Source organism: Oncorhynchus nerka, linkage group LG6 (assembly GCF_034236695.1).
Source record: "Oncorhynchus nerka isolate Pitt River linkage group LG6, Oner_Uvic_2.0, whole genome shotgun sequence".
Classification (NCBI taxonomy): Eukaryota; Metazoa; Chordata; class Actinopteri; order Salmoniformes; family Salmonidae; genus Oncorhynchus; species Oncorhynchus nerka.
Window position 1 is genome coordinate 52,472,968 of NC_088401.1, and position 129,507 is coordinate 52,602,474.

Sequence of the window (129,507 nt, forward strand, 5' to 3'; positions counted from 1 at the left end):
TGGATATTTCACCGGATACGAAGCACCCGCTTAGTGTTTCCACTAACTATATGGTAGTGAGAAGAAGCCCATTGGCCGGCAGTGCGAAAAGATGTAAAGAGATGGATTTTAGCCAACATTCTGCAAATGTTCTCATCAATTTAACATTTTATCTTAATGCAGTTCTGTTCGCAAAATTAACATCGGTTATGAAAAGAGTGGACTAAGTTTGGTGTACTTTACCATTTACAAAAGTAAAACAATTAATATAAAAAATAAATTTCGTTGTTTAGAAGGACTGCAAAGGCGAATTGAGTTATTGCACACGCGCACTTCACATAGGAGGCGTTCCCTAACGGAAAATGTGCAGATGTCTGCTAGAACGCGCCAATAGGATCTCGCGCTTGGCTTTGCCCACCTCCTAGCTTGTTCTGCCCACTATGACTCATTTGTTCACATTGGAAACGAGAGGCATTGGTCTATCTTGGTTTAGTTATAAAGGTCTTTGTTAAAGCCCCCCCCGCCCGCCGCCAACAACAACCTGACGCAATTTAAACTTTTCACAAGGTGACACGCCATTTTAACTCCTCCACATTTATTGGATTGGTTTAACAGTACAGAATATAACCTGCCTCAAAAGTTTTTTTTACTTCTCGTCAAGACCAGTGTGTAGTAGTGGGTCGTTCGCGAACGATCGGCTCTTTTTGGTGAACCGAATTGCATCGGTGGATGAGCCGTTTATTTGGCTCCCGGATTTGTATACCTCTATTACTGCAAGAACGTTTGTCTGCAGATAAGTTACACAATAAATTATCTAAAAAGGGCGAATCCTCACTGCAGAAACAATAAATGGTGGGGAGACCACGTCAAACCTGACCCCCAAAAAACATCTGGGTCAGATGGTTTAGACCCTTTCTTCTTAAGGTTGCTGCCCATATCATCGCCAAGCCTGTCTACCCTCTGAGGAGGTTCCCATTGCTTGGAAAGCTGCCATGGTTAGTCCTTTATTGAAAGGGGGAGATCAAGCTGATCCTAACTGTTATAGGCCTATTTCTATTTTGCCCTGTTTATCAAGTGTTGGAAAAACTTGTCAATAATCAACTAACTGGCTTTCTTGATGTCTATAGTATACTCTCTAGAGGTTGTTGGCAGAGAGATTTGGAACTCTTATTGGTCTATTAACTTATACCGCTTGGGGATGTCACCAGGCAAGCCAAAACTTCACCCATGCAAAACCTCCTGATTAAAAGGTCCTGTGTAAATTATATTTTCAATCATCAACGATCAGGAAATAACACAAAAAACAGAATTTTGACAGCACTGGGCCATTAAATGTGTTGTACCAAATGATACTTTACTTAATGAAATGTAAAATACCTTGTGATTTCAGTACCGTAAAAATGTGCTACCAGTTTTTGCCTTGTATTATCAGCCCCAGACATGACACCCAACTACAATAACTCAGGTAGATATTACATAAGAGGTCCCATTTTAATTTTAAATGGACACAGTTGTTACACGGTATCGTTTCATATATCTTTTTATTTAGTTATTTCAACATTAACAGTAAACAATCTTATCACCTAAAAGCGTCTGTAAAACAATACATTTAGTGCAATTTAGTTAAAAACTATACAGTTAAAAATAAAAACAGCTTTTGTCTGCAAAAATATTTATTCATTTTAACATTTAACTTCCATTAAGACTTGGTAAAAAACAAAATACCTTCTATTAGGAAAACAAAATAAAAATACAGAATTGACAACATAGATCACATTAACTCAAAATGGTCTAGAAATGCAGAGATTAAGATCACTGCACCAGCAAGAGTGGACCACATATCACGTTAAACATTTTGACACACAGGTAATACCACCAAGGTTCTAGAAGCACTTCAATGAGGCACAACGTGGAGTTTAGGCCTAATGACACCACAGAACGACACTTTGGCCTGAAGGTTCATCGCACAGGCACAATTTACGCAGAAGCTGTAAACTTACTACGAGACGCACATAAGCGACATTCAACACAAAAAAAATAGTATCTTGGGCATTGACATCAACGCTGTTACGCAGTTTTCAGCGCAGCAACATTGAGGAGAAATGGAAAAAATAAAAACTATAATGACACTTTTGTAGGTAAACACATTGAAAACCCTGATCAAACTGTGTTCCGATGCATTTACCAGCAATCAGTCATCACTTCTCCCATGTCTTTTCATTTCATCCCTTGGTGTGGACATTCTTCAGTCTTATGAAACAGGTTAAAGGGGCAAACATATTGGACTATCGCCATCATTGGTGTGGATTGCTTTTGGGGATGGAGTTATGTTGTGACTTCAGCCTCACAGCAATTACTCTAAAATACTGTATTTTCCAATGGGCACTGCAGAACAGAGCTGACCATTGACACCAAAGACAGATACCAAAGATACATATTGATCTGAAACACAATACTTACCTCTACATACTGTACATGCATAAACACTTCCTGCCTCTAAATGGAATAAACATGGACGATATAAAAACTCAATGTTTACCCATGTGACTTCTATACACATGGTGTTGACAGTACATGCATTTGACAGTACATGTGTCCCCTCAGTCTTATGACAAGTTAATGAACCCATATAAGTCTCTTGACTTGAATGGTGAAAGTATGGTACTGTATATAGTGAATACCTATCCAATCCTTTCATTTACTAGTGGTCAGGAAGGAGAGGAGACAAGGAAAGGAAGCCATTGAGAGAATTGGAACACGGCCGATGAGGAACCACAGTGAGTGTGTCTAAATGGCCATGATGACCCAACAGTCTAGGACCCTATTCATTCAAGCCTAGCTGTCAATGCACATTTGATTTCCTGTAGTCAAAATCAAGGACATCAACTGCATGTCAATTCAAAAGCTTTCACACTGCATAAAAGGACTGCAGACTCAGACTCAATCCTGACACCTGCTTATCAGCTTTGATTGAAAAGGGCCCGGAAGCTGCTAGTGGGGTGAAAGATTCAAACGTTTTGCTACACACTAGCACCAAGCCACAAAAGTGAGTCAACTTACATACAACTTCAAATTTAAAAAATAACACAATCGATCAAATACTGTTCCAGCTACATCACATGTGCTGGGATGTTAAACTTTTTTTTTTTTAAAGAGATCTTCTTTCATATTATGGAGTCTTTTCATGATTGCATTTTCTTGTAAATTCTACATCATCAGGAATGTGGACGAAGTGCTGACAAGAGAACAGGTACTCAGGCGTACTTTCTACTATGGATGAAACATGATCTCTAGGCCAACTAAATGACTGGAGAAATCCAATACAAGCCTCTAGTTTATAATGCATGTTTAAGATTGGCTAGTGGTCTCCTCCCTGCATTCATTCCATCAACTATAAAAAATCAGCAGCAACAGAGACAACGTATGGAGTGCAACGTTTAAGTCATGATTCCATTCAAATGTCCTACCTACAGCTTCCTCGACAGCTTTCCCGTCTCCCAATGATACTTATGTTTGGAATACATTTGTGAGGCATTAAGTGTTGGTAAACACATTCTGCAGTGAGGTCGACTGCTACAAAGAAAGGCTGAGGTAATGAAATATGAGGTACTTAGCTATAGACTGAATATTAAGATGTGAGTGTATTTGTGTGTGCGGCTGTGCATATTTCCGAGACTGTCGTAAGCCTCCACTTGAAATAATGTCTCACATTAACTTGATAAAATTGTTATTAAATGGCCACTGTGTGGTTTTAGACGTATAGTCAGTTTTCTTTTCCTCTAATCTAATTTCATAAGAATTTTGCGCTAAGTTCTTTTTTTACATTAGTACTTTGTGAAACCAAGCACAAGTGTCTGGAATATTTGACATTTTAATCCAGTATTTGACTCACAGGACTCTCTGAAGCAGCTCGATGTCTGAACTTCGAAAAAGCAACATTTACACTTTATTTTACAGTCTGGTATTTACATGGTAGCAGTGTAATTACATCTTATAAATACACTATATGACCAAGAGTATGTGGACACCTGCTCGTCAAACATCTCATTCCAAAAGTTGGTCCCCGCTTTGCTGCTATAAACAGTCTCCACTCTTCTGTTATGCTTTCCATTAGATGTTGGAACATTGCTGCGGGGACATGCTTCAATTCAGCAACAAGAGCATTAGTGAGGTCAGGCAATGATGTTGGGCAATTAGGCCTGGCTCGCTGTCAGCATTCCAATTCATCCCAAAGGTCAGGGCTCTGCGCAGGCCAGTCAAGTTCTTCCACGCGTCTCGACAAACCATTTCTGTATGGACCTCGCTTTGTGCATGGGGGGGCTAGCCTGAACCATGAAAAACAGCCCCAGACCATTATTAGGGCAGGTAACGTTCTCCTGGCATCCGCCATAACCAGATTAGTCCATCGGACAGTGAAGTGTGATTCATCACTCCAGAGAACATGTTTCAAGTGCTCCAGAGTCCAATGGGTTTCCACTCCAGCCGACGCTTGGCGTTGCGCATGGTAATCTTAGGCTGGTGTGAGGCTGCTCAGCGATGGAAACCCATTTCATGATGCTCCAAACGAACAGTTCTTGTACTGACGTTGCTTCCAGAGGCAGTTCGGAAACTCGGTAGGGAGTGTTTCTACAGAGGACAGACAATTTTTACGAGCTACACACCTCAGCACCCGGCGGTCCCGTTCTGTGGCCTACCAGTTCACGGCTGAGCCGTTGCTCCTAGATGTTTCCACTTCACTATAACAGCACTTACAGTTGACCGGGGAAGCTCTAGCAGGGCAGAAATTTGACAAACTGACTTGATGGAAAGGTGGCATCCTATGAGGGCATCCTATGCCACGTTGAAAGTCACTGAGCTCTTCAGGAAGGCCCTTCTACTGCCAATGTTTGTCTATAGAGATTGCATGGTTGTGTGCTCGATTTTATACACCCGTCAGAAACGGGTGTGGCTGAAATAGTCAAATCCACTCATTTGAAGGGGTGTCCGTATATATATATATATAGTACATCTTGGTATCTTATTGATTCATTGTAACTACTTGGTACCAAATTCTACTTAGTACTATTTGTTTCAAAATGTATTATTGAATCATTTTTAATAAGTACCAGATAGTACCACTATAAAATTGTTACCATGTATGTCGCTCATAAAATACCAGGCCATAACAACTCTGATGGACTGAAAAACAAAAAATAAAGCAACAAATTAGACAAGAAGCTAATCTGAAGGATCCTAACAGGGGCAAACCGAACCCAACAACTGTGAAATTGATAAACATTAAGATGATAATGGGAGTGACTGCTAAATGTTTTGTCAATGTACCACTCCAGGAGCTATAAGTGCTAACTACACAAACCATCTGAGAACCTATTGGGCACACAGGTCACAGCTGTTTAGAGTAGCCAACAGACCAAGGAGCAGATGTTGGGGGGGGGCTCATTGTCCCCCATCGCTGGACGAAGGGCATTCAGATAGCCCCTCTTTTAGGCTGGCAGACTGCTTCTTCTACTTGTGTTTGTACTTCCTCAACATCCGCACCTGAACAAGAACATGATTACTTAATAGCTGTTGACTTTATAGAAAGGTATGGGAGGTTTGCAACCATAGTGAAGGATACAACAGTGAAATTGTAACTATTTGTCCCATTATAGTAACAAAAAAACTGTTACCTTTGGGCCTGCTGCAGATATGAAGATATGTCCGGGGGCCTGGATCCAGGGCTCTCCATCCACCTGCACAGGGATGGGCTTGGTCGCTGTGATACGCACGTAGTTGCCCTGGGCGAGACGGATCCCAGAGCGCATGCCGCTCTGCACCTGGCCCTGGACAACACAACACACATTCCGTTGGCTTGCACGATTCTTTCCATTCTCCTTTGACCTCATTTCGCACACAGGACTGCAGCTGACTGGATGTTTTTTGTTTGTCGCACCCTTCTCTGTAAACACGAGACAATGTGTGTGAAAAGGCCAGGAGGGCGGACGTTTCTGAGATACTGGATCCGGCGTGCCTGGCACCTCATTTAGCCCTTTCTAATGTTCAAATCAAACTGAATGCCTCGATGCCTGTCTGCCTGCTTTATATAACAAGCCACGGCCACGTGACTCACTGTCTGTAGGAGCGATCCATTTTTGTGAACGGGCTGTACCTAATAAACATACAGTGCATTCGGAAACTATTCAGACCCCTTGACTTTTTCCATATTTTGTTACGTTACGTCCTTATTCTAAAATGGATTAAATAATTTGTTCCCCCCCATCTTTCTACACACAATACTCAGTAATGACACAAGTTTTTTTAAAGGTTTGCAACTTTATAAAAAATTCCACACTTAAATATCACATTGGCATAACTATTCAGACCCATTACTCAGTACTATGTTGAAGCACCTTTGGCAGCGATTACAGACAAGAAGAGTCTTCTTGGGTATGACACTACAAGCTTGGCACACCTGTATTTGGGGAGTTGCTCCCATTAGTCTCTGCAGATCCTTTCAAGCTCTGTCAGGTTGGATGGGGAGTGTCGCTGCAAAGCTATTTTCAGGTCTTTCGAGAGATGTTAGATTGGGTTCAAGTCAGGACTCTAGCTGGGCCACTCAAGGACATTCAGAGATTTGTCCCAAAGCCACTCCTGTGTAGTCTTGGCTGTGTGCTTGGGGTTGTTGTCCTGTTGGAAGGTGAACCTTCGCCCCAGTCAGAGGTCCTGAGCAGGTTTTCATCAAGGATCTCTCTGTACTTTGCTCCAGTCATCTTTCCCCTTGATCCTGACTAGTCTTCCAGTCCCTGCCGCAGAAAAACAGCCCCACAGCATTTTGCTGCCACCACCATGCTTCACTGTAGGGATGGTGGCAGATTTCCTCCAGACGTGATGCTTGGCATTCAGGCCAAAGAGTTCAATCTTAGTTTCATTAGACAAGAGAATCTTGTTTCTCATGGTCCGAGAGTCCTTTAGGTGCCTTTTGGCAAACTCCAAGCGGGCTGTCATGTGCTGTTACTGAGGAGTCGCTTCTGTCTGGCCAGTCTACCATAAAGGTCTGATTGGGAGTGCTGCAGAGATGGTTGTCCTTCTGAAAGGTTCTCCCATCTCTGGAGCTCTGTCAGTGACTATCGGGTTCTTGGTCACCTCCCTGAATAAGGCCCTTCTCCCACGATTGCTCAGTTTGGCTGGGCGGCCAGGTCTAGGAAGAGTCTTGGTGGTTCCAAACTTCTCCATTTAAGAATGATGGAGGCCACAGTGTTCTTGGGGACCTTCAATGCTGCAGAAATGTGTTGGTACCCTTCCCCAGATCTTTGCCACGACACAATCCTGTCTCGGAGTCGCTAAGGACAATTCCTTCAACCTCACGGCTTGGTTTTTGTTCTGACATGCACTGTCAACTGTGGGACCTTATATAGAGAGGTGTGTGCCTTTCCAAATCATGTCCAACCAATTGAATTTACCACAGGTGGACTCCAATCAATTTGTAGAAACCGGATTGGATGATCAACAGAAACAGGATACACCTGAGCTCAATTTCGAGTCAATTAGCAAAGGGTCTGAATACTTAATACATTTGCAACAAAAATGTTTTAACCTGTTTTCGCTTTGTCATTATGGGGTATTTGGTGTAGATTGATGAGAAAAAAAACAATATTTAATTCATTTTAGAATAAGGCTGGCTGTAAAGTAACAAAAAGTGAAAAAAGTCAAGAGGTCTGAATACTTTCCAAATGCACTGTATCAATGAGAGTTATTTACATTTTGATCTGGATAAAACATTTGATCACTGGGATCATTTTTTAGCTCTGATCTCTTCTTTGTGGCAACAGGACATACTCAACAGAGTAAGGAAAGACTTGTAGTGAGTGATTAACTCACCATGTGTACCACCCCAGTCACCCCCACCACCTCCAGCATGCCATCGTCAATGCGAGGTTTCCCGTAGCGCGAGTCACCCTCTGATCCCCACAGGTCTGCCCCGGAGCCCCAGCTACACACACACACATAGTTGTAAGTGCTGTGTTTCAGATCAATATGTACTGAAGGTGTGAGTGTGTCAGGGGCCAGTGTGTATAAGCCAGTGTGCGAGGCCATTCTTGTTCAGGAGCATGCATCTTAAAGTGAATGTCATACGTCATGAGTGTCTGATTGTTAGCCGTGTGTAGAGTTTAGCCGTTTGTGTGTATTTCCTACCTGGGGATGTTTAGGAAGATGAGGCCTTCTATGCTGGGCAGTTCTATATCTTGCTTGTCCACCTGTAGTTTGAGGTCCTTGTGAAGGTTCCGTGTGTGACTCAGCTTCTGCAGACCCACCTTCAGGTACACACCTTTGTTGTGAAACCTACACAGACACCAAAGAAAAGTCATTTTGGAGAAATTCCTTTTTGGGGATATTTTAAAGCAACTTCTCACCGGAGGTGGTCTCTTACCTGCTGTTGAACTTCCCTGGTTCCTCTTGACGGGCATGGTGGAAGTCCAGACTGACTTCAGCATCGATGCCCAGCCCAAAATAGTTGTTCATCTGCACTATCTGTAACAAGGGAGACCACCAGTTGAATGGCCACGCCAAAAAGTACACCCATGCATCGATTAAAATGGCAATGTAGTTTTAACAATGGCAATAGTTATAACATAAATCATATATTTCTATACCTATTCATGTTTGTCAAGTTATTGTTTTGTGTGCATTGTTATATTGTGAAAGTAAACAAAAACTACAATTGCAAAAACAATCATATCTGCATTATTCTGATTGGACCTTTGGTGGTTCCAGGAAGCCGTTCTCCTTGCCGTCATCTGTGATCTCCTGTGCATCCAGCAGAATAGTCCAACGGTCTATCTGCACCTCCTCCGCCTCGTCCACAGATACCAGGATGTGGTGGGGGTCCTCTCCGCTGTAGCCCGCCCCCCAGCGCAGGATCCGCGCCAGGTCGTTACCTGATGGGAGGCATTAGGGGGTGTGAATATTGTGAAAAAACTACTGATGGAAGCTGATTGAAGCTAACCTATGCACACTACAGCAATTAGAAGAGAAGGGTATGTCATCAGGGGCCCCACTCACCTGTGCCGAGTGGGACGATGCCGACGGGGGGCTCGGGACAGACCAGCTTGTGTCTGATGGCCTCCAAGACTCCCAGGACCCAGCCCACTGTCCCATCTCCCCCACACACCAGCACCCGGAAGCGGGGCACCGCCCTAAATGTGTGGAGTCTGTGGAGGATATAAGAAAACAAAAACTTAAAGAGAATAGGTGGGGAGGGCCAACTGAATATTAGGATGATGTTCCTAATGTTTGGCACACACACACACACAGTTGAAGTCGGAAGTCTACATACACTTAGGTTGGAGTCATTAAAACTCGTTTTTCAACCGCTCCACAAATTTGTTGTTAACAAACTATGGTTTTGGCAAGTCGGTTAGGGCATCTACTTATTGCATGACAAGTAATTTTTCCAACAATTGTTTACAGACAGATTATTTCACTGTATCACAATTCCAGCGGGTCAGAAGTTTACATACACTAAGTTGACTGTGCCTTTAAACAGCTTGGAAAATTCCATAAAATTATGTACTGGCTTTAGAAGCTTCTGATAGGCTAATGACATCATTAGAGTCAATTGGAGGTGTACCTGTGGATGTATTTCAAGGCATACCTTCAAACTCATTGCCTCTGCTTGACATCATGGGAAAATCAAAATAAATCAGCCAAGACCTCAGAAAAATTATTATAAACCTCCACAAATCTGGTTCATCCTTGGGAGCAGCTTCCAAATGCCTGAAGGTCCCACATTCATCTGTACAAACAATAGTAAGCAAGTATAAACACCATCGGACCACGCAGCCGTCATACCGCTCTGGAAGGAGAGGCGTTCTGTCTCCAAGAGACGAACGTACTTTGGTGCGAAAAGTGTAAATCAATCCCAGAACAACAAAAGACCTTGTGAAGATGCTGGAGGAAACAAGTACAAAAGTATTTATATCCACAGTAAAAAAAAAAAGTATTATATCGACATAACCTGAAAGGCCACTCAGCAAGGAAGAAGCCACTGCTCCAAAACCGCCATAAAAAAAAGCCAGGCTACGGTTTGCAACTGCACATGGAGACAAATATCGTACTTTTTGGAGAAATGTCCTCTGGTTTGATGAAACAAAAATATAACTGTTTGGTCATAATGACCATCGTTATGTTTGGAGGAAAAGGGGGGAGGCTTGCAAGCCGAAGAACACCATCCCAACCGTGAAGCACGGGGGTGGCAGCATCATGTTGTGGGGGTGCTTTGCTGCAGGAGGGACTGGTGCACTTCACAAAATAGATCGCTTCATGAGGATGGAAAATTATGTGGATATATTGAAGCAACATCTCAAGACATCAGTCAGGAAGTTAAAGCTTGGTCGCAAATGGGTCTTTCAAATGGACAATGACCCCAAGCATACTTCCAAAGTTGTGGAAAAATGGCTTAAGGACAACAAAGTCAAGGTATTGGAGTGGCCATCACAAAGCCCTGACCTCAATCTTAGACAATTTGTGGGCAGAACTGAAAAGGCATGTGTGAGCAAGGAGGCCTAGAAACCTGACTCAGTAACACCAGCTCTGTCAGGAGGAATGGGCCAAAATTCACCCAACTCATTGTGGGAAGCTTGTGGAAGGATACCTGAAACGTTTGACCCAAGTTAAACAATTTAAAGACAATGCTACCAAATACTAATTGAGAGCATGTAAACTTCTGACCCACTGGGAATGTGATGAAAGAAATAAAAGCTGAAATCACGCTACTATTATTCTGACATTTCACATTCTTAAAATAAAGTGGTGATCCTAACTGACCTAAGACATGGAATTTTTACTAGGATTAAAATGTCAGGAATTGTGAAAAACTGAGTTTAAATGTATTTGGCTAAGGTGTATGTAAACTTCTGACTTCAGCTGTATATATATTAGAGTCAATCATATATTCACTGGTTGACATTACTCATTGTGCCATGGCTCACAAACATACATGATAGACAAAACTATTTCAAAGATCTTGTGCAATGTTTATTTTCCGCAACACAGACCCCCCTTCTACAAACACAATAGCTGTGACATCACACTGTCTCACCCAGACAATGGTCCCCCATTGTTCATGTCAAACACTTGGTGGGGGTTCAGAAGCTTCCGGAAACCATAGAGGAGCTCTCTGCCCTTCAGCTCACCGCTCTTAGGGTTGACAAACACCAGTAGGGGCGAGTCACCTTTGGGTAACTTGTTGTGCTGCAAAAAAGTTACAACAACAGCAATGTCAATGGAGTAAAGCAAGCCGGCTTCTTTAAAAAGGTTCAGTTCACGTAAATTACACATTCAACTGGGATCTGGGTTTGTTTACGTCACATTGACGTAGCATTACCATGATCTCTGGTAGGACAAGAGAGGTGAGCTGCTGGTTGCTGACAGATGTGTCTTTGGCTAACATGTAGATCCTCTCAGCCTCAGAGAAACACGATATCTGCAACACCACTGCACCTTCAACGCAGACAGATAGACAGGCAAACCTCAGAATCGATGAACTCCCACATTCAATGTTATGATGACATTTACGACTTTGTATGTAATGCACTAAAACTGCTCCGCATAGAAATCGCTTATTATAATAAAGACGTCACAAGATAAATGGCTGTGGGCCATACAGCAGGCTTGATATAAATGGACCATTTAGCTCTTGGGCAGTGGCAGCAGCAGTGGGGCAAAAGAGCAGCGACTTGAGCAGTGTCAAGCAGAGACACAGCCCAGAACAGGCCGTTTGGGGATGGATGTGGAATGAGGGCATAGGGAGGGGGACAGGGAGGGGATTGTGGGGAGAAGAGTGTGATACTTAGGAAGGGGACAGCAGGATTAGAGAGGGGGACGAGATGGAGGGGGGGTGTAGAAGAGGGTGGTGCTCCACTGGCTGTTTCCATGGTGACGTACACACCTTGGTTCCCGTAAACATGTGTGATGGTGACCAAGTGACCTATGGAGGAGAGCAGATTCGCATCTAGTCAGTTAACGATTTTAAATAACATTTAAAATCAACTATAGTCCATTTCAAGGAAAATGTTCAGGAGGATCTCTGTGGTAAAGTGAAACGAAAGGGGGACAGCACTGAACCCTATGGGATTCTGTCCATTTTATTTCTTGCAAAGAGCGGAATCATGATCCGATGTGTGTAGACTCACTCTTGATAGCTAAATGCTCCTGTAGCAGGTCTGCATATTGCTCCTTGCTCAGCTGTACAGGCAGTCCCTCTAGAAGCAGGTTGACCTGCACAATCCTGTTCCTGCTCTCCACGATGTAGAAACGGGTCTGGTTCATCTGCCTCAGGGAGATCTGTCAGAAACGAAGACACAGCTATAAACACACAAACACCACCCGAATTACCCATAAACTTGAATGTCAGCTTGAAGTTCCTCATACTGTACCTTCCTTATCTCCTGCAGTTTGTCCAGCAGCAGCTCATGGCCTGTCAGCACTCGTCTCTGAACTGGGATGTGGAGAAAGAAAAAACACACACCGTCAATGAACTTTGATAAGATACAATAAATTAAGGCATATAAACAAAGAGACTTCTTATTTTATGGAAAAGGACAGCGTTGATGTATAGGTCAGACATATTCCTGTTTCTTACCTTGCTTACTGCCCATGTAAACCTCCACAAGATTGAAGCTTGATGGGTCTTCATTCTGGAGAAAAGAGCATCGCCAAACAAGAGTATTGAACTAGTATTGTCATTGACAGATACATATTATAGTCAAGAGCAATAGTTCAACCATTAATTGAAACTTCCGGGTACAATACATTTACATATTAGGCATATAGCAGACGCTTTAATCCAGAGCATTTTACAGGAGCAATTAGGGTTAAGTGACTTGCTCAAGGGCATATCAAGAGATTTTTCACCTAGTCGGCTCAGGGATTCGAACCAGCGAGTTACTGGCCCAACGCTCTTAAACCGCTAGGCTACCTGCCGCCCATACAATACTTATGCCAAGTTGTATTTAAGATAGAGTGGCTGTGTTATGTTGGTGACCTGCTGGTAACCTGTACCTGTTTTCCCAGTTGAGTGAGGACCTCCTTAATGACAGAATCCACAGTGCTGTTCTTGGAGATGGATATGTACGCCACAATAACCCTGTAAACAGACCCAGGCAGTAGCAATGGAAGATATCAAAAGGTATAGTAGGAGGGCAACTGTCACCTAGTCGGCTCGGGGATTCGAACCAGCGACCTTTGCATTACTGGCCCAATGCTCTTTTGACCAAAGCATTTTCTGATGCCTAATGAGTCCTTTGAGATGAACTCATTAGCGCATTTGAGATTTGTGCTAGTGATGTGGTTATATCAGCTGGGCGAACAGGTTTAGGTTAATTAAATATTGTGTGGATGAAGGGCGGGTGTTTGGCAGGCGGGTTGAATAAAGAGAAAACAATACATACATACATTAGGCTATCTATAGGCTATATTGAGGTTTTTCTTTAATTATTTTAGGCTATCTGGTATAAGTGCTTAAGCCTAAGCTTTAAGATCTAAATGCACATGCACCAAATAGCCTACACACCAATCACCGAATGCTTTTGGGAATGGGCAGAAAAAGTTAATCCACGGAAGCAAAAAGGACAATGTCACAGTTTAATACAAGAGAAAAGCTGCAACATGGAGTTGAAACTAAAAAGGGAGGGCCAGAAAAGTAATGTTTGGGAAAGATTTTGTGAAGTGGTAAAATAGAATTATAGCAGTACGGGCCGGCTATGTTATGTGATGATTGTGAGGCGCTACACAAATTCAACAGCCACAAGACGGGGGACTTCAAATAGGCCTATGGCAGGTCAAGGGAACTGGAGCCTACTGTTCAGATGGGTTACATTGAAACTGTAGGTCTATAACCTCTCACATAGCCTTAATATGAACTCCCGCAGAATTAAGCATTTCTTGCAGTAAAATGATACACTAAATGTAGGCAAAATTTTGACTCGGGAACAGGAGTGGAGAAATATGATTTATTTCAGCATCTTGAGAGAATGCGCAGTTAGATATAATCTGTAGAGGTGCTATCTTTACCAGAATCATAAAAGCGGACAGTATTTCAACCACGTAAAGTATGCATCCAAGCCGAACTGAAATCTTAGAAACATGTTGGGTCGTTTTCACAGCTTTCCATTTCCTTACAACCGGTCAAACTGATGTTAATTGGAAATTTTTCAGTTTTGTTTTTGTTATTGCATTTCCTCTCCGGTCCCTAAATGTCTTTGCTCCCCGTGAAAGAAGATGAAAAAAATTATTTGTTTGCATCCCTGTTAGTGAGCATTTCTTCTTTTTCCTTTTTCTTTGTTGAATTTTACCCCCTTTGGATACCAATTTTGTGGTATCCAATTGTTAGTAGTTATACTATCTTGTCTCATCGCTACAACTCCCGTACGGGCTCGGGAGAGACGAAGGTTGAAAGCCATGCGTGCTCCGAAACAAAACCCAACCAAGCTGCACTGCTTCTTTAACACAGCGCGCATCCAACCCGGAAGCCAGCCGCACCAATGTGTCGGAGGAAACACAGTGCACCTGGTGACCTGGTTAGCGTGCACTGTGCCCTGGCCCGCCACAGGAGTTGCTGGTGCGATGAGACAAGGATATCCCTACCAGCCAAACCCTCCCTAACCCGGACGATGCTAGGCCAATTTTGCATCGCCCCACATACCTCCCGGTCGTGGCCGGCTGCGACAGAGCCTGGGCGCGAACCCAGAGTCTGGGTGCCCTAGACCACTGCTCCACCCGGGAGGCCCCGAGCATTTCTCCTTTGCCAAGATAATACATCCACCTGACAGATATGACATATCAAGGAGCTGATTAAACAACATGATCATTACACAGGTGCACCTTGTGCTGGGGACAATAAAAGGCCACTCTAAATGTGCAATTTTGTTACACAACACAATGCGTGCAATTGGCATGCTGACTGCAGGAATGTTCACCAGAACGGTTGCCAAATAATTTAATGTTATTTTCTCTACCATAAGCCGCCTCCCATGTTTTTTTAGATAATTTGGCAGTACATCCAATCGGCCTCAACTGCAGACCATGTGTATGGCGTCGTGCGGGTGAGCGGTTTGCTGATGTCAACGTTTTGAATAGAGTGCCCCATGGTGGAGGTGGGGTTATGGTATGGGCAGGCATAAGCTACGGACAACGAACACAATTTAATTTTATCAACAGCAATTTGAATGCACAAAAATACCGTGACGAGATCCTGAGGCCCATTTTTTTAAGGTATCTGTGACCAACAGATGCATATCTGTATTCCCAGTCATGTGAAATCCATAGATTAGGGCCTAATTTATTTATTTCAATTGACTAATTTCCTCATATGACCTGTAACTCAGTAAAATCTGTGAAATTCTTGCATATTGCGTTTATATTTTTGTTCAGTAAAGATTGAAGCATTCATTCTATTGATTTATGACATTCTGGTGAGCAAAGGTTTATTTAGTCTTCTAGGGCAACATATAATGACAGAAGAAAAGCTGATGTATATAATTATAGACAAGTTGACTAACAAATAGCTTACCAAAACTTTGGAAATTATAAGCAGAAACATATCTAAATCAGGCAAATCGTTCCGCCGTCGTTGACTGTAACCTACAGCGTATTTTCTATATTAGCGGGTTAGGGTCAAGTGCAGGCCTTAGACTTTCCATTTATCACATTTGGTTGGGCGGTTGCGGATGGGTTAATAGCAACTACAGGCGGGTGAACAAACAGCTGACCCATGCATCACTAGTTTGCGCCATAACTGAGCAGTTTCCCTATACATTACTCACTTGAGCCAGCCGGCATAGATCCTGAGGACCTCTGTTTCCTGAGGTTTGGCCCTTAGGAGCCACGCCTCGGGCACATTCTCCTTAAAGATTGCCTTATCGGGGGTGCCGTTATGGTTGAGGACGTCGTCATCGACTAGAGCCTGCTGGCCGTTGTCTTGGAGCTCATATTCCAGGGGGTCATCTGGGATGTAAAAGGCCCTCAATGCTGACTCCTGCAGACATGGATTAGATCAGGGACTGGTGACCCTCCTCCTGGAGAGACCCTTTGGATGTGCAGGTTTTTACTCTATCCCTGCTCTAAGAAACACACCTGGCCTGATTCTACTGAGCTGCATGTCAGACCCTTGATTAGAAGAATCAGGTGTGTTAGAGCAGGGCTGGAGCCAAAGCCTGCTCTCCAGGAGGGTTGGCCTTGGATTAGGTTGTTCAAAACTATTGTTATTATCATCATTATTGATGTTACTAGTGATAGTAGTATTGGTGATGATAGTATAAATATTATTAGTACCTGTTGTTGCTGTAGTAGTTCAACAATATTAGATTAGTATTACAGTAGTAGTAGGAGTTGTGGTAACACAAATGAATGCACTCTTAAAACAACGAAGCACTTAGTGTAAATCTGTTTTTAGTGAATGGGGAGAATCTCACCACTACTTCCACATTCTTGGTTATCCGAGGAATGGAGACCAAACGGAAGTGGCTACGCTTGACTGCATCATCTCCATCGAACACCTTGAGAACCTGCTTCCCTGCAGTTTTGCACACAAAAAAATATTTAGACCAATGAGGTCAATTCTATGGACCTGTATGATTAGGATTAGGGTAGACTTGGATTTGATAACTAAGCATTAGCAAATGCTGCAGAACATCAGGAGCGGTAGGACTACTGTTAGCTTAGTGTCATGCTCTAAATAGCAGAGCTAAAGCATTTTAAAATAACTTTGAACCAGAAACGTTAGAGAATCTTTTTTCTAGCTGAAACATGGGAAAATCATATGTTTACATGTGGCTTCAATGGTGACATGCTTGGCTAAATACAGTGTGACAACTCATCCTGTACCTACCGGAATCTGGTGTGGTTGCCAGCTGGCTCTCCTTTGTAGGTCTGTCAGCATCTTCCAAGTTATCTGATGAAGCAAAGTTCAACGTACAGGTACGTGAAGGCAAACAACGATGAAATAGAATGAACGTTACATTTGCTACAGGTTTTTCCCACATACTTTACATTGTTTCACTTCTGTGTGCAAACAGTCTACTGAAGAATGGACGCCTCTCTCATTTCAGGTTAAAGCACAATTTCACCATTGCTCATCTTGTTTGACAAATGGCTTGTGACTCATCTGGTCTGACGTAGAACAAGTGACCAACAACATGTTGACACTTGCTCCAAGCACCTCTCATTCTTGACAGCCTGTGCCCAAGTACGAATGCTTACAAAGGGAGTGCAAATTTGACTGTGTGGAGTTAGCAGTGAATGAATTAGGCCTATGTCTTACATTACCATAATGGAAACTCATTATCTTGATTTACACTGAACTAAATTATAAATGCAGAATTCAACAATTTCAAAGATATTACTGAGTTATAGTTCATAAAAGGAAATCAGTCAATTTAAATAAGTTCATTATGCCCTAATCTATGGATTTCACATGACTGGGAATACAGACAATGATTTAATTCAGCTTTTATTTCTTTCATCACATTCCCAGTGGGTCAGAAATGTACATACACTCAATTAGTATTTGGTAGCATTGCCTTAAAATGGTTTAACTTGGGTCAAACGTTTAAGGTAGCCTTCCGCAAGCTTCCGACAATAAGTTGGGTGAATTTTGGCCCATTCCTCCGGACAGAGCTGGTGTAACCGAGTCAGGTTTGTACAGTAGGCCTCCTTGCTCGCACACACTGCCCACAAATTTTCTATAGGATTGAAGTCAGGGCTTTGTGATTGCCACTCCAATACCTTGACTTTGTTGTCCTTAAGCCATTTTGCCACAACTTTGCTTTGGGTCATTGTCCATTTAGAAGACCCATTTGCGACCAAGCTTTAACTTCCTGACTGATGTCTTGAGATGTTGGGATGGTGTTCTTTAGCTTGCAAGCCTCCCCCTTTTTCCTCCAAACATAACAATGGTCATTATGACCAAACAGTTCTATATTTGTTTCATCAGACCAAAGGACATTTCTCCAAAAAGTACAATCTTTGTCCCCATGTGCAGTTGCAAATCGCAGTCTGGCTTTTTTTTATGGCGGTTTTGGAGCAGTGGCTTCTTCCTTGCAGAGTGGCCTTTCAGGTTATGTCGATATAGGACTTGTTTTACTGTGGATATATATGGATACTTTTCTACCGGTTTCCTCCAGCTTCTTCACAAGGTCCTTTACTGTTGTTCTGGGATTGATTTACACTTTTCGCACCTAAGTATGTTCATCTCTAGGAGACAGAATGCGTCTCCTTCCTGAGCGGTATGACGGCTGCATGGTCCCATGGTGTTTATACTTGCGTACTATTGTTTGTACAGATGAACGTGGTACCTTCAGGCGTTTGAAAATTACTCACAAGGATGAACCAGAGTTGTGGAGGTCTGTAATAATTTTTCTGAGGTCTTGGCTGATTTCTTTTGATTTTCCCATGATGTCAAGCAAACAGGCACCGAGTTTGAAGGCAGGCCTTGATATACATCCACAGGTACACACCTTCAATTGACTCAAATGATGTCAATTAGCCTACCAGAAGCTTCTAAAGCCATGACATAATTTTCTGGAATTTTCCAAGCTGTTTAAAGGCACAGTCAACTTAGTGTATGTAAACTTCTGACCCGCTGGAATTGTGATACACTGAATTATAAGTGAAATAATCTGTCTGTAAACAACTGTTGGAAATATGACTTAGGACATCTACTTTGTGCATGACACAACTGACTTGCCAAAACTATAGTTTGTCAACAAGAAACTTGGAGTGGTCGAAGAATGAGTTTTAATGACTCCATCCTAAGTGTATGTAAACTTCTGACTTCAACTGTACCTTAAAAAGAAAAGTGTTGGTGAGTGGATCAGAAAACAAGTCAGTATCTGGTGTGAACATCATTTGCCTCATGCAGCATGACATCTCCTTCGTGGATCAGAAAACAAGTCAGTATCTGGTGTGAACATAATTTGCCTCATGCAGCGTGACACATCTCCTTTGTATAGAGTTGATCAGGCTGTTGATTGTGGCCTTTGGAATGTTGTCCCACTCCTCTTCGGTGGCTGTGCGAAGTTGCTGGATATTGGCGGGAACTGGAAAATGCTGTCGTACAAGTCGATCCAGAGCATCCCAAACATGCTCAATGGGTGACATGTCTGGTGAGCATGCAGGCCATGGAAGAACTGAGAAATTTTCAGCTTCCAGGAATTGTGTACAGATTCTTGCGACATGGGGCCGTGCATTATCATGCTGAAACATGAGGTTATTGCGGCGGATGAATGGCACGACAATGGGCCTCAGGATCTCGTCACGGTGTCTCTGTGCATTCAAATTGTCATCGATAAAACGGCATTGTGTTCGTTATCCATAGCTTATGCCTGCCCAAACCACAACTGCATGGGACATTCTGTTCACAACGTTGACATCAGAAAACGACTTGCCCACACAACGCCATACCGGGGATTCATCCATGAAGAGCACACTTCTCCAGCGTTTCTGGCAAGAGCTCTGGTGGACATTCCTGCAGTCAGCATGCCAGTTGCACTCTTTCAAAACATTTGTGACATTGTGTTGTGAGACAAAACTACACATTTTTGACTGGCCTTTTATTGTCCCCAGCATTTTTTGTCCAATTTAATATTCCTTTGCATGTACATTTCTGTGAGTGAAACAGTTGCTGAGAGGATGTGACTTTGGGTAGGGGAAAGGGAGGGGTAATGGATTTATTTCACCTTTATTTAACTAGGCAAGTCAGTTAAGAACAAATTCTTATTTTCAATTTCAGGGGCAGAACGACAGATTTGTACCTTGTCAGCTCGGGGATTTGAACTTGCAACCTTCCGGTTGCTAGTCCAACACTCTAACCACTAGGCTACCCTGCCGCCCCATGGATGTTGGGGACCACAAGCTTACCCAGCTCATTCTGGTAGCTCTCAGAGATGCGGTAGCAGTGCATCTTGCTAAAGTTCCTCGAGCAGATTCTCACACAAGCAGGGTGAAGACGCATGTTGCGTAGCCGTCCCAGACCGCACTCTGGCGGCACAATGAGATAACAGGCAGCGTGTGTCTGCAAAGTATGACACAAACACTGTTAAAACAAGCACATGAAACATGCTGTCTGGCATTATTAGCTACAGTAGTTTTTTGTGGCGGTACTTTTATTTTCGTTTTGAGTCTTACCGTAATACCACACCACTGACACCGCATCCCCGCCAGGACGTCTGAGGAGCTACAGGTGCGCCGGCAGACCTCACAGCGTGCACCTGAAGGAATGTTCCCCTCCCGCCAGTGGTGGGGGAACGTATCCTTGGCCAAGAGGATTAAAAAATATAAATATATATATTTTTTTAAAGACAACCGACAGATATGTTACAAATCAAAATCAAATCAAATGTGTTACAATAAGCAAAAAGTAGACCAGTCAAAACATAGGAAGAAACTCATTATCCTGTTGGATGTGCTTTTATGTCAACCTAAAAGGACCAAAAATATTTGGCATTGCTCAGCACAGCTGTAATTTCTCTCAGGTCGTTCCAGTGTGATTTCTCAGAATCAGGCCCTCGAAGCCTCTCTATGGAACTCTCCTATAGAGGATTCCTCCCTTGACAGTGGCAGGTGATAAATGTGATTTTCCTGTGTTTTATATATATTTTTCACACTACGGAGGTTGGAATGATACTGTGAAATACTGCCTGAAATTTCAGCCTGTTTAGGGGGGATGGAATTTTGGCCTACCTGGTGACATCAATAGGCAGTAAATTAGTTATTAGACCAATAAGAGAGAGAGTTCCAAACCTCTCTGTCAGCTAGTTTTCAGCTTTCCCCTCCCCACTCAGCCCACTCCTAGACAGTCCTAGCAAAAATATTGCTGCAGAAATGTCTCTTTGCTTCTTTTCGACCATTGTAATTGAAAACAATCACAGTAGGGTATTTAATTGTTACCCAGAAATGATTTGATATTGAGATAAGAATGGCTGCATTGGACTTTCATTTTAACTCAAAAATGCACCTGTCTTTTGTTTTGCTTCTTTGCCTAATGAGTTTATAGTATCTTGACATGCCACTGGGAGAATTAAATGAACATTGTGAACAGAATACACCTTTTAGACAGAAGGCTTGTGATACTTACAAAGTCCTGACTCCCATCCTGGTGACAGAGACGGCAGTCGCCACAACTGAACGTAGCACAGTCATAGTGGGCATGCAGCTCACAAACTGAAAGCAGAACCAATGGTTACGTTACTTCTGTAAAAGTCACTACTACCACTGATGGACTGGCTCCCAATCAGACTTCCCCCAAGGAAGTTGAAATACAATTTGAATGTACATAGAATGTACTTTATGTGTGTAAACTTGTGCACCCCTTCCGGGTTGGAGCGAGCGGTCGCATCTGCACTCGGTCCGCAGGTAGTATTACATTTCATTACATTTCATTATAGTACAACGGTTTGATTTGTCTAATCTTAGCAATTTTTCTTCTTAGCTAGCTACATAGCCGTCTTTGTATCATAGATAATTGCGTAATTATCGTATTTCGTCGTCCTAACGCAGTCTACACCGCCCTGCAGCTAGCTAGCTAGCTAGCTAACGTCTACCGTTAGCTAGTCCACCGTCTACCGATTAGCAGCACAACTTACACTCAACTGAACGACTTGATTAGTGTAGTGTTAGCTAGCTACATAGTTGTCTTTGCTGTCTTCGTATCCAAGATAATTGTGTAGTTTAGAGTGTGTAGTTTTAGAGTGATTATCTTAATTTACCAAGGTTAGCTAGCCAGCTATTCGTCGTCCTTAACGTAACAGAACTTCCGCACTCAACAATCCGTCGCATTTCGCCGCTCCACAGGTAGTATCACATTTTTCATTTCATTACAGTACAACAGCTTGATTTGTTTGATCGTAGCTAGCTACATAGCTAGCTACATAGCCGTCTTTGTATCAAAGATAATTGTGTAGTCTTGAGCGATTTCCTAGGTTAGCTAGCCAGCTATTGTCGTTCTTTTAACGCAACGTAACGTAAATCAACACTGCTAGCTAGCCAGCTAGCCCCGAATAGCAGCACAGTAGCACAGTAGAAACCATTACACTCAACGGAACGACTTGATTAGTGTAGTGTCAACAACGCAGACACTGCCAGCTAGCCTACATAGTCAACAACGCAGCCTCTGCCAGCTAGCCTACTTCAGCAGTACTGTATCATTTTAATCATTTTAGTCAATAAGATTCTTGCTACGTAAGCTTAACTTTCTGAACACTCGAGACGTGTAGTCCACTTGTCATTCCAATCTCCTTTGCATTAGCGTAGCCTCTTGTGTAGCCTGTCAACTATGTGTCTGTCTATCCCTGTTCTCTCCTCTCTGCACAGACCATACAAACGCTCCACACCGCGTGGCCGCGGCCACCCTAATCTGGTGGTCCCAGCGCGCACGACCCACGTGGAGTTCCAGGTCTCCGGTAGCCTCTGGAACTGCCGAACTGCGGCCAACAAGGCAGAGTTCATCTCAGCCTATGCCTCCCTCCAGTCCCTCGACTTCTTGGCACTGACGGAAACATGGATCACCACAGACAACACTGCTACTCCTACTGCTCTCTCTTCGTCTGCCCACGTGTTCTCGCACACCCCGAGAGCTTCTGGTCAGCGGGGTGGTGGCACCGGGATCCTCATCTCTCCCAAGTGGTCATTCTCTCTTTCTCCCCTTACCCATCTGTCTATCGCCTCCTTTGAATTCCATGCTGTCACAGTTACCAGCCCTTTCAAGCTTAACATCCTTATCATTTATCGCCCTCCAGGTTCCCTCGGAGAGTTCATCAATGAGCTTGATGCCTTGATAAGCTCCTTTCCTGAGGACGGCTCACCTCTCACAGTTCTGGGCGACTTTAACCTCCCCACGTCTACCTTTGACTCATTCCTCTCTGCCTCCTTCTTTCCACTCCTCTCCTCTTTTGACCTCACCCTCTCACCTTCCCCCTACTCACAAGGCAGGCAATACGCTCGACCTCATCTTTACTAGATGCTGTTCTTCCACTAACCTCATTGCAACTCCCCTCCAAGTCTCCGACCACTACCTTGTATCCTTCTCCCTCTCATCCAACACTTCCCACACTGCCCCTACTCGGATGGTATCGCGCCGTCCCAACCTTCGCTCTCTCTCCCCCGCTACTCTCTCCTCTTCCATCCTATCATCTCTTCCCTCTGCTCAAACCTTCTCCAACCCATCTCCTGATTCTGCCTCCTCAACCCTCCTCTCCTCCCTTTCTGCATCCTTTGACTCTCTATGTCCCCTATCCTCCAGGCCGGCTCGGTCCTCCCCTCCCGCTCCGTGGCTCAACGACTCATTGCGAGCTCACAGAACAGGGCTCCGGGCAGCCGAGCGGAAATGGAGGAAAACTCGCCTCCCTGCGGACCTGACATCCTTTCACTCCCTCCTCTCTACATTTTCCTCTTCTCTCTCTGCTGCTAAAGCCACTTTCTACCACTCTAAATTCCAAGCATCTGCCTCTAACCCTAGGAAGCTCTTTGCAACCTTCTCCTCCCTCCTGAATCCTCCTCCCCCTCCCCCCACTCCTCCCTCTCTGCAGATGACTTCGTCAACCATTTTGAAAAGAAGGTCGACGACATCCGATCCTCGTTTGCTAAGTCAAACGACACCGCTGGTTCTGCTCATACTGCCCTACCCTGTGCTCTGACCTCTTTCTCCCCCTCTCTCCAGATGAAATCTCGCGTCTTGTGACGGCCGGCCGCCCAACAACCTGCCCGCTTGACCCTATCCCCTCCTCTCTTCTCCAGACCATTTCCGGAGACCTTCTCCCTTACCTCACCTCGCTCATCAACTCATCCCTGACCGCTGGCTACGTCCCTTCCGTCTTCAAGAGAGCGAGAGTTGCACCCCTTCTGAAAAAACCTACACTCGATCCCTCCGATGTCAACAACTACAGACCAGTATCCCTTCTTTCTTTTCTCTCCAAAACTCTTGAACGTGCCGTCCTTGGCCAGCTCTCCGCTATCTCTCTCAGAATGACCTTCTTGATCCAAATCAGTCAGGTTTCAAGACTAGTCATTCAACTGAGACTGCTCTTCTCTGTATCACGGAGGCGCTCCGCACTGCTAAAGCTAACTCTCTCTCCTCTGCTCTCATCCTTCTAGACCTATCGGCTGCCTTCGATACTGTGAACCATCAGATCCTCCTCTCCACCCTCTCCGAGTTGGGCATCTCCGGCGCGGCCCACGCTTGGATTGCGTCCTACCTGACAGGTCGCTCCTACCAGGTGGCGTGGCGAGAATCCATCTCCACACCACGTGCTCTCACCACTGGTGTCCCCAGGGCTCTGTTCTAGGCCCTCTCCTATTCTCGCTATACACCAAGTCACTTGGCTCTGTCATAACCTCACATGGTCTCTCCTATCATTGCTATGCAGACGACACACAATTAATCTTCTCCTTTCCCCCTTCTGATGATCAGGTGGCGAATCGCATCTCTGCATGTCTGGCAGACATATCAGTGTGGACGACGGATCACCACCTCAAGCTGAACCTCGGCAAGACGGAGCTGCTCTTCCTCCCGGGAAGGACTGCCCGTTCCATGATCTCGCCATCACGGTTGACAACTCCATTGTGTCCTCCTCCCAGAGCGCTAAGAACCTTGGCGTGATCCTGGACAACACCCTGTCGTTCTCAACTAACATCAAGGCGGTGGCCCGTTCCTGTAGGTTCATGCTCTACAACATCCGCAGAGTACGACCCTGCCTCACACAGGAAGCGGCGCAGGTCCTAATCCAGGCACTCGTCATCTCCCGTCTGGATTACTGCAACTCGCTGTTGGCTGGGCTCCCTGCCTGTGCCATTAAACCCCTACAACTCATCCAGAACGCCGCAGCCCGTCTGGTGTTCTACCTTCCCAAGTTCTCTCACGTCACCCCGCTCCTCCGCTCTCTCCACTGGCTTCCAGTTGAAGCTCGCATCCGCTACAAGACCATGGTGCTTGCCTACGGAGCTGTGAGGGGAACGGCACCTCAGTACCTCCAGGCTCTGATCAGGCCCTACACCCAAACAAGGGCACTGCGTTCATCCACCTCTGGCCTGCTCGCCTCCCTACCACTGAGGAAGTACAGTTCCCGCGCAGCCCAGTCAAAACTGTTCGCTGCTCTGGCCCCCCAATGGTGGAACAAACTCCCTCACGACGCCAGGACAGCGGAGTCAATCACCACCTTCCGGAGACACCTGAAACCCCACCTCTTTAAGGAATACCTAGGATATGATAAAGTAATCCCTCTCACCCCCCCCCCCCCCCTAAAAAGATTTAGATGCACTACTGTTCCACTGGATGTCATAAGGTGAATGCACCAATTTGTAAGTCGCTCTGGATAAGAGCGTCTGCTAAAAGACTTAAATGTTAATGTTAAATGTCATGTAGCCTATCTACACATATGCTGAGGTTTAGCTTGCTACATTTCACTCATTTGTTACATCATGATCTGTACACTTCTACAAAAGTGAACCTGCAAAACCTTGGCCATAAGTTGTACATTGTATGTTGTGAAAGCTCTTAAAAACCAACCTTCACAACGAACGGCAGTGTTTCCCTCCAGATGCTTTCGACACACACAGCAGAATCTCTTTTTCTGCCCTGCTGGACCAAAGCAATGGGCGACAGGGACCTGGAGTTCACAAATGGACAGAAAAAGGAATATGACCAAAAAGACCATGACAGAGGATTGCCGTGCCAGCATGCACTCAACAGGAGCATGCACTCAACAGGAGCATGCACTCAACAGGAGCATGCACTCAACAGGAGCATGCACTCAACAGGAGCATGCACTCAACAGGAGCATGCACTCAACAGGAGCATGCACTCAACAGGAGCATGCACTCAACAGGAGCATGCACTCAACAGGAGCATGCACTCAACAGGAGCATGCACTCAACAGGAGCATGCACTCAACAGGAGCATGCACTCAACAGGAGCATGCACTCAACAGGAGCATGCACTCATCCATCAGATCACAGGCAGTAACAGAGCAGTGTAACCTTATGGTGTAAGTGTCACTCACCCGCACCTGTGTTGGGGCCATGCATGAACACACAGTCCTCACCATCTTCAGGCACTTTTCATGGCACATAAAGTTACACACTAGCGGTGGGAGGAGACACCAAATAACAGTCAGTCAGTCGAGGCGCATCAGGAGCATCAGTGACTAGGCTATCCCATTCATATTCTTTAGAATTAGATTTTGTTGTAACATCATCTATGAACCACCTTTCAGTGTTCCCCTATATTATTTTAGCAGCCGTGCACCGCTAGCTAAGATACAGTAACTTTATGCTAGCTAAAAAAATGTTTTGTTAATATATGATTGGCTGGTGATGTCATTGAGATCAAGATATCAAATTAAATTGAGGACAATTTTCAGATAAGTTTCAAAGGAAGAGAACATATATTTTGGAATAGAATGTCCTTTTACCACCCCTGCTGAAATAAATCCTAAAGGGAAACATTGCCTTTCTATAGGCTAATGCATTATAAATGCATTAGTAATGCCTTCACCCAATAATGCATTATGGTATTTGCTAAGCATTCACAGAAGCCTAATAAATCCAAGTATCTTCAAACTCAGTCATAGTGCATTACATAGAGCAGAGGTTTGTCACAAAGGAACAGTCGACCTCAAGCTGGCTAGGGAGGCTTTAGTCCTTGTGCATCCATTGCCCTCTAATAAGGCAACCTGTCTAACAACAAGAGTTCATGAGAAGCATCCAATTTCATAGAGGCGACATGCAGTATACGCTTCAGGTACTAGTCCAGCATAGTTTTGCTAGAATTTGACACATTAACAAATAGACCGTTACTGCATTTAAGTAGGCACATTAATCTAAAATACAGCACCATTGTAGCATTATACATTTTTTATGCTGTGTCTAGGATGGTATGCTTTTACAGATGCTCTGCCTCTACTCTCCAGCATCCAGGTCCCTGTTGCCATGCCGACCAGTTAAAGTATATCTGTGCAACAGAGGCTTTGCATCTCCCCTCTCCACTCTGCATGGTTAACACTGTGTGTTATCCATCATCTTCTGTTGTGTTGTGCAGTGCTGCTCCTATATGCTTTAGTGCTAGGCGAGGGGTAGCTTTGCATACTACATGTTCTATTCACGTTTTCAATCTTTTTCAAGGGAGCAATATTTTCTTATGTCAACCATGATGGATAAATCATGTAGGAAAAGAGGGAATTTACTCAATGCACATTAATTGATAGAATCACAATGTCAGTCTGTGCATGATATTGGCATAGCCCTAAAAGCCAGTGATTTTCCACATACAAACAAACTCATTGGACACAGAACCAAGGCACCTTTTCTCCCACACACACAAGCATGCCATCACCCTGAGTACTGCTCCATGAACATACTGTACACGATGACAATATCTAGAAGAGTTGAGAACATATAAGCTTTTATTTAAGCTCATGATTAAGTTTGTGCATCCATTCAACAATTCAAAGTGAATTCCCCAATGTCAAATACATTTGACATTTCAGTTGAGCGGTTTCAACTCAGTCTGGCCAAGTTAAGATACAAAAACAACCGTTTACGTTCTCATGTAAACCAACCTACCTTCACAAACGAATCCGTTAAGACCCCATATGAAATCACTGCAGTTGTGACAGAACGTTGGCTTGGTGAGAGTCACTTTCCTAAAACTGTGTCCGGGTGCGCTGACCTGGTACCTTGAGCGAGAGCCAGGGGACTCTGGAGGCTTTTCCCTCCCGGACAAGGGGCTAACGGGTGGACTTTCCATTATGGAATTATCATTCTTAGCTCCAGCGCTGTCTGCCATCGTATCTGTGCATCACAAGGGTCGCGTACAATGAAAACTTAGTTCAAATATGTTTCCGCTGGTAAACTAGCGAGCTCCAAGCAACGCGTTATCCCCCGTGGCTGTGTCATTCATTACACCTTGGAACCAGATGCGCCAGCTGCTGAAGCCATAGCGGGCATGGCGTTAGCGAGCTAGCTAACAACAATAACGTTAGACATGGCAGTTAGCTGCATTGCAAAACATTTGATAAAAATAAGTCTTGAATGATCCAGAACGACGGTTAATTCACAACAATACACTTCACCTGAGTCGTGTCGCTCGTCACCTGGAAACATTAAAAATAAGCTTACTGACTAACGTTAGCTAGCAGGCTACATTTGCTCGCAAGGAAGAAAGCAAGTTCAACGAAAATCCATCAAAACGTACGTGTCAAGCTGACTAATTAGCCAATTTTTACGCCCGCATAACTAATTAGCTCATTTTTACGCCCGCAGTTTTCATAGCTCTGTGTAGTCGTTTGCATCCGCCCTCCGCGTCCAGGCAAAAAAAGTGAGTGACTATCGTCAGATAATATTAACAAAGACAGCACAGTATGAAGATAAGCAGAAACTGCTTCTCTAATAGAAATCCCCGATAACGTTTGTAGGCGATGTCATGGCGACGTTGGCTAGCTAAACTCAGACGCAGAAAAACGTCATCAGGTTAACTGTCGTCTCCAAGTACCCCTGACTGCAATGAATTTAACTGGGTGATAATACCGCCATATTTTTGAAAGACAGGAATGAGGTTTCTATAGCAGTTTCCTGTATTGAAGACTTTTCCTTCGTTTCAAGTTTGAAAATGTATATCAATAAGTCAGTCTCATTTCCACTCAAGGATTGTGTTTTACAGGAAGTATATGGTATCCAAATGAAATATTAAGTGTACTTCTCTTGGAATTGTTATATGCAAGGATGAAAAACAAAGGAGTGAATTCAACTTTGACCCCATTATTGAGAAAACAAAGAAGAAATTTAACCTCTGGTTGCTGAGAGATATTTCGTTACACGGTCTGGTTTTAATGTCCAAAGCTGAAGGGTTATCCAGATCGGTTTATGTCTCGTTATCACTTGAATTATCCCCTAAAATTGTAAAGGACTTAGATAAGATTCTTTATAATTTGATTTGGAGGAACAAGCCTCACTATCTACGGAAATATATTCTCACTAATACCCAAGAACATGGAGGTCTTGAGGTTTTAAATTTCAATACTCTAAATAATACTTTTAAAATAAATTGGATATTAAGAACCAGAACAGTATTTGGAATGTCTTCCCTAAGTATTTATTTGACTCTGTTGGTGGTTTAGAATTTTTTGCTTCGATGTAATTTTCATGTTGATAAAATCCCAGTAAAATTGGCTAAATTCCACAAGCAGGCAATTTTAGCTTGGATGTTAGCGTATAAACACAATTTCCCCTCGCAGATTCTTTATTTGGAACAACAAAGATATACAATTTAAAAATAAGTTTTTTTTTTTTCATAACTGGTTTGAGAATAAAATTATTTTGGTTGGTCAGTTACTGAATGAGGATGGATATCTACTCTCATATGGGGAATTTCTTGATGATTTTAAAATTCCAATCACCCCGAAAGAATATGTAATTGTTTTTGATGCGATTCCAACATCAAAGATAAATGTAGTAATAAACAAATTAGGAATATTGTTTGTGATACTACAATTCCCTCAGCAAGATTATTTTGGTCAAATATCTATGGTGATATACAATGGGGGAAGCATGGAAAATTGCTAACAAATATTGTATCAATAACAAGGTAAAGGAAGTTTCATTTAAAATGTTACATAGAATTTATACTGTGAAACATGTTTTGGAAAGATTCAAGCTGAATATTGACGATACATGTGATTCTGTGGAATGGAGGAGACCACAATGCATTTGTTTTTTGCCTGTATTTATAGTAGAATTTTTTGGATTGACATACAGATTTTTTTTTTTACAAAAAAATAGGACTGGTTGTACTATTTAATGGTTTTGATCTAATTATTTGTCAGAAATTCTGACATAAATAAAGATATAGTATATTTAATTACTAGGTAAATATTATATTTACTAGGTAAATGTCATATTCACAAATACAAATGGTCGAATTCAAAACCTAACTTTTTTCACTTTATAAATTAATTTAAACAATATGGTACTACTTTAACTAAAATGAAAAACAAAAAGGCAATTAAAACTTGTTGTATTAATGAATATGATTTGTTTGTTTAGGATTCCTGGCAATGTAAATAGTTTGTATGTATGCTTGTTTGCATGTGACTATTCCTCTTGTTTGTTGATATATATATATATTTTAATAATAATATATATTTTTTGTAAAAATTTAAATAAATAAAAAAATTTAAAAAATATATATATGCAAAAAAATGATTAAAATACAAAAAATATATTTAAAAAGTACCCCTGGCTGCAGTGTGCAATTCGGGGCCGGGCTCAATTTGACCCCACCCACCTTTTTTTTGTCCATCTGAGGTGACAGTCACACACTGATTACAAACACACGTTTGCACAAGGCACACGTTAAATACAAACATATTTCATTTTTGAAGATCGTAAGAAATATTATATAAAGTACCAGCAGATGTGTTGTAACACTTTTTGCTTCATGCTATATTTGAGACAAGCTACTGATATTGTTGCAGTGAACAGACTTGTTATGTATGTCGTGTACTGTTAAAATTGTGCTGATAAATGTTACGTTGTAATTATATTGTTTCATTGAGCGCATATATATACAGTCGTGGCCAAAAGTTGAGAATGACACAAATATTAATTTTCACAAAGTCTGCTGCCTCAGTTTGAATGATGGCAATTTGCATATACTCCAGAATGTTATGAAGAGTGATCAGATGAATTGCAAAGTCCCTCTTTGCCATTCAAATGAACTGAATCCCCAAAAACAATTTCCACTGCATTTCAGCCCTGCCATAAAAGGACCAGCTGACATTATATCAGTGTTTCTCTCGTTAACACAGGTGTGAGTGTTGATGAGGACAAGGCTGGAGATCACTCTGTTATGCTGATTGAGTTCAAATAACAGACTGGAAGCTTTAAAAGGAGGGTGGTGCTTGGAATCATTGTTCTTCCTCTGTCAACCATGGTTACCTGGAAGGAAACACGTGCCGTTATCATTGCTTTGCACAAAAAGGGCTTCACAGGCAAGGATATTTTTGCCAGTAAGATTGCACCTAAATCAGCCATTTATCGGATCATCAAGAACTTCAAGGAGAGCGGTTCAATTGTTGTGAAGGCTTCAGGGCGCCCAAGAGAGTCCAGCAAGTGCCAGGACCGTCTCCTAAAGTTGATTCAGCTGCGGAATCGGGGCACCACCAGTACAGAGCTTGCTCAGGAATGGCAGCAGGCAGGTGTGAGTGCATCTGCATGCACAGTGAGGCGAAGACTTTTGGAGGATGGCCTGGTGTTAAGAAGGGCAGCAAAGAGGCCACTTCTCTCCAGGAAAAAACATCATCCTGAAATATATTGGAGGGGGGGTTAAGTCTTTAAACATTGGTTTAAGACTATACCACTCATCTTATGACACCTACCTGTAGTGTGTTTTGTTTTCGCCGCCTTTTACGATCTTTCGACCTCTCTTATTCAGACCTTAGTGAATGAATGACATACATTCAATATGATATATTCAGGTCATTCTGGCTACAGTTAAACAAGTGATTTTAAGGATGCAAAGGAAATGTCTTTATAATGTTTAAGACTTACAGCACGAGAAAGTTCTGCAGGAGAACTAGGCACCACCATCGCCTAATTTGCTGCATGTTTTCCTTTGAAAAAGAAAATCACACAATTGGATGGGGATCCCAAAAAACATTTTATCCACTAGTGATGAGAATTTATACATACCTCAGTGAAATCACTGCTTCCATTGCAATGTACAGAACGTACTGTAAGTTAAGAGTAGGTTGTTAAGTTTGATAGTTATGACAACAACAATAATGATGATAATAGTAAATAACCCCCCCCCCTCCGAATATATTTCAGGATATAGAAGACGCGCGCCCCCCCCCAAGAAGTCACAGCATGTCACATCAGCATCCAGCTCTGCAGGAGTTTGATGTATGCATTGTGTATGTAGTGTAAAAACTGTAGGAAATAGGTACCAAAAAGTGTCAAGAATAATAAACAAGAAAAAGTATGAGCGATAACAACAGTGTGCAATGCATGCTGCAAGCATAGAAATAATAACTTTTCAATGTTATAACAGAAAATAGGACTAATATAATATACTGAATAGCATCTTTGGTAGATCCTGTGGTGTGAACACGGTACACTTTTCAATAAAGGAATGACAATCAAATGGTACAGTGCAGTGGAATCATTTAAAGGAATATCTAACCTGAACATCAAAAGGCCTCCAAGGTCCAGGGGACAAGATCCGAGCACTGTGAACACAGTGTATGTCAAAGTAAAGAAAAAGTGCAATTCAACAGCTTTTTATACTCCAGCATGCATAACAGTTTTGAACACAGTTGGAACTGAATTAGCCCAAGTATTTTTCACAACATGTATGGGTTTTGCTGGACCAGAAAATGTATTTTCGACTGCAAACACACCATTTCCTCACATCAATGCACTCACATGACAAAAATATTTCCTTGGACAGTTTCAAAGCAATGTGTATGCTTTCTTCGTAAATGTGTTTTGAAGTTTTTCTTATTTATCTTCAGTTTGCAGTGTGGACAAGTTACAATTGCTTTTCTTGACTTGCCATGTATGTTGTGACCAGGTGATTTCATAATTGTATATACTATGTGTAGGCTGTGTAGACTCGCTATGTGTAACTAGAAAAAGAAAAAAAAAAAGAAAAAGGAAAAGAAAAAGGACAACAAAGTGAAACCTCTAAAGAAACAAGAGACCATAATACAAGAAAGAGCACTATAGAGAGATAGAACAACAACAACGCAGCCACTGCCAGCTAGCCTACTTCAGCAGTACTGTATCATTTGAATTATTTTAGTCAATAAGATTCCTGCTACGTAAGCTTAACTTTCTGAACATTCGAGACGTGTAGTCCATTTGTCATTCCAATCTCCTTTGCATTAGCGTAGCCTCTTCTGTAGCCTGTCAACTATGTGTCTGTCTATCCCTGTTCTCTCCTCTCTGCACAGACCATACAAACGCTCCACACCGCGTGGCCGCGGCCACTCTAATCTGGTGGTCCCAGCGCGCACGACCCACGTGGAGTTCCAGGTCTCCGGTAGCCTCTGGAACTGCCGATCTGCGGCCAACAAGGCAGAGTTCATCTCAGCCTATGCCTCCCTCCAGTCCCTCGACTTCTTGGCACTGACGGAAACATGGATCACCACAGATAACACTGCTACTCCTACTGCTCTCTCTTCGTCCGCCCACGTGTTCTCGCACACCCCGAGAGCTTCTGGTCAGCGGGGTGGTGGCACCGGGATCCTCATCTCTCCCAAGTGGTCATTCTCTCTTTCTCCCCTTACCCATCTGTCTATTGCCTCCTTTGAATTCCATGCTGTCACAGTTACCAGCCCTTTCAAGCTTAACATCCTTATCATTTATCGCCCTCCAGGTTCCCTCGGAGAGTTCATCAATGAGCTTGATGCCTTGATAAGTTCCTTTCCTGAGGATGGCTCACCTCTCACAGTTCTGGGCGACTTTAACCTCCCCACGTCTACCTTTGACTCATTCCTCTCTGCCTCCTTCTTTCCACTCCTCTCCTCTTTTGACCTCACCCTCTCACCTTCCCCCTCTACTCACAAGGCAGGCAATACGCTCGACCTCATCTTTACTAGATGCTGTTCTTCCACTAACCTCACTGCAACACTCCTCCAAGTCTCCGACCACTACCTTGTATCCTTTTCCCTCTTGCTCTCATCCAACACTTCCCACACTGCCCCTACTCGGATGGTATCGCGCCGTCCCAATCTTCGCTCTCTCTCCCCCGCTACTCTCTCCTCTTCCATCCTATCATCTCTTCCCTCTGCTCAAACCTTCTCCAACCTATCTCCTGATTCTGCCTCCTCAACCCTCCTCTCCTCCCTTTCTGCATCCCTTGATTCTCTATGTCCCCTATCCTCCAGGCCGGCTCGGTCCTCCCCACCTGCTCCGTGGCTCACGACTCATTGCGAGCTCACAGAACAGGGCTCCGGGCAGCCGAGCGGAAATGGAGGAAAACTCGCCTCCCTGCGGACCTGGCATCCTTTCACTCCCTCCTCTCTACATTTTCCTCTTCTGTCTCTGCTGCTAAAGCCACTTTCTACCACTCTAAAGTCCAAGCATCTGCCTCTAACCCTAGGAAGCTCTTTGCCACCTTCTCCTCCCTCCTGAATCCTCCTCCCCCTCCCCCCTTCCTCCCTCTCTGCAGATGACTTCGTCAACCATTTTGAAAAGAAGGTCGACGACATCCGATCCTCGTTTGCTAAGTCAAACGACACCGCTGGTTCTGCTCACACTGCCCTACCCTGTGCTCTGACCTCTTTCTCCCCTCTCTCTCCAGATGAAATCTCGCGTCTTGTGACGGCCGGCCGCCCAACAACCTGCCCGCTTGACCCTATCCCCTCCTCTCTTCTCCAGACCATTTCCGGAGACCTTCTCCCTTACCTCACCTCGCTCATCAACTCATCCCTGACCGCTGGCTCGTCCCTTCTGTCTTCAAGAGAGCGAGAGTTGCACCCCTTCTGAAAAAACCTACACTCGATCCCTCCGATGTCAACAACTACAGACCAGTATCCCTTCTTTCTTTTCTCTCCAAAACTCTTGAACGTGCCGTCCTTGGCCAGCTCTCCCACTATCTCTCTCAGAATGACCTTCTTGATCCAAATCAGTCAGGTTTCAAGACTAGTCATTCAACTGAGACTGCTCTTCTCTGTATCACGGAGGCCCTCCGCACTGCTAAAGCTAACTCTCTCTCCTCTGCTCTCATCCTTCTAGACCTATCGGCTGCCTTCGATACTGTGAACCATCAGATCCTCCTCTCCACCCTCTCCGAGTTGGGCATCTCCGGCGCGGCCCACGCTTGGATTGCGTCCTACCTGACAGGTCGCTCCTACCAGGTGGCGTGGCGAGAATCTGTCTCCTCACCACGCTCTCACCACTGGCGTCCCCAGGGCTCTGTTCTAGGCCCTCTCCTATTCTCGCTATACACCAAGTCACTTGGCTCTGTCATAACCTCACATGGTCTCTCCTATCATTGCTATGCAGACGACACACAATTAATCTTCTCCTTTCCCCCTTCTGATGACCAGGTGGCGAATCGCATCTCTGCATGTCTGGCAGACATATCAGTGTGGATGACGGATCACCACCTCAAGCTGAACCTCGGCAAGACGGAGCTGCTCTTCCTCCCGGGGAAGGACTGCCCGTTCCATGATCTCGCCATCACGGTTGACAACTCCATTGTGTCCTCCTCCCAGAGCGCTAAGAACCTTGGCGTGATCCTGGACAACACCCTGTCGTTCTCAACTAACATCAAGGCGGTGGCCCGTTCTTGTAGGTTCATGCTCTACAACATCCGCAGAGTACGACCCTGCCTCACACAGGAAGCAGCGCAGGTCTAATCCAGGCAGTTGTCATCTCCGTCTGGATTACTGCAACTCGCTGTTGGCTGGGCTCCCTGCCTGTGCCATTAAACCCTACAACTCATCCAGAACGCCGCAGCCCGTCTGGTGTTCAACCTTCCCAAGTTCTCTCACGTCACCCCGCTCCTCCGCTCTCTCCACTGGCTTCCAGTTGAAGCTTGCATCCGCTACAAGACCATGGTGCTTGCCTACGGAGCTGTGAGGGGAACGGCACCTCAGTACCTCCAGGCTCTGATCAGGCCCTACACCCAAACAAGGGCACTGCGTTCATCCACCTCTGGCCTGCTCGCCTCCCTACCACTGAGGAAGTACAGTTCCCGCGCAGCCCAGTCAAAACTGTTCGCTGCTCTGGCCCCCCAATGGTGGAACAAACTCCCTCACGACGCCAGGACAGCGGAGTCAATCACCACCTTCCGGAGACACCTGAAACCCCACCTCTTTCAGGAATACCTAGGATAGGATAAAGTAATCCTTCTCACCCCCTCCCTTAAAAGATTTAGATGCACTATTGTAAAGTGGCTGTTCCACTGGATGTCTTAAGGTGAACGCACCAATTTGTAAGTCGCTCTGGATAAGAGCGTCTGCTAAATGACTTAAATGTAAATGTAAATGTAACTAAGGGAATGGCATCAATGATACACATTTAGAGCCAGCCAAACACAACAAGGCATACATTGAAAAAAAAAACAGAAAATCAACGATCTAATCGATTACATAACTGTACATGTAAACCTAGGTTTACTGCTCAAGTAGGCAAATTTGTCCAAATAAGATTCCCTCAATGTAAGCAATTAGCTAGCTCACATGCAAATGGATGATAATTAACGATATGCTAACATTGGTGCGGTAGTTGGTCATATAAAAATATACCACTGCACTGGTATAACATGAATATTACAAAGTAGATTATGCATAATGACATTCTCACTTACTTCCATGGTTTATATTTTTGTCCATGTAGGTTAGGTTCGATTAAGATTCGCTTTCGTTGATGTTGATACCTTCGACGCCCACATTGAGCCCGGTCCCGACGTTTGACTCCGCCCACATTGAGCCGCCCCGAACTGCACACTGCAGTCAGGGGCTTCTCATCGTCTCGCGCAGAACTGTGCATGTGTAGGCGGTCAAAGGCACTACATCGATATAAAAAGTTGTTCAAATTGTTCAATAACCTGGGTTAAGAAAATCTGTGATATTAACCCATTTAATCCCATCAGTCACAATACTGAAGAAAAAACACGTTTGTACTTTACAGGCTCTATAGAAGCTAAAGTTGTATTTATCAACAAATGTGTTATATATTATGCCTTATTACGGTGTCAAGTATGATTCAGAGAAGTTTCATATGATTTCTCAAAATGGTCACAAGACCACAAGCATAAATCTCCAAGGTGTACTTTCACAGATGAATTTCGGACCAGAAGTCTATATTCAACAGCTTAAAAAGAAAGTACATTGTTGAAATTTAAAAATATTTGATTTGTTAATACACTGAACAAAAATATAAAGCAACGTGTAAAGTTCTGGTCCCATGTTTCATGAGCTGAACAAAAAAAATCCCAGAAATGTTCCATATGCACAAAAAGCTTTTTTTGTCCACAAATGTGTTTATATCCCTGTTAGTGAGCAATTCTCCTTTGCCAAGATAATCCATCCACCTGACAGGCTTGGCATATCAAGAAGATAATTAAACAGCATAATCATTACAGGTACACCTTGTGCTGGGGACAATGAAAGGCCACTGTAAAATGTGCAGTTTTGTCACACAACACAATGCCACAGATGTCTCAAGTTTTGAGGGAGTGTGCAATTGGCATGCTGACTGCAGGAATGTCCACCAGAGCTATTGCCAGATAATTTAATGTTAATTTCTCTAGCATAAACTGCCTCCATTGTAGTTTTAGAGAATTTGGCAGTATGTCCAACCTGCCTCACAACACACAGACCACGTGTAAGCACTCCAGCCCAGGACCTCCACATCTGGATTCTTCACCTATGGGATTGTCTGAGGGGGGTTGGAGGGGGGTGCTGAGGAGTATTTCTGTCTGTAATAAAGCCCATTTGTGGGGGAAAACTATTTCCGATTGGCTGGGCCTGGCTGCCAAGTGGGTGGGCCTATGCCTTCCCAGGCCCACCCATGGCTGCACCCCTGCCTAGTCATGTGAAATCCATAGATTTTTTATTTATTTATTTTATTTCACCTTTATTTAACCAGGTAAGCAAGTTGAGAACAAGTTCTCATTTACAATTGCGACCTGGCCAAGATAAAGCAAAGCAGTTCGACACATACAACGACACAGAGTTACACATGGAGTAAAACAAACATACAGTCAATAATACAGTAAAAAAAAACAAGTCTATATACAATGTGAGCGAATTAGGTGAGAAGGGAGGTAAAGGCAAAAAAGGCCATGGTGGCAAAGTAAATACAATATAGCAAGTAAAACACTGGAATGGTAGTATTGCAATGGAAGAATGTGCAAAGTAGAAATAAAAATAATGGGGTGCAAAGGAGCAAAATAAATAAATAAATTAAATACAGTTAGGAAAGAGGTAGTTGTTTGGGCTAAATTATAGGTGGGCTATGTACAGGTGCAGTAATCTGTAAGATGCTCTGACAGTTGGTGTTTAAAGCTAGTGAGGGAGATAAGTGTTTCCAATTTAAGAGATTTTTGTAGTTCGTTCCAGTCATTGGCAGCAGAGAACTGGAAGGAGAGGCGGCCAAAGAAAGAATTGGTTTTGGGGGTGACTAGAGAGATATACCTGCTGGAGCGTGTGCTACAGGTGGGAGATGCTATGGTGACCAGCGAGCTGAGATAAGGGGGGACTTTACCTAGCAGGGTCTTGTAGATGACATGGAGCCAGTGGGTTTGGCGACGAGTATGAAGCGAGGGCCAGCCAACGAGAGCGTACAGGTCGCAATGGTGGGTAGTATATGGGGCTTTGGTGACAAAACGGATAGCACTGTGATAGACTGCATCCAATTTGTTGAGTAGGGTATTGGAGGCTATTTTGTAAATGACATCGCCAAAGTCGAGGATTGGTAGGATGGTCAATTTTACAAGGGTATGTTTGGCAGCATGAGTGAAGGATGCTTTGTTGCGAAATAGGAAGCCAATTCTAGATTTAACTTTGGATTGGAGATGTTTGATATGGGTCTGGAAGGAGAGTTTACAGTCTAACCAGACACCTAAGTATTTGTAGTTGTCCACGTATTCTAAGTCAGAGCCGTCCAGAGTAGTGATGTTGGACAGGCGGGTAGGTGCAGGTAGCGATCGGTTGAAGAGCATGCATTTAGTTTTACTTGTATTTAAGAGCAATTGGAGGCCACGGAAGGAGAGTTGTATGGCATTGAAGCTTGCCTGGAGGGTTGTTAACACAGTGTCCAAAGAAGGGCCGGAAGTATACAGAATGGTGTCGTCTGCGTAGAGGTGGATCAGAGACTCACCAGCAGCAAGAGCAACATCATTGATGTATACAGAGAAGAGAGTCGGTCCAAGAATTGAACCCTGTGGCACCCCCATAGAGACTGCCAGAGGTCCGGACAGCAGACCCTCCGATTTGACACACTGAACTCTATCAGAGAAGTAGTTGGTGAACCAGGCGAGGCAATCATTTGAGAAACCAAGGCTGTCGAGATTAGGGCCCAATTAATTTATTTAACTTATTTCCTTAATTCAGTCAAATCTTTGAAATTGTTGCATGTTGTGTTTATAATTTTGTTCAGTGTATACTGTTTATTAAAGGGTATAGTTTACGTATGTGCCCTCATTTTCAATACATTGAATCCATGGATTCTTGTGGTACAGTATATTCAAATATCTTAGTGTTACATTTGCTATTATATACAGTATATTTAATCATAGCATATTTTTTTTTTTTTCAGTAGATTGAAGTTGAGTTGGGTTATGGATAAACTTATATATATACTTATTTTACAGATGATTTTACTATAATCCATTAGCCTTTACATATGTTTAAATCAGTGATTTTGACTGAAAAACATAAAATGTTGTTATTTCAAGGGGAATTGGTCATAATGGACCCATAAACTGAATTAGAGTAATAACTTATTTAATGTCAAAAGGTTTGTTTAGTGTCTCTTGCACAATGGTAGACCTGGTTTATGTGAGTTTTGCTGAATAGTCACAAGGGTAGACCTGAGCTGTGTTCGAAAACCCATACTAATATACTGCATACTATATACTATTAGTTTATTTTAGTATACTGTAAACTAATGGTATCGTTTCAGTTGAACGCACTAGAGCTTCACCTGTCTTACCGGAAGTTGATGCTGTTACTATGCAACCTCTTGCTAGGGTTAGCATAGTAGCTAGCTAAACTTTTTACGATTTCAGGTGTGTTCGTAAATTCAATCTGGAGTGCCAGAGTGCACTCTGGGCATTCCTATATCCAGAGCGTTGTCAGATTGTCCATGAGTAAATTCAGAGAATTTTGCTTTCACAGCGTTCAGAACGCACACTGGAATAGTAGTGTATTAGTAGCCGACTAACCTTAGGTAACTAGCTAACATACCAGTACATACTTCTGTAATGCTATGCGGTTCATAAGGATAGCGTAGCTAACAAATTGTCATCCAAAATAACATGTAACGCAACTTATTTGAAAAGGCATTAATTTATTATATTTTTCAACATTTTCTTAACAATTGTCATAATTAGTTAAAACAATTCATTTATATCCGCTCTCGTCGGGCTTCGGCTGCATATTTTCTGCCATTTTCTTAAAATCTGAAAAGTTATGAAGCCACGCCCATTTTCTGAAGAATTGCATTATTTGTATTTATTTATTTAATTTAACCTTTATTTTACTAGGCAAGTCAGTTAAGAACAAATTCTAATTTACAATGACGACCTACCAAAAGGTAAAGGGCCTCCTGCGGGGATGGGGGCTGGGATTAGAAATGTAAAAAATACAAATATAGGACAAAACACACATCACGACAAGAGAGACAACACAACACTACATAAAGAGAGACATAAGACAACAACATAGCAAGGCAGCAACACATGACAACACAGCATGGTAGCAACACAACATGACAACAACATGGTAGCAACACAACATATGGTACAAACATTATTGGGCACAGACAACAAACGGCACAAAGGCTAAGGAGGTAGAGACAACAATACATCACACAAAGCAGCCACAATTGTCATTAAGAGTGTCCATGATTGAGTCTTTGAATGAAGAGATTGAGATAAAACTGTCCAGTTTGAGTGTTTGCGAACTGAAAAGATGAGCAACCCAGGGATGTGTGTGCTTTGGGGACCTTCAACAGAATGTGACTGGCAGAAACGGGTGTTGTATGTGGGGGATGAGGGCTGGAGTAGATATCTCAACCAGTGGGTCTTGCGACGGGTATACAGAGATGACCAGTTTACAGAGGAGTATAGAGTGCAGTGATGTGTCATATAAGGAGAGCTGGTAGCAATTCTGATGTCCGAATGGTAAAGAACATCTAGCCGCTCGAGAGCACCCTTACCAGCGGATCTATAAAGTATGTCTCCGTAATCTAGCATGGGTAGGATGGTCATCTGAATTAGGGTTAGTTTGGCAGCTGGGGTGAAAGAGGAGTTATTACGATAGAGGAAACCAAGTCTAGATTTAACCTTAGCCTGCAGCTTTGATATGTATAGACCCACAGAGAGAGAACTGCTCCTTAAAGTAACTAACTTTGTCCTTCCGGATAGCCTGAGTGCACTTATTTCGCATTTGCCTGAACGAGAGCCAGTCAGCCCAAGTACGCGTGTGCCAAGCCTTTCGCCAAATGCAATTCTTGAGGTGGAGTAACTCTGCAAGATCACGGTCGAACCAGAGGCTGAACCTGTTTTTAATTCTCTTTTTTTTATGGGGGCGTGTTTGTTAACAATACCACTGAAAATATTTAAATAATAAGGTCCAAGCATCTTCGACAGAGGGGATCAAGCTCACTCTATTTTACAGAGGCCAGTTCATGAAGGAAGGCTTGCTCATTAAAGTTTTTTAGCAAGCGTCTATGACAAATCAGGACAGGTCGTTTCACTGAGGCTGTAAAACAGCGACCACTAAGGTTATTATAGGCCCTAAAAAATGTGCTTATCTTAGTCCTGTGACTTCTGTCCTGTATATGCTAATCATTTTCATGATAAACTCATAGTACAGTGGTATAGCACATGTGGCCCAGGGTGTGCCGCCAATAGCTGCATATACAGTGAGCTCCAAAAGTATTGGGGCAGTGACACATTTTTTGTTGTTTCACTTATATATGTATTAAAGTAGTAAAAAGTGAAGTCTTTGGTACCATATTCATAGCACACAATGACTACATCATGGTTGTGACTCTATACATTTGTTGGATGTGTTTGCTGTTTGTTTTGGTTGTGTCTCAGTCCTTTCCAAATGTATCTGGAATTTAGCCATTAAAGGATTTGAGAAATGTGATTGGTTGATGATAGGCCTATGACATTGGCTAAGTCTTGTCTTGCGCTGTGCAGAATATCATATCCAATTAATGATTGGAGAAGTGTTTAGAATCACCAGTACCACATCCTTATGATATATATATATCTTTACATGAGCACAACTTGACTGCAAGAGAAAGTTCGGTATGTCTGACTGAAATACGGGCAAAATCAACCTTTTCCTCTAAATTACTGGTGTTGATAAAATGCGGGACATGCTGTAATTGTTTGGTTGCAGGATGTCAATAGGACAAAGTGCCAAAATGTGGTACTGTCCCGCACAATCTGGGCCACTTGGTCACCCTAGTTACAAATGCTATAGAAATTCTTCCCACTGGGCACACACTGGTTGAATCAACGTTGTTTCCAGTCATTTCAATGAAATTATGTTGAACCAACGAGAAATAGACGTTGAATTGACATCTGTGCCCACTCAATGGGTTTGTGTTGTTCTGTACCCTACTTTTTTTGCCCATAATCTTTCGGCATGTGGCATTTCACCTACTTAAAAGTAAAGTGCATAGGCAGGGCCGGCACAAGAAAGAATCAGTTGGATGGGTGTTTGATATGCGCATTTTCGTGGAACAGTTTAATTTAAATGATAACAGTTTCTTTTCTCAAAATTATTTTAATGTGGTTAATTATAAAAATCTGAATTAAAATGATGCCTTATGGACACATACAGTACCAGTCAAAAGTTTGAACACACCTACTCATTCAAGGGGTTTTCTTTATTTTACTATTTTCTAAATTGTAGAATAATAGTGAAGACATCAAATGATGAAAAAAACAATCATGTAGTGACAAAAACAGTTTATATTTTAGATTCTTCAAAGTAGTCACTCTTTGCCTTGATGACAGCTTTGCACACTCTTGGCATTCTCTCAATCAGCGTCACCTGGAATGATTTTCCAACCGTCTTGAAGGAGTTCCCACATATGCTGAGCACTTGTTGGCTGCTTTCCCTTCACTCTGCGGTCCAACTCATCCCAGACCATCTCAATTGGGTTGAGGTCGGGTGATTGTGGAGGCCAGGTCATCTAATGCAGCACCTCATTATTCTCAAATAGCCCTTACACAGCCTGGAGGTGTGTTGGGTCATTGTTCTGTTGAAAAACAAATGATAGTCCCACTAAGAGCAAACCAGATGGGATGGGGTATCGCTGCAGAATGCTGTGGTAGCCATGCTGGTTAAGTGTGCTGTGGTGGTTAATTTCTTTACTATCAAATTAGGAGAGACAAACTTATCACACAAGTCAAACTTAAACAATCTTAATTCACTTATTCATAAGGGAGTAGGTCAATACAACACACACATATAAAGTGAATCGATTGAGTGCTCTACGCTAATGAAGGCTGGTCGACGAATCACCCTCAGATGATTTGTTGAGAGCCCCGAGACAAAAGTACAAAGGTATTTTATAGCCAAGATACACCCCTTCAAGCTACATGACAAACAACAGATGTATGGAATGGGTCACAAGGTTAAGATTAGTATGAAAGATACTTAGAATTCACAGCAGACATTATCTAATTGTGTAGAGACCAGGGTCTGGCCCTGGAGTCATCTTTTCCTGGTACCTTATAGAACAGAAACATTAACTCATGCTATGGAATGCGGTCTCTTTAGGTTTTATCACCCAAAAGACATCGTAAACCTTCTGTCAGTGTTAAATCTCACAGAGGCCCCTCAGTAGAACACACACACAGATGAGTGTTCTAACAACCCCTTATTCTGTTGCATAAAACAACCATTTGATGCAATAACAGCATTATAACATTATCTTGTAATTTCTGTTCTGACAGTGCCTTGAATTCTAAATAAATCACAGACAATGTCACCAGTAAAATAGTAAAAATAAAGAAAAACCCTTGAATGAGTAGGTGTGTCCAAATGGTGTATAAAGATAAAGAAAGTACTCATGTCATGGAACTCAGAGATAGCCTCTATAGGCCAATGCAGCAATAGGCCTATAACTTCCATTGCCAACTAAGTAAATGATAAAGGCCTAAAGCCAACAAATACAAACAGTACAAAATATCCTGATGAAATTTCCTTTTTTTTCCAATCGCATTAAGCTCTCTACTCCGCCTGTCTCCCTCCCTTTCTCTGTCTTAATTTGAGCTATCACCACTGAAGTGCAACATTGTATCAACTCAGCAGGTTGGGTACTCAGGCGCTCCAGCTCCCTCAATGGAGTAACCACACACATGCACATTGCTCACATGGAGAATTTTTTTGTGGACAAAATTCCTAAATGAGGCTTATGAAATAAACCAAAACTTGTTTCTCACTAGTGTAGCAGGTTGTGAACCCTACGTGAACTCTGCAAACAACGTTTCCACTTCCAGAATGATAATGGTAAATGACTCTAATTCATGCATTAACATAAATAAATGTAACTAAATTGTGTGGATTAAGAGTACATTTACTAGGCCTACTAGTGACATATGTAATGGTGAATTGATCAAAATAAACAATCAAAGGGCAAACCACACACACAATGAATGTCCAATAATTGTCGGGAGACAGCAGAGCACATTATGGAGAGCTGAGTGCAGGCATTCTGGAGAGAGATGCCCATATCTTCACCCATACACCCTTCCCCTTCTACTTTTCTCAACATTTTAAATTATACTCAAAACACATTATCTTCCCACATTTAGGTGATTTTCACTGACTGACACAACTCAATAAACAGCTAGGCCTATTGCCACGCACACTGCCCAAATTGCTGGCTTCCCAAATAGGCATAAGCCTATGCACTTGTGATTTGAAACAATCCACAACTATTTTTTTTAAAGAAGCTAATGGTCATATGTGGCTAAATCAAGCTCTCTGGTAAAGTATTTAGATTTTTTTATTTACTGTAGGGGAAGCCAGCGTCCAAACAGTGCACTGTGCACCCACCAACTTTCCTTTCTAATTCACAAATGGCTGAAACCAGAAATCTCTATATAATGATGAGATGCTCATTTCCCGCCCTAACAATACAAGTCATTGTGCCAACGCCGGGATTGTCATAGATTGTAAAGGGCGAAAATGCAGGCGAGAAGATAGGTCTACATATTATGCCCATAGAAACGCATTGGGATTATTCACCACAGATTTTTTATTTGTGAGAGAGTGAGCCCTTTCGCTTATTCTCCTCTGCTGAAACAAGCGAGCGAAACAGCGCCCGTTTTACGATATGTAGCCAATGTACAATACCATCTGAAGCTGTCAATACAGAAAAAGTATGACATGCAATACTCCTTTTGTCCAGACAGCTTCAGATACATAGTCTACACTTACGGAGACAGAGGGGCGCTGTTTCGCTCGCTCCGATGCTTTAGATGAGACTGATGGGTCTTTCTGTCGGCGCGCGTCTCTGTCAATATTTGATCAATATTTTTGTATTTTATTTGTAAAGACAAGGAGATACGGTAGGGTGGGGCCAAGCCCTATTGCGCCCACCCATAACGTCGGCTTGCGCATAGGTGTGCTTCATCATAAACCCTGGCCTCTGCCATTCATCTCGTCCCTGGCATTCTGGGCAAAGAACAATTAGTGCCACCTAGTGGTATTTGGGTGAAAAGACAACCGACTACCCTCACATGACATGAACAGTTCATTTGTACTTTTTTAAACTAGGGAAGTCAAATTCTTATTTACAATGACCGCTTACCCCGGCCAAACCCGGACGACTGTAGTGACACCTCTTGCACTGAGATGCAGTTCCTTAGACCGCTGCGCCACTCGGGAGCCCAAAAGTTAAAGAGAACACAGTTTCTCCAAAACATTAAATCCAGATCAAAATTGTGTAGCGTTATATTAAATGTTGCTCATTCTTCAGATTTGGATGTAGTTAAGAGAGAACTGAACCAAATCTCTAGCATACATCATATGCTACAAAGATCATTTTATATGATCCAATGACATTTGGGCAAAATATAATCTAAAGTGAAGGGGGAACTCAATTTAATGAGAATTCAGGGTTGAATGTTCTGAAAAACTGGGCCCGATGACCCCTTTTCAGGAAAGGAATTTCACATTTTGTATTATATTGTAGTCCTACCTACATAATGTTTAGCAATAGAGAATAGGAGATTGCATGGGCCTTGACCTCACTAGAATTAAAATAATTTTGCATCATTGTTTTAGGTTTCATGCTCAAACTCGATATTAGTCATTTAGCAGATGCTCTTAGTATGGGATTTTCCTAACCAGATTTGAATCGGCTACATATTTGCCTTTTAGGAACCAAAATCCTTGAGATCCAATATTTAACTTTTAAAAAATGTATTGCAAATAACAATATTCTCCAAAACAAACATGAATACCGTTCAAAGGCTTGTGTACAACTACAATTAACAAAAATATAAATGCAACATATTAAGTGTTTGTTTCATGAACTGAAATAAAACATTCCGGATATTTTACATAAACACAAAAAGCTTATTTCTCTCAAATTTTGTGCACATATGTTTAAATCCCTGCAATTGAGTATTTATTCTTTGCCAAGATAATCCATCCACCTGACAGGTGTGGCATATCAAGAATCTGATTAAACAGCATGATCATTACATAGGTGCACCTTGTGCTGGAAAAAGGGGCCACAAAAAATGTGCCATTTTGTCACAGATCAAGTTGAAAGGGGGATACCTAATCAATTGTTCAACTGAATGCATCTTCCGCATTTTACCCAACCCCTCTGAATCAGAAGTGCAGGGGGCTGCCATAATCATAGTCTTCAGCGCCCAGGGAACAGTGGGTTATCTGCCTTGCTCAGAGACAGATTTTTACCTTGTCAGCTCAGGGATTCAATCCAGCAACCTTTCAGTTACTGGCCCAACACTAACTACTTGGCTACCTGCTTCCCCAGGGAGCATACATTTGGCATGCTGACTGCAGCAATGTCCAGATCTGTTGCCTTCAATGTATCTTTAGAGCATTTGGCAGTACGTCCAACCAGCCTCAACTGCAGACGTGTATGGCGCTGTGTGGAAGTGCAGTGGTGAACCGAGTGCCCAATGATATGGGTAGGCATAAGCTACGGACAACACAATTGCATTTTAGCGATGGCAATTTGAATGCAGATACTGAGGCCTATTGTTGCCATATAGCAGCCACCGTATGTTTCAGCACAATAACACACAGCTCCATGTCAAAGATCTGTTCACTATTCCTTGGATGCTACAAATGTCCATTTTTCCATGGCCTGCATACTTAGACATGTCACCCATTAAGCACGTTCAGGACAGACATGTACAACCACGTTCCAGTTCCCATCAATATCCTTAAACTTCGCAAAGCCATTGAAGTTGAGTGGGACGACATTCCACAAGGAACAGCCTGATCAACTCTGAATTATGTGTCGCATGCAGCAAATGGTGGTCACACCAGACACTGGCCAACACCCCCTTTTTGGGTATCTGGACAGATGCATATCCGCATTTCCAGCCATGTGAAATCCATAGATTATGGCCTAATTAATTTATTTCAAGTGACTTCCTTATATGAACTGTAACTCAAAATAGTTGCATGTATATTTGTTCAGTATAGCTGAACTGCATAGGAAACAAATTTCACCATTACCTCCCTCACAAATTACTGTAACATTATAGTATACATTTATAAATTACTATTAGCTTCACTTACTGTACATTACCCATGATTGTATTAAATGACAAACAAGTGTTTAACCATGTTTCTTTTATTTGAAGTAAACAAAAATTAAAAAAATCAACAAAAAAAAAAAAGAGTACAGCTGAAGGTTGTCAGATAAGGAAACACGAAGTGGAAAAACAAACACCAGTCAGATGTTTCACAAGGAAAGAAAACGGACAATTTAAGCCAACTCCTCTTCACCCTCCTCTTCAAACTCGCCCTCCTCCTCTGCAGTGGCGTCTTGGTACTGCTGATACTCAGAAACCAGGTCGTTCATGTTGCTCTCTGCCTCAGTGAACTCCATCTCATCCATGCCTTCTCCTGTGTACCAATGGAGGAAAGCCTTGCGGCGGAACATAGCTGTGAACTGCTCAGAGATGCGCTTGAACAGCTCCTGGATGGCAGTACTGTTTCCAATGAAGGTGGCAGCCATCTTGAGGCCACGGGGAGGAATGTCACAGACTGCAGTCTTGACGTTGTTGGGGATCCATTCAACGAAGTAGCTGCTGTTCTTGTTCTGTACGTTCAGCATTTGCTCGTCCACCTCTTTCATGGACATGCGCCCGCGGAAGACTGCGGCCACGGTGAGGTAACGGCCGTGACGAGGGTCGCAGGCGGCCATCATGTTCTTCGAGTCAAACATCTGCTGAGTGAGCTCTGGAACCGTCAGGGCTCTGTACTGCTGGCTTCCCCTGCTGGTGAGGGGGGCAAAGCCAGGCATGAAGAAGTGGAGACGGGGGAAGGGCACCATGTTGACTGCCAGTTTGCGCAGGTCAGCGTTGAGCTGGCCGGGGAAGCGGAGACAGGTGGTGACCCCACTCATGGTCGCAGACACCAGGTGGTTGAGGTCTCCGTAGGTGGGTGTGGTGAGTTTGAGGGTACGGAAGCAGATGTCGTACAGCGCCTCGTTGTCGATACAGTAGGTCTCGTCTGTGTTCTCTACCAGCTGGTGGACTGAGAGGGTGGCATTGTAGGGCTCGACCACAGTGTCTGACACTTTAGGGGAGGGCACCACGCTGAAAGTGTTCATGATGCGGTCGGGGTACTCTTCACGGATCTTGCTGATGAGCAGGGTGCCCATGCCAGAGCCGGTTCCACCTCCCAGGGAGTGGGTGAGCTGGAAGCCCTGCAGGCAGTCACAGCTCTCAGCCTCTTTCCTCACCACATCCAAGACAGAGTCAACCAGCTCTGCACCCTCGGTGTAGTGGCCCTTGGCCCAGTTGTTACCTGCGCCACTCTGACCTGTAATGGACAGAAGTATAATGCCAAAGTAAAGATAACTTTAGATGAAACTGGGCCCTAGTGATGGATTACACAAACACTAAAGCAGGAGATGACAAAGCTAATTACGTGACATGGCAAACATTTCTTTTGAGTAACTAATGCCGTTTGCCTGTGGTGCCTGTAGTCAAGTAATGAAGGTTTATTGTAGTAACATGCAACTAATCCAGGTCCATAGACCACTCCCAAGTTTCTTACCGAAGACAAAGTTGTCAGGCCTGAAGATTTGACCGAATGGTCCGGACCTCACAGAGTCCATGGTCCCAGGCTCCAAGTCCACAAGTACTGCGCGTGGCACATACTTTCCACCTGAAAAGTCAAAAATGGCACTTAAAGAAATTCAAAACAATCGTACCTGGCTAACAATGGTAACTAGGAGTTCCATTTTTGATTTTGTTGCATTTAATCCGAATTGGACAATTGCCCGATTTACCAGACCATTGTGGGTCAAGACATCACACCACTTAACTCACCTGAAGCTTCATTGTAGTACACATTAATTCTTTCCAGCTGAAGATCACTGTCCCCATTGTAACTTCCAGTGGGGTCAATGCCATGCTCATCACTTATCACCTCCCAGAACTAGCATAGGGAGAAGTCAATTAATGCCAATCCAGAGTCAATTCACTGTTAACATTTTGCAGTTGAATTATATACAAAATGGATGCAAACAAGCCATTTTGTAAGTCGCTCTGGATAAGAGCGTCTGCTAAATGACTTAAATGTAAATTTTGAACAAGGCCCCCCCCAAAAAAAAACGGTGAAAAAAAAAAGAAAAAAAAAAAAAGAGTTCTGCTTTCTGGCTTCCATGCGTCAAGTGTCAAAAACAAAATGGAGTTTCAAAAGTTGGCACCCATTTTATACATTTTTTTTTCTACGTTGTCCTTCGATAAAAGTACAAATAAAACATGAAAATTATGATCAATGTATTAGTACATCGATAAGTAAATATAAACCAAACTAAAAACAGCAAGGCTATAATGTAATCGCAAAGAGCGCGCGCTGACCGGTTTGGCGCACTCCATGACCTGAACCAGACATAACTGCGAGCTCGTCCAACGCGGGGCAGTCAACACCCTTGAATTATATTACCTCGATCATTTGAATGGTTCCCCAAATAAAACAAGTACATACAATTTAAAATCATTGAAAACATTGAACTTGTTGGAACAGGAAGGCAAACAACTTATATTCGAGATGATACTTTCCGCCAAACAATTATTGATTATCTGAGAACAAAGGGGTTACGTGTTTTCGCGCACACTTTGAAAGATCAATATCGAGGCCTCTTAGCCGTAGATTTGTTTTTTTACCAATAATAATTCTACACATAATTTAAAAATAAATAAAAATATATATATGGCTTTAAAAGCCTAAACGTGTACAAACCTTTGCGCCAATTTGATTACCGCACTGCCCTGCTTGTAAATGAACAATCTCTCTCATTTTGTTAGTGGAGTAAAATTAATCTAACTTCCTTCTTCGAATGGCTACAATCTTCAAACTTTTGCGCTCATATGTGTATTTTTATATACCTCGGTGGTGCGTACAGGGTATTTTTGTTAGGTCATTCTCTAAAACCGTTTCAATTTACAGCAATTATATTGGTCCGTTTGGTCGCAGTGCCCGCGTTGTAAGCGACGTGATTGGTGGATGTCTGATTGGAAGTGCGACATCACGTGTTGTAATAGGCCGAATATTATAGGACCATATGAAATGAAGCCAGAATAAAATTCTGGCTTCATTAGCCTAGCCCTACATTCAGATTGTGCATCATACTCTCGTTATCAGTTTCTCAAAAGTCTAGCATGTATGCCGTGACAGAATGAATTTGTTCAATTTTGCAGCATTCAATGTCTTCAATCATAATGTTTGCATCATGAAACAGCGCTCCATCACTTACACTAATTAGGGAGAAATGATGAATAATCATATTTATATTATTTTTACCTTTGACTTGGTCTATTTTCTTGGAGGCAACAAACCAGCGACAGACTAGATAGATATTTGAAATGTTGAGGCTCTTGCTGAAGTGATTAAATGCCATCTTCAAGACAGTAATCCACTATCTGAATTATATGAGTTACAGACAAAATATATAGTTTACCTTTAAATTTCCACATATTTAAAAAAAATCTGCAACATTCAACTAACCATTGTCAGGATGAAATCTCAGATTACAGATAGGCCTACTCGAATAACATTTTTTGTATCACCCAATCTTCCCTTCGCTCTCCTGACTATGAGATTCACATACACATACACATTGGTGGTAAAAATATTTTTTTAAATCTAGTTACTTAGAGATATTATTTTTGAAGAAATATATTGTTTTGACAATATTGCAAGATTATTTTTGTGCTTGTTGGCTATACCTGCACCAAAACAGTATTTTTCCTTCATAGCTAGTTCCCTATCTTCTTTAATAGGAGCCAATTTGTTTTCAGCACTTTTATTTCATGACTGATCAAAACTTGTTTTCTCATAGCTCTCTTGTCTCTGTAGCAGACATATGGTGAGCAATAAGTTTGGAACATCAAATTGCAATCATATCACAGTATTGAATCGCAACACATATCTTATCGGCACCCAAGTATTGTGATAATATATTGAGGTCACTGGTAATTTCCACCCCGTGTACACGATACTGCCAGTGCCCATAGTGGGGCAGATAACTATAGGTGATGTACCGGGTCAGTGGCCGCCTACTTCTCAAACAAGTGTAGGAAAGAGGGAGAACAGCTGAAGGGGGGGGGGGGGGGGGGGGCTCGGCCCTATGATCCTGCGGTGCAGAGGGGGGTGATATACCCGCTGTGCCACAAGAGCCCGGGCCTCAGGCAGAGACAGAAGAACACTCATATGCCACGCCTACACAAGCATAACACCCAATTCACAATGGTGTGCTATTCTTGTTTCGTCTAACTATTAAACATTTGTTTAATGTTATGAGTTTCTATAGCTAATCACAGGGATGACCAGCCTGTCTTATCTACTGCCAACAATAGGAATCACTTTGAATGACCTCCCTCAAAAGCTATATGCTCTAGTTTACGGTTTTATAGTTGGGTTTTTGACTTGATAATTGCAAACGCTTATACACAAATGTATTTACTCTGAAGTAGAGTTCAAAAGTATGACATACACTGATTTTATGACCCAATGGTGCTTTGCACTCCTTGATTCCAGCCAGGGTAAATCAAAGATAAATACTGGAATTGTGATGCTATTCAAGACAATCTCTTGCATTTATAAATGACTGATTTTATTGACGTTAAAAATGTATACTGCAGAAACACGTACTCACAAATCATAATGAACCTAAGACCTGAGGAGTATTCTCTGAAAGCAGAGCAAGAAAGATTGTTTTTACCACCACCTCTGCCATTATAAAAATAATGAGATGTTTCACGTCACTGGGTCTTAATAGAAATTGTTATCAAAATAATATTTTTACCAGGACAAACAATTAAAAAGACATGCACGATTGCCATGCAAAAAATAATAATAAAAAAATACAAATAAATCCATTGAAATCTTCAGGTCTTCTTCCTGTACGTGTGGGTCAACAAAAACTCCACTCTGCTCTGCATACACTCCAGTACACTTATTGTCTGTACAATTTTTTTGATTTTAACAACTGTCATTCCTAACACGTTTCCCAGCAATCAGATCTTGTTCAGAGGTTTCGTCCTGCTCCAGCTCATGCTTTTCGATGTAGCGTCTAGAGAAAGGAGGGTGGAAACAACTAACAGAGTTGAAAGGTGGACAACAATGACTGAGTGTAAAATGTAGGTGAAATTATAAATTAATCAGATTGAATTGCAGCTTTGATCTCACCTTCTTGCAAACTCATACAAGGCCTCTTTCCTCTCTTGTAGGGACATGTGTCTGTCTACCGGTGATTTCCCAAAAGATTTGGCAGCAGGCTATGGGTCAAAATGATCAAAATCAGACTATATAGCAAACTCCTGATAAATAGAATAGCGTAGTAAGATGGTACATTAATTACTTTGCGAGCAAGGTAATATAGACTACCAGTGTACGTAAGACACCAATTAGATCATTGGCAAACCTTAATGGTGGGAGCAGGTGCAGCTGAAGAAGAGAGGGGCCGCCAGGCTGGGCCTGGTGCAGACGTGGCACCGCCTGTGGCCTCCACTGGGAACACCTCAGTGCTCTCCAGCAGATTAGTGATAGTGGTGTCCACACAGTTGGTTTGCACTGTAAAAAAGGTAAAGGGAAAGATTTGGGGAAAGCTGCAAACTTCTGTGCCTTTTTCTCCCATTGATCCTAATACAAACTCCATTTGAATAAAATTCACATGCAAATACAGGACTCGAGTCAGTGCATTGCTCATCACCATTCCAAATTCCCAGTCACTGAACTGGAAATGCAAAGTGGAAATAAAAAGGTGGCATACCCAGGTCTCTGGTGATGATGCCAAGGGGGATGTCAGGCAGAACCTCCTTCACCTGCTGAGCCATCCTGCTGATCCTGAGCTCCTCCACCCCAGAGCTGCGGATCATGAAGCCCAGGGGAACTGGACGTGGTCTGGCACCCACATCTGGACAGACAGCAGCAAATACACACCATCACCAATGGTGCCAACCACCCTCCAAGTAAGCATAACAAGCACCAAGGCCATGCTGTAGGAAGGAATTGTCAGGGAAGTTTTCTCCAGGGCTCTCCCTTACTTACTTGAGGTTGTGGTGCGCGGTGCAATGTGCCTTTTCCTCTTGATGTGCTCCGCTTTGTCTGCTTTGGTAATCTGTGTAGAGACCACGCTGAGCTCAGTGGCTAGAAGCTGAAAATGGACAACACAAAGACCAATCAGAGGACAATATAATAATTATTCTCTTTAGTGTTCCATATCATTGTGAATTTTCGGCTCCCAATGTGATAATAACTTGCAATATACAACAAACCCTTTGATAAGATACATACTTGCTTTGTTTGTTTGATATAAAATGTGGGCGGTACTGAATAGAAGGCAGTGCAGAATAAGGGTGCAAAAATGAGAATGACAAAAGGTTTTATACCTCTTGGACTTTGTTGGCAAACTCTTGAAGGGACTCTTCATCTTGTCTAGATACAGGGGGGAGCCATCTGTGAAAATAAACAAAACAGGGTCTCTACAAGCCTTGTGAGCATTAATAGTGAACTTATTCTGCTTTCACAACGGTTTTACGGCATGTAAAAAAATAAGTCAATGTTTACATAACCCATTTTTACGACATTCTTTCCTGCATATGCTTTTTATACCTCCCGTGCGCATGCCAGTGACGAGTGGTTGTAGTTGTATGAATATACACCATAAAAAAAATACATGTTTAGGCAGGTCATAAGATAGATAAGGTAAATAAAATGTATTTTCAAAACAATGGCATACTGAGTTTAATTACACTACATGAACAAAAGTATGTGGACGTCGAACATCTCGTTCCAAAATCACGGGCAATAATATGAAATTGGTCCCCCCTTTGCTGCTATAAGAACCTCCACTCTTCTGGGAAGGCTTTCCACAAGATGTTGGAACATTGCTGCGGGGACTAGCATTAGTGAGGTTTGGGCACTGATGTAGGGCGATTAGGCCTGGCTCGCAGTCGGCGTTCCAATTCATCCCAAAGGTGTTTGATAGGGTTGAAGTCAGGGCTCTGTGCAGGCCAGTCAAGTTCTTTCACACAGATCCCGACAAGCCATTTCTGTATGGACCTCACTTTGTGAACAGAGGCATTGTCATGCTGGACCTCGCTTTGTGAATGGGGACATTGTCATGCTGAAACAAGAAAGGGCCTTCCCCAAACTGTTGCCACAACTTTGGATGCGCAGAATCGTCTAGAATGTCATTGTATGCTAAGATTTTCCTTCACTGGAACTAAGGGGCCTGGCCTGAACCATGGAAACCCATTTCATGAAGCTCCTAATGAACAGTTCTTGTGCTGACGTTACGTCCAGAGGCAGTTTGGAACGCGGTAGTGAATGTTATTTTATTTTTGTACACGCTACGTGCTTCAACACTCCGCAGTCCTGTTCTGTGAACTTGTGTGGCCTACCACTTCGCTGCTGAGCCGATGTTGCTCCTAGACATTTCCACTTCACAATAACAGCACTTAGTTGAAAAGGTGGCATCCTATGACGGTGCCACGTTGAAAGTCACTGAGCTCTTTGGTAAGGCCATTCTACTGTCAATGTATGTCTATGGAGATTGCATGACTGTGTGCTTGATTTTATAAATAGCCAAATCCACTCATTTGAAGGGGTGTCCACATACACTAAAAGTATATTACGTCCAAATGAATGAAATCAATAGTTCATTATTTTGTTCAATAAACAGACAAGACACACCTACTCCAATCACAATCACACAAACACTGAGTGTACAAAACATTATAAACACCTGTTATTTCTATGACATCGACCATCTAGGTGAAAGCTATGATCCCTTATTGATGTCACTTGTTAAATCCACTTCAAATCGATGTAGATGAAGAGGAGACAGGTTAAAGAAGGATTTTTTTCCCCACCTTGAGACATGGATTGTGTCTACGCAATTCAGAGGGTGAATGGGCATGACAAAAGATATAAGTGACTTTGAATGGGGTATGTGGTGCCAGGCGCACTGGTTTGTGTCAAGAACTGGAACACTGCTGGGTTTTTCCACACTCAACCATTTCCAGTGTGCATCAAGAATGGTCCACCACCCAAAGGACATACAGCCAACTGTAGGAAGCATTGGAGTCAACATGGGCCAGCATCCCTGTGGAACACTTTCAACACCTATTAGAATCCATGCCCAAACAAATTTACGTGTTCTGAATGTTTTGTACACTGAATGTTTTGTATATTTGTAGTGAGAATATAAGGAATATAACAGAATAGAATTAAAATAAATTCAAATAATATTTTTCCCACACAACTTGTGTCAAGGGAATGTGTAGAATTGCTGTCATAAAATAACGTATATTATTTTATCCATGCTTCATCTCTTTCCTATCCTCACTCAACTTTGTTAGCAAGCAGGCGTAAAGGTCTTACATTGAGAGTAGCTTCATCATGATACCCATAGAAAATAATAGCAATCCTATTTTCAAAAGAGTCTCGTGTTAATATTTCACAACCTCCGCAGGCTTTTGGAGTGGTCTATCCGCGATCTAGCAAAATAATAGGCCTACACTTCATTTAGGCTACATTATTGCATGCAACATGTTTCGGATCAGTGATAGAAGAGCAAATGAAATAGACAAGCTGTACCACCTCAGAAAACCAGCCAGAAACCAATGAACCTATACAGACAGAGATTCAGTGAAACAAAACCACATTGATTGAGACAAGTCAGTGAAGTCACAGGCTTTTGGTTCGGGAGTAGGCCTAGGATACGAAGCGACTGAACAGCAAAATAATCCACTTGTTAAAACTACACAACATAAAATTAGATACATGCCGTCAATTGCATTAGCCTACTTGATTCTAATATTTTCATTAAATCAATTATATTTATTCCCCCAGCTGTGGTTAAGAAAACAGTGCATGCTTCGTAGTGGGCTATGCAAATTTTAGAACTAGCAGGAGGATGGTTAACTGGCGCTGCCTAACATTCATGAAGAGTTTAAGAACGAAGCGCATGCCAATGCCCCCTCAGGTTTACGGCTACGATTCATACTAAGCTGTAGGCAGAAGTTTACCGAAATTATTACTAGGCCGCTAGGCGAAAATAAAAAAGTTTCGGCTTTGATACCAGCAATACCTTTCAGATATAAGGAAACGGCAAAAAAAAAGTTGGCAGTGTGGTAAATTTGGCAGAAAAACATTTAGTATAATGTTATTATTATTAAACTTTCCCTGTGATGAAAGCTTGCTTTGGCCTCTAATCAAGCTGAATGAAAAGTTATATTACAACACAAAATATACTGCTGATCCTGACAAAATGTTAACTCTGAAACGGCAAGACCATTACAAAAACCATTGTTAATTCTAGCAGAATTTTCCAGTGAGTAATGGACTGGACTTTAAGGACATGCATAAAATGTGTCAATTATCAAAGTGATACCTTTACAAGGTCCAACCAGAGCCCCGACAAAGACAAGTAGTGAGAGACAGTAATTATTTAGTACCTTACATGGTACACTGTACATGGGACGAAAAAGGTCCACAACAGTTCTGTCAGCCAAAAGGAGTCTGGCGTGCTCTTGAGAAAGAGGAACAAACTGCATTAGTACTTTCATTTCAGGAAATCCTCTGCATTTGTCTGACAGAATTATGTAAAGGCAGAGTGAAAAATCAACACAAAATCTTTAGGTCTATCACTGGTGTAAAAACCAATTTTACAAGAAAGTACTGGCCTTCTATTATGGACTGTTGGAGGAAACCTTCAACTTTTGAAAGCCCAACTTTTTACACAAACACTCACCAAATGTAGATGGTTAAATATGTCACAAGTACTGCTTTTAAACTAATATGACAGAGGCAGTTTAGTTTTGATGGTATTACCAGAGCTACAAATGGCCTCTTCACTTGTAAGGCCACAGGCTGAATGGAATCAGTCATGGAGAAAGGCCAGGAGCTGAGGGAGATAAAACACAGGTTAGCTCAGTAATTCTTAGAATCAGTAATACAGGGGCAGTACAGAGACACCTTACAGCAGTGTTGGCATTCTGCTCAGGGCAGATTCTCCTTTTTACATTTTTTTTACATTTAAGTCATTTAGCAGACGCTCTTATCCAGAGCGACTTACAAATAAATCCAGTGGAACTATAGTTCTAGGTCTTTTAGTTAAAAAAGTAATAAAAGACTAACACTATTTCCAGTTAAATTAATAACAGCAATAGTTCTGTGTTCTACTGGTGATTAGGGAAAAATAGAAAAACGTATTTGTATATACAAAGACGGCAGATATAATCGATTACAAAAAAAAATGTTGTCTTATACACAAGATAAATCCCATGGATAGTACTGATCTGCACATTATGCTTAAACCAGTGCTGTGGGGCAGAGACACTAAGTTTGATGAAAGAACACTTCAAAACCAAAGCGAGAGACAGTGAGAACTCAATCGGCTTGATGACAGGGACAATTGTGGCTCACCTGAACTTCAGCAGGCCAGCGCGCCCATTGGTGGTGTCCTCCTCGGGGAATAGGAGTAGGGGCAGAGTTTTTGGAGAGGAGCAGTATCTCCTGAGGGACTCCTCCATCTCATCCTGGCCCGAAATGGCACCCAGCTCCATGAAGCCTCGGGCCCAACACACGAAGCCTGCAGAGTCCTCCAGCATAGGCTGAGTAGAGGAACAGGTCACGGTAAAAATGAAGAACAAACACTGGCTGATGGTGTAAGGTTGAGTTAACGCAGGTGCATTTAAAAAAAAATATCTCTTTGTTCAGCTGGGCAAGAACAAACAATGATGTTTACAAACCCTGGATTGCTGATACCATGTATTGGCCATTGACGCCACCGGTCTGCCATATTGGCACTCCCCAGTAGGACCTCTATAGGAATTAATGGAACTCTACAGTATTTCAATTAAATGTTTCAAGGACAAAATCACATTAGTCATATGTAAAAAATAATGTATTTATATATTTCTTTATGTTTAGCTCATATAATATAATGTCAAAGTACGCATGAAGGTGTCTGTAATATAGCAAATGTGGCAAAAACGAATGTAGACATTAAATGTATTTCTATAGCTTCCAGAATATTTTTTACAACGGTGGGGGAGTGCCAAGATGGAGGCACGGTGGCTTCAACACAGTGCCCCCTATCAGTCATCTATTGTATATACAAAATCATTGAGAAGAACTCAAGGAGCTCAAAGTGCAACACAATGAATAGCTTCACTTCAACAAAACACTCACAGTATTGCAGGAAGTCAGAAGATTGACAATGTTGTGGTCAAACTGGGTCACGTGATTGCAGATGTACAGTTTTGTGCTTTTGTCTCTTGAACGTGGGCTGTTCTGTCTGACGTGCATACCAAGGACTGAGAACATTATTCTCACAATGAATCTGGAACAGGAAGAATTCTTTGAGTTTGATCCAGTGAACACAAAACAGGATATGTTTTAAAATGGAGAGATACTAAACAAACAGCAAATTTGCCAAGACTTCCCACAATTGGTTCCTTCAAATGTGCACCCTTCTTTGGTTGAGGCATACCCATATTGGGAGAAGCCAATAGCAGAGGTGCATAAAGATGGTGGCCCCCATGTACTTTAAACCATCAAAATAAAGAAAGTCCATGTATAATCTCCCAGCAATTTAATAGGTATTGGGACTTTATTTTGATAGTTTATTCGCCGTTAGTAAGCACATCCACACAAACTATTATTCTTGGTGTGCGCCAGCTCATGTTTTTTTAGACCCCATTTTACTTTACTATAAATGCCTTGTTGTCTAAGTTTGTTGTACTGTACATTTCTTTCCTTTACTCTTTTTTTGTGTCGTCATTACCAAAGTATACATGAACCCAATTCTAGCTCCAGGTTAACAGCAATTTGAAAAACTGAACAAGTATATTGTGCTGATTTATTGGTGCATTGAACCATGTTTAAAAAACATTTAAAAAGCCATCGTTTAAATCCTCAGTGGACAGTGTACCCCATTTATAGACGCTAACTGCTTTAGCACCTATTGATGTTAGTATCTCCTGACTGGGGGAGTTTTTTAAAAGCCCTGACGCTTGTTTTAAACATTAACACGCATCGCTGATGGCAGTGTTTTGAAAGATAAGGAACATATCTTTCATATCAGCGAGAAATACTTTTCTAAAAACATAAGGTTAAATTACTACACACGTTTTATTCGGTTAATGTTCCCACACGGCCATATATCCATGCTACATCACTTGTTTACAAAAAACAGACAGGAGACATGGGCCATATGTTTTGAAAGCCTTGATTATTGACGTGTCTAAACACAGCGTCGGGATTGTAGTTCAGATGACCGAAACTAATCGCTCAGAACTGTAGGGGGAAGACAGAATACCGCCTATAGTTTAAGCACTATGGATAGCGGTTTAACAATGACATATCTGAATTCCGACATCTTTATGCCCCTTCACCACTGTGGCAGTGCTGACAGATTTGTTTTTATTTTAAGCAGGAAGTCACCCCACTGTGTATGATGATGTCATTATGCTGAGTGAACCTAACATTTAGTAAGATAACCAGTTGCAAAACTACCCTTACCTTCTAGCAAGACTGTCTGGGAGTGCACAGCTCACCAAAAACACATGTGCACCTACGAAGAGTCGTAGTAACATCAAACAAAGGCCAACTGGAGAGTAAAGTAATACCAGCAAAAGGACCAGTCCATCGTTTGGCAACCTGTTTGAGACAGACACAGCTCAGTGTTATCCTTGACAGGAAGAATATTCTGAGTCCAAGGGGACAGATTATATGCTTCTAATTAGGAAACTAATGTAACTGTTACCGACCAAACTACTTGCTAGCTAGCCGTTAATGGATAATAGTATTAATATCTTGTAGGCTAATTTGCTTACAGTAACTAACAAGTTAAATGAACGCCAAGAAGACGGTGATTTAGCTAGCTAATAGCCAGAGCCGATTATGAGCAAGACTATTGGAAATCTCTGCCATGGGTATCGGTGGACTGATACTCATTTAGCTGCTAGCTAGCTTGTCTTGACAACAACACTTCTTGTTCTTACCGCTGGAAGTCAAACATCTGTTCTATTCCTCGAGTTTCCATTATTTCACCTAATCTGTAGGTTGAGAAAGTTAATTACACGCGTCACTTTCCTGCATACTAACTAATCAACCATTTAATTCGAAACGATAAAAGGTCAAACTGGTAACCATTTATTTGCTCATGTTGATGCTGGCTAACGTTTCCAGCTAGTCTACCTCAGGCGCCATGTTCAAAGCTAGAAAAAGATCAGCGTCTCGTCAGCAGCAAAAAAAGGTACTTCCGGGTTACGGAATTTCGGAACATTTCCAAATAAAAGTCCCCATGTAATAGTAGAAAAGTGTCAATAACCTGGATTTATTCATGATGTAAAAATACTTGTCTAAACATTAACAATTATTCATATTTGTTCATATTTAAATGACATTTGCATTACATTTGTGTTTTTAAAACATGAATGCCCCCAATGTGAATCATTGTAGATGGTATACACATTGATTTATAGAGCAAAAACTATTCTTGGTTCCGCAGTAAAAGTTGGGTAGGGAATACTCAGTAGGGGCTGTATAATCTCTCTCCATGATGCGTTCCACACAGACCTTGCCCCGCCCCTGTCAATCAGTGAGCGTATTTGTTGTTCCTGGAGCACGAGACGCTTGCGTTTAGTCTCAAAAAAAAAAAAAAAAAAAAAAAACCTTGCGTTTAGTCTCTGCATGGTCAATGGAGCACATGCAACAATGTTGATGACCAAGAGGTTGTTTTCACTTTGCTTCCACACATACATCCACTAGCTTTCTATAATAACACTATTTCTATAATTACACTATAGCTTTCTATAATTACACTATTCTTAACTGACTTGCCTAGTTAAATAAAGGTTAGAAAAAAATAATTTGGTGTCTACTCTGTCACAATAACTCCTCCCTGGCATTTTCATTTGTTTTCACTTCAAACACTGTATTCGAATAATCATTCTATTTCTATGATTCCAACAGTTCAACCAAGTGTTTTGCTCCAAATCAAATCGCAAGATTTGGTTTAAATAAGGCCTATATTGTTTGCCCATATCGTGCAGCCCTTATGTGGCAGTGTGGAAATGATTTCAAATGAGTGCAGGAAAACCCCAAATTATTTTGGATTGAATTGAACAGTATAAAACCATCAGAATGGAGAACGACCCATTGAAATCACTTAGAATGTATGTATTGCCACCCTAGGGTCAGGCACTACTCATAAAGCAAATTCTGAACTTTTATTATTCAAAAACATAAAACAGTCTTAGCGTCAAAAACAAAAATCAATAACGTTCACTTTTATACATTAAATATCGGTTTATAGAGAAAAAAAAACATTATTTGTGCTGATGTAAAAGTGGGGTTGGGATTACTCACTAGAGTCTGTAGAATCTATACAGTGCATTCGGGAAAGTATTCAGACCCCTTGACTTTTTCCACATTTTGTTACGTTACAGCCTTATTCAAAAAAAAAAAAAAATCTGTTTTTTTTCCCCCTCATCAATCTACACACAATACCCAATAATGCCAAAGCAAAAACAGTTTTTTTAAATTATTTTTTATTTTAGCAAATGTATTAAAAATAAAAAATAGAAATACCTTATTACATAAGTATTGAGACCCTTTGCTATGAGACTGGTAATTGAGCTCAGATACATCCTGTTTCCATTGACCATGCTTGAGATGTTTCTACAACTTGAATGGAGTCCACCTGTGGTAAATTCAATTGATTGGACATGATTTGGAAAGGCACACACCTGTCTATATAAAGTCCCACAGTTGACAGTGAATGTCAGGTTGGGAGAAGGAGGAAATGGCATCTGTGCTTGAATCCGAAGGTGCGGCAAGGGAAGTGTGTGATAATGAATGGAAAATAATGAAATCAAAGAATGGAACAAAATGAGCAAAAGTTGTAGTAGAAGATAAAGCCTTATTGGGCTGTGTTTTTTTGGAGGAGATTCTTTTGGGAAATCCATTTGTAATATCGAGGACTGTCAAGAAAGCAGTGGGAAAGGTGAATTCAATCAAGGGACTAGAAGCAGCCTTGTTTTGGTTAATTGTGTTGATGAAGAACAGAAGAATCTAGCAGAATTGTCCACGTCAGAAGTAACATGTATTGATCTTCGGAGCAGGGCACCTGCCAAAGGAGTTATAGCTGGAGTCTCATTGGATATAAATGATGAGTACCTATGTCAGAAAATCCCAGGAGTGGTCAGTGCATGTTGCCTGACCCGTATGGTAAATGGAAGGAAGGATATGTGAAGCTTGGATGTGTAAGTTATGCAGTGAGAGCATTTGTGTACAAACTATTACAGTGTGGAAATTGTAAAGGATATGGTCACGTGTCAAATGTTTGCAGACAAGATAATGATGATATTGAAGAATCTGTGAATGGAAAATGTTGCAACTGTGGTGAGGATCATACTCCGGACTTCCTTGAGTGCCCCGTTAAGGGGAATGAGGTCGAGGTGTCAAGGATCAAGGCTGCACAGCCGGATCTAATTTGTGAAGGCGCTGAAGAGAGTCGAAGGGGCAAGAGGCATCAGTGTTGAAGATATGGCGGCGGATGCATTGCAACTAGTTGCTAGTGTTTTAAGTCAATTGGGTGATCTGGATACACTCGTTGTGAAGGTTTGTTATTGTGGGGTATTGTGTGTAGCTTGATGAGCGCCATCCATCATTCCTTCAATTTTCCAGTCCCTGCCAATGGAAAAATGGTGTTCTTGGGTGATGAGAGATGTTGGGTTTGTACCAGACATAGCATTTTGCTTGATGGCCAAAAAGCTCAATTTTAGTCTCATCTGACCAGAGTACCTTCTTCCATATGTTTGGGGACTCACCCACATGCCTTTTGGCCAACACCAAATGTGCTTGCTTATTTTTTTCTTCAAGCAATGGCTTTTTTCTGGCCACTCTTCCTGTAAAGTCCAGCTCTGTGGAGTGTACGTCTTAAAGTGGTCCTATGGACATATACTCCAATCTCAGCTGTGGAGCTTTGCAGTTCCTTCAGGGTTATCTTTGGTCTCTTTGTTGCCTCTCTGACTAATGCCCTCCTTGCCTGGTCCGTGAGTTTAGGTGGGTGGCCCTATCTTGGCAGGTTTGTTGTGGTGCCATATTCTTTCCATTTTTTTAATAATGAATTCAATGGTGCTCCGTGGGATGTTCAAAGTTTCAGATATTTTTTTATAACTCAACCCTGATCTGTATTTCTCCACAACTTTATCCCTGACCTGTTTGGAGAACTCCTTGGTCTTCATGGTGCCGCTTGCTTGGTGGTGGTGGTGCCGCTTGCATGGTGGTTGTGGTGGTGGTGCCGCTTGCTTGGTGGTAGTGGTGGGGGTGGTGGTGCCGCTTGCTTGGTGGTGGTGGTGCCGCTTGCTTGGTGGTTGTGGTGGTGGTGCCGCTTGCTTGGTGGTAGTGGTGGGGGTGGTGGTGCCGCTTGCTTGGTGGTGGTGGTGCCGCTTGCTTGGTGGTTGTGGTGGTGGTGCCGCTTGCTTGGTGGTAGTCGTGGTGGTGGTTGTGCCGCTTGCTTGGTGGTAGTGGTGGGGGTGGTGGTGCCGCTTGCTTGGTGGTGGTGGTGCCGCTTGCTTGGTGGTGGTGGTGCCGCTTGCATGGTGGTTGTGGTGGTGGTGCCGCTTGCTTGGTGGTAGTGGTGGGGGTGGTGGTGCCGCTTGCTTGGTGGTAGTGGTGGTGGTGGTGGTGCCGCTTGCTTGGTGGTAGTCGTGGTGGTGCCGCTTGCTTGGTGGTAGTGGTGGGGGTGGTGGTGCCGCTTGCTTGGTGGTAGTGGTGGTGGTGGTGGTGCCGCTTACTTGGTGGTAGTGGTGGTGGTGATGGTGCCGCTTGCTTGGTGGTAGTGGTGGTGGTGCCGCTTGCTTGGTGGTGGTGGTGCCGCTTGCTTGGTGGTAGTGGTGGGGGTGGTGGTGCCGCTTGCTTGGTGGTGGTAGTGGTGGTGCCGCTTGCTTGGTGGTGGTGCCGCTGCTTGCTTGGTGGTAGTGGTGGGGGTGGTGGTGCTGCTTGCTTGGTGGTAGTGGTGGTGGTGGTGGTGCCGCTTGCTTGGCGGTAGTGGTGGTGGGGATGGTGGTGCCGCTTGCTTGGTGGTAGTGGTGGTGCCGCTTGCTTGGTGGTAGTGGTGGGGGTTGTGGTGCCGCTTGCTTGGTGGTGGTGGTGCCGCTTGCTTGGTGGTAGTGGTGGGGTGGTGGTGCCACTTGCTTGGTGGTGGTGGTGGTGGTGGTGGTGGTGGTGCCGCTTGCTTGGTGGTAGTGGTGGTGGTGGTGCCGCTTGCTTGGCGGTAGTGGTGGTGGGGATGGTGGTGCCGCTTGCTTGGTGGTAGTGGTGGGGGTGGGTGCCGCTTGCCTGGTAGTGGTGGGGGTGGTGGTGCCGCTTGCTTGGTGGTGGTGGTGCCGCTTGCTTGGTGGTTGTGGTGGTGGTGCCGCTTGCTTGGTGGTAGTCGTGGTGGTGGTTGTGCCGCTTGCTTGGTGGTAGTGGTGGGGGTGGTGGTGCCGCTTGCTTGGTGGTGGTGGTGCCGCTTGCATGGTGGTTGTGGTGGTGGTGCCGCTTGCTTGGTGGTAGTGGTGGGGGTGGTGGTGCCGCTTGCTTGGTGGTAGTGGTGGTGGTGGTGGTGCCGCTTGCTTGGTGGTAGTCGTGGTGGTGCCGCTTGCTTGGTGGTAGTGGTGGGGGTGGTGGTGCCGCTTGCTTGGTGGTAGTGGTGGTGGTGGTGCCGCTTACTTGGTGGTAGTGGTGGTGGTGATGGTGCCGCTTGCTTGGTGGTAGTGGTGGTGGTGCCGCTTGCTTGGTGGTGGTGGTGCCGCTTGCTTGGTGGTAGTGGTGGGTTGTGGTGGTGCCGCTGGGTGGTGGTGGTGGTGGTGCCGCTTGCTTGGTGGTGGTGCCGCTGCTTGCTTGGTGGTAGGGTGGGGGTGGTGGTGCTGCTTGCTTGGTGGTAGTGGTGGTGGTGGTGGTGCCGCTTGCCGGTAGTGGTGGTGGGGATGGTGGTGCCGCTTGCTTGGTGGTAGTGGTGGTGCCGCTGCTGGTGGTAGTGGTGGGGGTGGTGGTGCCGCTTGCTTGGTGGTGGTGGTGCCGCTGGGTGGTAGTGGTGGGGGTGGTGGTGCCACTTGCTTGGTGGTGGTGGTGCCGCTTGCTTGGTGGTGGTGGTGGTGCCGCTTGCTTGGTGGTAGTGGTGGTGGTGGTGCCGCTTGCTTGGCGGTAGTGGTGGTGGGGATGGTGGTGCCGCTTGCTTGGTGGTAGTGGTGGGGGTTGTGGTGCCGCTTGCCTGGTGGTGGTGGTGCCGCCGCTTGCATGGTGGTAGTGGTGCCGCTTGCATGGTGGTGGTGGTGGTGGTGGTGCCGCTTGCTTGGTGGTGGTGGTGGTGGTGGTGCCGCTTGGTGGTGTTGCAGACTCTGGGGCCTTTCAGAACAGTTGTGTATGTATACTAAGATCATGTGACACTTAGATTGCACACAGGTGGACTTTATTTAACTAATTATGTGACTTCTTAAGGTAATTGGTTGCACCAGATCTTATTTAGGGGCTTCATAGCAAAGGGAGTGAATACATATGCATGCACCACTTTTCAGTTTTAGTTTTAGATTTTTTGGAAACAAGTAATTTTTTTCATTTCACTTCACTAATTTGGAATATTTTGTGTATGTCCATTACATGAAATCCAAATAAATATCCATTTAAATTACAGGTTGCAATGCAACAAAATAGAAAAACACCAAGGGGGATGAATACTTTTGCAAGGCACTGTATAGACTCTAGTGCTAGATCATAAGATTCTGTAGAAAATTATGTTCTTTACATTAATTTACTTATACTCCAACCATTTTCCATGTGCTCCACCTTGCTTGTAATATTATTATATTATATAAATTAGTAATTTTCTTAAATTTAGACCCCGATGTAATTTTGTAACTTTATTTTAATATTATGCACTATACAAAGCTGCAAAAATGATTGATTTTGTATCATACACATAGCGTTTTTCCGAATACTTTTATTATGAAGGCAAAATCGGAAAACCGGAAGTTTTAATGTTGCTGCCATGAGCAGAAAGTGCAAGAGTGACATTTCCCACCATTTCCAGTTCCTTCTTTTTTTGTTTACAGAACTATGCTTTATTATGGTACAGAAAAAAAGTTATTAAGACATCAAATGACATAGTGCTGTTACAGTCATGTTTTTAAATTCAATTGAATAGACATCCTGTTATCCCAGTGCATCCACACCTTGTTTTCCCTCCTGTGTTCAGCGTTGAACCGCATGTGCATTCCTACTTTTATCTGGTTCACTGTGATGAGTGAGGAATGAAGTGAGCGCAGGAAAGAGGAACACATGAAAAGGGAGAAAGAGCAGAGAGCAAGTGATAGTACCCTGTAGCTTCACTCTTATGCACTTCTTTTCCACTCTGGGACCCCTGGCTCACCCTGAACCCGGACCCAAATGGAAGTGGATCAAATAGTGATTTTAATAAATGTTATATGGAAATATTTTATAAAATGTACTTTTTGCCCTCAAATATGTCAATGGTCGATTTTCTCCAGCACACCTCACTATGTAAATAATTACAGAATAAGTGTTCAATAGATTCCGTTTCTAGTTCACAAAAACTGCATTCACTGGTAACATCAGGTATATATTTAGAAATCAAGCTAATACACGGGTAGAATCTATGGATAATCTTAAAGGTGATCTCCTACTTTATTGGTCACCTTAAATTTGTGTGGAGTGAGCCAAGCACGGCGCCAGTTTACATCAAACGATGAAGCCCAACAAAATATAGCAGAGGAAATAGAATTCCCGTAGAAAATATCCCTTAATAAACAATAATTTAATTTCTTATCTAGTACACCTATGTCATGCACCTGGATATCACTTACATTAGGATATGTTCCAAAATATGCATTATCCCAGTAGAGTTTATCCCAGTGGGTATAGCCTTTATAACAGGGCCTTATTCCTTGCTGGAAACCTCAAAGTTGTATCTTTCCATAAACGATTCCTTCTTTTTTTCTTCATTGCATGCTGACCAGACCACATGCGCTATTGAGCGCACATTGATTTTGTCCACCCACATGGGAGAGGCAGGATTTGCAGCGCGTTGGGCATCACAAATAAAACCAAGTTATATTTTAGAGCCTGGCTATGCAGACGCTCGCTCACAAGCAATGTGGGTGCAATGATTGAATAACATATATGTGTACATTTATTTTGCAATGCTCACACATGCGACTCGTCCGGTCTGGTCAGGATGTAAAGTTCTCCTGCATCATTGTTTTCCAGTATTTTCAGGTTTTGTGATATCTCTGGGGGAAATGGATGGTAGGAGCATGGAGAGGTCGGCGATAACTTAAGGTCAAAGTAGTGGAATGGGGTGGTGTTTTTGTTTATTTGATCAAATAGTGGTATGTAGGCGTAGGATTAGTTGATGGTGGAATTATTTGCTCCCCTTCCCCCTTCCTCTTATTTTTGGATCACAAAATGTAACTTGATTGACCACAGTAGGTGGCGGCATGCACAAACAAAATGTAACTTGATTGACCACAGTAGGTGGCGGCATGCACAAACAAAATGTGCAAAGACATGATACCAATGAAGTCAAATTAGATGGGATTCAGAGATAGATGGGAGGAGTTGATGGTAGCTGAAGGATGGGATTAAAAACAAACAAAAGATAACTATAATAAAATACATTGTGTCCATAAAATGTATATAGTATGCATAAACTGGAAGTAGAAGCGTAGGTGTTGTTGTTCATTTGTTTACTCCAATTAAGGAAGTGGTAGTAGGGATAAGGGAAAATAAATCAAAATACATTTAAAAGAGATGTGTACATGTATGTATATATGCAGGGTTGGGGAGTAACAGATTACATGTAAGGGATTACAAAAAAAAGGTAATCCGTTATGTTACCAGCAAAAATATTGTAATCAGATTACAGATACTTTTGAAAAACTAGATGATTCCTTTGAGGATTACTTATAAATTCAGAAAGGATGTTTGCGAGAAAAAAAATCTATGACACTTCTCTGTTTTCTCAATGACATTCAAATCAGCATTGAAAAAGGCGCAAGTTTAAGTTTGTTCCACCTGAGCGAGTCTGACCACAAGTCAGATACCACTATGATGACACACCAAATGTGTTTGATGGATCACGGGAAAAGAGCAGGAATAGGCTTTTGTAGGCTACAGTCCAAGCTGCCTTCCAATAGTGCGGCTGCTGTCTGTATCCAAAGATTATCCAACTGGAATAAACGCTTGGAGGTAAGGATGACAGCAGTGGTGTAGTCTACAACCGTATGGATATCACTTATTATTGATATCTACATAGCGCATTGATGTGAATCACACTGCTGCTCTCTCATTTAGCTATTTGCGCCTTACGGATTGTGGATGGCTGTTGACAAATCTAAATGTGTATTTGAACTCAGTAATGGTTGAGTTGTCACACTCAATGAGAACCCAACATATAAGCTTGTTTTTCTCCAGTGTTCGTAAACAAACACTGTATAGCCTCATAACATGGTTAAAACAATCATTTTGATATCATGGATGGCTAGTCCTTGCATCATAGCTCTGTCTCAGCCTCCAGTATTTATGCTGCAGTAGTTTATGTGTCGGGGGGCTAGGGTTAGTTTGTTATATCTGGAGTACTTCTCCTGTCCTATTCGGTGTCCTGTGTGAATCTAAGTGTGCGTTCTCTAATTCCCTCCTTCTCTCTTTCTTTCTCTCTCTCGGAGGACCTGAGCCCTAGGACCATGCCCCAGGACTACCTGACATGATGACTCCTTGCTGTCCCCAGTCCACCTGGCTGTGCTGCTGCTCCAGTTTCAACTGTTCTGCCTTATTATTATTCGACCATGCTGGTCATTTATGAACATTTGAACATCTTGGCCATGTTCTGTTATAATCTCCACCCGGCACAGCCAGAAGAGGACTGGCCACCCCACATAGCCTGGTTCCTCTCTAGGTTTCTTCCTAGGTTTTGGCCTTTCTAGGGAGTTTTTCCTAGTCACCGTGCTTCTACACCTGCATTGCTTGCTGTTTGGGGTTTTAGGCTGGGTTTCTGTACAGCACTTTGAGATATCAGCTGATGTACGAAGGGCTATATAAATACATTTGATTTGATTTGATCGATTAATCTGAGAGTGGTTACATTTCTCCAGGCCCATCCCTCGGCTTTTTACCAAAACAGAGGCGTGGTGGCCATTTTGTTATTGTTTCATCTGTGGATTTGCCCTTTAAACAGCTGCATATTATCAAGATATCAAAGTGTCACCAACAAAAAGGTAAACAATAGGCCTATAGAAAATGCAGCATATGGCATTCATTTTTCACATGTACAGTCGTGGCCAAAAGTTTTGAGAATGACACAAATATTAATTTTCACAAAGTCTGCTGCCTCAGTGCCTTTAGATATTTTTGTCAGATGTTAGTATGGAATACTGAAGTATAATTACAAGCATTTCATAAGTGTCAAAGGCTTTTATAGACAATTACATGAAGTTAATGCAAAGAGTCAATATTTGCAGTGTTGACCTTTTTCAAGACCTCTGCAATCTGCCCTGGCATGCTGTCAATTAACTTCTGGGCCACATCCTGACTGATGGCAGCCCATTCTTGCAAAATCAATGCTTGGAGTTTGTCAGAATTTGTGGGTTTGAGGATTGACCACAAGTTCTCAATGGGATTAAGGTCTGGGGAGTTTCATGGCCATGGACCCAAAATATAAATGTTTTGTTCCCCGAGCAACTTAGTTATCACTTTTACCAAACTGTTCCTGGATGGTTGGGAGAAGTTGCTCTCAGAGGATGTGTTGGTACCTTTCTTTATTCATGGCTGTGTTCTTAGGCAAAATTGTGAGTGAGCCCACTCCCTTGGCTGAGAAACAACCCCACACATGATTGGTCTCAGGTTGCTTTACTGTTGACACGACACAGGACTGATGGTAGCGCTCACCTTGTCTTCTCCGGACAAGCTTTTTTCCAGATGCCCCAAACAATCAGAAAGGGGATTCATCAGAGAAAATAACTCTACCCCAGTCCTCAGCAGTCCAATCCCTGTACCTTTTTCAGAATATCAGTCTGCCCCTGATGTTTTTCCTGGAGAGAAGTGTCTTCTTTGCTGCCCTTCTTGACACCAGACCCTCCTCCAAAAGTCTTTGCCTCACTGTGCGTGCAGATGCACTCACACCTACCTGTTGCCATTCCCAAGCAAGCTCTGTACTGGTGGTGCCCCGATCCCACAGCTGAATCAACTTTAGGAGACGGTCCTGGCACTTGCTGGACTTCTTGGGCGCCCTGAAGCGTTCTTCACCACAATTGAACCACTCTCCTTGAAGTTCTTGATGATCAGATAAATGGTTGATTTAAGTGCAAACTTACTGGCAGCAATATCCTTGCCTGTGAAGCCCTTTTTGTGCAGAACAATGATGATGGAACGTGTTTCCTTACAGGTAACCATGGATGACAGAGGAAGAACAATGATTCCAAGTACCACCCTCCTTTTGAAGCTTCCAGTCTGTTATTCAAACTCAATCAGCATGACAGAGTGATCTCCAGCCTTGTCCTCATCAACAATCACACCTGTGTTAACAAGACAATCACTGATATGATGTCAGCTGGTCCTTTTGTGGCAGGGCTGAAATGCAGTGGAAATGCTTTTTGGGGATTCAGTTCATTTACATGGCAAAGAAGGACTTTGCAATTAATTGCAATTCATCTGATCACTCTTCATAACATTCTGGAGTATATGCAAATTGCCATCATACAAACTGAGGCAACAGACTTTGTGAAAATTAATATTTGTGTCATTCTCAACTTTTAGACACGCCTGTAAATAGCACTTTTCAGTAGTGCTCAATGCATGCCATTCCATGAGCGCAGGATTTATTTTTTAACTCGAATCAATGAGCCCAATCAGACCTCCATGACAACAAAATCATAAACAGAGTAGGGCTGGCTAATAAGTCCTCCGTTTTGGGGTTATGCTCAGGTAAAACAATTTGGCTAATCTATACTACCATATTTCCTAGTCCTATTCTTGAAGATCAAGGGATATAACATTTATTGGAATGACTGGAATTCTGATCACTTCGTTTTTTAATGTAAAGATATAATTTAATTGTATTATTATATGGAGTAGAAAGAGATTGGTTAGAGGAAGCCAACATAACCAACATAAAAAGTTAAATGTTACATCCATATATGGCCAGCTACATAAACTTTAACATTGATTGATCCTGCAATAGATGTCATTCAATTGGTAACATAATTTTTTTTTCTTCAAATGACTCTTAAACTCTTAAGGGGAAAGTAATCTAAAATCAGATTACGTTACTGAGTTTGGGTAATGCAAAAGTTACGTTACTGATTACAATTTGGCAGGTAACTAGTAATTGTGACAGATTACATTTATAATGTAATCTACCCAACCCTGTATACAGTACCAGTCAAAAGTTTAAGACACACCTCCTCATTTAAGGGTTTTTCTTTATTTTTACAATTCTCCACAATGTAGAAAAATAGTAAAGACATAAAAACTATGAAATAACACATATGGAATCATTTAGTAACAAAAAAAAGTGTTAAACAAATCAAAATATATTCTTCAAAGTAGCCACCTTTTACCTTGACAGCTTTTCACACTCTTAGCATTCTCTCAACCAGCTTCACCTGGAATGCTTTTCCAATTGTCTTAGAGTCCTCACATATGTCAATCATCAAGTTTGCGGACGACGCAACAGTGGTAGGCTTGATTACCAACAACGACGAGACGGCCTACAGGGAGGAGGTGAGGGCCCTCGGAGTGTGGTGTCAGGAAAATAACCTCACACTCAACGTCAACAAAACTAAGGAGATGATTGTGGACTTCAGGAAACAGCAGAGGGAACACCCCCCTATCCACATCGATGGAACAGTAGTGGAGAGGGTAGTAAGTTTTAAGTTCCTCGGCATACACATCACAGACAAACTGAATTGGTCCACCCACACAGACAGCATCGTGAAGAAGGCGCAGCACCGCCTCTTCAACCTCAGGAGGCTGAAGAAATTCGGCTTGTCACCAAAAGCACTCACAAACTTCTACAGATGCACAATCGAGAGCATCCTGTCGGGCTGTATCACCGCCTGGTACGGCAACTGCTCCGCCCACAACCGTAAGGCTCTCCAGAGGGTAGTGAGGTCTGTACAACGCATCACCGGGGGCAAACTACCTGCCCTCCAGGACACCTACACCACCCGATGTCACAGGAAGGCCATAAAGATCATCAAGGACAACAACCACCCGAGCCACTGCCTGTTCACCCCGCTATCATCCAGAAGGCGAGGTCAGTACAAGTGCATCAAAGCTGGGACCGAGAGACTGAAAAACAGCTTCTATCTCAAGGCCTTCAGACTGTTAAACAGCCACCACTAACATTGAGTGGCTGCTGCCAACACACTGACTCAACTCCAGCCACTTTAATAATGGGAATGGATGGGAAATGATGTAAAATATATCACTAGCCACTTTAAACAATGCTACCTAATATAATGTTTACATACCCTACATTATTCATCTCATATGTATACATATATTCTGTACTCTATATCATCTACTGCATCCTTATGTAATACATGTATCACTAGCCACTTTAACTATGCCACTTTGTTTACATACTCATCTCATATGTATATACTGCACTCAATACCATCTACTGTATCTTGCTTATGCCGCTCTGTACCATCACTCATTCATATATCTTTATGTACATATTCTTTATCCCCTTACACTTGTGTCTATAAGGTGGTAGTTTTGGAATTGTTAGCTAGATTACTTGTTGGTTATTACTGCATTGTCGGAACTAGAAGGACAAGCATTTCGCTACACTCGCATTAACATCTGCTAACCATGTGTATGTGACAAATAAAATTTGATTTGATTTGATATGCTGAGCACTTGTTGGCTACTTTTCCTTCACTCAGCGATCCAACTCATCCCAAACCATCTCAATTGGGTTGAGGTCGGGTGATTGTGGAGGCCAGGTCATCTGATGTAGCACTCCATCACTCTCCTACTTTGTCAAATAGCCCTTACAGAGGTGTGTTGGGTCATTGTCCTGTTGAAAAACAAATGATAGTACCACTAAGCACAAACCAGATGGGATGGCGTATCGCTGCAGAATCCTGTGGTAGCCATGCTGGTTAAGTATGCCTTGAATTCTATATAAATCATTGACAGTATCAACAGCAAATCACCCACACAACATCACACCTCCTACCCCATGCTTCACAGTGGGAACCACACATGTGGAGATTCACCTACTCTGCGTCTCACAAAGACACGGCTGTTGGAACCAAAAATCTCAAATTTTGACTTATCAGACCAAAGGACAAATTTCCACCGGTCTAATGTCCATATGGCCTGTGTTCTTGGCCCAAGCAAGTCTCTTCTCCGTATTAGTGTCTTGTAGTACTGGTTTCTTTGCAGCAATTTGATAATGGAGTCCTGATTCACACAGTCTCCTCTGAACAGTTGATGTTGAGATGTGTCTGTTACTTGAACTCTGTGAAGCATTTATTTGGGCTGCAGTCTGAGGTGCAGTTAACACTAATGCACTTATCCTCTGCAGCAGAGGTAACTCTGGGTCTTCCTTTCATGTGGCGGTCCTCATGAGAGCCAGTTTCATCATAGTGCTTGATGGTTTTTGCGACTGCACTTTAAGAGACTTTCAAAGTTCTTGAAAGTTTCCGAATTGACTGACCTTTATGTCTTAAAGTAATGATGGTCTGTCGTTTACCTTTGCTTATTTGAGTTGTTCTTGCCATAATATGAAAAGTCTTTTACCAGATATTTTTGTTTTATTAATTTACTTTACCTTTATTTAACTAGGCGAGTCAGTTAAGAACAAATTCTTATTTTCAATGACGGCCTAGTGGGTTAACTGCCTGTTCAGGGGCAGAACGACAGATTTGTACCTTGTCAGCTTGGGGGTTTGAACTTGCAACGTTCCGGTTACTAGTCCAACGCTCTAACCACTAGGCTACCTCTCTAACCACTAGGCTTCTGTATACCACCCCTACCTTGTCACAACACAAATTATTGGCTCAAATGCATTAAGAAGGAAATAAATAAACTTTTAAGATGGCATACCTGTTCATTTAAATGCATTCCAGGTGACTACCTCATGAAGCTGGTTGAGAGAATGCCTAGATTGTGCAAAAATGTCATCAAGGCAAAGGTGGCTACTTTGAAGAATCTCAAATATAAAATATATTTTGATTTGCTTAACACTTTTTTGGTTACTACATGATTCAATACGTGTTATTTCATAGTTTTGATGTCTTCACTATTACTCTACAGTGTAGAAAATAGTACAAATAAAGCAAAACCCTTGAATGAGTAGGTGTGTCCAAACTTTTGACTGGTATTTTATATGTTCAGTATATATATTTTTTACCCAAAAATATATGGCCGATTGGAAATTATGCAGCTGATCTTTTTTTGGTTGCCTACTTTTGATTTGACTGCTAATTACAGTATAGTAATGAAGTTAAAAAACAGAGATTTTCACAGGGGGGGAGCTGAACTTGGTTAACACTAAACGTGTGTTCTTCTTCTATGGCGGTCCTCAAACAAACGTTAAAGGTGCAGTCATCTTTGGTATGACACTACAAGCTTGGCACACCTGTATTTGGAGAGTTTCTCCCATTCTTCTCTCCAGATCCTCTCAAGCTCTGTCAGGTTGGATGGGGAGTGTTGCTGCACAGCTATTTTCAGGTCTCTCCAGAGATGTTTGATCGGGTTCAAGTCTGGGCTCTGGCTAGGCCTCTCAAGGACATTCAGAGATTTGTCCCGAAGCCACTCATGCGTTGTCTTGGCTGTGTGCTTAGGGTTGTTGTCCTGTTGGAAGGTGAACCTTCGCCCCAGGTTGAAGTCCTGAGCGCTCTGGAGCAGGTTTTCATCAAGGATCTCGCTGTACTTTAGTCCGTTCATCTTTCCCTCGATCCTGACTAGTCTCCCACTGCCTGCCACTGAAAAACATCCCCACAGCATGATGCTTCCACCACCATGCTTTACTGTAGGAATGGTGGCAGGTTTCCTCCAGACGTGATGCTTGACACTCAGGCTAAAGAGTTTCTCATGGTCTGAGAGTCCTTTACGCACCTTTTGGCAAACTCCAAGCGTACTGTTGTGTGCCTTTTACTGAGGAGTGGCTTCCGCCTGGCTACTCTACCACAAAGGCCTGATTGGTGGAGTACTGCATAGATGGTTGTCCTTCTGTAAGGTTCTCCCATCTCCACAGAGGAACTCTGGAGCTCTGTCAGCGACCAGCGGGTTCTTGGTCACCTCTCTGCCCAAGGCCCTTCTCCCCCGATTCCTCAGTTTGGCTGGGTGACCAGTTCTAGGAAGAGTCTTGGTGGTTCCAAACTTCTTCCATTTAAGAATGATGGAGGCCACTGTGTTCTTGGTGACCTTCAATGCTGCAGAAATGTTTTGCTACCCTTCCCCAGATTTGTGCCTCGACACAATCCTGTCTCAGAGCTCTACAGGACAATTCCTTCGACCTCATGGCATGATTTTTGCTCTTACATACACTGTCAACTGTGGGACCTTATATAGACAGGTGTGTGCTTTTCCAAATCATGTCCAATCAATTAAGTTTACCACAGATGGACTCAAATCAAGTTGTAGAAACATCTCAAGGATGATCCATGGAAACAGGATGCACCTGAGCTCAATTTCGAGTCTCATAGCAAAGGGTCTGAATACTTATGTATATAAAGTATACGTTTTTTATTTTAATTAATTTTCAAACATAAAAAAAAAACGGTTTTCGTTTTGTCATTATAGGGTATTGTGTGTAGATTGATGAGGAACATTTTTAATTTAATCCATTTTAGAATAAGTTTGTAACGTAACAAAATATGGAAAAAGTGAAGGGGTCTGAATACTTTCTGAATGCACTGTAATAATAATGTTGCTATTTTAGGTAAAACATGATTTTAAAAGGTTTATTCAATGTGAAAATGAAGCAGTTTTTTACCAGTTGTTTTACAACTGATTTGACAAAATGTCATCACATGCAATGACTGACTTGCCACATGGTGCCTGTCTGGGAACACATTTGTTACACATTTGTTTATACATATTGTAATCATAGGATGAAATATCTGGCCAAATAAGGGATATAGTATACCATTACACACAAAAATTAAAACATTTTTAAAAAAAAAAATGTAATAGCTAAGTATTTGTGTATTTTGCCTCTTGCATTATTTCCACAATAGAATAATGCTCCACATTATTATTTAATATTACTAAATTATTTGCACGGGGTTTGGTTATTTACTTGTGGAAACTACTGGTATTGAATTAATTAGCACTGCTTCTGCTTTTTCTCTCAGAAAAGTAGGGAAATAGAGCAGAGGGAATGCACCTTCTGCGGAAAACGTCTGTAGCTATTTGTCGCCCCACCGCTGTCACAAATGTTCCATATCTTCCGGGATGTGATGATTATAACCAACGCTGAAAGTCAACAGTTTCAGAGTGCAGGAAAGAGACTGGAAGGTAGACTGTGGGAGTCACGCTGACATTGCAGCAAAGGGTTGAGCGGTAAGTTGAGTTTGTTGTGATCTATAACATTCATTCAAACTGTTTTATTGAATTACAGTTGCAATCCCAAAAATGTTTACACGACAGTAAATTGTTGAATACCTTTTCCTGATATGGGAAACCTCCCTTAGGAATGATTTACGATCCTCGATTCATTGACGTTGCGAACAAACGATATACCCGTGCACTTGTTTTGTCCGCTACCAGTCTGCTCTGAAAGTTGTATTATTCCATTTGGTTATTTTTCATCTCCTCCCTCCCAAGATTTGGGAACGAAAGAAAGTGGTATGGTCAATTAATTTGAATCACATTCGAAGTGAAGTTTTCGATTTTTCTCAATGGAATTAAAACACCGTCTGGACAGGTGTTAAAATACATTTTTTGAGACTGACAAATCTTCTATGGACTATATTTGCGCTCGCTCATTCAGATGCATTTCTTATGTAGCGCTGTCTTATTCAGCAGATCATGTGTGTTGATAAACAACTGCGCTTTTTCAATAATGTCCAATTAACTGGATGTGTTGCCAACACAATCTTAAATCCAGCCACATCATGCATTGTCTCTAGGCCTACAATAGATTTGTTTGATTACATTTGGGCTGTTAGAAAAAATACAGTATGCTGCAACAAAACAATCAAATGTAGCCTACTGCATTTTTTGTCAAGTCCTTTTGGCAAATGAGGTAAATGACATACTTTGAAATAGTCCTACATTTGCTGTTAGACTTACATTACTTATTGAGTTACTGTCAAGAAAATTGCACATTAAACTATGCTATTCTCATGCATTGTTAAATTGGAATTAACTTTCCTTTTATTATAGCCTATACCCACAATGAGACTATGTTTACACAGGCAGCCCAAATCTGATATTTTGGCAAAGAATCTGATCGGTCAAAATACCAATTAGTGGCGAAAACATTGGAATTGGGCTGTAAACACAACCTAAGATTCCCTGGAAAAGCACTTTATGTGGAGTTTACTTTCCTGTATTCACCTTTTTATTATTTTTTTATTAACGTTGGTATTCGTACAATTTGTCCTCACTCTTTCTGTTGATCTCCTTCTTAGTGTCTATTGACTCTAGAAATATCCCAGGGCACTGTCATCTGTTTCTGTGACACACGCATTCCCTTGAAGTAGGCAGCCGCCTGCTGAGCTGCCCTACAAGGCATTGTACACTTCTCAAATGTGAGTCAATTGGCCTCAAGCGTTAAAACAATGAGGAAAAAGTTTATCTCCAAAGTTCTGCGTGAGTGACACAGCATAGCACACAAACACTGTGGTAATGAGGGCTATGGAATTGAAATCAAGTTTTTTTTTCTCTGCTTAAACTCACTCAACATTATTAGCATTAGAAAAACTTTATTGTCCACCCAATGTGTCTTTGGCTTCACAACATAAAAACAGACATTAAAAGCCATCAGGACTCCATCATCCTCAAAAATAATAAACTATACGAACTACAAAAGTGCAAGTGCAGTTTCCCGTTAGACGGCTATACATTGGTCTAAAAGCCACAATCAACATCAAGAATTCCTAGTAAAAAATACATCATTAAGACTGAAGGGCACCTGATCACCTCCATGATTAAATAATTCATATGTACGTACATCAGGATCTGAGACCATTATCAACAACTTGGGTCAAATTACTTTTTATAGATATTCTTAGATATCTCCTCCCTGAGGGGAGCTTTTCAAACTGGAAATAGTGTATGGGTCATTAGCTATAGTCAGTGCTTTTCTCTGAGTGCTCAGCACTTGTAGTGCCTTTAGAAAGTATTCATACCCCTTGACTTATTCCACATTTTGCTGTGTTACATCATGAATTCAAAATTGATTAAATCATTTTTTCCACTCACCCAGCTACACAAAATACCCCATAATGACAAAGTGAAAACATGTTTTAGAATTGTTTGCACATTTTATTGAAAATTACATTTTCACTCTAATCAATACTTTGTAGAAGCACCTTTGGAGCCAATTGCAGCTTTGAGTCGTCTGTATCAGCTTTGCACATTTGGAATTGTTTTTTTTCTCCCATTCTTCCTTGCAGATTTTCTCAAGCTCTGTTAAGCTGTAGGCCGTCATTGTAAATAATTAAAAAAAGAAAGGCTAGGCGGGGAGAGGCGGAGAACAGCAATCTTCAAGTCTTTCCACAGATTTTCAATGGGATTCAAGTCTGGGATTTGGATGGGCCACTCAAGGACTTACATTTTCCAGCTTTGCTTTGGCTGTTTCCATTGATCATCTTTGAGATGTTTCTACAAGTTAATTTGAGTCCCCTTGTCCAATCAATTGAATTTATCACATGATTTGGAAATGCACACACCTGTCTATATAAGGTCCCACAGTTGACAGTGCGTGTCAGAGCAAAAACCAAGTCATGAGGTCAAAGCAATTAGAGCCGTCCGTAGAGCTCAGAGAAAGGATTGTGTCGAGGCACAGATCTGGGGAAGGGTACAATTTTTTTGTTTTGTTGCAGCATTGAAGGTCCCCAAGAACAAAATAGCCTCCATCATTCTTAAATGGAAGACGTTTGGAACCACCAAGACTCTTTTTAAAGCCTGCCGCCCAGCCAAAATGAGCAATCGGGGGAGAAGGGCCTTGGTCAGGGAGGTGACCGAGAACCCGATGGTCCCTCTTGAGAGAGCTCCAGAATTTCTCAGTTGAGATGGGAGAACCTTACAGAAGGACAACCATCTCTGCAGCACTCCATCAATCAGGCCTTTATGGTTGAGTGGCCAGATGGAAGCCACTCCTCAGTAAAAGGCACATGAAAGCCCGCTTGGCGTTTGCAAAAAGGCACCTAAAGGACGTTCAGATCATGAGAAACAAGATTCTGTGGTCTGATGAAACCAATATTGAATGCTTTGGCCTGAATGCCAAGCGGTTTTCTATTTTCTACATTGTAGAATAATAGTGAAGATATCAAAACTATGAAATGACACATATGGAATCATATAGTAACCAGAAAAGTGTTAAACAAATCAAAATATACTTTATAGTTGAGATTCTTCAAATAGCCAGCCTTTGACAGCTTTACACACTCTTGCCATTCTCTAAACCACCTTCATGAGGTAGTCACCTGGAATGCATTTCAATGAACAGGTGTGCCTTGTTAATTTGTGGAATTTATTTCCTTAATGTGTTTCAGTTGTGTTGTGACAAGGTAGGGGTGGTATACAGAAGATAGCCATATCTGGTAAAAGACCAAGTCCATATAATGGCAAGAACAACTCAAATAAGCAAAGAGAAACGACAGTCCATCATTACTTTAAGACATGAAGCTCAGTCAATACAGAACATTTCAAGAACATTGAAAGTTTCTTCAAGTGCAGTCGCAAAAACCATCAACGCTATGAAGAAGCTTGTTCTCATGAGGACCGCCACAGGAATGGAAGACCCAGAGTTACCTCTGCTGCAGAGGATAAATTCATTAGATTTAATTGCCCCTCAGATTGCAGCCCAAACAAATGCTTCAGAGTTCAAGTAACAGACATGTCAACATCAACTGTTTAGAGACTGCATAAATCAGGCCTTCATGGTCAAATTGATGCAAAGAAACCATTACTAAAGGATAACAATAATAAGAAGAGACTTGCTTGAGCCAAGAAACCCAATCAATGGACATTAGACCAGTGGAAATGTGTCCTTTGGTCTGAGTACATATTAGAGATTTTTGGTTCCAACCACCATGTCTTTGTGAGACGCAGAGTAGGTGAACGGATTATCTCCGCGTGTGTGGTTTCCACCGTGAAGCATGGAGGAGGAGGTGTGCTTTGCTGGCAACACTGTCTGTGATTTATTTAGAGTTCAAGGCTCACTTAACCAGCATGGCTACCACAGCATTCTGCAGCGATATGCCATCCCATCTGGTTTGCGCTTAGTGGGACTACCATTTCTTTTTCAACAGGACAATGACCCAGCACACACACACCTCCAGGCTGTGTAAGGGCTTTTTGACCAAGGAGAGTGATTGAGTGCTGCATCAGATGACCTGGCCTCCACAATCACCCTACCTTAACCCAATTGAGATGGTTTGGGATGAGTTGGATCGCAGAGTGAAGGAAAAGCAGCCAACAAGTGCTCAGTATATGTGGGAATTCCCTCAAGACAATTGGAAAAGCATTCCAGGTGACGCTGGTTGAGAAAATGCCAAGAGTGTGCAAAGCTGTCATCAAGGCAAAGGGTGGCTACTTTGAAGAATATAAAATATATCTAAACCCTTTTTTGTTTACTACATTATTCCATATGTGTTATTTCATAGTTTGATGTCTACACTATTATTCTACAATGTAGAAAATAGTAAAAATAAAGAAACTTTTGAATGAGTAGATGTGTCCAAACTTTTGACTGGGTGTGTGTAAAATCTTGGTCGACCAACAGCCTATCGACCAGTAAATTGGGGTCAGCCCTAGTGTGAATACTAATGTAAATGAGATATTTCTTTATTTCATTCTCAATCAATTGGCAACAATATCTAAAAACATGTTTTCACTTTGTCGTTATGGGGTATTGTGTGGTATTGGTGAGAATGAATATATTTAATCCATTTTGAATTCAGGCTCTAAATGTGGAATAAGTCAAGGAGTATGAATACTTTCTGAAGAAACCGTATATGTTATTGAACTACTTTTTGAGGTTTGCTAACTATCTTGCTATCCATATTTGCTGCCCTGGACAGTTGTGTCCTCTTCTTGGCACTCGGGTTTCCATACCATGTGGTCATGATGAAGCAAACAATACTTTTGTACACTATTTCTCGAATGTGCTGGCTCACACTGAAACTATTCCCGAGCAGATAAAAACGTTGCCTTGCCTTAAAAATATCGTGTGTTCACAGTAAATTCAGAGTTGTCAAAAAAATTGAAGTGCCTTTAAAAAAAAAAAATTAAACGGTCAACTTGACTATTCAATGTCTTCTGAGGTTCTGGATTCACCTAGAGATTGAAGCTCATAACTGGAACATGGCCGATGACAGGCTTGATGTCAGGATTAAACAAATGGTTTAACCAGTGCACTCCACCCGCCGCTCTATGTCCTTAGAGGGTGGGAACCCTGCGATATGCTGAGCTCGTGTTGTTTTTAGCTTTCCTGTTCAAATTCCTTCAAGCAAACGTTCACCCTGTCAGAGGGGTTTAAAACCTCAAGGATCCTGGATCCTATTTGTCATCTATCTATTCTTCTATATGCGTGCCAGCGCCTGTCAAAGTAAGATTAGGTAGAGACTATTTTCCCACATGTCGAAATAAAATCACTATCTGTATGTCAACAAATGTTCATTTATGTTTGTGTACCTGACTCAAAGCTCAAGATACACTTAGGCAGGGCTGTTTTCTTTCCCTGCAAAGGATTTTCTACATGATGTAAGCATAGACAGTACAACGTTATAGGCTTAGTTTGTTAAAGGTGTTGTAGTTTGGTGTATACTCCAGTGGAAATGACACCGTACTGTACGTCCTGGTGAGATTTACACAGTGTACAAAACATTAGGAATACCTTCCTAATATTGAGTTGCACCCCCATTTGCCCTCAGAACAGCCTCAATTCTTCAGGCCATGGACTATAAAAAGTGATGGCATTCCTCCAATGCTTGCCACAGTTGTGTCAAGTTGGATGCATGTCCTTTGGGTGGTGGACCATACTTGAGACATAAGGGAAACTGTTGAGCATGAAAACCCCAGCAGTGTTGCTGTTCTGTGTTCGTCTGGCACCTACTACTATACCCCGTTCAAAGGCACTTAAATCTTTTGTCTCGCCCATTCACCCTCATGTCACAAAGCTTAATTAAAAGTCCTTCTTTAACCTGTCTCCTCCCCTGTATCTACTGATTTAAAAAAAGGGGGGATTTAACAGGTTACATCAATAAAGGATCATAGCTTTCACCTGGATTTACCTGGTCAGTCTGTCTTGGAAATGTTCCACTAGTCCACCTTCACTCTGGTTTGTCTGCAGCAGGGCCATCTCAGGGTGTTGGCTCTAAGCTAGGTCACTGTGTTGTCTGGGTCTGTCCATGCTTGCCAGCTCCATCTTCCTAATTACCCAGCCAGCTCCAGCAAGGCAGAGTGAGAGGCTTCTGACACTGTGGCAGCAGCAGCCTCTCTGCATGGAGGCTCACTAGTGGAGGAGGTAAGGGTAACACCATCCACTAACAGTCCCCTTTGTCTGTATGTCTGCTAGTCCTGCACAGTCTACCCCTCTCTACCTGTCTCTGTCCTTTCCCCTCACAGCAAGCCCTCCCGTTGTTTAAACGCGCACTCTCTCCTGCAGTGGTCCACTGTAATGCTGTGCTCTTTCTGAGTAGCCTGTACTGTATATGAGGTAGTTGCTCATATACTGAAAGTGGGTCCTCCATTAAATGGATATTAGCTGGGGGAAAAGTCTCCGATCAGCTTTACTCCATCTTCAATGCTGCTGATGTTTGGGATCAGGACTTTCACACTGGTTTTCACTGATATCATGAGGGATTTCAAATGTAAGCTATGGTGCTTGGTAAAGCAGGAGAAAGGCATTTTCAGGCAGAAACCACAAAGGACAAGTTATAGATGGATAAAACATGTTCCCATTTTGTGCCTTCTGAACTCAGCCCTGTTCTCTTCTTTGGCTAGCAGGAGCCTGTCTGGCCTAGGGTGATAATCCCTAAGGGGTTAGCCTGGGACGGAGGTGCAATGCCACAGGCTGCAGACATGATTAATGTGGCCTTCCTGACTGACTCGGAGCGGGAGCTGATCCTGGAGGTGCTGCGGAGGGACGAGGAACTGAGGCAGGCTGAAGAGCACCGTGTCCGGTGAGAACTCCCCTCCCGAGCTGCATCTCAATAGTCCTAAAGTGGCTTCCTCCTGCCGTTGTCTCATTTCCTTAATCTGATCTAAAAAGACAGGACCGGTGAAAGTGATACAGTGCATGCTGGTGGCAATCTAGCATTCACCTCAACTCAGTATTTCACGAGTGCAGATGGAGGCAGTCACTAGACTTTCAACATCCAGTTATGCAAAGATGTCAACACAGACACCAATAGGCAAGGTTCTAACCAATGCCCCCCCCCCTGTTGTTTTAGGAAGCTGAAGAAGGAGCTGCTGGACATTATGAGGAAGGGCGCCAAGCGTAGCAGTGGGAAGTACAGTGAGCGTAGCTGCGGCCGCTGCCAGGAACCACTTGGTCCACTATCTGCCGGCTCCAGCCAGTGTAGGGCATGCAAACACCAAGTGTGCCACAACTGCTGCTCAGTGTGCCCCAATGGATCCTGGGTGTGCAGTGTGTGTGCTAAAGAGGCGTAAGAGTCCATTTCTCTGTACTGTACATCCCTGTGTTTGCTGTATCTATATGCAAAGCGTGATGTTTTTGTTAATGTCAAAGACTCTCACTGTACAACGCCCACGAGGAGACGATAATACTTTCAGCGGGTTTACATTTCGTGGATGCACGCTATGCATATCTGTTGCATTCTAAACTTGTGTAAAAAATATATTTTTCTGTGTTTTTATTTTTACAACGTTTTCGCACTGTCAGCATGTCACCCTTAGAGTTGTGGTCCATATATTTGACGATGTTTTAACGTGGTGGTAATGTGTGGTGTTATTTTCTCCAGTGATCTAAAGAAGGTCACCGGAGACTGGTTCTATGACCAGCGAGTCAACCGCTTCTTCACCACCCCTGGACACGACATAGTGAGGACTTCCCTCAAAAAGAGGCCCCCACGTGAGTCCAGGAACCACCAAGTTGTGGGCAACGCTCTATTCAATTGGAAACCCTAAACGACTTTCACTGCTGGTGCAGAGTGGAATGTCATTGTCAGTGGCGTGGCAGCATAGCAATTTGTCATATTTTTCTCTACTCAATTTCAATATTGATATGTAAGAAGCTCCAATTGCACTTCCCAGTAAGGAAATCCCTGTCTGAATGAATGAAGCCACTGTCAGCATATTACCAGTTGCCTGTCATGCTAAAGCTTGGTGTTCTGTTTTAGTGAGGAATAGAGAGAACATGGGAGCGCTCCTGTTGAACAGTACAGAGTTGAACCCCAGCCAGCCCACCACCCCTGTTCCCCGGCCCAGACTGAGGGACCTAGCAGCCTCCAACAAGGAGTGAGTCCTATTTTTATCTGGGGTGACAACACATGCTTTTACAATCAATAGTGTGATTCAGTTACTGTAATATGTGGATGGAGTTTCAATTCAACATATAACATTTTGACACTGTTATTTCAACCTTCTCAGTCTGCTAGACGAAGTCTCAGAAGAAGCCGTGGGAGTTAAGACCAAGGAGCAGCAGGAGCAACAGCAGCACCGGGACAATGAGCCTGCAGAGAAAGCCAGCCTGAACAGTGTCATGACAGAGACCGAGTCCTCTCTTGGGACTCCTCTCTTACCAAGGTAAGTCTACATCCAAACAAATGGGCCTATAGCATTAGCGCTACATGCTAACAAAACTGCTTTTGGGATGTCTGCTCATTATGAATGGTGTTTATGATCCAGGAAGGAGGAGAGCACAGGTCAGTCTAGTCCAACAGGGACCAGTTTGAATGGTCTAGTCAAAGCTGACCTCGTCAGTAGCCACAGCCCCACCTCGGATGCAGACACGGTAAGGAGACCGTTTACCTATCAATCAGGTGTTGGTGTCAGTTCCATTTTAGTGCAGTCAGTCAAGTCGGCAAGTGAAAAGTCCACATGAAAAATAATGGAATTGACCCTAACCCTGTATTAGTCCTCATGTCTCCAGCCAATACATATTATACTGTCACACCTGACTGTAACCCTTGTCTCTTTCCATAGTCCTCCGTAGTAAGTCGTCGTAGTGTTAGTTCTGGCACGGAGTCTGTCGCATTGGAAGATGGCGGCCTGTTCAAGAAGAGCGTCAGACGAGTTCAGAAACCCTCCGGTGAGACTCTTGTCTCCTCGGTAGCCCTGACTCCCAAACTCTATTCAAATATTGTTTTGTTTTAAGGGCATCTGGCCTGCTTGAGTTAACAAAGACATGCTTCATTTGAATGCGTCTCCATGGGTTTCACTCAGAATTCACGTCTGTGCTGGACCTGCGTGAGGAGGGGGCTGAAGCATCAGAGGGCTTTATGGGTGACCGGAGCAAGTCGGTGCCTGGGCTCAATGTGCCAGTGAGCAGTACCTCTTCCTCATTACAGACTAATGCATAAGGCTTCACTATACTACAAAATACTTCCTTATAGTGCTAGTATTGGTGAGAGATGCAGTTGCATTGTCTTTTTCATGATTTTAAATGGTTTGCTGTGCTTGCAGGATGATGAGGAGGATGAAGACATTGATAACTTGGTGAGCATCCATAGAAAGGTGTGCTCAAGTACCTCAAATCTTCGCGGCTCCAAGGTAAATGCATGCGATTCTCACTTATCCTATTTTCAAAGGTTCTAGTTAGTGTGTGATGCTATTTTTAGAGTTCCTCAAGATATTTATTGAACCAGAACTTTGAGACAATTCAGGATATCCTGGTTTGTGTTGTGAGCTGCTGCCTAATTAAGTTACCATGGCAACAAAAGCTCACGCTCAAAGTTGCTTCAGGGCATGCAAATTTGACTGACCTGATTTGTGTGCTTTCCAGGAAGTTTGTTACTTGATTGAATATGTTACATTTACCTTTCTGGTCACATTTTTGCTCATTTTGAATTCCAAGTTATAGAATTGTAGTCAATATGAATGCATTTAAACCAACTACTAACAGAAGTGTGTGTGTGTGTGTCCACCACAGAGCACACTGGGCAGTCTGATGAGTATTTACAGTGAGGCAGGAGATTATGACAGCGTGGAGGTGAGCGGGGACATCGTGTTCTCTATCAGCTACGATGACACCACCCAGAGCCTGGCCGTCCTCGTCAAGGAGTGTCACTCGCTGGCCCATGGGGACGCCAGACGCCAGCGCTCAAACCCGTGAGTGTCCCCTCAGGACTAGGGTTTAACAGTTGTCTCAGTAGGAAATGATGGGTGCATCTCAATAATGTTTCCTCTCCTTCATATCCCCACATCTGAAAACACTGGGTGGATGAAAGTCAGGGTGGATGCCGCTCTGGAATTTTCTTTCAACAAAGCTGCTTTACACTATTCAGATGCATTCCATCATGTCATTGCCAACAGTGATAGTATCCCCCACTCCTTCAAGTGAGACCAACACTATTCTACCGTAGGTTGCAATGAGTCTCGTCATGTTTTTATGATGACAGTAGATAATGATTCCCAGTAATCCTGTTGTTCACTCTAGACACACACTTCATTGTTATTACTGTATGACATAATGTAGATCAGGTTTCCCAACTGGCGGCCCGCGGGCCAAATGTGGTTTTATTCCTCTACAAGTGATTTTAATTGAAGAAATTGGTTCATGTATTCCCATACATAATAGAGAGAACCATGTGATTGTATACAAATGTAAGCAAGGTTTGAATTGATTTTTAGTTAAACATATCTGTTTGGGCTTTTTGTGGTCAGTTTGCCGTTTACAAATGATTTGTATTTATGTTCCGGCCCTCCGACCATCCACTCAAGAACAAATTGTCCCGCAACTGAATCTAGTTGATGATCCCTGACGTAGATCATCTTAGATAAGACCCTGTCCTGTTTACAAAATGTTTGATGTGCCCAGGGGTCATTATCAGAGCTCCAAAAGTTACATTTAACGGAAGAAAAATAATTCTACATTTGTAGTTTGGAAATGTAGGCACTTTATATTTTGACTTAAATAACAGAACAAAAATAGAAATGGAACAATTTCAAAGATTTTACTCAGTTAAAGTTCATATGAGAAAATCAGTCAGTTGAAATAAATAAATTAGGCCCTAGTCTATGGATCTCACATGACTGGGAATACAGATATGCATCTGTTGGTCACAGATACCTTAAAAGAAATGGGCCTCAGGTACTCGTCACGGTATTTCTGTGCATTAAAATTGCCATCAATAAAATGCAATTCTGTTCCTTGTCCATAGCTTATGCCTGCCCATACCACAACCTCACCGCCACCATGGGGCACTCTGTTTACAATGTTGACCTCAGCAAACCTCTTGCCCACACGATGCCATACATGCAAATTCTCTAAAATGACATTGGACGAGGATTATGGTAGAGAAATGAACATTTAATTCTCTGGCAACAGCTCTGGTGGACATTTCTGCAGTCAGCATGCCAATCGCACGCTCCCTTAACTTGAGACGTCTGTGGCATTGTGTCCTGTGACAACTGCACATTTTAGTGGCCTTTTATAGTATCCAGCACAAGGTGCACTTGTGTAATGATCATACTGTTTAATCAGCTTCTTGATATGCCACACCTGTCAGGTGGATTGATTATCTTGGCAAAGGATAAATGTTCACTATCACGGATGTAAACCAATTTGTGCACAAAATTTGAGAAATACATTTTTTGGGGCATATGGACAATTTATGGGATCTTTTATTTCAGCTCATGAAACATGGGACAAACACTTGACATGTTGCGTTTTTATATATTTCTTCAGTATAGTTTATTGGTATTGCAGGACCAGATGGAATATGGCTTAATTTGAACTCTTTAACATGTAGGAAAATATTCATGTTTTTTTTTGTCCTGCAGGTATGTCAAGTGCTACCTTCTCCCTGACAAGTCTCGCATTGGCAAGAAAAAAACCAGCATTAAACATAACACAGTGGACCCCACTTACAATGAGACCCTAAAGGTGATGGCCTCTCTGGAACTGCAGTAGAATTAGATGAACACTGATGAACTTTAACCCTGTATACATCCCTTATTACTCAATGGCCGGTTGTTAAGTTGATAATGCCGCCTCCTTCAGTAGGCAGTAAGATTGATATTGGCATTCAAGATAAGGAGAGTTAGTCGCCGTTAGTGAAAGACAAACAAATATTGATTTTGTTGCTGCCCTTTTTTTAAAACTCTGAGTATAGTGAACAAGCAACTCTGATGCAAAGGCCAGAGAGGGTGGGTGGAAACCTTTACTAAGATGTAGTTGACGGATCAGTGAGAGCAGGGTGTCACTCTCTCACTTCATCTCTTCTCCTCATTCAGTTTTCCGTCAGTCGCTCCCAGGTGCTCAATCGTTCCCTCCAGCTCTCCGTCTGGCACCATGCCCGCTTGGGCCGTAATGCCTTCCTTGGAGAGGTGGAGGTGCCTCTGGACTGCAGGAACCTCGACGCAGGCCACGAGGAGTGTGTGGCGTTCGTGGGGAAAGTAAGCCTGAATTCTCATCACTAGGGCTCAATTGTTCCTGGTCAGGTCACATGGTCAGAAAACATTGCAAGCCCTACACATCAATCACTAAATGTATTTCTAATCTACAGTACAACCCTGTGGTCTAGTGGTTTTACTGACTATTATCCTCTATAGGCGTCACCACTGCAGTCCTCTGCCTTCTCTCAGTACAAAGGAGAACTGTTGATTTCCCTGAAGTATGTCTCGACCAAGAATTCACCCACTGAAAAGACCAAAGGTAGGAGTGCCCGTGTCGACAGAACAAACTAACAGAAAAGCTCAGTCAGCACTATCTGTGTCAGACCAATCCCTACCAGTGGCTGTCTGACACCACTATCTCCCCTAGGCAAGAGACTCTCTCTAGGCAAGAAGACAAAGACGGAGCAGGGAGGGGAGTTGCACGTCTTGATCAAAGAGGCCAAGAACCTGACGGCAATGAAAGCAGGGGACACGTCGGATTCCTTTGTGAAAGGGTTAGCTTGGTGGCATGATGTCACTAACTCTCTAACAGATACATTTAGTTTCATCATCCTCACTTGAGATTGCGCAACTCCTGCTCATTTTAAGAACATTTTTCAGCCACCTAGCCTTCATCAAAATGTAATCCTTCTCACTCATGCTTTTAAACCTAGGTACTTGTTGCCATCGAAGGCCAAGTCCACTAAGAGGAAGACTCCGGTGGTGAAGAAAACTCTGAACCCTCACTATGACCACACATTTGTGTACAAAGACCTGACCCTAGACCAGCTAAGTGAGATGTGGCTAGAGCTGACAGTGTGGGACCGGGAGGCCATGTCCAGTAATGACTTCCTGGGTGGGGTTCGACTCAGCACAGGCACAGGTAATGACACAACACTTTTTTATCTTCCTGGGTGGGGTTTCGACTCAGCAAAGCCACAATTAATGACACACAACACCGTGTTGATTTATGGCGGGGAAGTCTCAGTTTATATCCATTGGCAGTATTGCTCTACCGTTTTACGTGTTTTATTTACTCTTCCGTTGCAGGTCACCTATTTTTCCAATGTTAAAGTTGGTAGTAAGGTGAAGCTACCTCAGTTTAAATTACTAAGAGCAGTAGGCCTATTGTTAAAATAAATCTCATTCCCTGACATTTCTGTCCAAATGTGTGAAGTCTGGTGGACCAAAGCGTCAAACTTGAGCTAATACAGAAAGACCGGGAGTAACTCACGGTGCAGATAGCATTGGCTTCATTGGCTTAATCTACCAAACAATCCCACAACACCTAATGGTCACACCCACTAAGGCCAACTTTGAATCATTATCCCAGGCTTATATGCGCAATAGCCTGGGGACAAAGTTAGGACAGGACAGACTTACTTTAGTTCACTGTTTTTCTGGTGCCCTTCTTTTCAGCCACACTGAAGGTTGGGAAGGAGGAAGTGGAGGCGGATTCTACAGGGGAGGAGGTGACTCTGTGGCAGAAGATGATGCAATACCCTGACTCGTGTGCAGAGGGCACTCTTCCATTACGCTCCTCCATGGGCAAGAGCAAGTGAAGACGCCACACTACCTCGTAACCTGAAAGAAGAGCTATGGAGACAGGGCAATCCCTCAACTTTTTATCACCATCATTCTATAAAAAAATAAAAATAGACTGTGTCTAACCGCAGGCACTATTACGACACTATTGGCCTAAAACAAGTGATTTGAAAGCATAGTGTAAATTCACCTGATAGCTTGAGGTTTTTGATAGAGGTATCATTTCATATTTTTAAATGTAAGGTTGTCAACTATACAAATACTTTTTGAGATCAATCAACACTAACCAAAGTTTTGATCAAATTGAAAAACTCTTGTTTAATTGACATTTTATCGAAGCTGAATTCTATCCATGTTCAGCAAACCACTCATTAACTGTGGCGCTTCATGGGGGTTGCTGGTGTTTCAGTTTCAGGCAGAATCTCTGTTCCACTCTTAAGGCATTGAACCAGTTTTGGTCCATGTCACCTTGGGTTATGATTCATGGTAATTGAAAACTACTGTGCATATGATTTTTAAATATGTATGTAAATATTACCAGTTGCACAAAGTGAAGGAGACTCATTTTATTTAAACTTTTATGCTCTTTTGAGTCCTATGACTATCAAATATTTAATTCACCAAATAAATAAAAATATGAAGTGACTGAACCTTTAATCATCCATGTTTGTTATACCCATCTGTGCAGTATGGAAGGTGAAGTAAAGGTACCTATGTTTCATCCTCTAACAATACACCAACCATCTCTATACTTTTAGATGAAGAGATCTTAGCCTGTTTTTCAGGTTTATCAGCCAATGGAAACATTTGACTAGCAGAGCTGTTATCTCTTTTCTGGGCCAGCCTTCCTCTGAGCTGATATCTTTGTAAAAGTGTCTGACCTCTCCAAGCCACCAGGGGGCACTCTTAGTCAGAGGTCTCTAACTCCAACCGCCTCCGTTCTTCTTCATCCAAAAGGTTATTGTCGATGTATGAGAAGAGCTCATCGGATGTGGTGGGTGTGAGGAATCTCTCGTGGTCCAAACCATCCTTGTCCAGCAGCACCATGTTGAAGTAGCATCCGGAAAGCCTGCCAGTACCACAGTACGAGATGACCATTTCGTGTCAAGTCAGTGATGGTGTATTACATTGCCTGAAGATGCAGTGCAGGCAACATGATTGGACACTCGTAACAAATGGATCAATAGTCACTTTATTAACGATGTTTACATATCTTGCACTACTCATCCCAGATGTATATACTGTATTTTATACCGTCTATGCTGGTCGGTCATGGCCCATCCATATATTTAAATGTACATATTCCATCCCTTTACTTAGATTTGTGTGTATCAGGTAGTTGTGAAATTGTTAGATATTGCTGCACTGTCGGAACTAGAAGCACAAGCATTTCACTACACTCGCAATAACATCTGCTAACCATGTATGTGACTAATACAATTTGATTATGTGAAGTCACCTTACCTCAGACCCTCAATGACCTCAGTGTCCAGGTGACGTCCCTTGATGTGACCCACTTCTCGAGGAGGGGACCCTAGCAGCTCAATCACTGTCACTCCTCTTATGTCCAGACCACAATCTGCTTTCTAGGCATGAAAACACCCCAAGAATGGTCACAATTCATACAAACGAGGTGCTCATATTTCATTCACTAAACAGCTATTAAGTCCTGTAGTAACTACCATTGTTGAGAGCAGAAATTCCCTGACTTGCAGATGATACCCAAACCATCCCGGTGTCTCGGACTCACCTGTACCATAAGGTTCTGGAGTTTGTAGTCTCCATGGGCTACGTTAGGTGCCGACACAATCCTCTTCTTCTCGTAGAACCGGTCCAGGAGCCCAGAAGCTGTATCCACATCTGTTTTAAACTCTATTGCACAGTACACATGCACACACCATCAAAAACAGTATGGTTGTTGGTATAATCACTTTACATGTATGGGTTCAGTTGAAGACGACAAACCAGATGGCCATGCTCTGTCATTGGTTCTCAATACTAATGGACGCACTCAGCAGGGGCCTCAGTCCAGCTGTGGTCGAACTGGCAGACACGGCTGGAGATCCCCCTCTCCTGGCCCCTGTCACAGTGGTACTCGCACACCGCCTGTAGTTGTTCCCGTCACAGGTGAGGTAACCATGGAGAGGGGGCTTGAGGACTGGACACCTCCTGACTGGGGAGAGATGGAGAGCAGGATCTCTATTGTTCACAAAGCAATTGCTGATCTAGGATCAGTTTAGGATTTAAGATGATATGGACATAGGGACATGATCCTTGATCAGCACTCCTACTCTGAGACGCTATAGGGGAATTCCCTTTTTATGCACTTTTCTACCTACGAGTATTGTGACCTTGAACTTTAGTGGGTGAATAGCATGCTATTGTCATGCTTTTTGTTTTCCCGGGGTGGAGATGGAATAAATGAAGGTGTGTTGGAGGTGTGTCTACAGATACACCGTATTCTGACCTTGACCTACACTAAATGACCAAAAGTATGTGGCCACCTGCTCGTCGACTATCTCATTCCAAAATCATGGGCATTAAATATGGAGTTGGCCGCCCAGGTAATGCTATAACAGCCTCCACTCTTCTGGGAAGGCTTTCCACTAGAGTTTGGAACATTGCTGCGGGGGATTTGCTTTCATTCAGCCACAAGAGCATTAGTGAGGTCGGCACTGATGTTGGGCAAATAGGCCTGGTTTACAGTCGCCGTTAAAATACATCCCAAATGTGTTCATTGGGGTTGAGCTCAGGGCTCTGTGCAAGCCAGTCAAGTTCTTCCACACCAATCTCAACAAACCATTTCTTTATGAACCTTACTTTGTGCATGGTAACATTGTCATGCTGAAACAGGAAAGGGACTTCACCAAACTGTTGCCACAAAGTTGGAAGCACAGCGCTAAGATTTCCCCTCACTGAAACTAAGGGGCTTAGACCGAAACATGAAAAACAGCCCCAGACCATTATTCCTCCACCAAACTTTACAGTTGGCATTATGCAGTCGGGCAGGTAGCGTTCTCCTGGCATCCACCAAACCCAGATTCATCCCTCGGAGTGCCAGACGGTGAATCATGATTCATCAGTCCAGAGAACGTGTTTCCACTGCTCCAGAGTCCAATGGCGGCAAGCTTTACACCACTCTAGCCGACGCTTGGCATTAGCCTGCTCGGCCATGAAAACCCATTTCATGAAGCTGACGAACAGTTCTTGTGTTGACGTTGCTTCTAGAGGCAGTTTGGTAGTGGTGTTGCAACCGAGGACAGTCGATTTTTACACGCTTCAGTGGCCCCGTTCTGTGAGCCTGTGTGGCCTACCACTTTGCGGCTGAGCCGTTGTTGCTCCTAGACGTTTCCACTTCACAATAACAGCACTTACAGTTGACCGGGGCAGCTCTAGCAGGGCAGAAATTTGATGAACTGACTTGTTGGAAACGAGGCATCCTATGACAGTGCCACGTTAAAAGTCACTGAGCTCTTCAGTAAGGCCATTCTGCTGCCCATGTTTGTCTATGGAGATTGCATGGATGTGTGCTCGATTTTATACACCTGTCAGCAACGTGTGGCTGAAATAGCGGAATCGACTCATTTGAAGATTACCATGGGTTGAAGAATGTGGCAATTTCCTTTTGTGTGTAAAGGCTCTCCAAACCTCTTTTTTATGATTCATAAAAATACTTACCTAAACCATCTATGTTTTTCAGTGGCAGGGACTGGAAGACTAGTCAGGATCGAGGGAAAGATGAACAGGTCAAAGTACAGAGAGATCTTTGAGGAAAACCTGCTCCAGAGCGCTCGGGACCTCAACTTGGGGCGAAGGCTCACCTTCTAACAGGACAATGACCCTAACCACACAACCAAGACAACGCAGGAGTAGCTTCAGGACAAGTCTCTGAATGTCCTTGAGTGGCCTAGCCAGAGCCTGGACTTGAACCCGATCGAACATCTCTGGAGAGACCTGAAAATAGCTGTGCAGCGACAGTCCCCATCCAACCTGACAGAGCTTGAGAGGATCTGCAGAGAAGAATGGGAGAAACTCCCAAAACCCAGGTGTGCCAAGCTTGTAGTGTCATACCCAAGAAGACTCGAGGCTGTAATTGCTGCCAAAGGTGCTTCAACAAAGTACTGAGTAAAGGGTCTGAATACTTATGTAAATAAGGTGTTTCCGTTTTTGAAAACATTTGCTAAAATGTCTAAACAGTTTTTGCTTTGTCATTATAGGGTATATATAGTGTGTAGATTGACAAAAAAATAAACAATTTAATCCATTTTAGAACAAGGCTGTAACATAACAAAATGTGGAAAAAGTCAAGGGCTCTGAATACTTTCCGAATGCACTGTTGTTTGTCCAGTAAGTCTGGGCTTTACTCTAGTCCAAATATCAGGTCATTGTGTCTGAATGTCAGGTTACTGTGGTGCCTTACCCTCCACACGAACAATGAACTTGCAGGCAGCCCTGTTTCTGGCTTGGTCATGTGCTGTGTGCCGGATAATGTTCATCCCCTCTTTAAAGTTGGTATCTGGCCCCTGGCCTATCAGTGTTACACTGCAAACAGACAAAGAACACCACGTGATTCACCTCCTGATAAAGCACAGGGGAAGAAGGAGGGGAATCTTGGGAAAACAATTAGCTTGGATTCCAAATGTTTTTGAAATTTTTGCTGTGCTTACAGGGTGCATGCATCTCATTAACTCATGGAAATAAAATTGAAAAAAATCTGCTGACTTAATTACCACTGACTTTGACCATTCACTTACCTCCAGGCATATCAAACCAAACACCACCTGGGTTTCACACCACAGTGAAAAAGCATTCATGAATCATGTCAGTATACGTGGACGTGCTGACTAAACATATGAGCTATACCTGCACAGATGGACTCTGCCCCACTCCAGGACCCCCCATCCAGACAGGTACGAGAGTGGTCCCCCTCGATCCGGTACCCCAGCTCACAGATGTAGCCACAGCTGGAGTCCACCACATAACCCTGGGTGCAGTGGTACGTGCCATGCCAGATCAGGTGCAGCACGTTGCAACAAACCTCTGTGGAGTCACCATAGTCAACAAGATAGACCCTGAGTATAACAAACATTAGGAAGACCTTCCTAATACTGAGTGGCATAACCCCCCCCCTCCCATCAGAACAGCCTCAGTTCATCAGGAATCTACAAGGTGTCGAAAGCATTCCACAGGGATGATGGCCCATGTTGACTCCAATGCTTTCCACACTTGTGTCAACTTGGCTGGATGTCCTTTGGGTGGTGGACCATTCTTGATACACACGGAAAACTGTAGAGTGAAAAACCCAGCAGTGTTGCAGGTCTTGATTCAAAATGGTGCGCTTGGCACCTACTACCAAACCTGTTTCAAATTGTATGTCTTGCCCATTCACACTCTGAATGGCACACATACACAATCCATGTCTCAATTCTCTCAAGGCTTAAAAATCTGTCTTTAACTTGTCCCCTTCCCTTCATATACACTGACTGAAGTGGATTTAACAAGAGACACGAATAAGGGATCATAGCTTGCACCTGGATTCACCTGGTCAGTCTGTCATGGGAAGAGCAGGGCCCTTCATGTTTTGTATACTCTGTGTATATTACTCCTATGAAGTTTTTTTTCTAAAGAAAACTCAGGGTCTTTAAAAGAAAAATGAACAATAGAGGACATGGACAAAAAAAAGACAATCAGCTGTATCGGTCTATAATCAGGCTGTACTCACAGCGGCAGTGACTGGCGGTTGGGCATGCACTGCACCGAGGATCTGCCCAGCAGCTTGTAGCCACGGTCACAGGTCATCTCGCAGCGGGTGCCTAGTGTGCTGCGGTAGTTCTCTCCTCGGGGGAAGTGGCAGGTCACATCCCCATTGGCCAGGGTCAGAAAGTGACACCATCTTAGATCTGAATCAAAACAATATTGTTTAAACACACACTGGAAAGCAGCGCCAAGACCAATGTGCTACAGACATGCCAAGAGACACTGATTTCAAAACAGTGATGTGGGGTACGTAGATTTCAAATCTGTGTTGTTGATAATGTTAGTGTTGTGACTGTGTGGTTCTCCGTAGTTACTCCTGTAGTTCAGTTGGGGAGTGTAGTACTCCTCCTCTAGCACAACCTCATTGTAGCTGCTGTGCATTGTGGTTCCAGAGCCTGAAGCCAACGACACACTATTATTAGCTCTAAAATCAGTCATAGCAACAAGGCATAAACAGATAAACTATTTGTCAGCTACTAATGTATTTATGGGCGATATGTACTTTCTTTCCCACACATTAACCTACATGTATTTATCAGCTTATTTGTGATTCATATGAAATGATTTTGAGGTAGAACATGAAGAGTAGAATTAAGGTCATGCAGAGAACTTTTGATGCTAATGGTTTCCCCACAAAGTCTCAGGTTCACACAGCCTGAATCCTGGTCCTTTCCTGAGCCATTTCCATAAAGGGAAGTTGGGGAAAAAAACCTGGTTGGGATCCAAAAGTGAAGTCCAGTGAAAACTAGTACATCTCTGAAAAAGGGCCAGGCTTTCTGGTTTGCTAAAGTTTCATTCAACTCAATGTAAAAGTGTTTTAGCGTCACATGGAAGGAAAATAAGATGGCAAAGAAAGTAGGAAAAGGACTTAACTGGGCACTGAATGTGCAATAAGATCAGGACACGTGAAGAGGACAACGTTGGAAAGCAGAGGTCCTCTCCTCCATTTTGAGCGTATTACTGTAACTAGTTAGTCTTTTTGCCTCGTCGTTTTCACTGTAGCTTTAAACCAAGGAGCTGAATCTAACTTTCCATCTAACTGTCTCCCTTACCACACTCATTCTTTCTCCTCACTTGTGGTCTATGTTATTTCATAAACCCAATCTCTTGAAGGATATTTAAAAGGGACTCTTCTGTTTAGAAAAAGGGCTGCCGGATTAGATTCCCCCCCCCTTGTCTCTCCGCTGAGTACTTGTGGTCCAGATACTAGCTTACTCAGTAGACAGGGGCTAGCCAATGTGTAATTTAGACCAATGGAAATTCAACTCATGGTGACAAATCTCAACAACGTTTCGAATGATGGTAATTTGGGCACTTGCAATAGGCTGCTAAATGTGCAATGATGTTTACTTACAAACACCTTTCACCAAATGCCTTATTTACAGTCCGACTCTGAATAACACAAAACATGCCCTCAGATTCCTAGCACCCAAGTCTCCCTCGTGTTTGCAAATCCAAGTGAGGATAAACTCTTTTTGCATTCAAGACAGTTTTACATTTCAGCAGCGATTGAAATCCTTTGTACCATGTCTCATAGTAGACATGCAAGTGGTATCAATATTCAAATATCTCTTTTACGTTATTACACTAATGCAGGCAGCTGCCATGGCCGCCTGCAGGTTGTAAAGCAGATAGACACAGCATGCATCACAGTGAGACCAGCCAGGAACACTTCCCACTGCTCTCGGTGAGGCGGTTGCTTTAAAAGAAAGACATACAATGACCACTGCAGGGAGAACATCCAACTAGGAGAAATGAGTCATTCTGGAGAGGGTGGATTTCACAAGCCAACTATTCACAGCAGCCACACTGCACTCGTTTCAATGGATATATTCTCATGTTGAGGTTTAGGAAGTTGATTTCAGATCAGCATCCTTTTGTATTTCAGTTGGAAAAGTGTTCAATTACAGTTGAACATGTGACTAATAGCATTGGTGAGACATAGCCAGAATCAATCCATTAGCGACTAGATTTTGGCTTTGTGGTTTTGCTTTGTAATCAACTGGCAGCAGGAATGAGTTTGGGTGGATCTGAGGTGACTCGAATCCCTGTCTCGTAGGGGCCAAATGAGGGCCTTGGCACAGCTGGTCTGTGCACACTCAACCATTTGTCTGTGATTGGAGATGTAACTACACAGGTCTGAGAAGGGGTGACATGCTCAACAGAGGAGGAGGGCTAGAAAGAAAACTCAGGTGACTGTAGGCTTACTACAGTGATGACTTGTATTCACCTACAAAACTTTTTCTTAATGAAAAAATGCATAGATGGGATATTTGGGCTTCTTTGCTCTCTCTTTTTTTTAACTGAAAAATAATGTTAGAAGAGTGGTTGAGTTTCTGTTCAGGAAATATCCCTGCTCTCTTTGTAATTCCTTCAGGTCCCTCTAAAGATCCCACCTCGGCTACTTCTATTTACTGCGGTGATTGAGGTATTTATTTTTTTATTTTACCTTTATTTAACCAGGTAGGCTAGTTGAGGAACAAGTTCTCATTTGCAACTGCGACCTGGCCAAGATAAAGCATAGCGGTTCGACACATACAACAACACAGAGTTACACATAGAATAAACAAAACATACAGTCAATAATACAGTAGAAAAAAAGAAAAGAAAAAGTCTATATACAGTGAGTGCAAATGAGGTAAGATAAGGGAGTTAAGGCAATGAATAGGCCATGGTGACGAAGTAATTACAATATAGCAATTAAACACTGGAATGATGGATGTGCAGAAGATGAATGTGCAAGTAGAGATACTGGGGTGCAAAGGAGCAGGATAAATAAATAAATAAATAAATAAAATGCAGTATGGGGATGAGGTAGTTGGATGGACTGTTTACAGATGGTGCAGTGATCTGTGAGCTGCTCTGACAGCTGGTGCTTAAAGCTAGTGAGGGAGATATGAGTCTCCAGCTTCAGTGATTTTTTTCAGTTCGTTCCAGTTTTTGGTGGCAGAGAACTGGAAGGAAAAGGCAGCCAAAGGAGGAATTGGCTTTGGGGGTAACCAGTGAGATATACCTGCTGGAGCGCGGGCTACGAGTGGGTGCTGCTATGGTGACGAGTGAGCTGAGATAAGGCAGGGCTTTACCGAGCAGAGACTTGTAGATGACCTGGAGCCAGTGGGTTTGGCAACGAGTATGAAGCGAGGGCCAGCCAACAAGAGCGTACAGGTCGCAGTGGTGGGTAGTATATGGGGCTTTGGTGACAAAACGGATGGCACTGTGATAGACTGCATCCAATTTTTTGAGTAGTGTTGGAGGCTATTTTGTAAATGACATCGCCTAAGTCGAGGATCGGTAGGATGGTCAGTTTTACGAGGGTATATTTGGCAGCATGAGTGAACGATGCTTTGTTGCGAAATAGGAAGCCGATTCTAGATTTAATTTTGGATTGGAGATGCTTAATGTGAGTCTGGAAGGAGAGTTTACAGTCTAACCAGACACCTAGGTATTTGTAGTTATCCACATATTCTAAGTAGGAGCCGTCCAGAGTAGTGATGCTGGACGGGCGAGCAGGTGCAGGCAGTGATCGGTTGAAGAGCATGCATTTAGATTTACTTGCATTTAAGAGCAGTTGGAGGCCACGGAAGGGGAGTTGTATGGCATTGAAGCTCGTCTGGAGGTTAGTTAACACAGTGTCCAAAGAAGGGCCAGAAGTATACAGAATGGTGTCGTCTGCGTAGAGGTGGATCAGAGAACCACCAGCAGCAAGAACGACATCATTGATGTATACAGAGAAGAGAGTCGCCCCGAGAATTGAACCCTGTGGCACCCCCATAGAGACTGCCAGAGGTCCGGACAATAAGCCCTCCAATTTGACACACTGAACTCTATCAGAGAAGTAGTTGGTGAACCAGGTGAGGCAATCATTTGAGAAACCAAAGCTGTTGAGTCTTCCAATAAGAATGTGGTGATTGACAGAGTCGAAAGCCTTGAACAGGTCGATGAATACAGCTGCACAGTAATGTCTCTTATCGATGGCGGTTATGATATCATTTAGGACCTTGAGCGTGGCTGAGTTGCACCCATGACCAGCTCTGAAACCAGATTGCATAGCGGAGAAGGTATGGTGGGATTCGAAATGGTCGGTAATCTGTTTGCTAACTTGGCTTTCGAAGACCTTAGAAAGGAAGGGTAGGATAGATATAGGTCTGTAGCAGTTTGGGTCTAGAGTGTCTCCCCCTTTGAAGAGGAGGATGACCGCGGCAGCATTCCAATCTTTGGGAATCTCAGACGATACGAAAGAGAGATTGAATAGGCTAGTGATAGGGGTTGCAACAATTTCGGCAGATAATTTTTAGAAAGAGAGGGTCCAGATTGCCTAGCCCGGCTGATTTGTAGGGGTCCAGATTTTGCAGCTCTTTCAGAACATCAGCTATCTGGATTTGAGTGAAGGAAAAATGGGGGTGGCTTGGGCGAGTTGCTGTGGGGAGTGCAGGGCTGTTGACCGTGGTAGGGGTAGCCAGGTAGAAAGCATGGCCAGCCGTAAAAAATGCTATTGAAATTCTCAATTATAGTGGATTTATCGGTGGTGACAGTGTTTCCTAGCCTCGGTGCAGTGGGCAGCTGGGAGGAGGTGCTCTCATTCTTCATGGACTTTACAGTGTCCCAGAACTTTTTTGAGTTTGTGCTACAGGATTTCAGCATGAAAAGGCTAGCCTTAGCTTTCCTAACTGCCCTTGTATATTGGTTCCCCACTCCCCATTGCATGGAACCTATTATGGGCCATAGATGAGACTGACAGGGTGTGTCTGTACTGGCAATAATGATTTTATAGTAGTTTACGAAAGTATAGTTTCAAAGTATGTCCGGATATAGTCATAACTACTTATTCAGCATGAGGAATATAATAACATTTGCATGCATTCTGTACATCAAGGCTACTGCCAAGTTTAATCTTTGAGTAAAGAACCAGAATAGTCCAAGTGCAATGTATCTGCCCACTGGTCACAGACGTGAATTTAAGGTATAGTCTACGTTAGTTCAACTGAAATGACGTGATAACAACGTTGATTAAACCCGTGTGTGCCCTGTGGGTGATCTTACCCTCATTGTGTCCCAGCAGCTCTCTGATAAAAGGTCACCAGGAATAGTAAAAAGATATGGAATCGTGACATGACAACACGGTCTTTACGCGCAATAATTCAGATAAATGTGATACTAGGCATCGACTTTAGCCAATGTGGAGACCATTGACCAATAGTCCAGCGCAGAAAAAAAGTAAGGCGAGCTCTAGTCCAGACCATAAGCACGACTAAAACGTAAATTCGTTAAATCGTTTTTTTTATACGACAAAACTATTCGCGTCTTTTTCTTCTCTCTCTCTCTCTCTCTCTCTCTCTCTGTGCAAAGAAGAAGCCCACCAACGCTCCAGTCAAACCAGACGACAACTTTTACTGTAGAAGTTCCTCGGTGTCCACTAGTTACTACAGCCACAAAGTCAACAGGTTATGGGATGGCATAAGGTTAGCAGTGTGTTACCGTTAGGTTTAAAATCACATTTTAAGAAGATACATTTTAGAAATAGGCGGGGTTTATTACCTTTTGGCTGTGGTAACTAGTGACGACAAGTTCCTCCGCGTTTATCACATGCGGTTCGATAAATGACCACTAGGCGGCATTGTTGGACTAGTTACAAGGGCTATCATACAGCCCTTTTTATTTGTTTTATTTTTTTATTTCACCTTTATTTAACCAGGTAGGCAAGTTGAGAACAAGTTCTCATTTACAATTGCGACCTGGCCAAGATAAAGCAGAGCAGTTCGACAGATACAACGACACAGAGTTACACATGGAGTAAAACAAACATACAGTCAATAATACAGTATAAACACGTCTATATACAATGTGAGCAAATGAGGTGAGAAGGGAGGTAAAGGCAAAAAAGGCCATGGTGGCAAAGTAAATACAATATAGCACAATAAAACACTGGAAGATATAGTTTTGCAATGGAAGAATGTGCAAAGTAGAAATAAAAATAATGGGGTGCAAAGGAGCAAAATAAATAAATTTAAAAAATACAGTTGGGAAAGAGGTAGTTGTTTGGGCTAAATTATAGGTGGGCTATGTACAGGTGCAGTAATCTGTAAGATGCTCTGACAGTTGGTGCTTAAAGCTAGTGAGGGAGATAAGTGTTTCCAGTTTCAGAGATTTTTGTAGTTCGTTCCAGTCATTGGCAGCAGAGAACTGGAAGGAGAGGCGGCCAAAGAAAGAATTGGTTTTGGGGGTGACTAGAGAGATATACCTGCTGGAGCGTGTGCTACAGGTGGGAGATGCTATGGTGACCAGCGAGCTGAGATAAGGGGGGACTTTACCTAGCAGGGTCTTGTAGATGACATGGAGCCAGTGGGTTTGGCAACGAGTATGAAGCGAGGGCCAGCCAACGAGAGCATACAGGTCGCAATGGTGGGTAGTATATGGGGCTTTGGTGACAAAACGGATTGCACTGTGATAGACTGCATCCAATTTGTTGAGTAGGGTATTGGAGGCTATTTTGTAAATGACATCGCCAAAGTCGAGGATTGGTAGGATGGTCAGTTTTACAAGGGTACGTTTGGCAGCATGAGTGAAGGATGCTTTGTTGCAAAATAGGAAGCCGATTCTAGATTTAACTTTGGATTGGAGATGTTTGATATGGGTCTGGAAGGAGAGTTTACAGTCTAACCAGACACCTAAGTATTTGTAGTTGTCCATGTATTCTAAGTCAGAGCCGTCCAGAGTAGTGATGTTGGTCAGGCGGGTAGGTGCAGGTAGCGATCGGTTGAAGAGCATGCACTTGTATTTGTATTTTGTATTTAAGAGCAATTGGAGGCCACGGAAGGAGAGTTGTATGGCATTGAAGCTTGCCTGGAGGGTTGTTAACACAGTGTCCAAAGAAGGGCCGGAAGTATACAGAATGGTGTCGTCTGCGTAGAGGTGGATCAGAGAACCAGGCGAGGCAATCATTTGAGAAACCAAGGCTGTCGAGTCTGCCGATGAGGATGTGGTGATTGACAGAGTCGAAAGCCTTGGCCAGATCAATGAATACGTCTGCACAGTAATGTTTCTTATCGATGGCTGTTAAGATATCGTTTAGGACCTTGAGCGTGGCTGAGGTGCACCCATGACCAGCTCTGAAACCAGATTGCATAGCAGAGAAGGTATGGTGAGATTCGAAATGGTCGGTAATCTGTTTGTTGACTTGGCTTTCGAAGACCTTAGAAAGGCATGGTAGGATAGATATAGGTCTGTAGCAGTTTGGGTCAAGAGTGTCCCCCCCTTTGAAGAGGGGGATGACCGCAGCTGCTTTCCAATCTTTGGGAATCTCAGACGACACGCAAGAGAGGTTGAACAGGCTAGTAATAGGGGTGGCAACAATTTCGGCAGATAATTTTAGAAAGAAAGGGTCCAGATTGTCTAGCCCGGCTGATTTGTAGGGGTCCAGATTTTTCAGCTCTTTCAGAACATCAGCTGAATGGATTTGGGAGAAGGAGAAATGGGGAAGGCTTGGGCGAGTTGCTGTTGGGGGTGCAGTGCTGTTGACTGGGGTAGGAGTAGCCAGGTGGAAAGCATGGCCAGCCCTAACCCTGATCCATCACTAGTTTAACAGTTATAGCCTAAAAAATTATATTAATAGGGAAACCATTGTCCATGTGCCCAAGAACGCCAACGTTACCTGTCTAAATTATTATTGCCCAGTAGCACTCACGTCTGTAGCCATTAAATGTTTTGAAAGGCTGGTCATGGTTCACATCAACACCATATTCCCAGACACTCTGGACCCACCCCAATTCGCATACCGCCCCACAGATTCACAAATGGCGCAATCTCTATTGGACTCCACACTGCCCTTTCCCATCTGGACAAAAGTAACACCTACATGACAATGCTGTTCATGGACTACAGCTCTGCTTTCAAGCCATAGTGCCATCCAAGCTCATCACTAAACTAAGGACTCTGGGACTGAACACCTCCCTCTGCAACTGGATCCTGGACTGCCTGACAGGCCACCCTCAGATGCTGATGCTTACACCTATCCATTTGATTAATCGGGGATTCATCCATTTATAGCTAGATACCTCAATATGACAGACATAACTACATGTATAACTAGCACTAGATGGCCAACTAGCTAGATGGAAAATGGTTGTTGAAAAATGGTTCTACACAAATCAACAGCCAACAATAAATACAGTAGAGTTAACTTAAATTGTTGTAGCTTCCTTTTGTTTACTTTTTCATGTGTTGTATTCATTAGACATGATAGCCCAGGCATTATTTTTCGTGTTTTCTGTTGATGAATCATGCTGTTTGTTTTTCTATAATTGGGTGGTTTAACACAATTCGCTTCGAGGGGTTTTTTCCCCTCTTGAAGTCACTGAAATTCTTTGAATGTTTTCTTATACTTCTGTCCATTGTTTGGTCTAGGTGTCTTGCTCCAATTCCACATAATGCCTATGTATTAGGGTCCCATCCCTGGTTTTTGAAGTGTCCTCATGTCAGCACCAAGTGCACATCGTTAATCTAATCAGATTTCACAAATATAACTGGTATGTTCTTATTTACCTTAGTCTGGGACTCCCTACTATATAACTAATTCATCTGAAGTTAAGCAGAGTGGCACAGCGGTCTAAGGCACTGCAGTTCGGGAGTTGGGAGTTCCATATGGCGGTGCCCAATTGGCCCAGCATCGTCTAGGTTTGCCCAGTGTAGGCCGACATTGTAAATAATAAATAGTTCTTAAATGACTTGCCTAGTTAAATAAAGGTAAGAAAAAAGGGCCATTTTTAATCTGGAGTAATTTAAGTAGAATTTATCCTCGTCCTGATTTAAATTAAACCCTGTCCACGAAACCGCACCTGAGTAAAACAAGGAGTGATGTTCAAATCCACCTACTGAAATTAATAATGTTTACAACATTTAATTCCCCGTACAATTTTGAAACTGTTGTATTGAAAACCATAACGGACAATTAGGTCAATCATGACGTTGACAGCACACGCAAGAGCGGAAAAAAAATAATACATGATCAAACACTGAATATTCAGTACTGCAATCAGGGCGCCAACTCTGTCTTTACCTCATGAAACCAATAGATACACTAGTAGTGTTTTAGCCAACCGGCATCAATGGGGATTTTTTGATGAAAATTAAATTTTTGTGACTAATAATATCTTATATGGCATTTGTCATTGTGTTAGGCCTAGTGTCATACGTCGTATCCGCATTAATTGAAGTTGTCTTTGGGAATAATAAAGTTATTATATTAAATTGTGGAACACCATAAATAAAATAAAAAACATCTAGGAAATCTGGATCAACGACGTCACTTCTCCTTGGATTCTGTTTAGTCGAGAAAAGTTTTCCAGCACGGCGCCTTGGTCATTTTCTTTTCTTCCCCTTTTTGCAACAACGATATTTTTGACTGACCATTTTGCGGAATAGCCGTCATGTCTCCCCCATCGAGAAGGCTTCAAACGAAGCCTGTGATTACATGTCTCAAGACCTTTCTTATTTCTTACAGTCTCATATTTTGGGTGAGTATTTACATGTAAATAACTGATGCAAGCAAGCTAAGGTAACAATGGGCCAAGTTAGCGGCGATGCCAACAAGCAACCTTTCCCAACCATTGGCATTTACAAAGGAATAACGTTAGGTTACGGCTGACGCGAAAGGACTCGAATTATTGAAAATAAACACCTCGTCAAGAAATATTTCCCCGTGATATAGTGCGACAACACTCTGGTATAAAATAATAACTTTATTGGATATTTAGCGACGCCTCGAGCTAATTTACATAATTAATGTGCAAACTTTATCAAGTAAAAGTTGGGGCCCTATCACAGTTCGTCATGTTGTAAAAAACTTTACTCCAGGAGCGACAAACAACGCGACCTTTTTTCTTTTGTGTGTTGCAGTCCGCGAGGCTGCATTTCGATTGTTCACGTCGATTGCCGGGCTCATGTAGTCGATCATTTCCACCCAGCTAAGGCTCGTATAGCCCTTGATCATGGCTCTCAGTTTTATTACATTACACGTATTGGAGAAAGGAGTCTTCTATACGGGGGAGTTTTGTGAAGAGCCTGGACGCTCGGTCTGAACATTAACATGTGTCGTTTGCGGTACTGTTTTGGAAGCATTATAGACCTTATCTTTCATATCTGCGAGAAACAAAACGTTAAATTGACACACACATTTATAGGGAAACGGTTAGTGTTTCCACATGGCCATATCTCCATGTTACAGCTCCTATTTACAGAAGACAGTGACCACCTGTGCTATTTGGGAACTGTATCTAGCATGATCCGAACATCTGTGTGTAATGGAAGAAGGCCTCTAGAAACGTGTCATCACTGAAAAAATACTATCAGCAGCAACTGTGATGAAGCCGGTTAAAATGGTTTACAGTAAGTTTATATTTTGCTTTTGTGAAATTATTTCGAGGTGATGTGAAAGTAAAGGGCTATGTTTCTAGAACCCGCAATTGAGAATCGATTCAAGTTTGGGTGGAATATTTGGCTGTTTTGGCTGCTAGAGCCAGTCTATCTCTGAAAATAACATATACGAACCTTCGACCTTATTAAAGGAGTAACAGTAGGCTCCATAAGAGTGCATTTTGCGCTAGTGCTTGAGCTGACAGTATTCGGCAAATTGGCAGATGTTGTAAACAGCTTTTCTAAATGGTTGTTGACTGAGAAACAACCTCAGACGACTGGCATTCTACCAAAATAATTATTATGAGCATAAACATCTATTTAGCTGTAGTTTTAGGTGAAGATATATATGTTTAGTTGACATTAAATACCGGTAGACAGCTTTCATTTTTCGAACCGCTTTCTTTATAAATCTTGTGAACAATGCTGTTCATTCAATTTCCATTTTTCTGTCTACGCCATTAATTGAATGTGGCTTTTTTCTGGGTTCAAAGTTCACGATAACATATTTATGTCAGCCGTTTATTGATATATAGAGGGTGATGTGTATCATTCATGGCCCGGTGGACTAATGACAGCACTCTGACGAATGACTCTTGTAGAAGGAAGGGCAATACATTTTTCTCGGGAAGATGCTGAGCTCACTGATGTGAGAACTTGGGCTTTTGGTTGTGGGGGAGATGTTTAAGTTCCATGTTGACTTTGCCTTCCATGTGAGAAAAATCTGTAGGCCACATATACCAACCTCAAAGGTTTTTCAGCTTTGTACAGACCTCCAACAACAGTCACACTGAGCTGAATAAAATTGTTAGGTGCTCAAGGTGTATAATTAGGATGGTTGTTTTTGAGCCTTAAATCTTGAGTTTGTGTCAAAGAACTAGGCCAAACTTCTTAAAACCCCCTTATGGACCTGAGAGTGCAGAAATATACAGTGTATTCAGACCCTTTTCCCACATTTTATTACGTTACAGCCTTAATCTAAAATTGATTAAATCAATTTTTCCCCTCATCAATCTACACACAATACCCCATAATGACAAAGCAAAAACAGGGTCTTAGAAATTGTTGCAAATGTATTCAAATGAAAAAACAGATACCTTATTTACATAAGTATTCAGACCCTTTACTATGAGACTGGAAATTGATCTCCAGTGCATCCCATTTATCATCCTTGAGATGTTTATAGAACTTGATTGGAGTCCACCTGTGGTAAGTTCAGTTGATTGGACATGATTTGGAAAAGCACACACTGGCCAAACTGAGCAATCGGGGGAGAAGGGCCTTGGTCAGGGAGCGGACCAAGAACCTGATGGTCACTCTGATAGAGCTCCAGAATTTATTTGTGGAGTTGTGGAACCTTCCAGAAGGATAACCATCTCTGCAGCACTCCACCAATCAGGCCTGTATGGTAGAGTGGCCAGACAGAAGACACTCTTCATTAAAAGGCACATGACAGCCCACCTGGACTTTGCCAAAAGGCACCTGAAGTACTCTGACCATGAGAAACAAGATTCTGTGGTCTGGTGAAACCAAGATTGAACTCTTTGGCCTGAATGCCAAGTGTCACGTCTGGAAGAAACCAGGCACCATCCCTATGGTGAAGCATGGTGGTGGAAGCATCATGCTGTGGGGATGATTTTCTGCGGCAGGGACTGGGAGACGAGCAGGATCAAGGGAAAGATGAACGGAGCAAAGTACAGAGAGGTCCTTGATGAAAACCTACTCCCGAGCGCTTAGGACCTCAGACTTGGGCGACGGTTCACCTTTCAACATGACAACATAACATTTCTGGAGAGACCTGAAAATTGCTGTGCAGCGACGTTCCCCATCCAACCTGACAGAGCTTGAGAGGATCTGCAGAGAAGACTGGGAAAAACTCCTCAAATACAGGTGTGCCAAGCTTGTAGCGTCATACCCAAGAAGACTCCAGGCTGTAATTGCTGCCAAAGGTGCCTCAACAGAGTACTGGGTAAAGGGTCTGAATACTTATGTAAATGCAATATTTCAGTTGATTTTTCTTTTTATACATTTGCAAAAATGTATAAACCTTTTTTGCTTTGTCATTATGGGGTGTTGTGTGTAGATTGAGGGGAAACATAATTAAATCAATTTTAGAATGAGGCTGTAACAAAATGGGGAGAAAGTCAACTGGTGTGAATACTTTCCGAATGCACTCTATATCATATATGCCATTTAGCAGATACTTTTATCCAATGCCACTTAGTCATGTGTGCATACATTTTACATATGGGTGGTCCCAGGAATTGAACCCACTACCCTTTCGTTATAAGTTCCGTGCTCTTCCAACTGAGCTACAAAGGACCAGCTGAGTGTCTGTGCTTTCTCCCAGTTTACAGGGGTTATCCTTCTGGCTGTTGGAGTATGGGGGAAGGTGAGCCTGGAAGCTTATTTCCAGCTTGCCTCTGAAAAGAGCACCAACGCGCCATATGTCCTCATCGGGACTGGAGCCATCATTGTCATTTTTGGCCTGTTTGGTTGCTTCGCTACATGCCGCGGTAGTCCATGGATGCTGAAGCTGGTCAGTTGCACTGTGAAAGTGTATAATTTTGTATTGCACATTCTCCTCAAATGTTTCTAGTCTTTGCATGCAGTCTTTGTATGTAAATTGATGAGAGTTTGTTTGTTTTTTGTTCCCCTCTCAGTATGCCATGTTCCTGATTCTCGTGTTCTTAGCGGAGTTTGTGGCTGGCATCTCTGGCTTCTTATTCAGACATGAGGTGAGATATTTTTCAAAAGTAGTGTTTCCACATCCAACAATTTACCAGGTGCTGAGGTATAAAAATGTTCATATATAAATGGAATTACCCGTGCACTGAGGTATACTCCCATATAGATTATTCCAACATTTCCGACCAGGACTACGAAGACCTTCTGGTCGTTATGTTGCAGTAAGCTATAGGGTAGTATAGAACAATGTGTGGGTACTTCTATGAGGTGACTTAAAATACACTTGCCATTACTATAGGATTCAGTTGGCCACAAATCAAACCCAATTCCCGTTGTTTATTGCAGATAAAGGCTGTATTAGGTGATGCCTATAAAGATGCTGTGACGAACTACAATACCACTGACTCCAAAAGCTCTGCAGTTGACACCATCCAGAGGACTGTAAGTTATATTTTTGTTATTCCTTGCGAAGCCTAATTCTATCTGGTTCCTTTGCAAAGACCACAAAACATTCTGTTAAAATGTTGTTATAAAGCCACTTCTCTTATCAGAGACCCTGCAGAAGTATTTCTATAATCAACTTTTACAGTACAGATGGCCACGACCCGGCCATCTTCTTTTCAGTTGCATAGATTTTGTTGGTATACGATTGTATTAGGTTATGGTCTGTCTTTTACATTATTAAATAACTTATTGACGTACAATAGAACCACCTTTTAAAACATTATTTGATTTGCCCACTTGGCAAAGTCATCCATAGAATTAGGAATTAGAAGTCACCGTTGTTATTTCCTCTTGATGATTAGTAAATGTGTATTTTGTACAGTTGTACTGCTGTGGAGTGAATAGTTACAAGGACTGGAACACCACAAAGTACTTCAAAGACAATGGCGTCCCTGTCAGCTGTTGCAAAGCGAACGCGGTCTGCTCTGTCGAGAAGCTCAAGGACCTTGACAAGGCTCGTGACGTGGTGTATGACACGGTGAGAGCACTGCCTCCATATCACTGTCAATCATATCACACAGAATTGTCAGAGCTTTGTGTCTCTGGTTAGCTAAGTTCAGACCCTGCTTTGATTCATAGTTTGTCAGTATTTTAGATCAAGTGTTTGCCAATCAGTAGGCGTAATGAACAGCTATAACCTAAAGGAACCATAGTAAAACGTTTGTTTTCCTTCTGCTTAACATGTTTTAGGGCTGCTTCTCACTGGTGACCACTTTGATGGAGTCTAACCTGGGAATCATTGCAGGGATATCTTTTGGAATTGCGTTCTTCCAGGTACATGGGGGGGTACAATAATGGTATTACCTGTAACATGGATCTTGAAATGTTGTGAGATCATCAAGAAAATGCTAGATTTAACCTTGTCCTTTTTTTTGGTTCACATCCTAATTGAAACTCTGTTGAACTTTCTGTCTAGCTCATTGGGGTATTCTTGTCCTGCTGCTTGTCTCGATACATCACCAACAACCAGTATGAGATGGTCTAGCAGTGTCCTTCCACAGGTAGTACCCTACAAGGACTAGTGGTGTGGGATCCCATCCCATGCCTCCATTGCTTTCACATAGAAAGAAATGTCTTAGGAGTGCTCATAATGTTGATTCCCGTGTATCCCAGTTTGAGCGTTGCGCTTGCAGCGCCAGGGTTGTGGGTTTGATTCCCATGGGGGACCAGTATGGGGAAAAAAGTATTAAACTGTATGCACTCACTACTGTAAGTTGCTCTGGATAAGAGTGTCTGCTAAATGATAACATGTCAATTATTATATTGTCATACATAACATGACACTGGAACCCCTGTACTTGGTTTGGTCACTTAAGTTTCTGTTTATCAATTTCTTGATTCCGCCACTACCGAAGAGAGCATTTTCATGAAAGGAAATGCCCACTTCCGGATATCAGATATGGTATTCATTACTTAGGATGGCGATCGTGTACAATACCAGTAAAAAATGTGGATACACCCACTCATTCAAGGGTTTTTCTTATTTGTTTTACTATTTTCTACGTTGTAGAATAGTAGTGATGTCAAAACTATGAAATAACACATGGAATCATGTAGTAACCAAAAAGGGTTGAACCGATCAAATTAGATTTTAGATTCTTCAAAGTAGCCACCCTTTGCCTTGACTGCTTTGCACACTGTTGTCATTCTCTCAACCAGCTTCACTTGGAATGCTTTTCCAACAGTCTTGAAGGAGTTCCCACATATGCTGAGCACTTGTTGGTTGCTTTTCCTTCACTCTGTGGTCCTAACCATCTCAATTGGGTTGAGGTCGGGTATGTGGAGGCCAGGTCATCTGGTGTAGCACTCCATCACTCTCCTTCTTTGTCAAATAGCCCTTACACAGCCTGGAGGTGTGTTGGGTCATTGTCCTGTTGAAAAACAAATGATAGTCCCACTAAGCGCAAACCAGATGGGATGGCATATCGGCGTATCGCTGCAGAATGCTGTGGTAGCCATGCTGGTTAAGTATGCCTTGAATTCTATATAAATCATTGACAGCAAAGCACCCACACAACATCACACCTCCTACCCCATGTTTCACGGTGGGAACCAAACATGCGGAGATCATCCATTCACCTACTCTGCGTCGTACAAAGATCAAAAGGACAAATTTCCACCGGTATAATGTCCATATGGCTCGTGTTTCTTGGCCCAAGCAAGTCTCTTCTTATTATTAGTGTCTTGTAGTAGTGGTTTCGTTGCAGCAATTTGACCATGGAGTCCTGATTCACACGGTCTCCTCTGAACAGTTGATGTTGAGATCAAATGTATTTATACAGCCCTTCTTACATCAGCTGATATCTCAAAGTGCTGTACTGAAACCCATCCTAAAACCCCAAACGGCAAGCAATGCAGGTGTAGAAGCACGGTGACTAGGAAGAAACCTAGAGAGGAACCAGGCTATGAGGGGTGGCCAGTCCTCTTTTGGCTGTGCCGGGTGGAGATTATAACAGAACATGGCCAAGATGGTCAAATAATAATAATCACAGTAGTTGTCGAGGGTGCAACAAGTCGGCACCTCAGGAGTAAATGTCAGTTGGCTTTTCATAGCCGATCATTAAGAGTATCTCTACCGCTCCTGCTGTCTTCAGAGTTGAAAACAGCAGGTCTGGGACAGGTAGCACATCCGGCGAACAGGTCAGGGGTTCTATAGCTGCAGGCAGAACAGTTGGAACTGGAGCAGCAGCACGGCCAGGTGGACTGTGGACAGCAAGATTTGTCTGTTACTTGAACTCTGAAGCATTTATTTGGGCTGCAGTCTGAGGTGTCGTTAACTCTAATGAATTTATCCTCTGCTGCAGAGGTAACTCTGAGTCTTCCTTTCCTGTGGCGGTTCTCATGCGAGCCAGTTTCATCATAGCGCTTGATGGTTTTTGTGACTGCACTTTAAGAAACTAAAAGTTCTTGAAATGTTCCGCATTGTCTGATCTTCATGTCTTAAAGTAATGGACTGTCATTTCTCTTTGCATATTTGAGCATTTCTTGCCATAATATGGACTTGGTCTTTTAAGAAATAGTGCTATCTTCTGTATACCACCCCTACCAACGTATTGGTTTAAACGCATTAAGAAGGAAAGAAATTCCGCAAATTAACTTTTAATAAGGCACACCTGTTCATTGAAATGCATTCAAGGTGACTACCTCATGAAGCTGGCTGAGAGAATGCCAAGATTGTGCAAAGATGTCATCAAGGGTGGCTACTTTGAAGAATCTAAAATACTTTTTTGGTTACTACATGATTCCATATGTGTTAATTCATAGTTTTGATATCTTCACTATTCTACAATGTAGAAAATTGTAAAAAATGAATAAATAAAGAGAAACCCAGGAATGAGATGTGTCAAATGTTTACTGGTACTGTAAATTCAAATCACCATGTGGAAATGTAGTACAGTGCATCAATATTGTGCTCAACAGTTGAGTAAGACCAGTGGCTCAAGTCCCCAACCTGATGTAACGTTGATTATTGATGCACCGATAAAAGTAATGGAACATGTTAATGACTTACAACCCATCTAACCTGTCATTTTGTCTTTTTTCTTTGTAGGTCACTGACGGGCTGCTCATGATGCAAAGGGAACTTGCATATTTTTAATCCTTCGTATACGTGTAATGGTTATCTATGACACTTTAGAGTACACTCTTGCTGAACACACCTTTTAGACTTCACTTTTCAATGGCAGCCAGACTGAAGAAAATAGAGTTATTGGACACCATAAGGGATTTATTTCTGCCATTCTGTCATCAATGGGATGAAGCTTTGTCTTGCTAAGACTAGTGGAATACAGTTTATTGTGCTTAAATGTTCATTTGGGATTCACTGACTTTGTTTGATGCTATTATATATGACATGTTGCAATTGATTTGGTGAGCTTAGACCAAATATTAATGTATACGTTAAACGTTCTCATATGCATGTAATTTTTTTTATCGTAAAGGCTGCCCTCTTATGGCATCTTGTGTGTTAAAATGGTCTTACTGTAGCGTATGTTATTTTCATGATCGGCATTACAATATTATAAGCTGGTGACTAAATAGACCATCTGGAACACCACAGTAATTTACACTGTGGAAAACCTCCAGCAATCCAGCTATCTCTGTGGAGACTGGGAGAGAAGTATTCGAAGTAGCCTTTGTGCTGTTGACACGTAGTTAGAGAATAGAAAATTATACACCATGATTTTGTGTGAACGTGAAGGCATTTTATAAGCCCTTTGTGATTTACTGTGTTTAAGTTTGATATGTTCAGGTCTTGTGTTCACACACAAATATATTAAAAAAATATCCTCAATTGAAAATAATTGTCTGTGTTAATTGTTCATTTTGTGTAAAAATTATGTCAAATCAAATTTTGTTTGTCACATACACATGGTTAGCAGATGTTAATGCGAGTGTAGCGAAATGCTTGTGCTTCTAGTTCCGACAATGCAGTAATAACGAGTAATCTAACCTAACAATTCTACAACTACTACCTTACACTTGTGTGTATAAAGGGATAAAGAATATGTACATAGAAATATATGAATGAGTGATGGTACAGAATAGGCAAGATGTAGTAGATGGTATAGAGTACAGTATATACAGTGGGGCAAAAAAGTATTTAGTCAGCCACCAATTGTGCAAGTTCTCCCACTTAAAAAGATGAGAGGCCTGTAATTTTCATCATAGGTACACTTCAACTATGACAGACAAAATGAGAGAACAAAATCCAGAAAATCACATTGTATTTATTTGCAAATTATGGTGGAAAGTAAGTATTTGGTCACCTACAAACAAGCAAGATTTGTCTTTCACAGACCTGTAACATCTTTAAGAGGCTCCTCTGTCCTCCATTCGTTACCTGTATTAATGGCACCTGTTTGAACCTGTTATCAGTATAAAAGACACCTGTCCACAACCTCAAACAGTCACACTCCAAACTCCACTATGGCCAACACCAAAGAGCTGTCAAAGGACACCAGAAACAAAATTGTAGACCTGCACCAGGCTGGGAAGACTGAATCTGCAATAGGTAAGCAGCTTGGTTTGAAGAAATTTTGAAGCAATTATTAGGAAATGGAAGACATACAAGACCACTGATAATCTCCCTCGATCTGGGGCTCCACACAAGATCTTACCCCGCGGGGTCAAAATGAATACAAGAACGGTGAGCAAAAATCCCAGAACCACACGTGGGGACCTAGTGAATGACCTGCAGAGAGCTGGGACCAAAGTAACAAAGCCTACCATCAGTAACACACTATGCCACCAGGGACTCAAATCCTGCAGTGCCAGACGTGTCCCTCTGCTTAAGCCAGTACATGTCCAGGCCCGTCTGAAGTTTGCTAGAGAGCATTTGGATGATCCAGAGGAAGATTGGGAAAATGTTGTATGGTCAGATGAAACCAAAATATAACTTTTTGGTAAAAACTCAACTTGTTGTGTTTGGAGGACAAAGAATGCGGAGTTGCATTCAAAGAACACCATACCTACTGTGAAGCATGGGGGTGGAAACATCATGCTTTGGGGCTGTTTTTCTGCAAAGGGACCAGGATGACTGATCCGTGTAAAGGAAAGAATGAATGGGGCCCATGTATCGTGAGATTTTGAGTGAAAACCTCCTTCCATCAGCAAGGGCATTGAAGATGAAACATGGCTGGGTCTTCAGCATGACAATGATCCCAAACACACCGCCCGGGCAACGAAGGAGTGGCTTCATAAGAAGCATTTCAAGGTCCTGGAGTGGCCTAGCCAGTCTCCAGATCTCAACCCCATAGAAAATCTTTGGAGGGAGTTGAAAGTCTGTGTTGCCCAGCAACAGCCCCAAAACATCACTGCTCTAGAGGAGATCTGCATGGAGGAATGGGCCAAAATACCAGCAACAGTGTGTGAAAACCTTGTGAAGACTTACAGAAAATGTTTGACCTTTGTCATTGCCAACAAAGGGTATATAACAAAGTATTGAGTTAACCTTTTGTTATTGACCAAATACTTATTTTCCACCATAATTTGCAAATAAATAAATTAAAAATCCTACAATGTGATTTTCTGGATTTTTTTTCTCATTTTGTCTGTCATAGTTGAAGTGTACCTATGATGAAAATTACAGGCCTCTCTCATCTTTTTAAGTGGGAGAACTTGCACAATTGGTGGCTGACTAAATACTTTTTTTGCCCCACTGTACATATTAGATTAGTAATGTAGGGTATGTAAACATATTATGTGGCATTGTTTAAAGTGGCTAGTGATACATTTTTACATACATTTCCATCAATTCCCTTATTAAAGTGGCTGGAGTTGAGTCAGTATGTTGGCAGCAGCCACACAATGTTAGTGGTGGCTGTTTAACAGTCTGAAGGTCTTGAGATAGAAGCTGTTTTTCAGTCTCTCGGTCCCTGCTTTGATGCACTTGTACTGACCTCGCCGATGTGACATCGGGTGGTGTAGGTGTCCTGGAGGGCAGGTAGTTTGCTCCCGGTGATGCGTTACGGTTGTGGGCGGAGCAGTTGCCGTACCAGGCGGTGATACAGCCAGACAGGATGCTCTCGATTGTGCATCTAGAAGTTTGTGAGTGCTTTTGGTGACAAGACAAATTTCTTCAGCCTCCTGAGGTTGAAGAGGCGCTGCTGCGCCTTCTTCACAACGCTGTCTGTGTGGGTGGACCAATTCAGTTTGTCTGTGATGTATACGCCGAGGAACTTAAAACTTTCCACTTTCTCCACCACTGTATCGTCGATGTGGATAGGGGGCTGCTCCCTCTGCTGTTTCCTGAAGTCCACAATCATCTCCTTTGTTTTGTTGACGTTGAGTGTGAGGTTATTTTCCTGACACCACACTCCGAGGGCCCTCACCTCCTCCCTGTAGGCCGTCTCGTCGTTGTTGGTAATCAAGCCTACCACTGTAGTGTCGTCCGCAAACTTGATGATTGAGTTGGAGGCATGCATGGCCACGCAGTCGTGGGTGAACAGGGAGAGGGCTCAGAATGCACCCTTGTGGGGCCCCAGTGTTGAGGATCAGCAGGGTGGAGATGTTGTTACCTACCCTCACCACCTGGGGGCGGCCCGTCAGGAAGTCCAGTACCCAGTTGCACAGGGCGGGGTCGAGACCCAGGGTCTCGAGCTTAATGACAAGTTTGGTGGGTACTATGGTGTTAAATGCTGAGCTGTAGTCGATGAACAGCATTCTCACATAGGTATTCCTCTTGTCCAGATGGGTTAGGGCCGTGTGCAGTGTGGTTGCGATTGCTTCGTCTGTGGACCTATTAGGGCGGTAAGCAAATTGGAGTGGGTCTAGGGTGTCAGGTAGGGTGGAGGTGATATGGTCCTGGACTAGTCTCTCAAAGCACTTCATGATGATGGAAGTGAGTGCTACGGGGTGGGGCAGTAGTCATTTAGCTCAGTTAGCTTTCTTGGGGACAGGAACAATGGTGGCCCTCTTGAAGCATGTGGGAACAGCAGACTGGGATAAGGATTGATTGAATATGCATGCTCTGAGGACGCGGCTGGGGGTGCCGTCTGGGCCTGCAGCCTTGCTAGGGTTAACACGTTTAAATGCTTTACTCACTCGGCTGCAGTGAAGGAGAGCCCGCAGGTTTTGGTAGTTAGGCGTCTTTATTTATTTTTCATCTTTAAAACAACTGTCGCAACTCAAATTAGTGTTTTATAGGCTTGCCTTGTTTTTTTTATTGACTGAAATGGTGTGAAAATTGCATGCACCTGTGGTGTATTCATTATGGAAACCGTTTAAGAACCAAACCGAGCAACACTAGAGTTTCTATTGGACAAATTCAGGTAGGTCCCTCCCCGTTTCGTTCCGTTTGCTTCAGTTTTGCAACATAGTCGGTGGAATGAATACTATTCACTAGGAACCAACACGAAGTAAACTGACTGTCCAATAGACAATATTTGCATTGCTAAAGGTTTTCCATTGTGATGTGCAGCAGCTGGCGAGTTTATTTGGCCACGAGGGATGCGATTCTCACCCAGAAATCACATCACTGAAAACTTAACAGGTCAATTCCAACACTTTAACCTGGTTTTCATTATCTCTAGCATAATACCAGTGTTTACATATTGAAAACGGCACATTTATACGCTTTCTAGCCTCACTGGCTAAAAACTTTTAGCAGATTTGGAAAACTTTATATTCACCCTGTGATGTCAGAGGTTCATTTTTTTAGAACATTATCGACACGCTGTTTTCACACATGTAGACACGGGTTTGGTCTTGGAGAAAAATGAACATGAGGTTGAAAATTGGCGGAATTACCCTTTAAGAACCGGCCTTCAGTCTGTGGCGTGTGTGGTGGGGAAATGGTGGAGGCATTTGCAAGTATATCGGTGGTACAGGACCAGACCAGCTGTCCAATCTGGGGGATCCGGTAGCTCTCACACAGTCACTGCATGAGCTACATTAAACACTGAAATCAAAACGGTGTTTATGTAACAAGTGTTGAATTGCATGTTGTATATTTACATAAAATCTGATTAGTTCCCATGCCTGATATTACTGTACGTTCCTTTTGTTGTATGTGCCCTTTTTAATGTCACATTTCCTTCTCTTTCTGCATTCCTCCCAGGTAATTGGAACATTGTCCCATGAAAGTCATAATCCTGTGTGTTAAAACAGATAGTTTATATTGCTACTAACATTGTAATATTATGGTCTTCTACCAGTACATTGTGATATTTATGGATTTCATGCTTTTATGAACTTTATCTGTTGATTTGTGAATGCTGTACATGCTAGCTAGCTACAGTACATGACCTACAATTCGTCATTGGGCTAGCATGGCTATTCATGTCTCCGGTTGTTAATTTATACTTTACAGAGGAGTTGATGAATACGGACAGCACAACATTTAATTTATGGATGTTGTTTGTTTATCCCGTATGTCATGTGTTTTTGTTTGTTATATTTAGACAATATTTTACTGTTTGTTTGCAAGTGCACGTCATGCACTAACTCTACGTAATGCTTGGCTGTCATTTATGAAAGTTGGCTAGCCCAGTCCCATAGGCTATACTCTACATTGCATCATTATCAAACGAGACATGTTATTCTTATTTTCACACTGTCTATTGTATCCATGTGGAAGTGAGGAGTTGGGGCGCGAGGGCAGCTCAACATTTAGTTTATGAATGTGGTTGGTTTCCTTTATCAGAATAAAACATCAACCCTGATCCTTTGGTCATATGTAAACCGATCAAAATAATCTACACCAGTCTCATCTGCAGCTGCCCTCAGTGCAGAGACAAGGCCGGTGCTGAAGAAAATGTTTATGATGGTGGGGGTTATGGAGAAACTAATGACAGTCCAGCTCTCGACTTGAAGTCAACTGTTATGCTCGACCTGGCAACAAGGTGTATGATTTCTGAAAGCTGTCAAGTCCTGCCAAACTATTGTGACCTCGCTTTGTGGAACTTCACAAGCCTCATTATAAAGTTTCCACCTTGATTAAGGATAGGCCTACCCTAGTCGACACCGTTCAAATGAAGATGAAAATCTGCCATAATCACAATAGAGTACTTGACATGTACTGTCAATGGGATCACTACGGCATTTGTTACCAGAGATGGGCAGTATTTGTGTCGGTTACATATATTTGAACTGAGTATTTAGTCATTTGTATTTTCGGATGAACTGGCGGTAGTAGTTGGAGAACCATTGTAGTTCCTTTACGGTGGCAGGTTTGGGCCAGTTAAGCATGACCGTGACTTTGCCTTCGTCCATGTTGACCCCTCCTGGTGTCAGCACGAACCCTTGGAAGGTTACCGTAGTCACGTGAAAGGCGCTCTTCTCAGCCTTGACATAAAGATGGTGGTCCGGTAGTCGTTGGAGGACCTGTTGCACATGCTGTACGTGTTCTGCAAGGGAGGGAGAGTAGATCAAGATATCATCAATGTACACGATGATGAACTGGTTGATCCTGTCCAGGAAAACTTCATTCATGAAGGACTGGAAGACTGCGGGAGCAGTGGTGAGACTGGAGAGCATAATCAGGTATTCCTAGTAACCCCTAGCGGTGATGAACCCTGCCTTCCACTCATCCTCACTTCGTATACAGACCAGGTTGTAAGCACTACGTAGGTCCAGTTTGGAGTAGATGGTAGCCTGTCCAACTTGTTCTAGTGCGGCCGGAATCAGAGGAAAAGGGAAGCAATTCTTGATGGTCAGGTCATTGAGGGGTCAGTAATTTATGCAGGGACCGAGACTACCATCCTTTTCCTTAGCAAAAAAAGAAACTGGATGCAGCTGTAGATGTGGATGGACAGATGAATCCCATGTCGAGGGCCTCTACTATGTAGGTGTCCATAGCCTCATTCTCTGGTCTGGACAAGGGGTAGGACCGACCCTTAGGAGGCGGCCCCAGGAAGGAGGTTGATCGCGCAGTCCTCCGGGCGATGAGGGGGCAGAATGGACGCCTTTTTCTTGCTGAAGACACTCAAACTGGGCATATACAGGTGGGATGTGGGTTGGAATGGCAGACTCCGATCCTTCTATAGAGGTGGCTCGACAGGGTAGACTGAAGCAGTTCCTAAACAGGTGGGAGACCATGACAGCAGTTCCCCTTGTCGCCAGGAGATGGCAGGGTCGTGAAGGCTTAGCCAGGGGTGACCGAGGATGAGGGGTTCTTTAGGTGAAGGCAACACCATTCACTGAATGACTTCAGAGGGAACGAGGCCAATCTGAAGGGTGATACATTCGGTCATGCAAGTCACACGACCAGTTCCGAGAGGTTGTCTGTCCAGCGCATTAATCCTAAAGGGAGGATTAACAGGGATTATTTTGACTCTTAACTGTTGTAACAGTTGTTCGTCAATGACATTTCCTGCCCCCCTATTTCCTGACCCCATTAGCAGAAAGAAGAGCTGGGATAACAAACCAAACAGCTAGTGAGTTGGTAGTTACTCTCCACAATAGAGGCACAGGTTTTCATGTAACCTCTTGTCTCTCTGCAGGCATGAGAGGGGCGCGGCGGAGTTGCATGGGTTCGGGGCTATTGGACCATGGTGGACGAGAGAAGGGCGTGGAAGACTTGCAGGCAATGGGCGTCTGACTGTATAGGTCTGCGGTCCACCAATGGATATGGACATCCGGATGTATTGGTTGAGGTCCGTTAAATCTCCTCTGCAGCCAAGGTCCTCTACCCCTTCAGGAGACTGTAAGGAGAGCTGGTTCACTCCATCCACTGCCGGGCAGCCTTGGTGCGGAACTCAAGGGCATACTCAGTGGTGGACCGATATCCCTGTCGCAGCTCACATAACAGGTCCCCGGTGTGACGACCTGAAACTGAATGATCGAACACCTCCTTGAAGAGGGCGTGGAAACGTGATTCAGAATACAGATCAGAACTTTGAGAGGTCCACAGAGCTGTGACCCAATCCAATGCTATGCCTGTGAGTAGGGAGATGGCGAAGTCCACCCTGTCTTTGTCAGAGTTGAAGTCAGCGGGCTGATGGTCTGTGTACAGGTTACACTGCATGATAAATCCTTGACATTTCCCTGGGGAGCCGTCGTATTTACTAGGCATGGATATAGGGGTGGATGAACGATCGGTATCGGTGAAGCAGGAATGGACTGGCGAAGGAGGTCGCAGAGTTCATCGATTCTTTCCTCTCGTCGGGCTAGATGTAGCTGCAGCTCCGCTGAATCCGCTGAATCCATCTGTCGTTTTTGGTGAGGTATTCTGCACTGAACACGATAGGAGACAGAGAGCTGGTTTCAAGCGCAGAAGGTGTTTATTGAAAGGGTCCATAGGAGGAGGCAGATAGCTGGGTCCAGGGGTAGGCAGAAGGTCATACACGGTAGATCCAAAAAATGGCAAAAACTATCATACCTGGGGGAGAGCAGGACAGGAACAACCAGCGTTCCAAAAGAAGTGTCTCAAAACAAACAATACCTGATGGGATGCAAGGAACTGAACTAAATAGTGTGGGATGATGACTTGCAGGTGTGTGAACAGGTGATTAGAATTCCGGTGATTGGGATCTGGAGCGTGAACTGGAAAGTGGGCTGCGTTCTGGAGATCTAAGTGTTTGGGAGTGTGAGTTGGACACAGACGTTACAGGACTGAACTACACTCCTATGTATTTTGTAACAAGATACATTTGAGAGCTGTAATTTACATTTTCAAAATACTTTTCTATACCATTTTTTTTTATATTGGTTCACAATTTTGTGGCTCCCTTTCACCCTGCATTGGTAGCAGAAGTCTGATGGCACCATGGTGTGATAAGACAGTCTGCTAAATGAACTATTGCATCCCGACCCCGAAACAAGGACAATAGTTATACCCAGTGTGCTTTGCAGGTCATTTTGGTGTGTTTATTTTCACATTACATTTACATTTTGGTCATTTAGGAGACACTCTTATCTGGACTGACTTACAGTCAGTGCATTCAACTAAGGTAGATAAACAACAACATATCACAGTCAGGAAGTAAAACATCTCCGTAACCGTTACTGAGAATGTTGTTGCTGTTCGAGCCATCTACTTGCAAATTTATTTCTGCATTTTAAAATACAAAATGTATGTATTTTAATTAAATACATTTCAAAATACAAGTATTTTATAGTTTATTTTGACACATTGATCTTTGTGGTATTTTGTCATTGTATTTTATTTTTTACCAACCCCTGTCTCTTACTTGCACCATGGATCAACACCATGGACAAATGGTTGTTGTAGCAGCATTCGGGCTGTGCAACACGTGAGAATAGAACAAATTAGATCATTAGCTCATGACTTCCATGCTGGTTGTCCCTGTTATCATCTTTCTTTCTTCTCCAGTTTCAATTTTTTTTTTGCCTGTGCATTTTGCAGGGTAGATACATCACCAGGATGGGTGACAAGTTGTGAGTGACTTCTCATATTATTTTGTAAAGATTCATTTCATGTAAAGCTCCACCTCACAAGTAACGTTAAGAGTTCTGTCGCTTGTCTCTCTATGTGTGTAACTCTTCTACAAATTAAGTGAATAACATAGGTTAAAATGTAATTTGATTGATAGTGTCTGGTGTGTAAATGTGAAAAAAACATTGATAAGAGCGACCTCTGTATTTTTGGGTTGCGCACAAGAGAGCCCTTTTTGGCACACTTTGGGTGTAGTGCATTGCAATACAATCACGGTTGTTGAGGTGAAGGATTCAATTGAGGCCTTTACGGGAGGAAGCGCCATCACGGTTGTTGACATGAAGGATTAAGTTAAAACATTAGCAGGTGTGAATGACATTATGTGAAACTCCAATTTAACAGTTATTTTCAATTTATGAACTGAGCAGGAGCAAAGGACCTTTGGTGAAGTTCTACATGGTAAAATTCTCTGTTCATTTCTTGAGCAGAGTGGGGGTGACAGACTCTGGTGAAGCCCTTTCTGACAGATTATTCGGTAAATTTTTGTACGTTTTGATGGAACTCTATATGATAGATACACTTTTTGTTTATTTCATACAGTTGAAGTTGGAAGTTTACATACACCATAGCCAAATACATTTAAACTCAGTTTTTCACAATTCCTGATATTTAATCCTAGTAAAAATTCCCTGTCTTAAATCAGTTAGGATCGCCACTTCATTTTAAGAATGTGAAATGTCAGAATAATAGTAGAGAGAATGATTTATTTCAGCTTTTATTTCTTTCATCACATTCCCAGTGGGTCCGAAGTTTACATACACTCAATTAGTATTTGGTAGCATTGCCTTTAAATTGTTTACCTTGGTTCAAATGTTTTGGGTAGCCTTCCACAAGCTTCCCACAATAAGTAGGGTGAATTTTGGCCCATTCCTCCTGACAGAGCTGGTGTAACTGAGTCAGGTTTGTAGGCCTCCTTGCTCGCACACGCTTTTTCAGTTCTGCCCACAAATCTTCTCTGGGATTAAGTTCAGGGCTTTGTGATGGCCACTCCAATACCTTGACTTTGTTGTCCTTAAGCCAATTTGTTACAACTTTGGAAGTATGCTTGTCCATTTGGAAGACCCATTTTCGACCAAGCTTTAACTTCCTGACTGATGTCTTGAGATGTTGCTTCAATATATCCACATAATTTTCCTACCTCATGATGCCATCTATTTTGTGAAGTGCATCAGTCCCTCCTGCAGCATAGCACCCCCACGACATGATGCTGCCACCCCTGTCCTTCACTGTTGGGATGGTGTTCTTCGGCTTGCAAGCCTCCCCCTTTTTCCTCCAAACATAACGATGGTCATTATGGCCAAACAGTTCTATTATTGTTTCATCAGTCCAGAGGACATTTCTCCAAAAAGTGCGATCTTTGTCCCCATGTGCAGTTGCAAATCACAGTCTGGCTTTTTTTTAAAGGTTTTGTAGAAGTGGCTTCTTCCTTGCTGAGCGGCCTTTCAGATTATGTCGATATAGGACTCATTTTACTGTGGATATAGATACTTTTGTAACTGTTTCCTCCAGCATCTTCACAAGGTCCTTTGCTGTTGTTCTGGGATTGATTTTCACTTTTCGCACCAAAGTATGTTCATCTCTAGGAAACAGAGCACTTCTCCTTCCTGAGCGGTATGACGGCTGCGTGGTCCCATGCTGTTATTACTTGTGTACGATTGTTTCTACAGATAAATGTGGTACCTTCAGGCGCTTGGAAATTGCTCCCAAGGATGAATCAGACTTAAGGAAGTCTACAATTATTTATTTTTTTAGGTCTTGGCCGATTTCTTTTGATTTTCCCATGATGTCAAGCAAAGAGGCACTGAGTTTGAAGGTAGGCCTTGAAATACATCCACAGGTACACCTCCAATTGACTCAAATTATGTCAGTTAGCTTATCAGAAGCTTCTAAAGCCATGACATAATTTTCTGGAATTTTCCAAGCTGTTTAAAGTCACAGTCAACTTAATAAACTTCTGAACCACTGGAATTGTGATGCAGTGAATTGTAAGTGAAATAATCTGTTTGTAAACAATTGTTGGAAAAATGTATTGTGTCATGCACAAAGCAGATGTCCTAGCTGACTTGCCAAAACTATAGATTGTTAACAAGAAATTTGTGGAGTGGTTGAAAAATGAGCTTTAATGACTCCAACCTAAGTTTATGTAAACTTCAGACTTCAACTGTATAAGGAGGATAGCGAAAGGGTATGCATGAGCCGGCTATGTGTAATTGTACATGTGATAGTATGATTAATTGAGTGATTGTGTGACTCATATGGTTTAAGAGCAGCACTGGGTCTCGCAAAAGATATGTGTCGCTGACGCTGTCTATAGTGATAGACAGTCGCCCTCATGTTAAAGTGATTCCTCCAGAGAGTTTGATGACCTGGGTTGACCGCCACGGTCATGGAAGGTTTTTAGAATAGGCCTAAATTGAAATGGAGATGACGGCCAATGCTGAGTGCTTAAAAGTAACGGAAGGTATATTTGTTCATCCTGAAGGAAATATTCAAAAATTATATCCAACGAAAAGGGTTTAAACCCGAGGTTTTAACATAGACAAGATTCATGGTACTCATGGTCTATCAGTTGAAGTTGAGTTTATAGGGAGTGTTGACAGTATGGTTCAGAGAATGAATGTGTTATTAGCAGCTTCTAGCAAGCACTCAGATAATGCAGTAGAGTGGTCATCTGAAACTAGGGTGTTAAAGATAAACAGCTAAACAGACAGATGGGCTGCTTCTGGACCAGATATTTGGGGAAAATTTGCAAAGCACTATAAATTTCTCTCATTCTCCTAACATACAAATCACACGAGAATCGAAGGTCATTTCCATTCCGTTCCCCCTCCAGCACATCTAGGTTAAAGATACGCTTCCTGGGGACTCGTAGATAAGCCTCCACCAGTGAAAGTGAGTGGTAGCCTACTCGCCTACTTGCTTAACTCAAACAGGCTGTAAGAGAAAATAGACGGCACAGCTAAGAATAGCAGTAAATACATAAGATCGTCAACCTGGCTGACATGATGATCTAATTATTATTAAATAAAATGATAATTTCATGCAAAATATAATCTACTTCCATTACATGAAACCACTGTCAAAGACTGAATCAAGTAGATGTTTTTTTGTAGAATGAGGACTCCGAACCAAAAGAGCTGATAAACTGGCACCCCAGGACGTGTAAATAACAGATATTCATATTCATATTTTGACTATTGATTCTCTCAGGGACAGGAAGTATAGACCGCAAGCCATACGTCAAATGCAACAGGCCTTGACGATAAGATGAGACTAGTGGAAAGAACTCTGGGATGGTTTCAACTTTAGTAGGTGTTATCGAGGCCTCCTGCAGTGCCAGTTGCAGCAAGCTCGATTAAAAAAGGGAAGTGAGGTACATAATTAAGGCCTCCCAAGATAGGAAGACAGCATACACAAAGTAATTCAGAAAAAGGCGGAATTAAAATGTTTGATTAAGATTGTGAAGATTGATTAAGATTTCGCATCGTGAAAACGAACTAAAAGTTTATTTTCTCTTCCAGGATTGATGGAATGTCCACTACCAAGTATTCTGATGAGTTTAACAAGGATTTTGTATCTCTCCCTTTGAAATTCTTCTAGAGGCACGCCACCTTGGGAGAACATGTTAGGTACCAGAAACCGGCTGTTAAAGGAGCTCCCAATGTAGTAAGTCCCGGGCCATTTGTTTGTAATTGTTTTGGGATTGCCAAATTGTTTTATTTCCCGTAGAGGAGTGATTGTTGATTGTGGGGGTCTTCACACTGGGGGATTTTTTTTTAGCAATCTTGATTTTAAAGAAATGCGTTGAGATATGTGTATGTACCAATCCCAGTATTCCCATTTAAATTAAATTAATGAAATAAATATTAACAAACATATGCTAACTTTACATGTCTGTCTCAGAATTACAAGTATATCACCATTTCTTACTTACCTGGTCCATTTGAATGACAATATTGTAAAATTGTCCCATCCCCTTAGACCATCAAATAAAGCCATGGGCTTTTTCTCCACATACTGTATATCTAACTCAGGCAAAAAAAATATGCCCCCCGGCCATCTCTGACTAGCCTACAGCACATTTTCTATATTAGCGGGTTAGGGTGGGACGCAGGCATCAGATTTTCACTTTATCACATATTGTCAGGCAGTTGCAGATGGGTTATTAGCAATTGGGGGCGGGGGCGGGTGAACAAATATCTGACCAGCACACCACTAGTGTGGGCTATCAAGATTGCCTCTGACTGGCAAGAACTCACAGGGGGTGTGGCCCAGGGAGCACTGTTAGGTTTATTGATCTTCCTTGCAGTTATTGACAGTGCTGCCAGAGACAATGACAATCGCTGGAAATATATGTTCATGATTTAAATTTAATCCATAATTGTACAGTGGATAATATCTCCACACCAAAAGCAACCTTAACTGGTCTATAAGAATAGGTCAATAGAAGTGACATTGCCCTAAACCCTTTAAAATGCAAGATCCTGTAACATTTATGAGAAACCCGCCCCCTTCATTATCCCCTTATGATAGATGAGAAAAATCTGCAAGTCTGTGAAAGTGTGTCATTGCGTGTGTTTTCGTGTCCATGGGCGTGACCATGGACCAAACATTTTAGAGGCCCTCCTGTTGGCTGGTGACAAAATGTAGCTGTTTTAAAGGTAATTTCCTGCAATTCTATACATTTTGCCATGTGGTGGACATAACAGTTAGCAGTTAAGGTAATTTCCTCAATTCTATACATTTTGTCATTGCTTATGCTATCTGAGTGACTCAAACATTATAACAAAATCAATGGGGGCCCCATGCCATGATAAAAATACTCCTGAATGCTTAATTATTTTTAATTTTAGAATCTCCCTGTTAAGAACTGTTAGTTCTCAAAAATGATCTTATTAAAAAAATATGGTCCATTATCTTTTCTACGTACATTATATCTGGTTTAAGTCATTTAAGTTTCCACTGAAAAATTACTGTTTGGACATAGTCAGCACGAAAAAACACTTAGGCGGCCCAGCCAAGACTTTTCTCTGCAGACAAAACCCTGATAAAATAACATGCATAGGAAAGACCAAATCAAATCAATGATTTATAAGATTTAACGTACCACAAATGGACCTGGTAGCCATCTACACATGCTATGTTTGACCCTGCCTAGAGTATGTCGCACCAGCTTGGCACAGCTCCTCGACTCAAGGCCTCTCTGACCAACTTGAGCGCATACAGAAGCGTGCTTGCAGAAGCAGCCTCTGCACGGCATTTCCTGGATACAAGGATGTTCTGACTTCACTATCACTGCCCTTACTCCATATGAAAAATGTATCACTAGCCACTTTAAACAATGCCACTTCATATAATGTTTACATACCCTACATTACTCATCTCATATGTATACACTGTACTCTATACCATCTACTGCATCTTGCCTATGACGTTCTGTACCTTCACTCATTCAAATATTTTTATGTACATATTCTTCATTCCTTTACACTTATGTGTGTATAAGGTAGTTGTTGTGAAATTGTTAGGTTAGATTCCTCGTTGGTTATTACTGCATTGTCAGAACTAGAAGCACAAGCATTTCGTTACACTCGCATTAACATCTCCTAACCATGTGTATGTGACAAATAACATTTGATTTGATTAGATTTGAAGCGAAGAGAGAAACTGTGTCTGGACTTTACTGTCTTCCTGTTCAAGTACCCCTTAAGAGACTGGTCTGTCGAGGACAAGTGTCAGGCAGATCCACCCGAAGAACCCACCTTCTCTCTATTCTACAGGCCAAGACAGAGATATTAAAAGTGACCCATACCCTACCTATGCAAATGAATCAACAAAAGTCTTTCAGTTTCATTAATGCCGTGATTTTTACTTGTGATTGCAACTTGAACGTGTTTTTGTGTATGCATTGTAATGTACAGTGCATTCGGAAAGTATTCAGCCCCCTTGACTTTTTCCATATTTTGTTACGTTACAGCCTTATTCTAAAATGGTTTGAATTGTATTTTTTTCTTCATCAATCTACATGCAATACCGCATAATGAAAAAGCAAAAACTGAGAAATACTACCAAATGTATATACATTTTTTTTTTTAAATATCACATTTACAAAAGTATTTAGACCCTTTACGCAGTACTTTGTTGAGGCACGTTTGGCAGCGATTACAGCCTTGAGTCTTGGGTATGACTCTACAAGCTTGGCACACCTGTATTTCGGGAGTGTCTCCCATTCTTCTCTGCTGATCCTTTCAAGCTCTGTCAGGTTGGATGGGGAGCGTCGCTGCACACCTATTTTCAGGTCTCTCCGGAAATGTTAGATCTGGGCCACTCAAGGACATTCAGAGACTTGTCCCGAAGCCACTCCTGCGCTGTCTTGGGTGTGTGCTTAGGGTCGTTGTCCTGATGGAAGGTGAAGCTTCGCCCCAGTCTGAGGTCCTGAGTGCTCTGGAACGGGTTTTCATCAAGGATCTCTCTGTACTTTGCTCCCTTCGTCTTTCCTTCGAT

At 42.6% G+C, this 129,507-nt stretch overlaps 6 protein-coding genes across 17 annotated transcripts; 2 read left to right on the forward strand and 4 right to left on the reverse strand.

Moving 5' to 3' along the window:
* Positions 1-3,832: 3,832 nt before the first annotated feature.
* LOC115130602 (diacylglycerol kinase theta-like) lies at positions 3,833-28,585 on the reverse strand. 2 transcript variants are annotated; one of them, XM_029661901.2, is made up of 24 exons: positions 28,077-28,577; positions 27,568-27,795; positions 26,007-26,086; positions 25,514-25,613; positions 21,089-21,174; positions 20,140-20,265; positions 19,873-20,026; positions 16,844-16,906; positions 16,428-16,528; positions 15,780-15,991; positions 13,018-13,102; positions 12,599-12,653; positions 12,393-12,454; positions 12,150-12,300; positions 11,906-11,944; positions 11,342-11,457; positions 11,057-11,208; positions 9,019-9,167; positions 8,716-8,894; positions 8,387-8,487; positions 8,152-8,298; positions 7,837-7,948; positions 5,649-5,801; positions 3,833-5,517 (listed from the first exon to the last, which is right to left on the reverse strand). In XM_029661901.2, the coding sequence occupies exons 1-24, from the start codon at positions 28,105-28,107 to the stop codon at positions 5,485-5,487; spliced, it is 2,715 nt and encodes a 904-aa protein (XP_029517761.1). In that variant the 5' UTR covers positions 28,108-28,577; the 3' UTR covers positions 3,833-5,484. The 2 variants fall into 2 exon arrangements, with proteins under 2 accessions (XP_029517761.1, XP_064875726.1); XM_065019654.1 differs by lacking the exon at positions 7,837-7,948 and having other exon boundaries at positions 28,077-28,585.
* Positions 28,586-47,537: 18,952 nt separating this feature from the next.
* LOC115130603 (tubulin beta-4B chain-like) lies at positions 47,538-50,357 on the reverse strand. Its single transcript, XM_029661906.2, has 4 exons — positions 50,178-50,357; positions 49,262-49,370; positions 48,987-49,097; positions 47,538-48,749 (listed from the first exon to the last, which is right to left on the reverse strand). Exons 1-4 carry the CDS (start codon positions 50,232-50,234, stop codon positions 47,689-47,691), a joined length of 1,338 nt encoding a protein of 445 aa, XP_029517766.1. The 5' UTR covers positions 50,235-50,357; the 3' UTR covers positions 47,538-47,688.
* Positions 50,358-52,028: 1,671 nt separating this feature from the next.
* LOC115130605 (lipid droplet-regulating VLDL assembly factor AUP1-like) lies at positions 52,029-60,683 on the reverse strand. Its single transcript, XM_029661907.2, has 12 exons — positions 60,452-60,683; positions 59,970-60,107; positions 58,638-58,788; positions 57,870-58,057; positions 57,276-57,348; positions 56,900-56,973; positions 53,828-53,894; positions 53,487-53,592; positions 53,209-53,352; positions 52,861-53,009; positions 52,626-52,714; positions 52,029-52,509 (listed from the first exon to the last, which is right to left on the reverse strand). The coding sequence occupies exons 1-12, from the start codon at positions 60,490-60,492 to the stop codon at positions 52,419-52,421; spliced, it is 1,311 nt and encodes a 436-aa protein (XP_029517767.1). The 5' UTR covers positions 60,493-60,683; the 3' UTR covers positions 52,029-52,418.
* Positions 60,684-76,902: 16,219 nt separating this feature from the next.
* On the forward strand, positions 76,903-91,394 carry LOC115130606 (synaptotagmin-like protein 4). 10 transcript variants are annotated; one of them, XM_029661910.2, is made up of 18 exons: positions 76,930-77,033; positions 82,996-83,169; positions 83,649-83,827; positions 84,098-84,313; positions 84,629-84,738; positions 85,007-85,124; positions 85,257-85,412; positions 85,515-85,620; positions 85,812-85,917; positions 86,052-86,149; positions 86,292-86,378; positions 86,758-86,936; positions 88,611-88,713; positions 89,064-89,225; positions 89,382-89,484; positions 89,593-89,719; positions 89,879-90,087; positions 90,624-91,394. In XM_029661910.2, the coding sequence occupies exons 3-18, from the start codon at positions 83,709-83,711 to the stop codon at positions 90,764-90,766; spliced, it is 2,142 nt and encodes a 713-aa protein (XP_029517770.2). In that variant the 5' UTR covers positions 76,930-77,033; positions 82,996-83,169; positions 83,649-83,708; the 3' UTR covers positions 90,767-91,394. The 10 variants fall into 10 exon arrangements, with proteins under 10 accessions (XP_029517776.2, XP_029517770.2, XP_029517768.2 ...); XM_029661908.2 differs by having other exon boundaries at positions 83,652-83,827; XM_065019656.1 differs by having other exon boundaries at positions 83,652-83,827; positions 89,879-90,081.
* On the reverse strand, positions 91,301-101,923 carry LOC115130607 (sushi repeat-containing protein SRPX2-like). 2 transcript variants are annotated; one of them, XM_065019657.1, is made up of 8 exons: positions 101,547-101,916; positions 96,472-96,649; positions 95,613-95,789; positions 95,170-95,291; positions 92,761-92,922; positions 92,500-92,621; positions 92,214-92,335; positions 91,301-91,818 (listed from the first exon to the last, which is right to left on the reverse strand). In XM_065019657.1, the coding sequence occupies exons 4-8, from the start codon at positions 95,243-95,245 to the stop codon at positions 91,656-91,658; spliced, it is 645 nt and encodes a 214-aa protein (XP_064875729.1). In that variant the 5' UTR covers positions 95,246-95,291; positions 95,613-95,789; positions 96,472-96,649; positions 101,547-101,916; the 3' UTR covers positions 91,301-91,655. The 2 variants fall into 2 exon arrangements, with proteins under 2 accessions (XP_064875729.1, XP_064875730.1); XM_065019658.1 differs by having other exon boundaries at positions 91,796-91,881; positions 101,547-101,923.
* Positions 101,924-105,696: 3,773 nt separating this feature from the next.
* Positions 105,697-114,409, forward strand: tspan6 (tetraspanin 6). Its single transcript, XM_029661917.2, has 8 exons — positions 105,697-106,015; positions 109,264-109,452; positions 109,577-109,651; positions 109,947-110,042; positions 110,428-110,583; positions 110,796-110,879; positions 111,022-111,106; positions 113,656-114,409. The coding sequence occupies exons 1-7, from the start codon at positions 105,929-105,931 to the stop codon at positions 111,088-111,090; spliced, it is 756 nt and encodes a 251-aa protein (XP_029517777.1). The 5' UTR covers positions 105,697-105,928; the 3' UTR covers positions 111,091-111,106; positions 113,656-114,409.
* The last annotated feature ends 15,098 nt before the right edge of the window (positions 114,410-129,507 follow it).

Bases quoted from the DNA above. Each gene is read 5' to 3' on its own strand.
- LOC115130602 (XM_029661901.2), bottom strand. From the start codon at position 28,107: ATGTTTCCAGGTGACGAGCGACACGACTCAG. The intron at 20,266-21,088 runs GTAAGTATCACA...CTCTTGGCCAAG, and splicing joins AGGATGGGAGTCAGGACTTT to GATACGTTCCCCCACCACTG. The intron at 12,455-12,598 runs GTAAGAAACAGG...TCCACATCCCAG, and splicing joins TTACATGGGCAGTAAGCAAG to TTCAGAGACGAGTGCTGACA.
- LOC115130603 (XM_029661906.2), bottom strand. From the start codon at position 50,234: ATGAGAGAGATTGTTCATTTACAAGCAGGGCAGTGCGGTAATCAAATT. The intron at 49,371-50,177 runs GTTTGTACACGT...TCCCTATGCTAG, and splicing joins GTAATCAAATTGGCGCAAAG to TTCTGGGAGGTGATAAGTGA. The intron at 49,098-49,261 runs GTGAGTTAAGTG...TTGACTTTTCAG, and splicing joins GTACTACAATGAAGCTTCAG to GTGGAAAGTATGTGCCACGC.
- LOC115130605 (XM_029661907.2), bottom strand. From the start codon at position 60,492: ATGGAAACTCGAGGAATAGAACAGATGTTTGACTTCCAGCG. The intron at 53,593-53,827 runs GTATAAAACCTT...GTCCATTTTCAG, and splicing joins TTGCCAACAAAGTCCAAGAG to CTTCTAGCCACTGAGCTCAG. The intron at 53,353-53,486 runs GTAAGTAAGGGA...CTGTCTGTCCAG, and splicing joins ACCGCGCACCACAACCTCAA to ATGTGGGTGCCAGACCACGT.
- LOC115130606 (XM_029661916.2), top strand. From the start codon at position 83,709: ATGCCACAGGCTGCAGACATGATTAATGTGGCCTTCCTGACTGACTCG. The intron at 85,125-85,256 runs GTGAGTCCTATT...CAACCTTCTCAG, and splicing joins CTAGCAGCCTCCAACAAGGA to TCTGCTAGACGAAGTCTCAG. The intron at 86,937-88,610 runs GTGAGTGTCCCC...TTTGTCCTGCAG, and splicing joins AGACGCCAGCGCTCAAACCC to GTATGTCAAGTGCTACCTTC.
- LOC115130607 (XM_065019657.1), bottom strand. From the start codon at position 95,245: ATGAACATTATCCGGCACACAGCACATGACCAAGCCAGAAACAGGGCT. The intron at 92,622-92,760 runs GTGCGTCCATTA...ACTGTGCAATAG, and splicing joins TGGACTGAGGCCCCTGCTGA to AGTTTAAAACAGATGTGGAT. The intron at 92,336-92,499 runs GTGAGTCCGAGA...TTTCATGCCTAG, and splicing joins TCCAGAACCTTATGGTACAG to AAAGCAGATTGTGGTCTGGA.
- tspan6 (XM_029661917.2), top strand. From the start codon at position 105,929: ATGTCTCCCCCATCGAGAAGGCTTCAAACGAAGCCTGTGATTACATGT. The intron at 109,453-109,576 runs GTCAGTTGCACT...TTCCCCTCTCAG, and splicing joins GTCCATGGATGCTGAAGCTG to TATGCCATGTTCCTGATTCT. The intron at 110,584-110,795 runs GTGAGAGCACTG...AACATGTTTTAG, and splicing joins GTGACGTGGTGTATGACACG to GGCTGCTTCTCACTGGTGAC.